This window comes from Sarcophilus harrisii, chromosome 3 (genome assembly GCF_902635505.1).
Source record: "Sarcophilus harrisii chromosome 3, mSarHar1.11, whole genome shotgun sequence".
Lineage (NCBI taxonomy): Eukaryota > Metazoa > Chordata > Mammalia > Dasyuromorphia > Dasyuridae > Sarcophilus > Sarcophilus harrisii.
In genome coordinates this window covers 211,759,521-211,903,699 of record NC_045428.1, presented here as the reverse complement: position 1 = coordinate 211,903,699, position 144,179 = coordinate 211,759,521, and positions in this window count along the sequence as shown.

Here is a 144,179-nt window from a genome sequence, read left to right as displayed (position 1 = left end):
CTTTCTAGATAAGTATATATGGTTGCATCTTTCTTCTATAAAATAATTTCAAATTCTCTTATATTGCTTCCACCACCACTGCTGTTGTTTTTGCTGCTGCTGCCATTGTTGCTGAGATCTGTCCAATTCTCTGTGATCCCATCTGGTGTTTTCTTGGCAAAGACACAGAAATGATTTTGCATTTCTCTTTGGCTCATTTTATACATGAGAAACTGAATGAGGCAAACAGAATTAAGTCCCTTGCCCAAAGTCACACAGGCACTAAGTGTCTGAATCCAGATTTGAGCTAATCTTTCCCAAATTCAGGCCTGGAACTCTATCCACTGCACACTTAACTGCCCATGTCTTGGTTGTGATATGCTACTAATTGAAGAACAATTCTTTAATAAACAAACAACCATTACTATCTTGATTATTTTATTCAAGTGAATGAATGTACTAGATGGAAACTCTATGTCACTTCAGGGCACAAAAGTTATGTCAGCACAAGGACACCAACTAAATAAATGCCTTCCTTGATTGTCAAAGGTCCCACTTCAATATTTGAATGAGAAATACAAAATAATACATTAAGTTATCAATTAATATTAAATCTATCTATTAACACATAAAGTGTGTGAATGAATAATTTAGTCATTGAAATTTAGTATTTACTAATAGAATTGTAAATGTAAAGATCAAAATGAACATATCACTTGAGAATCATTGATTCTTTCTCTTGGGCAGTATGAGTCACCTTTTGGATGTTTACCAATTTGAGTACACAAAAAACCTGATTTTAAGAATTTTTACATCATAATTAAACTAAAAAACCAGTAATGAATGACACAACATAAAAAAGTTTAACAGCTTTAGTAACAATGTATTTGGTAATATTATGTATCTGTTGATAGTTTTTTTTTTTTTTTTTTCACATCCTTGCAAAAGACAAAGCTGAATGAGGAAGGAAGGAAGGAAGAAGAAAACAATTATTTATTAATTTCTTATTCTATTTCCAGTGCTAAGCTTAATGTTTTTTTTTTTTAATAGCCTTTTATTTACAGGATATATGCATGGGTAACTTTACAGCATTAACAATTGCCAAACCTCTTGTTCCAATTTTTCACCTCTTAACCCCCACCCCCTCCCCAAGATGGCAGGATGACCGGTAGATGTTAAATACATTAAAATATAAATTAGATACACAATAAGTATACATGACCAAAACGTTATTTTGCTGTACAAAAAGAATCAGACTCTGAAATATTGTACAATTAGCTTGTGAAGGAAATCAAAAATGCATGTGGGCATAAATATAGGGATTGGGAATTCAATGTAATGGTTTTTAGTCATCTCCCAGAGTTCTTTCTCTGGGCATATAAGCTTAATGTTTTATAACTATAAGTCCTTTGATTCTCATAATAGCCTTCAGAGATAAATCCTATTGCCATCTTAATTGTATAATCTAGGAAACAGATAAAATTGAAAATGAAAATACACATATTCAGTAAAAAAAAATAAAGAAGATATAACTTTTTTCTTTTAAAACATTACTTACTATATACTTTAACATATATAACATGTATTGGTCTACCTGCCATCTAGGGGAGGGGAGGGGGGGGAAAGAGGGGAAAGTTTTTGCAAGGGTCAATACTGAAAAATTACCCATGCATATATCTTGTAAATAAAAAGCTATAATAAAAAATATATTGGTTACTGAAGAGAGCATGAATGCATAATTTTGGGGGAATATTTTTCCTTACTAGTAAGACTTTTTCTTTTATTCTCACACACACACACACATACACACACACACACACACACAAACACACTCATATATATATATATATATATATATGAATAATAGAAAAAGATCCATTTTCCCATTTTTACTGAGCATAGACTCATCCTTCCAATGATTTATTTTCCAAACCTTGGAATTTTTCCCAATTCTTCCTTTTTCCGGATATTCTCAGAAAATCCAAATTAGTGACCAAGTCTCTTTGATTTAGCTTTTGAAAAATCTAACAAATTTCTCATCTTTCTTCCACCACTTAGCTACCAGCCATCCTCCTCCTTCTCAAAGCTAAATAGAGTTTATTAAGTGCCTGCATTGTGATAATCATTTTAAAATTATTATGTCATTTGATTCTTACAATAATCTGGAATATAGGTGCTTCATTGTCCCCACTTTAAAAATGAAAAAAAACTGAGACAAATAGGTTAAGTAACTTGTCCAGATTACCTATCTCACTCTGAATTTGAACTCTGATGTATCTACTGTACCACTTAGCTGCCCACAAAACTTTGCCTCTCACTTGTACTATTGCAAAAAACAACAAAAAAAGACTAATTCTTCTCTTTTCCTTGATCTAATCCTATCCACACTATCTATTGAACACTCTCTATATTTTCTCTTTTTAAAATTTTATTGCTAATTTAAACATTTATTTGAAAATTTGAATTCCAAATTATTTCTTTCCCTTTAATTCCTATGTATCTATGAAAAGAACCTGATAATGAGTGTAGACATAATATCATTAAAAATGTGGAGAGAAGACATAGAAGATTATGTTTTAGAAGGTATGTCTTAAGGGAGAGGTGTTAGAATTTTCCTGCCTAACTACATACAGAAGAATAGGTGTAGATGAAAGAAGTGGCAGTATGGAAACTTTTAGTTCACTGTCAGCCTATTTAGAAAACACATGTGGTATTCTAAAGATAATTTCATTTAAGGCTAATAGTGTAATGAATTGAGCCCTGGATTTGAATTCACATAGACCTGAATTTAAATCCTGACTCATGCACTTACTGAGTATGTGATCTTGGCTAGTTATACAATATGTGACCCTCTGTTTTGATATTTGTAAAATAACATAATGAAGTTATCCAACATTGTGGTTAGCAGTAAGTGAAATGATGTGTTAAAAATCTTTGAAAAATCAACAATTTTTGTAAATTACAGGTAATAATGATTTTCTTCATTGATTTAAAATTTGATTTTAACCCATGTCTATAAGCTTAGAAAAAAACATTTTTCTTTGGTTATACCTTCATTCTTAGTCCTAACAAAGTAGAAAAAAAATCAGAATTTTGCCACATCATTGTTGTATGCCTGTTGAACCACCAATCATAATATAGATATTTATATAAAATGTGATTTTTTGAAAAGTCAGTCCTTAGACCAGAAGTTATATGGCCAGATTTCTAATCTATGTTTATTGGCATTAATAACTTCAGGAACTTCAATCATTCAGGAAAACTTAAGTGCCTACCATGTATCAGACACACTACTAGATACAGGATTCTAATACAATTTTAATTATTGAAAGGAAGAATGGTGGTTGACAAGAGTTTTAAAATTACAATGCTGGATGATTGAGAATGAATAGAAGACTACAATATTTCCAGGACCTTTAGAAACCAAATTTACCTCCAAAGACTATAAAATTGCCACTCAGAATGAATTTGGAATGGTAGAACAAGCAAAAACAGAAGGTGAATCAATTTCCTAGCCAATATAATTTGAATGGTTGGCAGGAAATATCTGTCTCACAAAGGGAAGCACAGCCCAGGAAAGGGACTGTCTGGGCAAGCCATCAGTGAGTTGTTTCCTAGCAAGTCAAAGGAAGACCCTGAGGCTCAGCAGAAGCCAGTGTCTTGCTGCAGGAGTAGGTGAGTAACCAGAGCCCCAAACCTAAACCCTACTCCATGCACCATCCCCCCTCCAAACATCCTTATGTCCAGACCAGGTCCATCAAGGGCTTGCTCTCAATACCAGGCAAATATGTAGGCCTTCTTGCAGGCTCTGGCAGAGAAACAGACAAATGATAAAGTCCTTTACAGGGAAGTAATAGGCCATTCATGGACCCCAGCACAGAACCAGGTGAGTGACCAGAATCCCTATGATCCTGGCATAATACCAGGCAAGCAGTCCTGCCTCATCATTACCAGTGACTTTACGCACAACAGGTGGGCAACATGTCCCTCTGTGACCTGGCACAGTACTAGAACACCTGCAGTCCCCAGAACAGCACCAAATAAGCAGCTAGGTCTTCCATAGCCCTAGGGTAGTACAAGATGAATGATCAGGCCCCCTCAGCACTTACATAAGATAGCTAAGCAGTAAGAACCTGCAGCCTCCAGTCCAAAAGCTTGGGAAAATGTCTGATTACCCCAGGAGCAGAGATCAGCTTTAAAAGTAACAAAATAGGTTGGAAAAATGAGCAAAATATAAATTAAAATAAAAAGAGTTTGATCAATAAAAGTTATTACAGTGACAGGGAAAAACAAAATACAAACTCAATAGATGACAACAACTTTAAAAGACCTAAATAAAGCCACAGAGAAAAATAACAATTAGTCTCAAATCCAAAAATAACTCCTGGAACAGCTTGGTGAGTTTTTTTAAAAATCAAATAGAGAGGCAGAAGAAAAATTGGGAAAATAAATGATGATATAAATTGTGTCCCCTTTAACCTTTAGGGGGGCCCTAATGTAAACTGCATCCTTCTTTGTGTTCTGAGTCTCAAACTCTCCCAGCCTCTGGGAGGGGCCACGCTTATTCATGATACATAATCTCATTTAATTGGCCAGGGGGCATAATCACCACCCTCTATTGAGTTGAAGATTAGTCTCTGGAACTGCTCCCTGCTGGGGGGCTAGGCAAATCTAGATAAGGCCTCAGAAGACTAATAAAAGACAACTTTGAACCCTGAATCTTTGCTAAATCCTAAAAGGATTTTGCCCACTAATGAAGATATTTTGTTCTCATTGTTAACCCTTCTTTGCAATAGTCCTGTCAGGACCTTGCCCACTAAGAAAGCTGACTTTTTAGTGAAAATAAATTTCCCTTTGACACAGATTTAGAGTTTGCAAATTCTTTCCCAAGAAATCTGCAACAAAGATCAGAGTGGATCTCTTACCCTCAATTCTCATAGCTCCTCAATGAGAATGATGCAAGAGAATACTAGAAAAATCTAAACAGTTTGAAAAAGGAAGCACAAAAATGGGGAAGTGGAAGATGTACAAAAGTTACAGAAGAAAAGAATTATGTAAACAGTAGAATTTACTAAATAGAAAAGAAGGTTAACAACAACAATAAAAAAAGATAACTGAAGAAAATAACTCCTTAAAATTAGAATTGATCAAATGGAAGCTTAAATTAGAAATAAAATAATTGTAAAAAAAAAAAAAAAAAAAAAAAAAGAGTGAGCCAAAAACGTGATAGAAAAAAGTTAATCATTTCATAAAAAAGAATGAAAACAATGGGAAAACATAATAAGGTTTATCACATGCAGTCAAAATGGCATTGAAGGGAAAATGTTTATCTCTAATCTCTTACATCAATAAAATAGAAAAAGTTAGTGAATTGGGCAGGCAGCTAAAAGAAATAAAAAAAGAAAAATGAAAAATACTCAAACAACAAACTGAAAATCTTGTAAAACAAAAGAGAGATTAATAAAATTTGAAGTGTTAAAATTATTGAGCTAATAAGTCAGGAGGTTTTATGGAAAAAAAGATGAATACACCATTTATTAATCTGATTTAAAAAAAAAAATAGAAAACCAATTTACCAGTATAAAAATAAAAAGAGTAAATTTACCACCAATGAAGAGGAATTTAAGAAATCAGGAGAAATTATTTTCCAAATGTATGCAAATAAATCAAAATATAAAAGCAAAAGTGATGAATATTTTTTAAAATAAAATTGACCAAATTTGCAGAAGAAATAAAATACTTAGATAACTTCACCTTAGAAAAAGAAATTGGAGAAGTTAACAATAAACTCCTTAAGAAAATGCCCCCAGGGCTAAATGGGAAAAAAGGAAAGGAAAGGAAAATGAATTGGATCTAAGAGAGAGAGTGTGTATATGGTCATTTCCCTCAACCTAAGTCTTATTAAAGACCTGAACTTATAAAGACATTAACATTTCCCATTGTAAGCAGGGTCATCTTCAATGATCCTGATTTTTGTCTCACCATTAGATTCAGATGGCTCAAAAGGAGAAAGTGAGGATGGTTTTGAAAAACAAACCATAAAGTGGTAAAAGAGAGAAAACAATAGACTAATTTTCTTAATAAATCTTCATCCAAAAAATTTTAAATATAATTCCAAAAGGAAATTGCAGCAATATATCAATATATCACATGGATAATGTACTATGACTGTGTGTGGAAGGGAAGAAATTATATCAAAAATGAAAGACTAATTCAATATTAGGAAAACAATTGGGATAATTGATTATATCAACTTAAAAAAAAAAAACAGAAGTTATGTGATTATCTAAATAGGTGCAGAAAACTTTTTTTTTTTTTTCTGAAAGATACAGCACCTGTTGCCAAGAGCCCAGATAGGGTTACTCCCTTCTTTGAACAAAACACCATATAGAGGTCCCTGAGTCCAAAGCCTCAACTCAGTGTTATAGAAGAAACTTGGGACAGTGCTTCCTCTACCCCACGAGCAGAACTCAATCTCAAAAATCATAAAACAGACATAAAAGAAAGAAAGAAAATGAGCAAGAAAAAGAAAATAATCATAACTATAGAAGGCTACTGTGCTGACAAGGAAGACCAAAACGCTAACTCAGAAGAGGACAATATGCCCACATGAGAGATTTCAAAGAGTGATATGAATTAGGCTGAAGCCCAAACACATTTTGGAAATGCTCATAAAGAATTTTGAAAGGCAAATAAGATTAAATAAAAATTGAGAAAAGAAATGAAAGACATGCAAAAGAGAGTTAATAGCTTAGAAAAGGGAGGACAAAAATTGATCGAGGAAAACAATTTTAAAAAATGAAATTAGCCAAATGCAAAAAAGAAAAGGAAAGAAAAACTCATTGAAGAAAACAATACCTTGAAAAGTAGAATTTATCAAATGGAAAAAAGAAATACAAAAGCTAATTGAAGAAAATCATACATAAAAGACTGGAACTGGACAAATATAAACTAATGACTCAATGAGACATCAGGAATCAGTCAAAGAAACAAACAAGAATGAAAAAATAGAAGAAAATAGAAGAAAAAAAATAATAAACTACTTCATTGGAAAAACAGGTGACCTGGAAAATAGACCCAGGAAAAGCAATTTGAAAATTATCAGTCTGCCTGAAGGCCATGACCACAAAAAAAGTTTATATAGCATTCTTCAAGAGATCATCAAAGAAAACTGCCTTGATATTATAAAACCAGAGGTCAAAATAGTCATTGAAAGAATCCATTGATTACCTCCAGGAAGATATTCTAGAGGAAAACCTCCAGGAAACATTGTTGCAAAACTCCAAAAGTATATTCTCAAGGAAAAGAGAGTGTAACTCCAGAAAATTGTACACATACATACACACACACACACACACACACACGCACACACACACAGGACAAGTATTTGAGTCAGAATTGCTAAGAATCTGGAAGCTTCTACAATAAATGACTGGAGGTCATGGTATACCATATTCCAAAAGGCATAAGACCTAAAATTACAAACAAAAATCAACTGCCCAGCAAGATTGAGTATTATGTTTCAGGGAGGACATGGATTTTCAATGAAATAAGGAACTTTCAATCATTTCTTTGAAAAGTCCAGGACTAAAGAGAAAATGTTATCTTCAAATACAAGACTCAAGAGAAGCACAAAAGTAAACAGAAAAGGAAAAATAAAGCATTATTTGAAGATTAAACTGTATCTATAGAAGGGAAATGGTACTTATACTTTTCAAGAACCGAATCTTTTATTAGGGCAGTTAGAGGGAATATACATAGAAGGTATGGGCATAAATTGATTCTGATATGATATTAAAGAAAAATACATTATGGAGTGGAAAAAGGATTGCACTGGTAGAAGTAGAAAGGGGATATAAAATGGGATAAATTAGGATACAAGAAGAGGCACAAAAGACCTATTATAATAGCAAGAAGGAAGGGAGGAGGTTGAATATTGTCTGACACTTAATCTCATCAGTTTTGACAAAGGAAAGAATAAAACATTCATTCATTTGGGTACAGAAATTTATCTTACCCTATAAGAAAGTAGAAAAAGAAAAGGGAAATAAAAGAGAGGGTCTGGATAGAAGGAAGGGCAGAAACACTAAGAGAAAGAGGTTAAAAAAAAGAGGATAGGTGATAGAAGGGGGACCAGGTTTAGAATAAGAAGGGCCAGAAATAAAACATTATTAAAAAATAAAACATTATTAAGGAGACACAATGATGAGAGGCAAAAGTATATAGAGGGGAGAACATAGAATGAAGGGAAATACAGAGCTGGTAATAAATCACAATTTGCACACAGAGTAAGAGTAAAAGACCAAAGAAGAACATATTATGCTTTATCTGAAGCAAAAAATAATCGGGGGGGGGGGGCAATTCTGATCTAAGCTAGTCTAGTTAAAAGTGATAAAAAACAAAGATACATCCTGTTAAATGAAGTGCTATCAATACTAAACATATATGCAGAAGTGGTACAGTATTCCAATCCTTAGAGAAGTTAACCAGTTACAGGAAGAAATAGATAACAAAACAAAACTAGTGAGGGACCTCACCCTCTTAGAATGAGATAAAGATTACCAAAAAATAAAAATGAAAGGTACTAGGGAGATTTTAGATTTTGCTATAGTCTCCTGTATAAGATTAAATAGGGATAGAAAACAAAATATCTTTTTCTCAGCAGTACATGGCACCTACACAGAAATTGATTTAGTATTAGGGTTCAAAGATCTCACAATCAAATTCAGAAAAGGAGAAATACTAGGGGAATTTTTTTTTAAATGTTATTATCATTTTTCCTCAGTTACATTCAAAACAATTAATTTTTCATATGTTTTAAAGATTTTTGTGTTCTAGATTCTCTCCTTTATCCCCATCTACAATTAAGAAACCATATGTGAAGTTATGCAAAACATTTCCATAACAATCAAGTTGTGAAAGAAAACATAGATCTCCCACCCTAATAAAAATAAAAACGCTCAAAAATTGTTAAAAATTGTAGAAGGCCACAACTCTGGAAAAGTATATTTGAAACAAAGATACTTACAACAAGGTATTTACTCACTGTGATGATGAAATGATGGTTCTCTAGTTTACATATACTTAATACTTAGCATGGTGAAAAATAGTTCTACAGTTGGCACATAGTATGCTATAATGATGTAATTGAAATAGGGTATTTAAAGGCTGAGAGAACTGGGAATTCAGTCAGATTAGGTTAGACTGTGAGAGAGAAAAACTGTCAAGGAGTGAGACTGGGTCAGACTGTGATAGACACAGATTGTGAAGGAAACAGACTGAAAGTCAGAGTGAAGAGGGTGTGAGAGTGCGTGTTCTCTAGCTTGAGACTCAAGAATAAAGACTCTATTCCTGATTATTCTCATGGTGTCTATCCTGCTGAGACCAAATTCCATCCAGAGGTCCTCCAGAAAACTAGCCCGGACATTACAAAAAATAAAGAGAGAAATAGAGAGAATAATAGAGATTGCTTCAAACTATATTTGGACTCAATCAGTTCCTTCTCTGGATAGTATGGATAGGATTTTTCATCTTAGGTCCTTCAGGGTAGGTGTGGATGATTGTATTATTGAGAATAACAAAGTCATTTACAACCATTTATGACCACCCCATTGCTCTTACTTTGTATACAGTATATTTCACTTTGTTCTTGAAGGACTTTTCAGGATTTTTCCCCCACCTTATTAAGTCCTTTATGATATCATTTTCCTGATTACCTTTTTTATGCTTCGCCAGCGTCCTATGCTTGAAAATCATATTTTTTTATTCAGCTCAGGTCTTTTCATCATGAATGCTTGAAAATGTTCTGTTTCAATGAATGATCCTCATTTTCTCTGAAAGATTATATCCAGTTTCTTGTTTTCAATCCTAGTTCCATTGCTGTACAAATTATTATATTCCAAGCCTTCCAGTCCTTTAATGTAGAAACTGCTAAATCTTTTGTTATCCCAACTGTGGCTCCACTATACTTGAATTGCCTCTTTCTGAATGTTTGCAATATTTTCTCCTTGATCTAAGAATTCTGAAATTTGGCTATAATATTCTTGGGAGTTTTTATTTTGGGATTTCTTTTAGGAAGTCTTAGTGGATTCTTTCAATTTATATTTTACCTTCTAGTTCCAGAATATTAGGACTGTTTTCCTTGATAATTTCTTGAAAGGTTTTGTCCAGACACTTTTTTTTTTGATCATGGCTTTCATGTACACTAATAATTTTTAAGTTATCTTTCCTGGATCTATTTTTCAGATCACTTGTTTTCTCAATGAGATATTTCACTTTTTTTCTTTTTTTGATTTTGATTCATTGTATCTTGAATACTCATTGTCATTAGCTTCCATTTGCTCAATTCTAATTTTTAGGGAATTATTTTCCTCAGTGAGCTTTTGCACCACCTTTCCCAATTGGCCAATCTTGCTTTTTAAGGCATTCTCCTCCTCAATAGTTTTTGTATTTCCTTTTGCACTTCAATTCTTTCTTTAATATGTCCTCTATCTTTCTTGATTTTCAAACTCTCTTTTGATCTTTTCCATGGCCTGAGTCCAATAGTTCAATTATTATTTTTTCTTTTTTATATGTTTTCTCTTTTTTATTATAGCTTTTTATTGACAAAATATATGTATAGGTAATTTTTCAATATTGACCCTTGCAAAAAATGTTTGTTTCAACTTTTCCCTTCCTTCCTTTCACCCCCTTCCTTAGATGGCAGGTAGTTCCATATATGTTAAAGATGTTAAAATACATGTTAAATATAATATAGGTATACATATTTATACAGTTGTCTCACTATACAAGAAAAATTGGATTTAGAAAGAAGGTAAAATTAACTTGGGAAGAAAAACAAAAATGCAAGAAAACAATAACAGAAAGAATGTAAATGCTATGTTGTGGTCCACACTCATTTCCTAGTGTTTTTTTTTTTTTTTTTTTTTTTTTGCTGGGTGTAGCTGATTCTGTTCATTACTGATCAATTGGAACTGATTTGGATTCTCTCATTGTTGAAGATAGCTACTTCCATCAGAACAGATCCTCATACAGTATTGTTGTTGAAGTATATAATGATCTCCTGGTTCTGCTCATTTTACTTAGCATCAATTCAGGTAAGTCTCTCTAAGCCTCTCTGTATTCATCCTGCTGGTAATTTCTTAAAGAACAATAATATTCCATAACATTCATATACCACAATTTACTCAGCCATTCTCCAATTGATGGGCATGTATTCAATTTCCAGTTTCTAGCTACTACAAAACATTTTTGTACAAATGTTTTCCCTGTCCCTTCTTTAAGATCTCTTTGGGATATAAGCCCAGTAGTAACACTGCTTGATCAAAGGGTATGCACAGTTTGACAACTTTTTGAGTATAGTTCCAAATTGCTCTCCAGAATGGTTGGATCCATTCACAACTCCACCAATAATACATCAATGTCCCAGTTTCACCTTCAGCAATATCTTTTCCTCTCATTTTAGCCACTCTGAGACATGTGTAGTGGTATCTGAAAGCTGTCTTAATTTGCATTTCTCTGAACAATAATGATTTGGAACACATTTACATATGGGTAGAAGTAGTTTCAATTTCATCATGAAAATTGTCTGTTCATATCCTTTCACCATTTATCAGTTGGAGAATGACTTGATTTCTTATAAATTTGAGTCAATTCTCTATATATTTTGGAAATGAGGTCTTTATCAGAATCATTAACTGTAAAAATGTTTTCCCAGTTTATAACTTCCCTTCTAATCTTGTCTGCATTAATTTTGTTTGTATAAAAGTTTTTTTTTTTTTAATTTGATATAATAAAATTTTTCTATATTGCAATCAATAATGATCTCTAGTTCTTCTTTGGTCACAAATTCCTTCCTCCTCCATAAGTCTGAGAAGTAAACTATCCTATGGTCTTCTAATTTATTTATAATCTCAGTCTTTAGCCCTAGATCAGGAACCCATTTTGATCTTTTCTTGGTGTACAGTGTTAAGCGTGGGTCAATGCCTAGTTTCTGTCATACTAATTTTCAATTTTCCTAGCAGTTTTTGTCAAATAGTTAATTTTTATCCCAAAAGTTGGGGTCTTTGGGTTTGTCAAATACTAGATTGATATAGTATTGTCTATTTTGTCCTGTGAACCTAACCTATTCCACTGATCAACTAGTTTATTTCTAAGCCAATACCAAATGGTTTTGGTGAGCACTGCTTTATAATATAGTTTTTAGATCCAGTACAGCTAGCCCACCTTCATTTGATTTTTTTTAAGTTCCCTTGAAATTCTTAACCTTTTTTTCTTACAGATGAATTTTGTTGTTATTTTTTCTAGATCATTAAAATAGTCTCTTGGGAGTCTGACTGGAAGAGCACTAAATAAATAGATTAGTTTAGAGAGTATTGTCATCTTTATTATATTCATTTGACTTATCCAAGAGCACTTAATATTTTTCCACTTGTTTAGATCTGACTTCCAATTCTTATTTTTCTTGGAGACTTTGGATGTAGGAACTAACAAATAAATTTGTTATCATCCTCTGAGTGTGTGTTTTCATTCTCCTTGTCATCATAATAACTTTCAATGGTCAGAAACTTTTTTTCTGTTCATTTACCTAGCCTCTTACTTAGATTTAAAATCTTTCTTAAAGTAGGGTTCTATTTCATGGGGGGAAAGTACATTGTCCCAAGCTCCACCTTTTTGCAACTATTTTCTGAAATACTTCTAGGAACCTGACCATAAGCATTCTTTTCTGTCCTAAAGTTATTAGGTGTCTCCCCATTCCCACTGCAGTTCTATGATCTACTATGCTGGTTGGGGCTTGGGCTATGCTGAGACTACACCAGATTTTCACTTCATTGCCATAGACCCTGTCCACTGACCTTCCTGAGGTCTCCCTGGTGTCCTCAGTCTGAAAGGTCAGAAGCTTCTAATACTGCTGCTGGTTCAAAGGCCCTACTCCACTGATGCTGGGGTCCAGACTGGAGCTGACACTGGGTCTGGGCCTGTACCAGGATTACACACTGGGGCCCCACTCTGCTTCCACAGACCTTTTCTGCTGACTCTTTCAGATCTTCTTTGGTTTCTCTGCCCTGAGAGGTCTGGAATGATGCTGATTTAGAGGTCATCCCTAGCTCTGCAGGGTCTGGGTCAGGGGCTGCACCATTGTATCCTGCCCTGGGACTTCCACTAAAAGGTGCCACAAACATTTTCTGCTGAGCCTCTAAGTTGCCTTTGACTGGAAAATGTTCTACTCCATCTTTTTTTCAGTGTTCTGATCCTCTAAAATTTGTTTAGAGTCATTATTCAAAGAAATTTGGAGGAGAAGTTGGGCAAGTCACTGCCTTTACTCTGCCATCTTAGCTCTGCCCTCCCATCCCTGAAATTTTTCTCAAAATGAAAACTAGTATCTATCAAAAACCATCAACAAACATTATCTGTAATAGAAATAAGCTGGAAACTTTCCTAATAAAAAAAATAGGTGTGAAGCAAGAAGTCCTTTACCAAAACCAATTTTTAAAATTATTATTATACTAGAAATATTAGCTATAACAATAAAAGAAAAAAGAAATAGAAAGAATTAGAGTTATCAATGAGGAAACAAAAGTATCACTCTTTGTAGATTTTGTGATGGTATACTTAGAGAATCCTATTTAATCAATTAAAAAACTAGTAGAAATAATTAACAATTTTAACAAAATTAAAGAATATAATATAAATCCATATGAATCATTTGTATTTTTATATATTACCAATAAAATCCAACAATAGAGTGACAAATTCTTTTAAAAATATCTGTATGTAATATAAAATATTTGAAATTTCTTGAGTAAAAAAAAAAAACAGGAACTATATGAACACTTGTAAAAAAAAAAAACCTTTTTGCACAAAAACAGTCAGATCTAAATAACTGAAGATATGTTGATTTTTCATAGGTAAGTGAACCAAGATAAAAAATGTAATTTTACCTAAATTAATTTACATCAGTGTCATATCAATCAAACTACTAAAAACATTTTAATATATATTACTAGCAATTGTCATTAGGAGAATGACTAAGCAAGTTGTTATATGTGATCATGATGGGATATTACTCTTCTTTAAAAAATGATGAGCTTATTGGTTTTAGGGGAAAAAACATAAATAGACTAGCATGAAATAATGAAAAGTGAAATGAGCAGAATCAAGAGATTGTATATTTTAATGGCAATATTGTTTTAAGAGCAACATTGAAAAATTAGATGATTTTGACTATTATAAATATTAAAATTAACTACAAAGAACCTAGCAGAGAAGACATTATCTGCATCCAAAGAAAGAACTGAAATATAGAAAGTATGCATTGAATGATTATGTGTGTGTATGCATGTGCATGTGTATGAATATGTGTTTTCCATGTTAGCCATCTCTAGAAGAGGTGAAGAAAAGTAAGGGAAAAGATAAAATTATCTAATAACTTTATTATACATTTAAAAGGAATAGCAAATTATATATAATAGCTTTGCAATTTCATGTGCAATTATCTTTTCTATACTCTAATATATTATTAAAATATGTTTTATTGCATGAATAAAAATTAAACAAATGCAATTTTTTAATAAAAAGTATATGCTATACTGTTGATTTTTTAATCTTACAGCTCACCCAACATTAAATCTTTTACACATTAGCCATTATAAAAAACCAAAACAAAACAAAACAATGCACATACTCGGAGATGTAGCAACTTACCACATCACTGAAAGTTGTGACCAATTTGTGCTTCCATTTGTGCAACCATGAATAGTTTTTGTCCATATCTTTCTCTTGGAGGATATTACCAATGTGATAAAAGTTTTTGATATGTGTTTTAATATTGTAATTTTATATTATAATAATGTGTCGGACAACTAGGTTAGAATAGAATGTAGGGTCTCATAAACATCTTGCTGAGTTCAATTCTGACTTCAAAATTACTTACAAACTGTGTAACCCTAGGCTAGTCACTTAGCTTTGTCTCAGTTCCCTCATTTGTGAAATGAGTAGAGATGAAAATTATATATTTACCAAGAAAAGTCTAAATGGTGTTAAGAAAAATGTACACACCTGAAAGTAATGAACAATAACCTAAGTGTCAAGTGTTCTACTCTTATCAGTAAAACCATATTCAATATCAGGACATTAGAGATCATAATTACTATTATATTCCCTCTGATTTCTTTATGGTGTGTTTTTTATCTACTTGATCACTCCATAGAGAGTGTTCATATTTGTCCTATTTAGAGTCTATCTATGTATCTATGTATATATCTATCATATCTATATGTTTATATATATATTTATGCATGTAAGATACATACCTATATGTCTATACATACTTAGGTGTGTATATATAACATATATATTATATGTATATATACCTATGTATGCATATGTGTATATATACATATATAAATATACATTTATATGTATGTATATATGTGTATATATATATATATATATATATATATATGATTTTTTCTCTTGAAATTACCTAGCTAACAAAACATGGATTACATGGGGAAATATTATATAACCATACAGAAAGAAATTATATTCATAATCAATGATGATCAAAACAAGCTTTTTAGGCCCAATATTTTTCAAAAAGTTTCTATATATTTCTTTGCTATTATAGTCCTGTTTGGAGATTGAGCTTTGTTTCATGTGGACAAATAACTTGAGATTTCAAATGAATTTCAAAATCTATTTTCAAATGAGGCTTTTCTTCCCCCAGGGACCTATCTAATAGCTTCAGAGTTATAGTGTCACCCCAACTGAGAACTCAGTGTTGCCAAGTTATCACTTCATCATCCCCTAAATATACAGTTTTGGTAGTGTCAATGAAATATATGATCTGTTCGCTACTCTAAAAACATATCTTTTTTTGTTTGTTGTTTTGGTTTTAGTTTCCTCTAATTAAAATATCATCATACATCTTGGATATATCAAAAATTATACCATGAAAAGTCCAACAGTCATTTACTCACATTGCAAATGTTAAGATACAAAGACATACCTTTTTAATGTAATAAGCCAGTGAATAATAAGCCAGTGAACAGTCCTTTAAAAATGAATTACCTATTTTCCCTTAATAGGTATTTCACTTTCTTTCCCCTGTACCTTGGATTAAACAATTCTCTAATATTTGACACAAATGGTAATCTATTACCTATACAGAACATTCTCTTCAAGTTTCATTCACTTAGTTTCCATCTATATTGACTTGGTGTGTTCCAAAATATACTTTTCCCCCACCCCATTCATAAAGTTCTAGAGGTCACCTAATAGATGGCTATCCTCGTACACAGAAGTTTAAGAGTCCTTACTAATGTGATTCGCCAAGAAAATTAATCAGTACATCAGATATTACTTAGTGCTTTAGGAAACATATATCTTCAAATGACGCAACAAGAATAACACTTACACACCCCTCACCCTCCGCCCCCAACACCAACAGCATATATATACTCTCAAAAATGTGCTAAGAATCTGTGCAGGTAAGGAGTTGAAATGAAACTAAAAATCAATAAATAGGTAACAAGGAATATGTGTAGAGAACACACTCAACTAAGAAAACTAGGAACTCAAACTATAGGCACTTGATGTGTGTTTTTTTTTTTTTCTGTCTCTAATGGATATTCATTAAGTTTACTATGGCATTTTCTTCTTTTCTCTTTAACTGGCTATTTGAAGAACATAACACTACTTTAAGACCAACAGCTCATTTAAGCTAACTCAGGGTGTGATGTCTCAGGTAATTGAGTCAATTTAATTCTGGGATAGAGTATATAGTGTATTTAGGGCTTGTTTTAGTTTTTTATCAAATTCCCACTGGCACTGGATTGGATAGTTATGTGGTAATACTTTCTGGATTGGATTGAACAGATTATTCTGTCATTGCACATTAGCTTACAAACAGTGTCAGCATGCTACTAAACAGTGGACAACAGGGTTGGTCAGATCTTTCTGACCATATATATCTGTTGGAATGTGAGTTGGGTAAGCTACACAATTTTAGGGCTCTTCCTTGAGTATGACATCTTGCCTGAATTAATTCTTTCTCTGGTTTTCTGGTCTTATTTTTTGATGGGTCACTGATGTACATCTTCATGTTGATGGTGACTTACATACTTTTTCTGGAATTCTAAAGAACTTGCCATTTGTTTACTAGCCCTTCCCCCTTACAACATTTCAAATTCCCTTCATGATCATTATTTTCAGTTTAGACATTTTCCTACTTATACTTCTTTAGAAATATTAAGTAGATGAGTTGGTAGGAACAAATATATGAATGCCAAATATGAACAGGAAATATAATCATTTTCTTTTTTTGCTGGTCTCTTCATATTCAGTTCAAGTATTTAAACCTGTCAGATTCTCTGAGGTAGGGATGCCCATTTGTATCTGAAAGCATTCTCATTTATTTTCTTTTACATTTTAAATAATTATTTAAGTGATACTTATTTGGATTAATTTAGCATTTTACATCATCCATGTAATAATAAAGTAGCAACTGAGTGGGGAGATATATACAGAGAGCTAAATACATAATAGATGTTACTATTTTTTAATATATTTTCTAAGTATGAATAAAACCAACATTTTTTTAAAAATATATTGAGTTGCAAATTCTCTTCTTCCATCTTTCCCTTCCCCCTCATTGAAAAAACAAGCAATTCAATATAGGTTATACAAAGGCAGACATACAAACCATTTCTCCCCATATTAATCAAGCTGTGAAAAAAATAAGCCAAAAAGGGAAAATAGATTTTTTAAAAGTTGCTTTGTTTGGCAATCATAATGTATATGCTCTTTCTCTGTAGTTGGAAAGCATGTTCTCATTATGAGTTCTTCAGAATTGTCATAGATCAAAGTATTGCTGAGAAGAGTTAAGACATTCATAGCTGATCATCATATTATAATGCTGCTATTGTGTACAAAGTTTTTCTTGTTCCACTTCACTTTGCATCAGTTCATAAACTGATTTTCCTGAGAGTTTGAAAGTTATTATTTGTTATAACTTAGTAGGATTCCATTAGCATTATATATCACATGGAAAAGATGACAGGAAAAGATAATAATAAATGTTGGAAAGGATGTGGGCAATCCAGGATACTAATGAATTGTTGCTAGAATTTGTGAACTGATCCAACTATCCTGGAGAGCATAAAAAAACAAACAAACAAACAACAACAACAATCAAAAAAAAAAAAAAAAACCACGACACCTGGAATTATGCCTAAAGGGATATCAAACTGTGAATACCTTTTGATCTAATAGTGCCATTTGATCCAAAAGTATCCAGATTTATACTGGAAAGAGATCATAAAAGAAGAAAAAGCAGCCACACAGGCAAAAAAAAACGTTTGTAGTAGCTCTTTATGTGGTGGCAAAGAATTGGAAATTATGGGGATGCTCACCAGTTGGGAAATGGCTGAATAACTTATGCAATAATAATGTAATAAATATCATTATTCTGTAAGAAATGATGATTGGAGTGATTTCAGAAAACCTAGGAAATACTTACATGAATTGATGCTGAATGAAGTGAGTAGAACCAGGAAAATATTGTCTAGAATAATACCAAGATTATGTGATGATTCACTATGATAGATTTAACTCTTTTCAGCAATACAGTGATTTAAGACAATTCCAATAGAGTAGAGATGAAAATTTACATCTGCATCCAAAGAAAGAACTATGAAGACTGAATAAGAATTGAAACATACTATTTTTTTCCTTATTTTGTTTGTTTCCTTTTTCTATCTAATAGTTTTTACCTGTTTTGATTTTTTTTCACAACATGACTAATATTGAAATATATTAAAATTATTATATATGTACAATCTTTATTAAGTTCTTCACTCTTTTGGGGAATAGGAGATTAGAAAGGGAGAAAAGAACTGGAATGCAAAATCTTATAAAACTGAATGCTGGAATCTATCTTTATATGTAATTGGAAAAATAAAATATTATTGAGAAAAAATTACATATTCCAATTTGTTCAGTCATTCGGCAATTAATGGACATCTCTTCTATTTCTAATTCTTGGCCACCACAAAAAGTGTTGCCACAAATACTTTTTGTACATATGGGTCCTTTCCTCACCCCTTTTTTGGGGGAATACAAACCAAGTGTTGTTATTTCTGGGACAAAGGGCATGCAATTTCATAAGCCTTTAGACATAATTTCAAAATTAATCCTTGAATGCTGGAATCAGTTCACAATTCCACCAGTAGTTACCCAATTTCCCATATCCCTTCCAACATGTCATTTTTCTTTTCTGCTTATTAACCAATCTAATAGAAATGAAATATTATCTCACAAGTATTTCAATTTACATTTCTCTAGTAAACAGGGTCTTAGAACACTTTTTCAATTTGTTGTTGATGTTGTTTTATATGAAACTATAAAAAGAAAAGCAAACGAGTAGATCTGGAAACTTTAATTTAGCAAATAGGATGCCCAGCTCCAGGATAGGCTGACAGCTACTTATAACAATAAATTTCATAAGCTCCTTCAGAAACAAAAGGAAATTCATTTTTGAGATTTTTTAAAGGTAAGAATGACAGTTTCAAAATGAAATTTGTCACAAGAAGGAGATTGTTAAAGTCATCATGGGAATGAAAGGGAACAATCATGTTTTTAATATAAATATATTTAATATATTAATTATGTTACATATTTAATTATATATAGTATATATAATTATACATACATATAATCATATATATACATTATATATCATATATGGTTATATATGATATGTATAATTATATATATACTATATATAGTTATATATACTATGTAATTAAATATATTAATATTAATATAAAATATATTTAATATAAAAGAGGGGACTCTCCCCACAAGAGGTGAGCTGTCCCATCTGTTTCTATGGGTCTCTGCCTCTGACTCTCTGTCTCTCTGTCTCAATTTCTGTCTCTCTGTTTCTGTCTCTTTCTCTCTTTTTCTGTCTCTATTTCTCTGTTTCTGTTTCTCTTTCTTCTCTCCCTCCCTCCCCCCTTGTTTCTGTCCCTCTATCTTTCTATATTTCTCTGTTATCTGTCTTTTTCTCTCTCTCTCCCTTTCTTCATCCCTCTCTCCCTCCCTCCAGTTTTTGTCAATGGAGAATTATAAATCATCATTTTAATGGTATGCTTTAGGGGCAGTTTGACTGAACCATAGTTTACTCGAAGCAACTTCAGGAAAATAAAATGAATTAGAAAGTTTGAAATCCATTATGTCTTCCAAACTTCTTCAATATCATAACACAATTTTCAGTGTTCACCTACTTCAAATACTTTTGTTTCTAAATTCATAAAGTTTCTTGTATGCATTTCTTTCTTTCCTTTAACTCTGTAAACATCTTGTCACACTTAATGCTTAGAGTATTGCAATAATATGAAATTTAGGCTCTGTGTTTCAAGTCTTTTTACTCCAATCTCTCCTTCACTGAACACCAAAATGACATTCTAAAAACACAGGTCTAATTATATCACTTTTCTTTCCCTAATCATTAAACTCCAATCACTACCTATTATTTCCAGAATGAAATTAAATATCCTATTTTCACTTAACAGCTCTTCATAACCTGCCTGGCTCCTTCCTATCTTTCTAAAATTCTTAACCTTATTCCCCTTCATATACTTTGCAATCCAATGACCCTAGTCATCTTTCTGTTTATCACAAAATGTACAACATTGCAAAATTGCAAAAATTTTTTGGCTTTACTAGAAATTTCTCCCATCTCATATCAGTTTCTTTCTATCTTTTCTGGCTTCCTTCAAGATGTAACTATGGCCCCAATTTGGCTCTTTATTCAGCAACACCTACCCAGTTCTCTTTACTTTTCCCTTTTAGATTACTTTCATTTGTTTGTCTATAATTGTCTATATGTTGTCTTCTCCAATTACATCATGAACACCATGGCATCAGGTGGTCTCTTTTTATTTGCTTGTTTATTTTGTTTGCTTTGCCTTTCTTGCTATCCCTTGTGTTTAAAACAGTGCCTGGCTCAATAAATGCCTATGTGCGTTTACTGAAATGAGAAGGAAATATTTGGAAACATTATGACAAAGTCTCTTGCATGAAAATCAAAAGTTGGAGATAACTATTAGAAATATAAATGAATCATTCCACATATCCAAAAAGTTTTGATTAAATGTTTTTATCTTTTACTTTCTTGGGTTGGCCAATATGTTGTAGGGGGAACACATTGAACTTGAAGTCAGAAAACCGAGTTTCAAAACTTGACTCTGACATCTGTCTGACATCTCCTCTAAACTGTGGAAATGTTCACTAAAATTGGAACAATACCAGTATGATATATTTCACAGTTGGTGTGAGGGAATTTGAAATGTAATACAACTGCAACTGTTTTTAAGAGCTGTGTTCAAAAAATAAAAAAAAATAAAAAAAAAAAAAAAAAAAAAAAGAGCTGTGTTCATCTTTGGGCTCTTATAATGATTTCTATTAAAAAGTGTGAAAAAATAAATCATACTAATAAAAGTGTTAAAACAAGAGAATACTTTGGATTAAAACTTTCATCCTGATTTCACAAATAATCTTAAATAATCCAACCTGATAATTAAATAAACATGAATTTAGTTTTTTAAATAGTGTCATTATTAAAGTACTTTAAGTTCAATGATTTTATGCCATGGATATTCTTTTCAGCAGTAATCACTCTAATTCCATCTTCTTATTTTAATTATTATGTTCATTATTTTCTCTAGACAATCCTCATGATTAACTTATTGACCAAATTACTAATATTGAACATCTCTTTCCTAAGAGAGATAAAGTCCCTCAACAGACCCATATATGAAGCTTTTTTAGCTTGGTATGACATGCCTAAGAAAAATATTCCAAGACACTTAAGAATGAAAATGAAATAAAGTGAACAAAGATGTAAATAGATATAATAGTTTTGATATTGTTATTTTGGTATATTAAGATGAATACAATATGAAATATTGTATACAATATGAAATCACATATAGAAATCATAATAAAAAATGTGCTCTAAATGGAAATGGAAATAGTATGGAAGAAAGATTACATAGAAAATTACATGACAGGAAAAATACACACAGAAAAGGTATGTGCTAAGCCTCATATATCTTTGAGAACATGGAGAAACTGGTTTTCCAAGTGACTCAAAGAAGGGAACACAACAAAAACATGAAACAAAAATTATGGATTTGTATCTTTAGAACACAAAACAGAAAACAAGGTATAATCAATATATACCAACCCATATAAATAATTGTTTTTCTACATAATGTTTTAAAATTATCTACAGACACAAGGGAATCTCTAATGAGGAATTGTAAAGAAAGATGGCTCGCATAAGACTACATAGGGGTCTTCATTTTTATCATCACACAACTGAATGAAAAATATAGACAATATAAAGTCCCCATGTTTATTGATGGATTATTAAGAGAATAGATAAAAAACATTTAATTATAAAAAGAATAAGATGTTACTTATAACAAGGTGTGTCATCATTTCAGAATCTCCAGTTAAAAAAGGAGTACCACAATCATTCATGAATACATCTTAATTACTCATTCAAGACACAAAAGAAAATAAATGGATTCAAATACTTATTGCCTCCAAAATCTCTTCTTGTTTCTGTCTCTCCTTTCCTTTCACTCCATCATACACAGGTGCTGAAGATAGCATATAGCATACAATCACAAAAGAGACAGAACTATATTGACTTTTGAAATTCTCAAAATTTATTCAATGACTTTAAGATTCTCCTTTTAAAATGCTCACATTTTTATTTTATTAAAACTTTTTTATTTACAAAATATATGCATGGGTAATTTTTCAACATTGACACTTACAAACCTTCTATTCCAAATTTTCCCTGCCTTCCCCCTATAACTTCTATATGGCAAGTAGTACAATACATGTTAAATATGCTAAGAAACATGTGAAATCCAATATATGTATACATATTTATACAGTTATTTTGCTGATCAAGAAAAATTGGTTGTAGAAGGGAAAAAAAAAAACCTGAGAAAGAAAACAAAATGCAAACAAACAAGAGAAAGAGTGAAAATGTTATGTTGTGTTCCACACTCAATTCCTACAGTCCTCTCTCTGGGTGTGGATTTCATCACTGAACAATTGGAACTGTTTTGAATTATCTCATTGTTGAAGAGAGTCATGTCCATCAGAATTCATCATTGTATAGCCTTGTTGTTTCCATGTATAATGATCTCCTGGTTCTGCTCATTTCACTCGGCATCAGTTCATGTAGATTTCCCCAGTCCTCTCTGAAATCATCCTACTGGTCATTTCTTACAAAACAATAATATTCCATAACATCCATATACCATAATTTATTCAGCCATTCTCCAACTGATAGACATCCATTCAATTCCCAGTTTCTTGCCACTATAAAAAAAGAGCTGCCACAAATATTTCTGCATATGTGGGTACCTTTCCCTTCTTTAAGATATCTTTGGTATATAGGCTCAATACAAACACTGCTGGGTCACAGTTTGATAACTTTTTTGTAAAATGCTCATCTTTTTAAAAATACTAACCTTTTTTTTTTTCTAAGAATGTTTTACAGCTACATGTTTGGAAAACTAATCTCAGAAAGATTAAAGTCCATCATCACACATAATCTGTAAATAATTGCTTTAAAACATAATCAAAGAAATATATGAAATAAAATTGACATAATTAGATGTGTGGATGAATAGCCTTGAGTCTCGATTGATTTCTTTCCAATTTTAAAAGAAGAAAAATAAAAAACCTCCAGAATGACAAGTTGATACCTGACAAGTAATGACCAAAGCCCTTAGAAAGAAAATCCCATAAAAGGACTGGAATTTGTATAATTTAAAGGAATATCCAAAAAGATAAAATAATTGATCCATTAAAATTTTGAACTATTAGAAAAAGTGGTAGAATGTGTATTTTTGCTGACATAGCCACTGGCAATCAAAAACACAACCAAAGAGCAATGTAGTAAAATCTTCCCTGTATTTTCTCTTTATTCCATTAAACTGTTCCTGTTGCACTTTACACTTAAGATCCTTAATAAATAAGAATATATATATATAGATAGGTGTATATATATACATACATATATACACCTATCTATCTATATATATATATATATATATATATATATATATATATAAACAATGACTAATAAATTACCTAATTGCTTTTGAAGTATGCTGATTACACAAGATTATACAAGACCTCCATATTTTTTGGCAGTTTCAGATTGTTTCAACTACATCTCCATCTGGCACATAGAAAACATATAGAAAAAAGAAACAAATAAACAATAAAAAGAAAAAAAATCTATAGAGTTAATGAAGGTAAGAATGACAATGGATGTGACAATAAAAATAACAAAAAAAGAGAATATTAACTTTTTTTTAAGAATCCAAGATGTAAGGGTTAAAATAGATAAGAGACATAAGAAATTATGTTGGAATCACAAACCTTAAACTGAATAGGTTTAACTTTATAAAACCCCACCAACAGGTGACTAATGCTTTTGTTTGCTTGCTTTTTGATTAGTTGGTTGTTGTTTCAGTTTTAGTTTATCTTTTAAAAAACTTGTGTGAGCTATTAAGGATAATTCTGCAGGAGAAAAGTGTATGATGGCGTCTTTGAGACAAACAAATTTGCTAGAGATAGATTTTGTGGGAAAAATAATGACTTCTTTGTTGGACATTTAAATTTGTGATATCTCTGGGACAGCTAGTAAAAGAAAGAACTCATTTTGTTTCCTTCTCAAAATTCATCTTTCCTCCATATGTTCCTATTTTTTTTCCTGAGAGTTGTTATCACTCTTCTAATTTGTCTATTCCAAGGCTTTGAATCATCATTGACTTCCCTCTTACTATTGCCAACTATATGTACAACCTATCTCACACTCACTGCCTTTTCTTTATTCATCTTTCCTCCACCTTAGTTAACACCCTTCTCCCTTTCATATGTACTATTCAACTCTGTTTCTTTTTACATCTATTTTTTCTATGGTGTGAGTCTATCTTCCACACAAATGGAAAATATATATTAAAAATAGATTGTACATGTATATGTCATATTCTACTTAAAAATTCTATAATTTTATAACAATTTATATTATATTAATGGACATAGAAAACACAATACTTTAGTCTATTATTGACTTCAAAAATCATTTGACTTGATAGGTAAAAACATTTTTAGGTCTTTTGCAAAGAAGGTATTTTGGTTAATTATGTTTAAAATAATACCTTATCCTAGAAATCTTACATGAACTGATGCTGAGTGAAGTAAGCAGAACCAATAAAATATTGTACACTATAACATCAAGATTATGTAATGATTAATTATGACAGATTTAGTTCTTTTCAGCAATAGAGTGACCTAGGATAATTCCAATAACCTTGGAATGGGAAATGGCCTTCACATCTAGAGAGAGAACTGTGGAGACTGAACTCAAATTGAAGTATAATATTTTATCTTTTCTGGTTGCTTTTTCTTTCTTATATTTTTCTGTTTGATTTGATTTTTCTTTCCAAACATGACCAATATGGAAATATGTTTAAAATGATTGTATAGGTATAACATATATAAGATTTCTTGCTGTCTTGGGGAAAAGATGGAGAAAGAAAAAAATGGAATAAAAATCATACAAAAATGAATATTGAAAACTAGATTTAGATGTAATTGGAAAAATACAATTGTAAAAATAGCTTGTAGCGGCTAATATTTATATAGCACATACTATGTGAAAAACAAGACAGGTGGTACAGTGAATGGAATACCAAACCTGAAGTTAGGAAAACTATGAGTTCAAATTCAGTCTAAAATTCTTACTACATATGTGACTGTGGTAAAGTTGCTTACATCTTTGTTTTAGTTTTCTCATCCACAAAATGAGCTAGAGAAGTCTATGGTAAACCACTCCAGTAGCTCTACCAAGAAAAACACAAATAGATCATAAAGAAATCATTATTGAAAATGATTTAATAAAACAAATTCACACAGCATTAGTTTAGGTTATATTACTGGAAAGAAAAAAAATGATTTCATAATATATGGAGAAACTTTTTTTTAAATTAATAATGTAAGTATTGAAAAGTTATACATCTCTTGAAGAAACCTATTCTGGTAGAATAATTCTAGATGTATTAGTTGTCTGCATTTAAGAAATCTAAAATGTTTATGAAGATTCAAGGATATTTATTGTAACTGAATACAGCAAATCAATCTTCCCATATGCTTTATTTTTGTATATAATACATGATTAACACAACATGAGGAAAAGAAAATTTGTGCAAGATGCAGTTTTAGATAATGAATATAATCAAATTCATGGGTCTGATGTGATATCAAAAAGTCATTTTTTTCATTTTTCAAATATTTTTGGGGACATAGTAGTCCTAATGAATACTTGCAAATTGTCCAATTTTGGTGTTTTACTCAACATTAAATTAACCTGAAATAGCCTGGCAAGATTTTAATTTATTTCAATTATGAATAACGTTGGCTCTAGATTTTAGATAGAAACTACTCTTCCTTTTCACAAGTGCTTGATTTATTCATAGCCTTTTTTCTATATCTCTTGATATCAATCATATCATTTTTTTGGTATTTTTTATCATTGATTTTGTGAATTATAGGTATGTTTTTAGAATTGTAGATTTTTTTGATTATATATTATTGCAAGCTCCTTGGTAATATTTCAATATACTTAGCTAATCTAAGTATAATCTTTCTGGGGGGAATAAATATTATTAAAATAGGAAACTTTCCAGAATTCCTGTTGAAAAAACATGACTGAATAAGAAATTTGGCATTCAAAATTCAGAAGAAGGATAATAAGGTAAACATGAAAGAGAAATAATAAAAAAAAAACTCAATAAAACTAATTTTTTTTATATTCCCATATGAGAAGATAATATGTGCAATTCTTAAGAACTTACTTTTCTTTATTCCGCTTTAGGTATGTGGAAGTAGTATGCTCCAGGATACACCTAAGGATTCTATGATCATAATTAAAAATACCTTTCACACAAATAGTGATACTCTAAACAATTAGAGAAGTGTTCATTGCTCATGTTTAGAATGGGGGAATATACTAAAATATATTTATTTACTTATTTTGTGTCACAATAATAAAAGTAATGAATTAATTATTTTCCAAAGCTAAATAATGACAAAATATATCCACAAAAACAGAAACTTAAGAATAATCAGAAAACTGAGGAACAAAAATCTGGAGAAAGGTAGACTAGAAGTACAAGATTTGAAAGTATATTACAAACTAGTAATGATGAAACCAACCTGGTACCAGTTAAGAAACAGAGGACAGATTAGGCACACAGTACAGAGTAAAAAATGACCATAATAACGTAGTATTTGACAAACTCAAAGATCCAAGCTTTTGGGGTTAAAGAATTAATTATTCAACAAAAGTTAGTGAGAAAAATGGAAAACATCTTGGAAAAAATTAGCCATAGATAAATATGTTGCATAATCTACAGAGATAAAATCAAAATAGGTATATGATACAACTTAAAGGGAGATACCATATGCAAATTAGGGAAGCAATGTACTTGTCAGATTATTGGATAAAGGAGGAGTTTATGACAAACAGATATAGTAGGTAAAATATAAATTTTGGTTTTATATATATATATATATATATATATATATATATATTTTTTTTTAATTGCACAATGCTGATGAAGCCAAACTTAAAAGAAAAGTAGGAAACTGGGGGAATTTTTTTTTTTTTTTTTTACAAATTTTTGTTACAAAGGCATCATCTCTCAAACATATAGAAAATAGAGTCATATTTTAAATAAAATATGAGCCATATGCTATTTTCTGAAGACCTATTCAAAACTATCAATAATAATACATAGAAGGATTCTTTGAAGATGGCGGAGTAGGTCATAAAATACCAAGTGCTCAAGATTTACCCCACAAACAAAAAAAAAAAAATGTCCCTCAAGGTGAACATGGACAAGTGAAAAACATATAAGACTTAGGGTATTACAGGAGTCCTCCTTGGGCAACCAGAGAAAAAGTGAAGAAAGAGCCCAAGACTGAGTTTTAACCAGTGTGAAGTAAAAACAACTGCAAGTCAGCTCCCTCAAAGAGCAAGTGGGGAGCCCTAAGGATAGTTAGATTCAGAGGTAGATTCAGCTGTGCAATGTGTGTGAAACTAACCTAAAGTTAGGTTCAACTTTAAACATCTGAACTTTCAGTTCCTCAATATTGTGGGCAATCTGGAGCCTGAGTCTGAGAAGATTATGAGAACTTCTGTCAATAAAAAATGCCAGACTCAGCTGTGCTGTTGACACACTGCCTCGAGTGAGAGAAGAAATCAGCACAACTAGTGAGTGCATAAGTATTGGGAAGGATACTTACTGGCTGGGACTTTTAAAAGAGGCTGCAGGTCTTGGTTTTGGATTCCAGATTAGGGGGAACCCATAGATATTTTTCTACCATCACTATCTTAGGACTAGAAATGATAACATTATTAAGTTCTTATTTTAAAATTAATGAGTAAGTAAAGGAGAAATAATCCAACAATAGAAAATAATATGGGAATTGAGAAGAACAGGGTTTATCTTCAGAGGAGGAAACAAGTAAACCCTCTCATACCCCAAAGAGTGATATGAAAGTTTACCTGCCTTAAAAGAAATAATAGAAGAACACAAAAAAGAGTTCAAAATCAAATAAGAGAGACTAAGGAAAAACTAAAAATAAATAATCATCTCAGAAAAACAAGAAGATTAAAGAAAGAAAGTTAACCAACTAGTAAAGGGAAAATGCCTCTTTGAAAATTAGATTTGGGCAAAAGGAAGCCAGTGAAGTTGTAAGAGACTAAGAAATCATAATACAAAATATAAAGAATGCAAAAATAGAAGAGATTATGAAACATCTTCAATAGATCTGGAGAGCAGATCAAGAAGAGAAAACATAAGAATAATTGTACTCCCTGAAAACTATGAACAACAACAACAACAACAACAACAACAACACAACAACTTTAATACAATGTATTATACAAGAAATAAAATTGACCTGAAGTGATGAACAGGAGGGGAAAAAAGAAATAGAAAAAAAATCCACCTATTATCACCTCAAAAAAAGAATCCTACAAGGAAAACACATATAAAATTATTACTAAATATAAAAGCAAGATCAAACAGAAAATTTTACATGCAACAACATCAACAAAAACAATTAAAATATGCTAGAGTTACAATTAAACTTGCACAGGATTAATCAGCAGCTATAATAAAAGACAAGTGCTTGAATACCATATGTTGACAAGTATAATGAAGTTGCAACCAAAATATTATTAAATTAAGCATAATATTGGGAGATTGAACATTCAGTGAACTATCTGATTTTCAGGATTTTGTCTCAAACAAACCTGAACTCAATAGAAAATTTAACATATAAGAAAAAGAATCAAAGTCTAATTTCAAAGAACATAATAAGGTCAAACTGTTTTTGATCTACATGTGGAAATGTAAGTCATATAATTAAGACTGAAAAAGAAAGACTGGAGTACAGATGAGTATGTTGTGAGTCTAAAAGGCAATATCATCTATATAAAGGTAAAAGAAGTAATTTTGCTATATTTATGATGTTGAAGAAAAAGAACTGATCAAGAGAAATTAGATGGGAGTAGAAAGGGCTGGTAGTTCTGAAAACTTAGATGAGGAAAGGGTTAAAGACATATATACATCTATATATGTGTAAGCACACATGTATATATTAATGGTGTCGAGAGAAAGCATTTCAAATATTTTAAATGGTTTGTGCCCTGACAGGAATAAACAGAAGAAAAATATTCAATTCAGATCAAAGATTCCTGAAGTTTTGTTGTTTTTTTTGTTGTTATAATTCTAACAAGAAAAAAAATAAATTTAAAAGTGAAATCACTTTTTCCATTTTAATTGCTTTTTTGTATCTGATCAGTTAAGTAACACTTCATGATGTTACCAATTTAAGAAGAAGATAGAGTAAGTTTTATGTTTTGATTTCCCAGTAGGGAAAAATCTGATTAGAGAAAAACAGCATGGTCAACTTCATGTTTCTTCTTACACTCTAATTTCTTTTCGACAATTTTCAGAAGGGCCCCTTTTGAATCATGAGTAGACATACATTATGGGTTCTCTGTTTTATTCCCAGCAGAAAATATGTCCTATATTTTATGTTGTTGTTGTATTTCATTAGGTCCCCTTCACTTAACTTTGTAAGTGAAGGGGACCTAATGAAATGCCAGTAAAATACCACAAATAGCCATACATTAGCCTTTTCATGCACATTTGGGCAATAAAAGTTATTATTGTTGATGAGCATAATTTTAAGTAAAAAGGTGTCTTTTAAATTAAAAGGTGTCTTCTTTCAGGTTTCAAATAAAAATAAAAAATACATTTGGTTATTATTATTATTATTATTTCTTAGAACATACTGCTGCTTTAGCAATAGGGGAATAATACAAAGAAATTTCTGACAGTGAGTGATGACAGGGATATATGGTATCAGCAAAGATGAGAAAATACAAAGTTAAGTATGATCAATTGAACATAAATCCCAGGACACCATGGTAACAGGTGAGATTTTTGCATTTTTAAAAACCTGACAAAGAGATAAATGGTTTAAAAGGCAGTGTTGTATTCATTTTTTGTAAAGTTTTCTTTTTCTGAGCATCACACAGAAAATGTCAATGGTTGATCCTTTCGGCATTCTCCCACTATATTTCTCTAAAATTTCATGTGAATACCAAACTGATTCACTTTGTTGTGTGTGAAAAAATAAAAATAAATACATAATATTTGAGTAGTAATCGTAAATTTCCACTGTTACCTAAAATATTTCCTTCTTCAATTTATGCTCATGCAATGTATGAGTTGAAGAGGAAAAAGTAGGACAAGTTCCTCTGGAATTCTCTAATTCGGTAAAACAAATGCAACAACATATTAATAGAGTAAATTTAAAATTATTCTATTACATTTACAAATAATGTAATTTTAGCATATGCTAAGTAGAAAAAACAGAAATAGGCTCTAATATTTAGCAGTGTCCATCCTATTTTTTTCTCTTCCAGAAAAGACATAAGTACTATTAAAAATACATAAAAGCATAGTAGTATTTTGCAATTGTGGAAAAAAGTAATAATCACATTCCTAATACTTATTCAGAAAGTTCTATCAGATTTTCAAAGCACTTTAGAAATGCTGCATCTTTTTATTGTCAACAACTCTAGGATATAGGTGCTATTATTATTCTCTGAGGATAAAGGCACCCAAGTTACTTGTCCAGTGTCACATAACTAGTAAGTGTCTCAGGACAGATTATTCCACATCTAGTATTATAGCCCCTGTGGCACCAAACTTTCTAGGAAGGAAGTATATGTCAAGATTGCTACACCCACTAACTCCTAATTTCTCCAATGAGATTTATTGATCTTTTGTTACCGATTCCCAGGTCTGACATAGTTCTGAAAAATAAAATGATAGAGAGAGGGGATTGTTTTATTCATCCTGTTGAAGCAGGATGGCAAGATTTTTTTTTAAAATCCCCATGGCCATGCTATAAAAAAATCTCAAGGTATTTTCAATATTGTCAGATGTCAGGAAAATTAAAAAATCTCAGATAATGATAATTTTAGAAAGTATTAATACAAATAAATAATACAGAATTTATTTTTATTTTTATTGTAGTAAGTTTATTTTGAATATTGCTTTATGAATCATGCTAGGAGAGAAAAATTAGAGCACAAGTGAAAAACCATGGTAGAGATAAAAAAAAAAAAAACAGAATAAAGAAGTGCATATAGCATTTATTGATTTACATTCAGTCTCCTTAGTTTTTTTTTTTTTTTTTTTTTCTGGATGCAGATGACATTTTCTGTCCAAAGTATATTGAGGGTTTTTTTTTTTTTTTTTGATCACTGAACCACTGAGAAGAACGAAATCTTTCATAGGTGATCATTGTACATACTTGCTGTTATTGTGTACAATATATTCCTGGTTCTGCTTTTTTTTTCATTCAGAATCAGTTAATGTAAATCTTTCCAGGCATTTCTAAAATCAGCTTGGTAATCATTTTTTATAGGACAATAATATACCATTATTTCATGTACCACAACCTGTTCAGCCATTACTCACACAGCAATTCCTCCACTCCTTTTCCAATTCTTTGCTACCAGAAAAAGAGCTGCTACAAACAATTTTTGCACATGTGGTTCTTTTCCCTCCTTTAAGATTCTCTTGGAATACAGATCTACTAATGACACAGCTAAGTCAGGCATCAATTTTGACTTTATTTTGATACGGAGTGTGAGATGCAGTTCTATGCACTGTTTCTGACACATTATTTTCCAATTTTCCCAGAAATTTTTTGTGAAAGAGTTCATATCCCAGAACCTGAAATTTGAATGTTTATCAAATATTAGATATTTCATTATTGTGTCATGTGTATCAAATCTATTTTATTTATCCACCACTCTATTTCTTAGCCAATTACAAATGGTTTGGATGACTAAGGAATTGGCACTTTATAGTTTTGTAAATATTCATTCATTTCAATAAAATTGTCAGACTTTCTAGCATATAGTTGGGCAAAATAGCCCCTAATTATTAATTTACTTTCTTTTACATTGGTAGAAAGCTCATACTTTTCATTTTTGTTACTGGTGATTGATTTTTTCTTTTCTTTTTCTAATCAAATTACTCAAACATTTATTTACTTTTTTTACTTTTCTTCATCAAATCAACTCTTATTTTCATTAATTAGTTTAATAGTTTTCATAGTTCCAGTTCTATTCTCTACTTTGAGTTTCAGAATTTCTAAATTGGTATTTCACTGGTGGTTCTTTTTCTAGCTTTTTTAGTTTCATGGCCAAATGGCTATTTAGAAATATAAAATTTGGTATGAAAACTACTTTGGCTGCTTCACATAGGTTTTGGTATGTTGTCTCACTGACATTACATGAAATTATAATTTTTTCAGTAATTTCTTGGTTGACCCATTCATTATTTTAAATTAAATTATTTAATTTTCAATTGGTTCTTAACCTATCTTTCTCTGGTCCTTTACTGAATATAAATTTTAGGCTGGAATATGGGCTGAAAAGGAAACACTTATTATTTCTCTCTTTCTGCATTTGATTTTGTGGGATTTCTTTTGGTGCTATTACATATTTAATTTTTGTGTAGTTGCCATGTACTAATGAAAAACAATTCTATTCCTTTCTGTCTCTATTCAGTTTTCTCCTGCAGTTTACCATATCTAGGTTTTCTAGGATTTTATTAACTTCCCTGGTTAGCTTACGGATAGATTTGTCTGCTTTAGAAAGGGGAAGGTTGAGGTCCCCTATTTATATAGGCTCCATGAAGTATTGTCCATTTCTTCCTATAACTTGCTTAATATCTTCAGAGATTTGTGTGCTCTATCTTTTGGTTCATATACATGAGTTTTGTTGGGCAACTTGCAGGATTGTTTTCCTTGACATTACAGTTCTTGAATTTTTCAATGATGTTCCTTGGGGTTTTCCTTTTGGGTTATTTTTCCAAAGATAATTGATGGATTCTTTCAATGACTTTCTTCCCTTGTTTCTTGATCTCTTGGTGATCTCTTAAACTGCTATTCAAATTCTTCTTCTTCTTCTTCTTCTTCTTCTTCTTCTTCTTCTTCTTCTTCTTCTTCTTCTTCTTCTTCTTCTTCTTCTTTGTCATGAACTATAGGTAAACCAATAACTTTTAAATTGTCTCTCCTGGTTTTTGTTTTTCAGGTAAATTATAATGAGATATTTTACACTTTCTCCCATATTTTAAATTATTTTTAGTTTGTTTGGCTGATTCATTGACCTCCAATTATATAATTCAAGAGAAGCATAAAAAGAGAAAAAGAAAAGAACTTTTGAGAACTGTATTTCTGTTGTTGGTATATATAGAGAATGCATGTACAATCTGACTTTACTGTTCTAATATAAAAAAAATAAACTCGAGGTGGAAAAGGGTTTGTACTAGAAAAAAAGGGGGAAAGTGGAGGTAAAATAAGGGAAATTACATCTCAGGAAGAGGGAAAGAAAACCTATTATAATTGAGGGAAAGAAGGAAGTGGGGATGAACATCATGCGAAATTTTACTGTCATCAGATCTGGCTCAAAGAAAGAATACAAGTCATATTTGGTTTCCCTGAGAAACTTCTTTCACCTTATAGAAAAGTAGGAGGGGAAAGGGGAAAAGGGAAGGGGTGGGCTAAATAGAAAGAAAAACAGATATAGTAGGGGAATGGTACAAGAAAAGGGGAGGGTTTCTAAAGGGGGAGGACTGCTTGAGGCAAGTAATGCTCATAAATAAAATACTGAGGAAAAGGGAAAGGGAAAAAGGAAAGAGAAAAGTATAATTGGGTTAATAAGATGGCAGGAAATACAGAATTAGTAGTTTTAACTTCAAATGTGAATGGGGTGAACTCTCTCATAAAATGGAAGCAGATAACAGACTGGATTAAAAGCCAGAATCCTACAATATGTTGTTTACAAGAAACACATTTAAAGCAGAGTGAATCATACAGAGTGAAAGTAAAAGGCTGGAGCAGAATCTATTATGCTTTAGGTGAAATAAAAAAAGCAGGGGTAGCCATTCTGATCTCAGATCTAGAAAAAATAAAAACTGATCTAATTAAAAGAGATAAGCAAGGAAACTGTATCTTGCTAAAGGGTACTATAGATAATGAAGCAATATCAATATTAAACATATATGCACCAAGTGGTATAGCATTTAAATTCCTAAAGGAGAAGTTAAGAGAGATGCAAGAAAAAATACACAGCAAAAAAATAATACTGGGAGATCTCAAACTTATACTGTCAGAACTAGATAAATCAAACCACAAAATAAAGAAGAAAGAAGTTAAAGAGGTAAATAGAATACTACAAAAGTTAAGTATAATAGATATTTGGAGAAAATTGAATGGAGACAGAAAGGAGTACATGTTCTTTTTAGCAGTTCATGGAAGCTACACAAAAATTGACCACATATTAGGACATAAATACCTCAAAATCAAATGCAGAAAGGCAGACATAACAAATACATGTTTTTCAGATAATGATGCAATAAAAATTACTTTAAAAAAAAATCCAGAGGAAAATAGACTAAAAAGTAATTGGAAACGAAATAATCTCATCCAAAAGAATGAGTGGGTGCTACAGAAAATTATAGACACAATCAATAATTTCATCCAAGAGAATTTGATAAAAACCAACACATATTCCTATTAAAAACATAAGATATTATAGAAATAAATGGAATTTTCCTTAAGACAGTCAAGAGCATCTATTTAAAACTATCAGCAGGCATCATATGTAATGGGGATAAATTGTAACCATTCCCAATAAGATTGAGGGTGAAACAAGGTTGCCCACTATCACTATTATTATTCAATATTGTATTAGAAATGCTAGTTTTGTCAATAAAAGAATAAAAGAGATTAAAGGAATTAGAGTAGCTAATGAGGAAACCAAATGATCACTTTTCCAGATGATATAATGGTGTATTTAGAGTACCTTAGAGAATCAACTAAAAAAACTAATAGAAATAATTCACAACTTTAGCAAAGTTGCAGGATGCAAAATAAATCCCCATAAATCATCAGGATTTTTATACATTACTAACAAAATCCAACAGCAATAGATACAAAGAGAAATTCCATTTAAAAAAAAAACTGTCAATAGTATAGAATATTTGGGAATTTATCTGCTAAGGGAAAGTCAGGAACTATATGAGCAAAACTTTAAAACACTTTCCACACAAATAAGTCAGATCTAAACATTGGAAAAAATATCAAGTGCCCATGGATAATTTGAGGGAATATTATAAAGATGATAATACTACCTAAATTAATCTACTTATTTACTGCTATAACAACTGCTCCCCCTCCCCCAAGAAACTATTTTACTGACCTAGAAAAAATAACAACAAAATTCATCTGGAAGAACAAAAGGAAAAGAATTTCAAGGGTATTAATGAAAAAAAGAAAAAGCAAATGAAGGTGGGCTAGCTCTACCAGATCTAAAACTATATTATATAGCAGCGGTCATCTAAACCGCTGGTTTGGTGCTGGCTAAGAAATAGAGCAGTGGATCAGTGGAATAGATTAGGTTCATAGAGCAATGTAGTCAATGACTATAACAATCTAGTGTTTGACAAACACAAAGATCCCAGCTTTTGGAATAAGAATTCACTATTTGACAAAAACTACTGAGAAAATTGGAAAATAGTATGGCAGAAAGTAGGCTTTGAGCCACACATAACACTATATAACAACATAAGGTCAAAATGGGTTTCTAGATCTAACATAAAGAATGATATTATAAGCAAATTAGAGGAATATAGGATTGTTTAGCTGTCAGATCTGTGGAAGAGGAAGGAATTTGTGATCAAAGAAGAACTAGAGATCATTATTGAGCACAAAATAGATAATTTTGATTATATTAAGCTAAAAAGATTTTGTAGAAACAAAACTAATGCAGAGAAGATTTGAAGGGAAGCAATAAACTGGGAAAATGCTTTTTACATTTAAATGTTTTGATAAAGGCTTCATTTCTAAAATATATAGAGAATTGTTTCAAATTTATAAGAATTCAAGCCATTCTCCAATTGATAAGCAGCCAAAGGATATGAACAGACAGTTTTCAGATAAAGAAAGTGAAACTATTTGTAGTCATATGTAAAGATGTTCCAAATTACTATTGATCAGAGAAATGCAAATTAAGACTGTTCTGAGACACCATTACTTACTTGTCAGATTGGCTAAGATGACAGGAAAAGATAATGACAAATTTTGGAGGGGATGTGGGAAAACTGGGACATTAATACATTGTTGGTGAAACTATGAATGGATGCAACCATTCTGGAGATCATTTTGGAAGTATGATCAAAATATTATCAAACTGTACATATGCTTTGATCCAGTAGTATTTCTGCTGGCTTTGTATCCCATAGAGATCTAAAAGGAGTGAAACAGAGTGCAACAATGTTTGTGGCAGCTCTTTTTGTAATGACAAGGAACCTGAACTTGGATGAATTGGAGAATGGCTGAATAAATTATGGTATATTAATGTTATGGAATATTGTTCTGTAAGAGATGACCAGCAGGATGGTTTTAGAGAGGCCTGCAGAGACTTACATTAGCTGATGCTAAGTAAAAGGATCAAAGCCAGGAGATCATTACACACAACAAGAACAAGGCTATACAGCAATCAACTCTGATGGATGTGGCTCTCTTCAACAATGAAATGATTCAAACCAATTCTACTTTTTCAGTGATGAAGAGAGCCATCTACACCCAAAGAGAGGACCGTGGGAATTAAGTATGGATCACAACATAGCATTTTCACTCTTTCTGTTGTTTGTTTGCATTTTGTTTTCTTTCTTAGGTTTTTCCTTTCTTGCTCTGATTTTTCTTGCAAGCAAGATAACTGTATAAATATATATATATATATATATATATATATATATATATATTGGATTTAACATATGTAACTTATTAAATATGTATTGGACTATCTGCCTTCTAGGTTAGGAAGGAGGGGGAAAGAGGGAATAATTTGGAACAGTAGGCTTTTCAAGGGTCAAGGTTGAAAAATTGCCCATGCATATGGTTTATAAATAAAAATCTTTAATAAAAAAGAATATGAACTCTTAAAAAAAGAAATAGGAATAGAAAAAAAAATAGCAATTGCCATAGGAAAGAGATCTATGAGGAAAATTTACAGGAACATCATAGCCAAATTATGAAACCCACAGGCCAAAGAAAAATATTAGCAGCAACAAGAAAACAAAACCAAACCAATAATTGAAATATGGTAGAAGCACAATTAGGAGCACACAAGACCTAGCAACAGCTATACTTTAAAAAAAAAAAAAAAAAAAACAGGTTTTGGTATACTATACATTGAAGAACTAAAGAACTGGTCTTGAACCTGAAAATATATTATGCATCAAAGTTAAACATAAAAAATCCTTAATGGAAAAAAATACTCAACAATTTGCTAGATTTTTAGAATTTTGTTGCAAAAATACCTGAACTTAATCGAAAAATTGATATATGAGATCCAAATGAAATATAAGGCAAACATCAAAGACTAATTACAAGACTAATTACAAGGCATTCAATAAGGACAAACTATGGTTTATAGGTGGAAATGTAAACCATATGCCTATGATTGTCATTTGTGATTGTGTAGTTCAAAAGAAAAGTGGAGGTATAGCTGAGCATCATGTTATTCTAAAAAGCAAATTAGTGTAGTAAGAGGTAAAAGAAAGTAATTATCTCATACAAATTAGTTACAAGAGGAAAAACTCCTCTTGTAAGTAGAAATTAGGTGGGGGAGGAAGGCTGGTAGTTCTGGAGCACTATTTTCATTTGGAATCGGTTAAAGACAGAACTATTGTATATATATCAAGAAGGATATAAAAATCTTCTAGATTCAGAAAGAAATAAAATGATAGGAAGGAGCGAGAGTACAAAGGAGGCATTTTTATAGGGAATCTTATTTACATCAGATCTATGTTAATGAGAGAATAATATGTACATTTAGAAGGGAATAAAAGTCTTCTGAATTTATAGAGAAATAACAGAGTGAGACAATAGCATAAAGGAGGTAAAGAAAGGTGTGCAGATTAATAGGAATTGGATGAGATGTGCAGATCAATAGGAAAGAATAAAAGGAAGGGAAAGGAAATGCAGAGAGAATAAGAAAAGACTCCTTAGAGGGAGGGTAGGGTAAGTAATTGGAAAGTCAGTCAACTAATAGAAGTAAATTAGAGGAGTCAGGTGGAACAGAAAGTAAGAGATACACTCAAACATAAACAGTAAAAATCAGATATAGAAAAATTGGGGGGGGGCGAAGCTGGGGTAGTACTTTTTGATCTGAAAGATAAAGCCTAGATTTAATCAAAAGAGAAAAATAGGGAAACTACACTATATGTCAGTTATATTCATCAGTATTGTTTTAGACTATTTAAAATAACTAGAGAACATAATATTTGAATATCAGTGAATTAAAAAAAATATAGAAACACTTCAACTTATGAAGGAAGGCATTATATGTCTTCAAAGAAATAGAGGACAAATAAATATGTTACAGTCTTCCACAGAAATGTGTGTATATATATATAGATATATGCATAAATATGTTTGTTTATATATCCATATCTATACACATTCACACACACATATTCATAGCCATATGTATCTATGCAATTAGAAGTTTCTTGGGTGAGGACAGAAAGGTGAAAATGAATAAAATAAAAAGAATGCAGCAGAGAACAGAACTACAAGACAGCTTAAATGGACAATTTCATGCAATATATAGTATTATACAGGCTTTCTTGAAATAGAAACATTATTTTATATTATAAATCTCCTATGTTCTGTTGCACATATAGCAAAGTCCCCCCCTTTTTTTGATTTTGTATTTAAGTTTTAAATCAAGTCAAGTATAGGGGGGAGCATAGGGTTGTTGATAATAAACAGTAATTGAAATATCTAACTGGACAAACTAATCTTTCCCATATATATGTAAGAATGAAGAGGATACCTTAAAAAAAGTAGCAAATGGAGAGTAAAATAAATGACTCAAAATATGTATGATGATAAGTTAATGTTATAAAGTTTTTATTAGTACATACTTCGGAAATCTTAAATGAATCATTTATGTTTTCATCCAGGAACAGTTTTGTGGTCTCCTTATGCTTCTGACTATAAAATGGCTAAGCTCCCTAAATAATTACTAGACTTTTTTGTTTGTTTCTTACTTGCATCATTTGGAGACTTTAACAAATTTTATTTTCTTTCCATTTATCCTCCTGTTGAACTGAAACTAATGACGCACATTAGTTACTGAGGAAACAAAGTGACTATGGGTATAAGCAGAGCTCATGGAAAAGTATAGCACAAAACTCATTTTTATAACAGTTTGAATTCTACCATGCAGTTTGGAAAAGATAGTGTCCATGCTGATTGGCATAGTCATGTGTAATGAACTACAAATGGAGTTCATTTTACTATTCTATTTGTTATTAAGTGAGTAGCTGTATAAGGCATTTAATAATATATTACTTCTGGAATATGCCAAAAGTGAAGAAAACAGAAATTTTAGGAATATGTACAATGAGAATCTATGGCAAAGAGAAACATATATTCAATCTCTAAATGATAGTTTGCATTGTATCCCACTGTGGCTAGGTCTACATAACACCAAAAAAAAAAAATCATAACTATCAATTATCCTGTAAATTCATGCTGTCCAAATGAAAATGAATCAATTCTTTGGAATTGAATAGGTCAGTCCTTTTTGTCTGTTAAAAAATAAACATTCTAAAAGGGAAGTGATATGTTCCTCAGAGATCATTTATAATTGTTTTCTGGTAGAGGTTTAGCTGGCAATTGTTAGAAAGCAAGAGATAGGCAGCCAGATGGCGCATGAGATATGAGACTGGACATTAAGTCAAGAAGACCTAAATTCAAATTCTAACTCAGACATTTACCAGCTCTGTTATCTTAAGCAAGTTGATTTACCTTCTTCAAACAAATTTGTTTTGTTTATAAAATGGCAACTTATAATAGAGTTCATTTTTTTTGACATTCATTTTTTGGAGTTTCATTTTCTTTCCATACCCTCAGCCATCAAACCATTGAGAAATCAATAAATATGATACCTATTATACTTGTGAAGCTAATATAAAATATAATTCATGATATGTTCTTATTTGTTTTCAGTTATTATTGATTTTCTGTGACCCCATTTAATACTTCCAGCTTTGTGGGCAAGTCACTTAGCCTCCATTGCCTAAGCAGAAAGGAAATAAAGAAAAAAGGAAAGAATAAAGGAAGGAAGGAAGGAAGGAACAACAGCAACAAAAAAGAAAACATTTATCTGTACATATGTGCATATATGCACTTTACTCTAAATCTAAATAAAATATTTATTTTTTGCACTTTAAATTTGTTTATTTAATATTTACCCCAGTTACATTTAAAACAATTATAAAATCCCTCAAAAAAAATACACCTAAGAGAAAGCCAGAGAGTAAGACAGAGGAAGAGGGTGAGAGAGAGAGTGAGAGAGAGAAAGAGAAAGAGAGAAAGAGAGAAAGAGAGAGAGAGAGAGAGAGAGAGATATCTGTCTTCAGAACACACAATCACTTTCTTCTCTGAGTATAGACAGGATTTTTCATCACAAATTCTTAAGAGTAGCTTTGGATAGTTATACTGCTGAAAATCGATATACAAGTGGTCATCCTAGAACATTGTTAATATTTGGAATATAGTACATTCCCCTTTTCATGAGTTCATGGAGGACTTTTGTTTTTTCCTGAGACCATCTTCCTCATTGTTGTGCACTGAACAATAATACATCATGGTAATCACATATACAATTTATTTAACCATTTGCTAATTGATAAGCATCCCATTAATTTCCAATTTTTTGTCCTGAGAAGAGTGCTGCTACAAATATTTTTGTACATATAAGTCCTTTTCCTTTCTAAAAATAAAATCACTTTTGGAATTTATTTCTAGTAGTGGTATGGTTATATCAAAAGATATGCATAACTTTATAGCCCTTTGGGCATAGCTCTTAACTTTTTATCTTTTATCAATTGGGATATATCCCTTATTTTTTTTATAAAATTTTACTCAGTTCCCTCTGTGTTTGAAAATTAAAGTCTTATTAGAGAAATTATCTCAATTATTTTTATTACAGATACAATTACAAATTCTATTTCTAACCATTTATTCTATTATCTTTCTCCTTTCACTCAGTCTCTCCTAAAAGGTGTTTTGCTCCTGATCAATCCATCCCCCAATATGCTCTCTCTTTTATCACCCTCTCCTCTTATTGTATCCCATTCCCTTTTTTACTGCAGGATAAGAGATTTCTATACCCATATTGAGTATGTATGTTATTTCCATTTCCAACTGTCACTCTCTCCTGTCCCTTTTCCCCACCACTAGAAAAGTTTCCCTTGCCTCTTTTTTTGTGCCACATAATATACACCATTCTACTTCTTCCCTTCCCTTTCTCCCAGTACACTTCTATTTCACCCTTAATTTCATCATTTTTAGATATTATCCCTTCATATTCAACTCACACCTGTACCCTCTGTTTTTATATACTCCTTCAAATATCCATGATAATAAGAAAGTCCTAATGAGTTACAAGTATCATTCTCCCATATAGGAATGTAAACAGATAAACCTTATTCACTCTTTATGATATTCCTTTCCTGATTACCTCCTTATGCATCTCCTGAGTCCAGCATTTGAAAATCAATTTTTTTTGTTGTTCAAATCTGGTCCTTTCATCATGAATGTTTAAAAATTCTCTATTTCATTGAATTTCTATGTTTTCCCCTGAAGCATTATACTCAGGTTTTTTTAGATATGTAATTCTTGGTTGTAATACTAACTCTATTGTTTTTTGAAATATCATATCAAAGACATCTGGTCCTTTAATGTAGAAGCTGCTGAATCTTGTATTATCCTGACAATGGCTCCGTTATATTTGAATTCTTTCTCATTGAGCTGGGAGTTCCAGAATTTGGCTATAATATTCTTAGGAGTTTTCACTGTAGAATTTCTTTCTGCTGGTGATCAATGGATTCTTTCAATTTCTATTTGGCTTTAGAATTTTAGAACAGTTTTCCTTGATAATTTCTGGAAAGATGATATCCAGGATGTTTTTTCACCATGACATTCAGATTGAACAATAATTTTTCAGTAATCTCTCCTGGATCTATTTTACAAAGCAGTTGTTTTTCCAATGAAATATTTCACTTTTTTCCTTTTTTTTTTAGTTTTTTGTTTTGCTTTATTGGACCTTCATTTGTCATAAAGTCATTAGCTTCTATTTGCTCAATTTTACTTTTAGGGAATTATTTTTTTTCTGTGAGTTTTTGTACCTTCTTTGCTATTTGGCCAATTTTCCTTTTTAAGAGGCATTCTTTTTTTCAATGGTGGTTTGTTTGTCCTTTTGCACAATTCTCAATTCTTTTTTCCTAGGTTTTTTTTGTTGTTGTTGTTCTCTATCACTTACTTGATTTTCAAATTCCTATTGAGCTCGTTCATGGTTTATTTATTTTTTTGGAGGCTTTGCATGTAGGACTTTGTTATCTTGTTTTAATGTGTGTTTTGATCTTCCTTGTCACCATGGTAACTTTCTATGGTCAGAAACTTTTTCTGTTGTATGCTCATTTTCCTATCCTATTACTCAACTTTTAACACTTTGCTAGATTAATACTCTATTTCTTTTTTTTTTATGTGTCATAGTTGTTATCGTTTTTTGAATGATGATTAATACTCTATTTCCAGAATGGAGGATGCACTATGTCAAACTTCAAAATTGGTTCATGCAGCTATTTTCAGAAATCTTTTAAGGAACCTGACCATAAGCCCTCTTTTCTTTCCTGGAATTGTTAGGACTGTCCTGCCCCATCTTAGCTGTAACTTCTAATATGCTAAAGCAACAGATTCCTTCCTCCGCTTACAAAGAGATCTCCTGTGAGCTGAGACCTGAGGAAGCTGCCACCATCACCCTGCCCATACCCACTCTTGTTTTGTTACTTTCCAAGGCCCTCTCACCCTACTGACAACGATTTTCTGATGTTCCAAATGTGTTTTGGTGTCTTTGAGCTGAGAGGTCTAAAAACCACCAGTACTGTCATTGATTCAGAGATCTCTAGACCCATGCTTTATGGTATGGGGCTTGAGATGTGAACTGCACCAGGACTGCATGCTGAACTCCCATCGTGGTGTCATAGATGTGTTCTGCTAACCTTTTAAGCTGTCTTCAGCTAGAAAATATTCTACTCCATCTTTTGGGATGTTCTGATGTTCTAAAAGTTGTGTAGAATTTGAAGAAGTTTAGGGAAGAGTTTTGACAAGTTCTTGCCTTTACTCTGCCATCTTGGCTCTCCCTCCTCCAAATCAATATTGATTAGAGAAATGCAAATAAAGATAACTCTGAAGTACCACTTCACTGTTACTAGATTGGCTAAGTTGACAGAAAAAGGTAATGATAATTGTTGTAGACAAGTGGGAAAACTAAAGAACTAATGCATTGTTTGTGGAGTTGTGAACTGAGCCAGCCATTCTGGAGAGCAATTTGAAATTGTGCCCCAAAGACTATCAAACTGTGCATATATTTTAGTGTCACTTAGGTCATGTCCTAAAGAAATCATAAAAGATAGGGAAGTTATAAGTGCAAAAACGTTTGCAGTTGTTCTTTTTTATGGTGGCAAGAAATTGAAAATTGCATGGTTGTTTATCAATTGGGGAATGACTAAATATGTCATAGTATATGAATGTAATGACATTTTCTGTAAGAAAGGAAAGACTCACATGAATTGATGCTAAAGTGAAACAAGTGGAACTAGGACAACATTGTACACAGTAACAGCAAGATTATATGATGATTAACTATGATAGACTTAGATCTTCTCAGCAATACAGTGATCCAAAATCATTGCAATACTCTTGGGTATCATTCACATTCAAAGAGAGAATTATTGAGCCTGAAAGAAGATTAAAACATAATATTTTCATTCGTTTTTTTTCTTTTTGTCATTTTTCCATTTTGTTTTTTTTCACATGATGAATATAGAAATGTTGAAAATGGTTGAATATTTTGAAACTTTGTAATAAAAATTATAATCACCTTTATCTTTCCATGATCTCTTCTCTTATCTAAACATCTGCTATGTATATTTTTCAATGCTCCCATAATTTTTATGACACCATTCTTTATATCTAAAACATGTATTCACATTGACCTTGATACATGCATTAGATGGATTTCTATGATTTCACATAGTTTACAATTATTTGAGATGGATTTTCTCTTTTCTACTGGTTTTTGCTAGTGCTATATAGAAATGCTAATGGTTTATATGAATTTATTTTATATACTAAAATTTTAGTCAAGTTATTGTTTCAATGAGTTTTGTTACTTGGTTCTCTAAAATTCTCTAACTATATTATCATTTTATATACAAAAAATCATAAAATCATAATTTTCTTTCCTTGCTGCCTATTTTTATTCCTTAATTTACTTTTTTCCTGTCATTTCTAAAGATAACATTTCTAGCCTAATATTAAATAGTAAAGGTAATAACTGACATCCTTGCTTTACCCTGATCTTAATGAGAAGTCTTCAAGTTTGTTTCTATACAGATAATGCTTGGGGTTGGTTATAAGTAGAAATTACATTTTAACAAAGGCTACATTTATTCTTGTGCTTTCTATTTTTTGTAATAGGAATAAGTGGTTAACTTCTTATTTTTTTTTTCATCTATTGACACAAGCATATGTTGTTGTTTTGTCCTTGATAATGTCTTGTAGGTGGTGGTGTTGTTTTTTGTTTTGTTTTGTTTTGTTTTGTTAATATTGAAGCAGTCCTGAATTCCTGGTATTTATCCCAACTGATAAAGATGGATAATCTTTGTCATACATTGCTACAATTTTATTTGAAAATTTTAAAAAGATTTTTATTAGATAAAAAGTCTATAATTTTCTTCCTCTGTTTTTACTATTCCTTATTTATTTATCAAAACTATATTAATGGCATTTTTCAAGTCCTCTTGTGTTCAAGATTTTTTCCCCCTTTTCCCTGAGTATTAAATGTGGAACCTGGATGTATTGTCAGCATGATGGAAGGAAATTCTCAGATTTGGCACCCAGCTCCCAATTTCAGATAATCAGTTGTTATTATTGACAGCTCAAAGATGTCATCCTTTATGACTACAAAGGGAATTACACTGTGCTGTTCTTTTACACCTTTGACTTCAGCTTCATGTGCTCCATGGAGAGTATTGCATTTAGTGATTGACCTGAAGAATTCGTTACCAAATCAACATTAATGAGCTTCCTATGGGCCAGTAGTAGATGAAAAACTTTGGATAGCTAAGGCTTTCCAAATTACATACAAGAATGGAAAAATGGGGCTGGAATACTGAAAGCAATACAATCAAGTCATATATTCAGGGGAGAAGGAACTATTTCTCCAGGCAACACTGAGACATACCTACACATGTCTGCAGATCAAGAACAAATAATTCTTTGTTAACCTTTCAACTGGAAGTTCTTCATAGAGGCAGTCAAGATAGTGTGGGGTGGCATGAACACTCATCATGAAGCTTAATTGAAATCATTCCTGCCTTCTTCCCTCCTTCATTCAGAACTGTTTTATGCTTCCTCTGTCTCTTTTTCTCACTCTAATGTCAAGCTCTGTGTTAACAAAATTTAAATTATAGTTAGCCCTTAGGACTTAAGCCTATCTGACTTTTTTTTGTTTGTTTGTTTTTACTTAAGGCAGGGAATCCTATTTATGTTATGGGTGTAATTTAAAAGACATTTTTCTTCACCTATTTTTTCAAACAACTTATATAATATTAGAATTAATTGTTCTTTAGATATTTGACAGAATTCACTTGTAAATATCTCTGGTTCTAAAGAACTTTTCTTAAGGAGGCCCTTTATGGCTTATTCAATTTATTTTTCTAAAAAAAGATTCATCTGAATTATCTTCTGTTCATCTGAGAAATTTAAACTTTTGTAAATAATTATCTATTTCATTTTGTAACTTTTATTGGTCTATATTTGGGCAAAAACCCTCCTAATAATTGCTTTAATTTAAACTTCATTATTGGTCTATGTACTATTTTTATCTTTAATACTAGTACTTTGATTTCATTCTTAATTTGATCAAATTAATTAATCTAAATCTATTTTAATATTTTGTTTTTAATGAAAACCAATTCCTAATTTTAGCTATTAATTAAATTGCTTTATTATTTTCAATTTTATAAGTTTTTCTCTTGGTCTTCAGGATTTCGAATTTAGTGTGTAATTGGGAATTTTATATTTGTTGTTTTTAATTTTTTTAAGTAGCATACTCACTTTATTGATCTGTTCTTTCTTTCTTTTGTTTATGTTTGTATTTAGAGATATAAATTCCTCCCTAAGTACTATTTGTTTGAATTATTTTTTTGTTTGAAGTATTTGTTTGAATACTACAGATTTTTGTATGTTTTTACAGTGCTATAATCATTGTTAATCAAATTATCAATTGCTATTATAATTTGTTCTTTGACCCTCATTCTTTAAGATTAGATTAATCTAGTTTTCTATTCATTATGTATCTATTCATTCATGACCATTTATTTAAAGCATTTTCATTGAATTTTCATCTTAAATAGTTTCAATTATTTTTTTCTGATTTTCTGCATTTGTTTAAGAATATTTTATTCCCTAGCACATGGTTAATGTTTTGAACCATTCATTTTTCCAGAGGTCTCATATCTATTTTCTAAGAATCTATTTGTTTTCTTAACTTGTTTCTTATTTATTTTATAGGTAAATTTATCCTTATCTAGGATAAATTGAAGTGCCCAATTAATATACTTTTACTGTGTAGTGTTTTTTTTTTTTTTACAATTCATTCTGTCACATCATTTAAAAATTCAGATGCTATATCATTAAATACATATAACTTTAGTATTGATATTACATTATTGCCAATGGTTTCTTTCAACAAGATGTGATTTCTCTATTTATCCTTTTTAATTGAGTATATTTTGCATTTTTCTTTGAGATCTAATTGTTATTGCATCCTTTTTATTTGTGAAATATAAAAGATTTGTCCATTCCTCTTATTTTAACTTTGTTCTTGTCTTTCTGTTTTAAATGTTTCTTGTAAACAATATATTATTGCATTTCTGATTTCTAATCTTCTATTTGCCTCTGTATTATAAGTACATTTTATGTATATTCAGAATGTTAATTATACTCTACTTCCCTCATCATATTTTCTTCTGTTTATCATTTTTCTCTCCCTTCTGTCTCCCTCTGCCCTCTCTTCCCTACTTCATATTTCTATCTTATTCCTTTTAGCCTCTCTCTCTCCTACTCAATTGTTAGATGAAGTGTTCAGGAAAAAATACAACCTTTGGTGAAAGGGCTTGCTGAGCCCTTGAGAAAGCTGCTCATCATCTTTGGTATCCACCTGTTACTCAACTTTCACCTGTGGCAACAAAAAACTAGTCGTATGTGCAGTTATAACACTTTTTGTATATTGTCTGTTTGGATGGGTTAAACCAAATTGAGAATAACTGACAGCTTTCAAACCTCTCAGTGAATTAGTGTGAACTAATTCCACTCCAAGAAAGTGAAGACTTCCCTGCAGAATGGGCAGGTGAGAATAAAGCTTGCTGAGGCAGGCATTTGTTTAGAGCTTGGTCAGACATAGTAGATGCCAAGGTTATCTACTAATCCTTGGCCATCACCAGTTACATTGATTTCTCTGGCCATTGCACTTAGGTTGGAAACAGAGAATGATGCTGATGACTTTGTGCAACATTTCACTTACTTTTCTGATAAGATATTTCACATTTTCTTCTATTTTTTCCCCATTTTATCAGTGTTTAATTGTTTGTTGATGTTTCATAGAATCACGAGTTCTCTGAACAATTCCATTTTTTAAAGAATTATTCTCTTCAGTGAGATTTTATCCTTTCCCCATTTGGTCAATTTTTTAAAAGAAGTTGTTTTGATACATGATGTTTTTACTTCTTTAATCATGTTGTCACTTCTACTTTTTAAGGAATTCTTTTCTTCAGTGATTTTATGCACCTGTTACCATTTGACTATTTCTGTTTTTAAGATATCATATTCTTCAATATATTTTGCTTCTTTTCCCAAGTCATGTATTCTCTTTTCTTAATTATTTTTCTATTGATTTCATATCTTCCCAAATTTTGCTCTACCACTTTTATTTATTTAAAAATATTTTTTTTTGTTTTTATCTTTCTTTAACTTTTCCAGGAATTTTTTTTTGGCCCTGCCTGTATTTAATCTACATATTTTGTTGAAATCTTGCTTGTAGATATATTCTTTTGAGTTTATGTCTTGCACCTTTCTCATTATATTTGATTTTTATGGTTAGTGTTTTTATTTACTCATTTTCTCAGCCTATTCCATAAATAACATTCATGTTAGAACTGCCCTCTACTTTCTTGCACAGGTGGGTTGTGTGGGTTGGTAGGGGGAATAAGAATCCTAAGTTTCGGGTTTTTTTTTTTTCCTCTGCTGTTTTTAAAGCTAGTTCTGCTCTATATAAGATGTTTTGCATCTTTCCAAGGTGACATGATCTAAATAAAAGTGTGATCAATGATTTGCTGCTTATGTTTTAATCCTTATTCCAATAAAGACCTTGCTCTCTGATAAGTCCCACAGTTGGTTCCTGATGTACTGTGCTCTAGGCCAATTTAAGCTTAAGTGTCACTGACTTCACCTCCCAATCGAATCCCACCTTTTAGGATTAGAAAAAAAAAGTCTCATTCTCATTTTTTTTTTACTATGCCATTCCAAAATAAAATTTGATTTATTATTTTAAGCTTTTTATCAGGAAATTTTTGGGAACTTCAGCTTATATGTCCACTCTACTCTTCCATCTTGTTCTAGCCCCTCATGAGCTGGTTTTAAGGGGAAGATGCAAAAACATTCAAGGATATTACAAATCTGAAAATAATATATGTGTGCGTCATTATTTAAAATTATTTTTATTTTAATGTCATCAAAAAGATAAGAAGGATGGAATAGGGAATATCAGAACCAAAAACAGTTATATAAATTATCAAGTCACTGAAAAAAGAATAGAAAAAGATGATTTCCATTTCACCAGTGAGAGACATAACATTGGCCAGCTAGCAAGTTTTGAATGATGGCATATGATGAACCTTTCCTATGTTGTACTTCTAATATATACTCCATCCAGCAAACACTCACTTTTTCAATGCTAAAACATTTCATTATTAAGGGTTGGGTTCCATTATAGTATTGCTGATATTAAATTACTTATATGAAAGAATGCTGAAAATCAAAAAATGTCAGATTCTGTCATATTGAATAAATTCAATTGAACAAAATCTGGGAAAAGTATATCAATAAAAACCAATATTTGGACATATATGTGTGTATACACTAGGGTTTTTATTCATTATTTATTAACAAAAACAAACAAACAAAAAAGCCTTGAGGTTAGAGCAACATTTCCCAGAGATACAATTTTTTTAGAATTGATTGCTGGTTGTCTTCTTAATTGGTGAGACAATTATTTCCTTGAATTAGTTGTGAAAGAAATTCATATTTATTAACCACACATGAAAACAAATATTATCTATGATAAGCACTGAAGTTTATTTAATTAGATGAAAACAGAAAACTTAGTGTAAATCACAGGGCTTGGAATTCAACCTTGAGGGCAGTTGATAAAAACAGACTGGAAGATTTCAAGCTAGATACTAGATTATGTCAAGAAAAAAAAATAGAGTAAAATTTGAAGAAATATGAATTAGATCCAGAATTAAATTGCATCAATTAAAGATTCTTGAGTGATATTTGGAAAGATGTATGCATTCTTATTTTTTTTTTGAAATCATGCTCTGAAACATGTGAAATAATAGTACATACCATTTAAGATAGTTTTCAATTATTCTTGCAAATATGTGCTTCATTATATTATTATTAAAAAGTAAAAGCTTGCTAAAATTAAAAAAATAAGATTTTCATTTTAATTCAGGTGCTCAAGTTTATGCTAAATCTGGTTGTTTATGCTACTGGTGTTAAACATACCACTGGTAAGTTGCAAGCAGCCCTTAATACTTACAAAAAAGATCTCAAGCAGATTAATAGGTAAAAGAGAAATATTTAACAATATAAATAAGTACATAATAAGTGACAAATTATATCAATATATGATTTTCTAAATTAATACACGAACTACTGCGATCTTTATATATGGTTGGTTTAGTAGTCCCATTTCCATTTGTACTTTACTACAATGCCCTAGGCCACAATTTGTTCAGGCACTTCCATACATCAGAAAGTGACGCTGAAATTAAGGCCTTGGCATTTCTTGAATGTATGTAATGTATCTGTGTATGTATTTGATTGTTCACTAAATACTGGGTGAGCGTGAATGGCAAGGTAATGTGCTAGGTGATTCCAGTATGGTTTATCATTGCTAGAAGCAACTTCATGGTTCAGTTGATATGGCACCAAGGCCCAGAGTCAGGAAAATCTACATTTATGTTTGGCCTCAAACACTATTTGTGTGGCCTTTGGTAAGTTACAATTTCTGCTTAACTCTCAATTTTCTCAACTATAAAATAGGGCTAATAATAGCACTTGCCTCCAAAAATTATTGTGAGGATCAAATGATATAATAATTATAAAGGGTTTAAGGCAGTGTGTAGCATGTAGTAAGTATTATATTAAAATTAGCTTTTATCTTCATCATTATTATCTTGATCTTTTTATTTAGAAAAAAGTTTTTCTTCTTTTGTTTGTTATTTCACTAATATCAGTTTATTCTGAAGTAAGAAAAAATAGCATTATTTTTGCAAATTCATGCTATTTGGGATAATTATCCTTGGAACCACTGCTATTGTCATATTCCTATATGCATAAGCATTTAAAATTTAAACACTTTATCAGTCTCTATATAAACCATATTCATTTCCTTAACTGTTTCACCCTTTTCTTTGGAACATATTGCAGTTTTGTTTCCTTAAGTCCTCCTAATCACCTTAAGCCACATTTGCACATGTTCATGTAATATATGTTCCTTTGGACATATAGTTCAGAACATATGGCCAGTTTTGTTTCCTTACATCCTCCTAATCACCTTAAGCCACATTTCCACATGTTCATGTAATATATGTTCCTTTGGACATTTTTTGATGTCTTTTCACTAATGGGTGGGCTATCCATTTCTTTATGATCATCATTCTATTTATACAAATATATGAACTCTAAGATAAAAATAATAACTTTCTGCCAAGGTTCTGTTTTTGAAATCATCACAATAGTGATTTTATTACATTAGTTTCTTCATAAAACATTGCAGATGTGATAATTGTCAGTATAAAAACTTACCAAACTGTAGTGATTGTTGTGCTTTGCTGAACATGATTGTAAAAGAATGAAATGTTAAAATTGTTTGAAAGTTGTTGTTTTCAGCCTAGGAGAATAAAGGAGTCTTTGTTTCTCAGATATTTTAAATTAGCCAAATAAAACAGGTCAAGAATATCTCCCCCTCTTCAGAACCATCAGTAAAAATATTCTAGTAAAAATAAACTACACTATTTATTCAATTGAAATATCATGGGCTGCATTTTGTTAAAACTGCAAAAAGAGAAATATTACTTCTGTGACTTCAAGGTTGGTGGGATTTGATCATTTATTTTTTAAATGTCCTTCATCAAGGAGACAGTGTGATAGAGTGGGTGAACTTCCCAGCACAACCAAAACAAAGTCTTACTCCTTTCCTAGTGCTTGTGGCTAGAATTTTATTAAAGGCCATTAAGCAAGCAGTACAATTATCTAGGATAAGACCTGAAAAGATATATACCTTTTATACCAATGCACAAATTAATGTATGCTGTGAAACCATCAGAGTAAAAAATTGTATTGGTCACAGCTCCAAATTTTACACATGGGCTTCCATTAAAGATAATCCAATTATTGCATAATTGGCAATGGATTCTTAAAGAAAAGGTTTCTAAAATTCCTCTTAAAGGACCAACTATCTGTACAGATGCATCCAAACATAACATTTGTGCTGTATACTCTCGTGACTTAACTATAAAGAGAGTAGTCAGAACTCCTTTTCAGTCCACTCAGCAGAATGAATTGTATGCAATCATGCTAGCTCTTACGTATTATGCAGGAGATGTAAATATTATATCTGATTCGGCCTATTCAGTAGGTGTGGCACAAAAAATTGTCATAGGCCAAATACAATTTGTAGCTTCTAATATATATCAGCTATTTAAGGAAATTCAAGAACAAGTGAGAAAGCATCCAGGTAAAATTCACTCACATAGTGGACTTCCAGGTCCTATTTTTGATGTTAATTCAAAGGCAGATAGCCTTCTAACCATGTTGACCGATACTCCTGAATCTCATTCTAAATATCATTAGGCTGCTGGAGCTTTACTTTTGCAATTTGGATTAACAAGAGAGGAAGCTAGGAGCATAGTAAAAGCTTGTACAGCTTGCCTTCTTTTCCATGCTCCTACACTCCCTCTAGGGAAGAACCCTCCTGGTTTGAGATCCAATGAAATTTGGCAAATGAATGTGACCCATTATAAATCTTTTGGTTGTCTATCTTTAGACATCTTTTCAGGATTTACTTTTGCAATACCAGCAGCAAAAGAAACAGCCCAAGTTGTCACTGAATTCCTTATACAAGGATGTGCAATTATGGGTGTGCCACAAGCAATATAAACAGATAATAGACCTGCACATATTTCTAAACATTTTGCACACTTTTCTGCACAGTATCAGTTTTTACACATCAGTGGCATACCCTTTAATCCTCAAGGACAAGCAATAGTAGAGAGGAGAAACAAAGACATTAAGGCATTCCTCCAAAAACAAAAGGGGTAGCCACAGGTATCCCTAGAGAGCTTCTAAATTTATCTCTTTATACAATTAACTTCTTGATTTTTGATAAAGATGCATTGGCTCTGGCAGACAGGTTTTATAACCCACAGGAAGGGCAGAGTCCAGTGTGAGAAGCTCCACTATCTTTAGATAATTACCAGGTAATGTAGAGAGATCCAGAAAGTGGTGAATAGAAGGGACCAGATAATTTAACTGCTTGGGGGAGAGGGTTTGTATCTCAGATAAAAAAGCATTCCGATGGGTGTCAACAAGCCATATTTGCCTTGTCCTTTGGAAAGAGATAGGGCAGACCCTTGAAACGAAGAAGACCCAAGAAACATTGGATGGTTCCATCACTGACTGAGCCCACCACTGAAAGAGCATGGCAGTTATGGTAATTGACTCATGGACATCAAAAATTGTTAATGAGACTGATGCAGGACTTCAAAACCCTCAGAAATCACTGGATTCCCTGAGACATGATGAGACTACTGCAGAACTTCAAAATCTGCAGGAATCACTGGACTCCCTAACACATAATATTACTATCCTTATGTTTTGAGACATAAAGTTGTGATTAAGTACTTTTAATTTGTACTACCTACATTTCATTTCTAACTTCATAAAAAAAAATACAAACTTATAGGCCTCTGAATACAACCTGTTAAAATATTTCATTTATCTTAGTCAACTTGTCATTTAATCTCCAGGTATTTCTTTAGAGAGGACTTGTTAAATTTTTTCTTAAATAATATTCATGTAACTTGTTAGTTTAACTACATTTTTCATTTGTTCTCCCAGAGTACAATTTCTTCTTATTAAGGAGGGGAAAAAAAGAAGGAAAGAAATTAAGCAAATCTAACTAACATGTGAAAAAAGTCTTAAGCTTTCAGTATTCCACTCCTATGTTCTACTACCTCTGTAAAGAAATTAGAGAAAATATATTCTCATATTTCTTCTTTGTCACAAAGCTTTATTATAATTCTGAAATAAACAATTTAATTGTTCTTTTGTTTGTCCTCTTTTCATATATATGTGTGGTGTTCTCTTCTTTTGTATAATATATGATGGTTCTTTGTGAGAGCAGATTTCTTGGGGAGGTTTCCTGGTGGCAGCCATAGTTTCAGTTCCAAGTAATAATCACTTCAAATGCAGCCAGCTGATAAAATCCAAACATTTATTTTCTCCAAGAGCTCTTGCAGCTTGTTCTTTGCTTCTGCCTCTGCTTTCTTCAGCTTCCAGCCAGCACAAAGGTGGAAGATGGAATGAATCTGACTTCGCCTCCAAGATTGGGTTTGTGGGCTTCTCTCCCAGAGTATTCTTTGGCCCTGAGAGCTTCTTGCTTATATGCTGTACACTGAGTACACACCAATCATTATATCACTGGGAAACCATTATTTATTGTAGGATTAAATCAATTCTAAACTAGATTTAAACATTATCTCCTCAATTCCACTAGTACCTTGTTTCAAGTTCTGGCCCATAACATCTCCTCGTAGGATCAGATCAATCATACTGAACCATGCTAAATTAGATAATTATTGTCTCTATCAGCTCTGAGTTAACACTTTGTAAGGATTCCAACATATATGTATATAATTTTATCCATTATGCATATTTTCCTAGTAATATATGAACCAAGTTTCACTTTTACATCAGTTCACATAAATCTAAACATGCTTCTTTGTATTCATCATTTCCTCTACTAAAGTAAGTCAATTGTATTCATATTCATTTAGTCATTCCTCAATCAGTGAACATCTGTTTTGTTTCTAGTTCTTCAAACACAGAAAAATTGCTTCTATAAATAATTTAGCCTATCTCAGTTCTTTCTTTCTGTCAGTGTGCTCTTTGAGGTATATGTTTAATAGTGGACAAAAACAGAGTGTTCTAGACAAGATAAAATTTTAATCTCTACTTGTGAGCACTGACATAAAATTGATATATGCTGAGTTGAAGAAAACATATCACAGTATAATCTGATTTCTAAGGTAATTGTAACTTTTTACTGGTATTTATGGAGCTAATTTTAATGAACAACAATAGATCATTTTTTGTATTTGAAAAGAAAATTTAGCAACTGCATTTGGTCTCTATTGAAGAATTATTATCAACACAATTAGAATTTGGTTTTATCTTTTGGTAATTAATTTATAAGTGTTTTGTTTAAAAAAATAAATAAAGGAGGCAAAACCAAAATGGTGGAATAAATGCAAGAACTCGCCCAACCTTTCCCCTAAACTCCTCAAAATTCTGTTAAATGATGACTCTAAACAAATTTTAGAGTCAGAACATATAAAGAGTTGAAGACAACTTAGAAGGTCACCTGAAAATGTCTGTGACACCAAGATGGGAGTCAGCTTGTAGTCCCACTCATGTATGAATTTTATTCATTCTTTTTCTCTATAGAATTCCAGTCTAAAGTTCTTGACTGTCAACTTCCCTTTTGGTTATTGACTGTCTCATTTACTCATTCAATCAGGTTTATACAATGTTCAAATTTGATGAGCCAATCATCTCTTCCTTTATCTGAGATTTAATGAAATTCTGAAATAGTTGAAGGGTCAGTGAGGATTCATGAGAACAATTTTGTTATCTACCTCCAAATTAATATTAAATTATTTATAGTTACTTTTAATTCCACTATGCAATCAATACTGAATCTATCTAATTTGTGTGTGTGTGTGTGTGTAAAATGAATACATATATATATATATAGTGGAAAATACATATATACATATATCTGTTGGAAAATATATCTGTATGTTTATATGTATTTTCCACAAGCAAACTGTGAGCTATTTTATTTTTAAAAACCAAACAAATAAATAAAAAAAAAATCTTTGGTAAAATCTAATCTAAAAATATCTTCAATTTAGTACTTTATCATTTGTGTTATGTAAAATGAGATTATTTTGGAATCATCTGGTCTTGATGAAGGCAACTCTTTAAAATCACTAATTTACCTTATTGATAATCATCAAAAATCTTTTAAAAAGACATCTACATACTGCAATAAATATAGTACATTATTATCTTTAGTTTTCCCATCTCCAATATGCAGGTAATAATAACACTTACTTCCCAGGATTGTTATGAGGAAAAAATGAGGTAAAATTTGAAAAGTATTTTGTAAAACCTGACATGGAAATGAAAGATAAAGTGACATGTATGAATAATAGGAATAAAGCCATTTCAGCTTAATTGTACTGTACAGGAAAGGGAGGAAAGTATAATAAGTCTACAAAATAGTTGAGGGAATTTTTGGAAAGCTCTAAAAGTCAAAATTTATATTTTATTCAATAAATAATAGAAAGCCATTAGAATTTAGTTAGTACAGAACTGACATTATTACACATATATATTCACATCTTTATAGAGGATGATGTGGAAAGATTTGAGTCTAGGATTAAAATTTGAAAGTCATTGAAAGGGAACAAGTAAAAATCATTAGGGCTGAGTTAAGACAGTAGATTGTATTGGAAACTAGTATGGCAGAAACTAGGCATTGACCCACACTTAACATGTTACACCAAGATAAGGTCAAAATGGGTTCATGACTAGGCATAAAGAATGAGATTATAAATAAATGAGAGGAGCACAGGATAGTTTACCTCTCAGAACTGTGGAAGAGGAAGGAATTTATGACCAAAGAAGAACTAGAGATCATTGCTAATCACAAAATAGAAAATTTTTATTATATCAAATTGAAAAGGTTTTGCACAAATAAAACTAATGCAGACAAGATTAGAAGGGAAGCAATAAACTGGGAAAAAATTTAAAGTCAACAGTTCTGATAAAGGCATCATTTCCAAAATATATAGAGAATTGACTCTAATTTATAAGAAATCAAGCCATTCTCCAATTGATAAATAGCCAAACGATATGAACAGACAATTCTCGGAGAAATTGAAACTATTTCTACCCATATGAAAAGATGTACCAAGTCATTATTAATCAGAGAAATGCAAATTAAGACAACTCTGAGATACCACTACCTACCTGTTAGATTGGCTAGAATGATAGGGAAAGATAATACCAAATGTTGGAGGGGATGTGGAAAAACAGGGACACTAATACATTGTTGGTGGAATTGTGAATACATCCAACCATTCTAGAGAGCAATTTAGAACTATGCTCAAAAAGTTATCATACTGTGCATACCCTTTGATCCAGCAGTGTTACTACTAGGCTTGTATCCCAAAGAGATCTTAAAGAAGGGAAAGGGACCTGTATGTGCAAGAATGGTAAACCATCTTTGTAGTGGCCAGAAACTGGAAACTGAGTAGATGTCCATCAATTGGAGAATGGCTGAATAAATTGTGGTATATGAATATTATGGAATATTATTATTTGTTAAGAAATGACCAACAGGATGATTTCAGAAAGGCCTGGAGAGACTTACATGAATTGATCCTGAGTGAAATGAGCAGGACTAGGAAATCATTATATACCTCAACAACAATACTATATGATCATCAATTCTGATGGACCCGGCCATCTTCAGCAATGAGATGAACCAAATCAGTTCCAATGGAGCAGTAATGAACTGAACCAGCTACACCCAGCAAAAGAACTCTGGGAGATTACTAAGAACCATTACATAGAATTCCCAATCCCTATATTTCTGTCTGCCTACATTTTTTATTTTCTTCACAGGCTAATTGTACACTATTTCAGAGTCTGAATTTTTTGTACAGCAAAATAACGGTTTGGACATGTATACTTATATTGTATTTAATTTGTATTTTAACAAATTTAACATGTATTGGTCATCCTGCCATCTAGGGGAGGGGGTGGGGGGAAAGAGGGGAAAATTTGGAACAAAAGGAATGTTTGACAATTGTCAATGCTATAACCCATGCACATAACTTGTAAATAAAAAAGTATTTAAAAAAGATAGTTTATGAATATTTTTAACCTAGGAATGGCAAAGTGAGAGAGAATGAGGATTTAATCAAGGACAATGAAGAAAGTGTAAGCATGGATCACAAACACACACACACACACACACACACACACACACACACATCTTTCTAGGAATAGCCTGAGAATTTGAAGCAGAATAAGGAAAATAGCTTTTTACAAAAACTTGACATGTGTAATATAGATTGAACAAAGAATCAGAGAAGTCATTAAGGATGAGAAATGAGAAAATAAATCATATATATCATTTAAGGATGATTATAACTGGAAATAGAGATTTCAGGTAAAAGATGAGATCAGATGATGTGTTCTGTTGGCCAAGAAGAAAGTAAAAGAGTTAACTTAATGGAAACATAAACCATTTTTAGGAGTTCAGAGGAGCTAGGTGGTGGAGTTTTTACAGTGATGGATCCAGAGTCAAGAAGACTAATCTTGAGTTTAAATTTACCTTCAGACACCTTTGTGTACAATCCTAGGCAAATTAGTTAACACAGTTACTCAATGAGCTGTAGAAGAAAATGGCAAACTCCAATGTTTTTGTTAAGAAAACTCCAAATATTTTTTTTAAAGAAGTCAAACATGACTGTACAAAAAGGGAAAGTTTATTTAATAAAAGAATTAGATGTCTGAATTCTTTCAATGGATTCTAGGCTCCAGTGAAGTTTTTTTTTTTTTTTTAATTAATAAAATGTTGACATATTTGTGGTAGTAGGAAAGGAACATTGGCATGAAGAGAGAATAATTTTAAAGAATGTGTAAACGATTCTTAGGGAAGATTGCAGGGACAGTCTGTAGACTATAGGGGATAGCCCATTATTAATGACTTGTAATAAAAGAAAGGGGGGGGTGTGGAAGATATCAAAAGAATTTGACAGAAAAGAGACCCATTTCCTCATTTTATACTGCAACGGTGTTCTAATACATTCATATAATATACATTATTCAGCCATTTCTTGTAGAGGTCTTGAACTCTGGAAAAGTACTTGAAATAAGGATACTTACCACAAAGTATTAACCTCAGTAGAATTGAAGAGATATGGGTCTCTAGTTAACATACATTTAGTACTTAGCGTGGTGATGTTATGGTTCTCTAGTTCACACATATTCAGTATGCTGTAATGATGTAATTGTAATAGGATATTTAAGGCCTGAGAGGACTAGAAATGAAACATTCCATCTTTGACCATGAGACATTTAATTAATTAATATAATGAGTAACTATATTTAGATAAGAATTATATATATTTCACATCATATGATCTTATATACATATTCATACACAAGTGTATATATAAGCATGTATGTGTATGTATATGTATGTATGTAGATATTATAGATAACTAGATAGAATGATAAGAGATGATAGATATGCATGAAATCAAGGGAATATACAAGTGAGAAAATGTAATGTCTGGACTAGCTCTCTGGAGAATTTCATGATGTACCACAAAACAAGCAAGAAAGACACCTAAGAAGATATGAATAGAATTTTAGAAGTATTAGCTATAATAGACTCCTAGAGAAAACTGAAAGGGAATATCAAAAAATGTAACTTTTTCTCAGCTGTATATGACATTTTCACAAAAATTGATCATGAAGTTAGGGAAAAAATACAGCTCACAACCAAATACAAAAAAGCATAAAAATTAAAAACAGTCCTTTCAAGCCAAAATGCAAAAAAAAATACATTTAATAAAGAACCATGGAGGCATGGATTAAAAATTTGTAATTGGAAATTAAATAATCTAACCCTAAAGTGAAAGTTCATCCAAGACAAAAATAATAGAAACAATAATTTTAGAAAGAAAACGATAAAAATGAAATAATACACCAAATGTTGTCACATGTATCCAAAGCGTATTTGGAGATAGATTCATATCTTATTATACATATATCAATAAAAAAAAGCAGATGAATGAATTGGGCATCAACTTAATAAAACAAGAAAAGGGATAAATTAAAGATGCTCAATTAGGCATATAATTGGAAATCATGAAAATCAAAGCAAGGATTAATAAAATTGAAAGTTAAAAAACTAATTAACAGAAACTAAAATTAAAAATAAATAAATAAATAAATAAAGCATTAGTCAATTTGATTAAGGATGCAGCTCATTGGCTCAGAGCACTGAGTCTAGATTCAGGGGAAAAAAAAAAAAAAAAACAATTTCAAATGCAGCCCCCAGACACTTAGCAGCTAGATGACCTCAAGTAAATCATTTAATCTCTGTTTGTCTTAATCCATTGCAGGAGGAAAATGTAAAACACTGCATTATCTTTGCTGACAAAATTTCATGGACAACAATGATCCACAGGGCCACCTAGTGTTGGATATAACCAAATGACATTTTATGATCTTTATTGGTGATGTTTTTGTTTGCTTTTGTTGTTGTTGTTGTTGTTGTTTTTCTAAAGATAGTTAATTAGCTCAGTGGATAGAGTATTGGGACTAAAGTCAGCAAGATCTAACTTCAAATCAGGCCACACAATTACTATTACTAATTACGTGGCTGTGGGCAAGTCGCTTAATGTTTTTGCCTTAGTGTTCTCATTTCGAAATGCTCTGGAGAAGAAACAAAAACAAAAAGAAAAATATAATTCAATTATCTTACAAGATGAAGTTATGATGCAGAACAGGTTTTGTCTTAACATAGAGTCATAGTCTTCTATTAGATCTGTCTCCAAAAGGCATGAGTAATATGTTTTCTGTTATTACATTGATTTACCCAGCAGTTCCTAGATGATTCTAAATAGAATTATTATCCTGATGGTTGTCCTTTACTCTTGCAGAGTACCAAAATTACATAACTCTGTTAGAATCAAGTTACAATATGTCCAACTATGGTTGATCAGAATAATACAAGCTCAGAGGGCTGTATTCCAGGTTGGGCACAAATAATTCATTTGGTAAGGATTCTCTGAATTTGATATCTCACATTTCTTTAGAGCTACTTTACTAATAATAATCTCAGATCAAATATAACAACAAAATATCCTGATATAATAGCATAATTAGAATGCCCAATAATTGTGAATTAAGTTGATTCACAAATTAGGGTTAAAATTTATCCTAGACACAAATGTAGCTATTATAAAAATACTTTAGTCAACAAAATATAGCAGGTAAAAAATACATCATGTTTTGATGTATCTTGTTTTGAGGACTGTTGTATGTATCATATTTGAAATATTAGCAATCATTAAAAACAACATGAAATTGTAGGAAAGTAAATGCAAAGATCTATGTTTTTGTTTATACATTATTTGCTAGATATGTGACGTTGAACTTATCTCTGGGTTTCAGTATCTTCATCTGCAAAATGAGGAAGTTAGAAGAGAGATCATTCAAGGATTTTTCTACTTTCTAAATTCTAACTAGCTATATGCACTCAGTATAAAATTATTACATATCCATCATTCTCCAATAATATATCAAGCAGTAATAGAACATGATGATAAAAGTGAATGCTTTAATGGGTTTACAACTCTGAAGTTTCAAATGATTTAGCAGCATCTTCAATCACTTCTCTAGTAGGTATGTTTAGAAGGGACTGAGCAACAAATCAGTGGATTGTGATTTCAGGAGCTGTTTGCCCATATGCACAATTCTCAGACAACATCCTAATAATGCAATATGTAGGAAGAGAACAAGGTTAGCAGTTACATTAATCATTGTGTTTATAAGCCAGCTCACATGTTTGGAGACTATAAATTATTTCACATTCAACAAGGAAAAAATGTCAATAATCAATGGAAGACTACAAATATTTGTTAAAAAATTCTTGGGTAGGAGTTAAATTCAGTTCTGTTTTCTAGGAACTTTTCAGTTGGTCTCCTGCCATTCAGTGATGCTCATTAATTGAAATAGTGATAAATCACCCTATCCCCTAAATTTTTCTACCTCCCTAATTCGATTAGGAAAGAAAAAAAACACACCAAAAAGGTTTTTTTCATCTATCTATGAAAATTAGGATTTTTTTTTTGTCCTGACCTGTAGGGCTAATAATTTTTGTTCTTGTGTCATTTCTATGACTATAAACTTAAATCTGTTTGTAAAACAGGTGATCAAGATTTGGTTGTTTTGTCCAAAAATGTTATAATAAAATTCCTTTCTACTTTTTTTTTAACCTCTACTATCCACATTCTGCCTATGGTCCCATTACTACATTCTACATCCAAACATTTTTGTCACTTGAGTATAAATATGATCAATGACTATTTAAAATTTTTATCCTTGGACAAAACCCTAATTATGGCTTTGCTACAACATAAAGTTTTCAGTAAGAAATTCAAATGTTTAGTTATGAATTGCCCAGATGGATTAAATAGAATAAAAAAAATTAAAAGTCAAAGAGTTCCTACAGATTGTCTATTTTAAAAATCGAAGTCTTCAAGACTTATATGAACAAATACAAAGTAAAGTAAGCAGAACTTGTAAGACATTGGATACAGTAACAACATTACTGTGTGAATTGAATGATTGTTATTTTGAGGAAATAAATTGATCAAAGACAATTCCAAAAGTCACATGATGAAAAGTCCTATTCATGTCCACAGAAAGACCTAATGAAGTCTAAATGCAGATTGAATTTTTTTTCCTTTTAGTGTTTTTTTCAATTTGGCTCTGTATCTTCTTTGAGTCATTGAATGTGCATACACAGACACACACACATATGGACACACACACAGACAGAAGCTGTTTACTTTCTCAGGAAGGGAAATGGTGCGATCAGTTAAAAAGTCCAAGAGACATAATTTCTGAGTAATGCTTTTATTAATTATGGCTAGAAAATAATTAATAAAAGGATAGTCATTTGATTATTTCTCATAAACAAAAGACCTCCTTTTCAGAGGTCTCTTGATGCTTATATGGCATTGGAAGAGTGGATATTCCTAGGAGAAAACAATTAACATTGTTTTAAAATTATGAAAAAATGAATACTATAATGAAAGACATAATTTTTATTATTATACTTTCTTTTTGGATTTATCCATCTAATATTTTTATTAATTACATTTAAAACAATTTGATTTTACATTTGTTTGTAAAAATTTTGAGTTCTTATACCCAAAGAGCTATCAAACATGAATACCATTTGATCCAGCAGGGTCTCTACTGGCTCTGTATTCAAAAGAGTTCATCAAAAAGGGGAAATGACCCACATGTGCAAAAATATTTATAGATGTTATTTTTGTAGTAGGAAGGGACTGGAAACTGAGTGGATGCTCATCACTTTGGGAATAACTGAACAAATTATGATATATGAATATGATGGAACACTGCTATTCCATAAGAAATGATCAGGAGGCAGACCCTAGATGGCAGAAAGGACACATGCTTCAATCTAAATTCCTCTTCTACCTTCACTTCTAATTACCAAATTCAGCCTCTGAAATATTGCTTGATTGTTAAAATCCACGAATATTGGGAATACAACAAATTACCAGCTGAAGATAATCTGGAAGATCTCCAGAAAAGGTTTGTCCTGCATTGGTGGGAGGAGGCCAGCACAGTCAGGGAGGCAGAACATGGAGACTACCACACTGAGCGGACTGGAGGTGGGGGCAGTCTCTGTGGTGGAGAATTTGCAGGGAGGACTCTACCACAGAATGGCTCCTTGGCTTGGGTTGCAAAGCAATAGATCTGCAGAGAAGTTACAAAAACAGCAAAGGTAGAGTGTACCCCAAAACCCCAGCATTTGACAGGACCTGGCTACACCCACCCAGCACTGGAATTGACTCAGTCCAGACCACAGCACATCTGTGCAGCTGAATTCTGCAGGATGGGGCTTTTGCTCAGGGTAGCCAAACTTCTGCGTGGCAGAGGATCTCTGCCCAGGATAGCCACAGATCTGCATGGGGGTGGGGGGAGTCGAGGCGGGGTTTGCCCTGGGAAGTGAAACTCCCACAGCACAGCTGGTCACTCTTCCTAGGGCAGTGACACCTCTACTGCAGGGCTTTTCACAGAGCACTTACACAGCTTGGCTGCACTTTGCAGCCAGTTTTCAGGACAGCTACTGCACATCTATCTATCCCCATTCTGTAGAGGAAGGTGGTAACCACCTTGCCCTGAAAGCAGACCCTAAGGGCTTTTAAAAAAAATGAGTAAAAAAGCCAAGGGAAATCTATTGATAGCTTCTATACAGAAAGAGAGCAGGTTTGCAACTCTGAAGAGAATAATAGCAGTCTCCAGACAAAACCCCAAAGGGGATGTAATCTGATACCCATCAAACAAGTCTCTCCTAGAAGAAATTATAAAAGATCTTAAAATAGAGCTAGAAGAAAAATTGAGGGAGGGAGAGGCAGAGCCAAGATGGTGGAGAAGGCACATGTGGCTTTCTAAGTTCTCTGATACCTTCACCACCAACATTAAATTCAGCCTCAAAAATAGCACTTGACTGGTAAAACTGACGAAGACTAGAAGTACAACAACTCACAAGCCAAAGATAATATGGAATTTCGTCAGAAAATGTTTGTCCTAAGGGGCCAGGGAAAAGATCAGTGCAAGCACAGAGAGAACTAGAGGCTAACATATTGTGCAGACTGGGCAGGAGTGGTCTCTGTGGTCAGAAAATTAGAGAAGACACTGGCATAGACTGATTGCTCTGCAAAACAGTAGATCAGCAGAGAAATCAAAGCCACTCTAAAAAATGCCAGAACCTAACAGGATCTGGCTGTACACACCCAAAACCAGAAGTGACAGCACAAATTAGAGGACAACCTTGTAGCCCCAATCTGTAATAGAGAGCTTTTCCTTGGGGCAATTGTGAACCTGTATGGCAGAGGGACACAGCCTGGGGCAGCCTCTAATCTGCACAGTGCGGGGCTCAGCCTGGAGCAATAGAACTTGCAAAGCGTGATTTGCTTCAGGGCACAGACACTTCTGGTCTGAGTGGGGCTATTCGCTGGTCAACTGTTAATACCCACAGCCCCACCGGGGCTTTGGCCTTGGGTAGTGATACTTTCACTGCTTAATCTCTAGCCTTAGGGAAGTCCCTAAACCACACAGCAGGGTTCTCCACTGGGCACTTCTGTAGCTTGGCCATGCTGAATCACTTCCCGTTGGGGAGGGGGAGAACTTTTGTCCAGAGAACTCCCCTATCTCACTGCCTAAAGCCTGTTTACATCTTTCTCTGTTTTGTAGAGGAAGCTGATAACCCCCTTGCCCTGAAGGCAGATCCTAAACACTTTAAAAAATGAGTAAAAAAATCAAAAGGAAAATGATAGCTTATATACAGAAAAAGAACAGGTTTGCAACCCCAAGGAGACTAACAGCAGTCTCCAGACAAAACCACAAAAGGGAATGTTACCTGGTCCCCTTTACATAACACTCTTCTAGAAGAGACCATTAAAAGTCTCAAAATAAAGGTAGAAGAAAAATAGGGAAAGGAAAGAGGTTTGAAAGAAAGTAACAACTTCCTGAAATATGAATTGGAAAAGTAAAAAATTCCCAGGAAATGCAGAGAAAGAGAATCTGTGAATTGGTAAAAGTAAAAAAAAAACTCAGGATATAAAGATTTGTGAATTGGAAAAGATAAAGAATTTAGAAGAAAAATAGGATTTGTGGGGACTTCCGGCCAAGATGACTGAGAGGAGGCACACAGCTGTGTAAGCTCCAGGTTTTCTCTCAGAATTCATTTCATGACAAGCCACTGAATTAATGAATGACAAAAAAAAAACCCACAAATAGTTACCAAGAGAAGACACCCTTGAAATTCTCCAGTAAACGTCAGTTTTTGCTTGAAGGCAGGGACAGTTTTAGATCCAGGGCAAGCTGAGGGCAAACAGTGGCAGCAAGAGCTCAGAAGGCAGCTCACAGTCAAGCAGACCAAAGGGGGGGTGGGGTGTAATATCTGCAGGGAGAGCTTTGCTACAAGCTTTGATACTTTGCCCTGACAGCAAGTCAGTTTGTCTCTGATCCTTCTCTGACAAAATGAGCAAAAAATTGAAAAGGACCTTAACAAATGACAGCTTCTACATGGATAGAGAGTAGACTCTAAACCCTGAGGCGACGAAAAACAGATTTTCTTCAGATGAATCCCCACAGGAGGAGACCATCTGTTCCTCAGTACAGATGAATCTCATAGAAGAAATTAAAAAGCATCTCACAAGAGAGCTGGAAGAAAAATGGGAAAAGGAGAGGGAGGCTTGGCAAAAGAGGCTGGAGAAGTCATCCCACTCATTTAAAGAGAGAGTGGATAAAGAAATCAAATACTTGAAAAATAGGATTAGTGAACTGGAAACAGAAAATAGCTCTCTAAAAAATAAAATCAGCAAAATGGAAAAAAAATCCATAGAACAAAACAACTCAATTTGACAATTAGAAAAAGATATAAAAAAGTGAATGAAGAAAATACTTCATTGAAAATCAGAGTCGAACAAATGGAATTGAATGACTCAAGGAGACAACAAGAATCAGTCAAGCAAAACCAAAAGAAAAAAAAATCAAACAATGGAAAAAATGTGAAATACCTTCATGGGAAAACAACAGATCTAGAAAATAGATCTAGGAAAGACAATTTGAGAATTATTGGACTCCCAGAAAAAATATGATGAAAAAAAGAGCCTGGGCACTATTTTACAGGAAATTATCAAAGAGAACTGCCCAGAAGTCATAGAAACAGAGGGTAAAATAGACATTGAAAGAATTCATAGATCACCTACTGAAAGGGATCCTAAAATCAAAACACCAAGAAATATAGTGGTCAAATGCCAGAACCCTCAGATGAAGGAAAAGATACTGTAAGTGGCTGAAAAAACAAAATTCAAATATAAGGAGCTACAATAAGGATTACCCAGGATCTAGCAGCATGCACATTAAATGATGGAAAGGCCTAGAATATGATTTTCCAAAAGGCTAAGGAACTTGGTATGCAACCAAAAATAACTTACCCAGCCAGAATGAGCATCTTTTTCCAGCGAAGAAGATGGACATTCAATGAAATAAGTGAATTTCATTTATTTCTGATGAAAAAGCCAGAACATAACAAAAAGTTTGATCTACAAATGTAGAACTCAAGAGAAACTTAAAAATGTAAAAAGAAATCTTGGGAACTATATTTCTGCTATAAAGATGTAGAAAGAAAACACATATACCTTGTTCTAGAAATTAGAGGTAGAAAGGATATTGTACCAGAAAAAAGGGTAAAGTGTGGGTACTACATCTTACAAAGAGGCAAAGGAAACCTATTATATCTGAGAGAAAGAATGGAGGGGGATGAATATAGTGGGTATCTTACTGCAGTCAGAATTGGCTTTAAGAGAAACATTTTAGACATATTCAATTTATAGTGAAACTTCTCCCACCTCAGTGAAAAGTGAGAAGGGAAAATGAAAAGGGAAGGAATAAGCTAAGCAGAAGGGAATACAGGAACTGTGAGGGAAAGGAGGAAGATAGGGGGAGGAACTCTAAGACAGGGAGGAGGGATACTAAAAAGGGAAGGCTGTGAGAAGCAAGTGGTACTCACAAGTTTAATACTAGGAAGGGGGTTAAAGGGGAAAGAAGGGAGAAAAGCATAAACAGGGGTTAACAAGATGGCAAGTAATACAGAATTGGTAATTTTAACCATAAATGTGAATGGGGTAAAATCCCCCATAAAGAGGAAGCGGTTAGCAGAATTAATTAAAAGCCAGAATCCTACAATATGTTGTTTACAGGAAACACACCTGAAGCATGGAGATACATGCAGAATAAAGGTAAAGGGTTGGAGCAAAATCTACTATGCTTCATGTGAAGTCAAAAAGCAGGGTAGCCATCCTAATCTCAGATCAAACAAAAACAAAAATTGATCTAATTAAAAAAGGTAAGGAAGGGCACTATATCTTGCTAAAGGGTAGCAGAGATAATGAAGCAATATCAATATTAAATATATATTCACCAAGTGGTGTAGCATCTAAATCCTTAAAAGAGAAATTAAGAGAGCTGCAAGAAGAAATAGACAGCAAAACTACAATAGGGGAAGATCTCAAACTTGCACTCACAGAATTAGATAAATCAAACCACAAAATAAATAAGAAAGAAGTCAAAGAGATAAATAGAATAGTAGAAAAGTTACACATGTTAGATCTCTGGAGAAAACGAAATGGAAACAGAAAGGAGTACACTTTCTTTTCAGCAGTTCATGGAACCTATACAAAAATAGACCATATATTAGGACATAAAAACCTCAAACTCAAATGCAGATAGGCAGAAATAGTAAATGCATTGTTTTCAGACAATGATGCAATAAAAATTACATTCAACAAAAAGCCACGGGAAAGTAGAACAAAAAATAATTGGAAATTAAATAATCTACTACTCAAGAATGATTGGTTGAAACAGCAAATCATAGACATAATTAATAACTTCACCCAGGAAAACGACAATAATGAGACATCATACCAAAATGTGTGGGATGCAGCCAAAGTGGTAATAAGGGGAAATTTCATATCTCTAGAGGACTACTTGCATAAAATAGAGAAAGACAAGGTCAACAAATTGGGCATGCAAATAAAAATGCTAGAAAAGGAACAAATTAAAAGCCCCTAGTCAAACACTAAAGTTGAATTTTTTTTAATAGCCTTTTATTTACAGGTTATATGTATGGGTAATGTTACAGCATTGACAACTGCTAAACCTCTTGTTCCAATTTTTCCCCTCCTTCCCCCCACCCCCTCCCCCAGATGGCAGGATGGCCAGTAGATTATAAATATAGTAAAATATAAATTAGATACACAATAAATATCCATGACCAAACTGTTATTTTGCTGTACAAAAAGAATCAGCCACTGAAATATTGAACAATTAGACTGTGAAGGAAATCCAAAATGCAGGTGGGCAAAAATATAGCAATGGGGAATTCAATGTAATGGTTTTTAGTCATCTCCCAGAGTTCTTTCGCTGGCCATACCTGGTTCTAAAGTTGAAATTTTAAAAATAAAAGGAGAGACCAATAAAATTGAAAGTAAAAAAAAAAAAAAAAAAAAACTATTGAATTAATTAATAAAACTAATAGTTGTTTCTATGAAAAAACCAACAAAATAGATAAACAATTAGTAAATCTGATTTAAAAAAGGAAAGAGGAAAATCAAATTGTTAGTCTTAAAAATGAACAGGGAAAATTCGCCAATAATGAAGAGGAAATTAGAGCAATATTTAGAAGTTATTTTGCCCAATTTTATGCCAATAAATTTGACAACTTAAATAAAATGGAAGAATACATTCAAAAACATAGCTTGCACAGATTAAGAGAAGAAGAAGTAAATATCCTAAACAGTCCCATCTTAGAAAAAGAAATAGAACAAGTTATTAACCAACTCCCTAAGAAAAAATCCCCAAGGCCAGATGGATTTACATGTGAATTCTACCAAACATTTAAAGAACAATTAACTCCAGTGCTATATAAACTATTTGAAAAAATAGGGATTGAAGGAGTCCTACCAAACTCCTTTTACAACACAGACATGGCACTGACACCTAAACTAGGTAGACTGAAAGCAGAGAAAGAAAATTATAGACCAATCTCCCTAATTAATATTGATGCTAAAATCTTAAATAAAATATTAGCAAAAAGATTACAGAAAATCATACCCAGGATAATACGCAATGATCAAGTAGCATTTATACCAGGAATGCAGGGCTGGTTCAATATTATGAAAATTATTAGTATAAGTGGCTATATCAATAGCCAAACTAACAAAAGCCATATGATCATCTCAATACATGCAGAAAAAGCATTTGATAAAATCCAACATCCATTCCTAATAAAAGTACTTGAGAGTATAGGGATAAATGGACTTTTTCTTAAAATAGTCAGGAATATATATTTAAAACTGTCAGTAAGCATCATATGAAATGGGGAAAAACTCGAACCTCTCCCAATAAGATCTGGAGTGAAGCAAGGTTGCCCACTATCACCATTATTATTCAATATTGTATTAGAAACACTAGCCTCAGCAATAAAAGTCGAGAAAGCAATTAACAGAATTAGAGTAGGCAATGAGGACACCAAACTATCACTCTTTGCAGATGATATGATGGTATACTTACAGAACCCCAGAATTTCTCCTAAAAAGCTATTAGAAATAATTCATAACTTTAGCAAAGTTGCAGGATATAAAATAAATCCCCATAAATCCTCAGCATTTTTATACATTAACAGCAAAATCCAAAAGCAAGAGATACAAAGAGAAATTCCATTCAAAATAACTGTCAACAGCATAAAATATTTGGGAATCTATCAACCAAAGGAAAGTCAGGAATTATATGAGCAAAATTACAAAAAAACTTTCCACACAAATAAAGTCAGACTTAAATAATTGGAAAATACTGAGTGCTCTTGGATAGGCCGAGTGAATATAATAAAAATGACAATACTCCTTAAACTAATCTAGTTATTTAGTGCTATAACAATCAGACTTTCAAAAATAATATTTTAATGATCTAGAAAAAATAACAACAAAATTCATATAGAATAATAAAAGGTCGAGAATCTCAAGGGAATTAATGGGAAAAAAAATCAAATGAATGTGGCCGAACTGTATCTGATCTAAAACTATATTGTAAAGCAGCAGTCACCAAAACCATTTGGTATTGGCTAAGAAATACATTAGTTGATCACTGGAACAGGTTATGTTCACAAGACAGAATAGTCAACTATAGCAATCTAGTGTTTGACAAACCCAAAGATCCTAACTTTTGGGATAAGAATTCATTATTTGACAAAAACTGCTGGGATAACTGGAAATTAGTATGGCAGAAATTAGGTATATTTCCACACTTCACATCATATACCAAGATAAGATCAAAATGGGTACATTATTTAGGCATAAAGAATGGAATTATAAATAATTTAGGGGAACATAGGATAGTTTATCTCTCAGACTGGTGGAGGAGGAAGAAATTTGTGACCAAATATGAACTAGAGACCATTATTGATCACAAAATAGAAAATTTTGATTACATCAAATTAAGAAGTCTTTGTACAAACAAAACCAATGTAAACAAGATTAGAAGGGAAGTAACAAACTGAGAAAACATCTTCACAGTTAACGGTTCTGAAAAAGACCTCATTTCCAATATATATAGAGAATTGACTCAAATTTGTAAACAATCAAGCCATTCTCCAATTGATAAATGGTCAAAGGATATGAACAGACAATTTTCAGATGAAGAAATTCAAACTATTTCTACTCATATGAAAAGATGCTCCAAATCATTATTAATCAGAGAAATGCAAATTAAGACAACTCTGAGATACTACTACACACCTGTCAAATTGGCTAGAATGACATGGAAAGATAATGCGGAATGTTGGAGGGGATGTGGGAAAACAGACACTGATACATTGTGGAATTGTGAACACATGTAGCCATTCTGGAGAGCAATTTGGAACTATGCAAAAAAAGTTATCAAACTGTGCATACCCTTTAATTCAACAGTATTTCTACTGGGCTTATATCCCAAAGAGATACTAAAAAAGGGAAAGGGACCTGTATGTGCCAAAATGTTTGTGGCAGCCCTGTTTGTAGTGGCTGGAAGCTGGAAAATGAATGGAAGCCCATCAATTGGAGAATGTTTGAGTAAATTGTGGTATATAAATGTTATGGAATATTATTGTTCTGTAAGAAATGACCAGCAGGATGAATAAAGAGAGGGTTGGAGAGACTTACATGAACTGATGCTAAGTGAAATGAGCAGAACCAGGAGATCATTATGTACTTCAACAACGATACTGTATGAAGATGTATTCTAATGGAAGTGGATTTCTTTGACAAAGAGACCTAACTCAGTTTCATTTGATCAAAGATGGACAGAAGCACCTACATCCAAAGAAAGAACACTGGGAAATGAATGTAAACTGTTAGCATTTTTCTTTTTCTTCCCAGGTTATTTTTACATTCTGAATCCAATTCTCCCTGTGCAACAAGAGAACTGTTTGGTTCTGCACACATATATTGTATCTAGGATATACTGCAACATATTTAACAAATATAGGACTGCTTGCCATCTAGGGGAGAGGGTGGAGGGAGGGAGGAGAAAAATCGGAACAGAAGTGAGTGTAAGAGATAATGTTGTAAAAAATTACCCTTGCATGGGATTTGTAAATAAAAATTTTATTATAATAATTAAAAAATAAAATTAAAATTTAAAAAAAGAAAATAGGATTAGTGAATTGGAAAAGACAAAGAATTCACAAAAAAGTAGGATTTGTGAATTAGAAAAAAAAATAATTCACTAAAAAAAATAGTGAAATGGAAAAAAATTCCATAGAGCAAAACAATTCATTTAAAAACTCAATTGACAGATACCAAAAGAAGTAAAAAAAGCTAATGAAGAAAATAATTCATTAAAAATCAGAACTGAATGAATAAAACCACTGATTCATTGAGACAGCAAGAATAACTCAAGCAAAACCAAAATAAAAATGATAAATTGGAAATAAAAACATGAAATATCTACTTGGAAAAACAACAGACCTGGATAATAAATTTAGGAAAGAGAATCTGAGGATTATTGGAGCATCCCGAAAATTATGATCCAAAAAAGAACCTAGATACTATTTTACAGGAAATCATCAAAGAAAACTGTCCAGAGGTAATAGATTCAGAAGGTAAAATAGGCATGAAAGAATTCATGGAACACCTGAAAAAGATCCTAAAATAAAAACTCCAAGGAATATTGTGGCCAAATTTCAGAACTATTAGATTAAGGAAAAAAATATTCCCACCAGCCAGAAAAAAAACAATTCAAATACGGAGGTGCCACAATAAGGATCACCCAAGTTCTGCCTGCCTCCACATTAAAGGATCAAAGGTCCTGGAATCTGATATTCCAAAAGGCAAAAGGACTTGTAATGCAGCCAAGAATAAACTATCCAGCTAAGTTGAGCATCTTCTTTTAGGGAAGAAGAAAACAGATGAATTCCATTTGTTTCTAAGGAAAAAAAAACAGAACTAAATAAAAAATTTGATCTCCAACCATAGGACTCAAGAGAAGCAGAAAAGGTAAAAGGAACTCTTGGGAATTGTATTTCTGTTGTGGATATACGAAAAGACTACATGTATAATTTGATTTTACTGATATAACATAAAAAAGGGAAAGAGAAATGGAAAAGGGATAATGTCAGAAAAAGGGAAAGGGGGGATTAAAAAAAGGGAAATTACATCCCACAAAGAGGCAAAGGAAAATTATCATATCTGAGGGAATTTAGAGAGGTGGAGGAACATTGTGTGAATCTTACTCTCATCAGAGTTGGCTCAAAGAGAATATAATTGACATACTTGTTTTACAGAAAATACATCTCTCACTTAAAATTAAAAAGGGGGAGAGAAAAAGGGGAACGGAAAAGAGTAATAAAGAAAGGTACAAGAAAGGGGAAGAGATTCAAAGGGGGAGGGAGAGATCCTAAATTGTGTAAGCGGTGTGATGCAAGTGGGGCACACAAGTTTAACACACACAAGTGGGGAAACAGGGTTAGGGGGTCAAGTAAAAGAAAATCATAATCTGGGGTAAATAAGATGGATGGAAATACAGAATTAATCATTTTATCCATAAATGTGAATGGGAAGAACATTTAAAGCAGGGAGATGCATGCAGAGTAAAGGTAAAAGGCTGGAGCAGAATCTATTATGCTTCAGGTGAAGTCAAAAAAGCAGGGGAAGCCATCCTTATCTCAGATCAAGCAAAAGCAAAAATTGATCTAATTAAAAGAGATAAAGAAGGAAATTATATTTTACTAAAGGTTAGGATAGACAATGAAGCAATATCAATACTAAACATATATGTACCAAGTGGTATAACATCTAACTTCCTAAAGGAGAAGTTAAGAGAGCTGTAAGAAGAAATAGACAGCAAAAATATAATAGTGTGAAATTTCAACCTTGTCTCTCAAAATTAGACAAATCAAACCACAAAACAAATAAGAAAGAAATTAAAGAGGTGTGAAACAGCAAATTATAGACACAATTAATAATTTCACTCAAGATAATGACAACAATGAGACATCATACCAAAATTTGTGGGATGGAGCCAAAATGTTAATAAGAGGAAATTTTATATCCTTAGTGGCTTACTTGAATAAAACAGAGAAAGAGAAGATCAATGAATTAGGCTTGCAACCAAAAAAAATTAAAAGAAGACCAAATTAAAAATCCCCAATCAAATACTAAATTTGAAATTCTAAAATTAAAAGGAGAAATTAATAATATTGAAAGTAAAAAAAAATTTTGAACTAATAAATAAAACTAAGAGTTGGTTTTATGAAAAAAAACCAGTAAAATAGATATGCCTTTGTAAATCTGATTAGAAAAAGGAGAGAGGAAAATCAAATTATCAGTCATAAAAATGAAAAGGGAGAACTTTCCACCAATGAAGAGAAAATTGGAGAAATAATACGGAGTTATTTTGCTTAACTTTATGCCAATAAATTTGATAACCTAAATGAAATTGATGACTACCTTAAAAAATATAGGCTTCCCAGATTAATAGAGGAGGAAGGAATTTGCTTAAATAGTACCATTTCAGAAAAAAAAGTAATAGAAAAAGCTATTAATCAACTCCCTAAGAAAAAATCCCCAGGACCAGATGGATTTACATGTGAATTCTACCAAACATTTAAAGAACAATTAACTCCAGTGCTATATAAACTATTTGAAAAAATAGGGATTGAAGGAGTCCCACCAAACTCCTTTTACAACACAGACATGGCACTAACACCTAAACTAGGTAGGCTGAAAACAGAGAAAGAAAATTATAGACCAATCTCCCTAATTAATATTGATGCTAAAATCTTAAATAAAATATTAGCAAAAAGATTACAGAAAATCATACCCAGGACGCAATGACCAAGTAGCATTTATACCAGGAATGCAAGGCTGGTTCAATATTATGAAAATTATTAGTATAAGTGACTATATTAATAACCAAACTAACAAAAATCATATGATCATCTCAATAGATGCAGAAAAAGCATTTGATAAAATCCAACATCCATTCCTAATAAAAGTACTTGAGAGTATAGGGATAAATGGACTTTTTCTTTAAATAGTCAGGAACATATATTTAAAACTGTCAGTAAGCATCATATGAAATGGGGACAAACTGGAACCTCTCTCAATAAAATCTGGAGTGGTAAGGTTGCCCACTATCACCATTATTATTCAATATTGTATTAGAAACACTAGCCTCAGCAATAAAAGTCGAGAAAGCGATTAATGAAATTAGAGTAGGCAAAGAGGAAACCAAATTATCACTCTTTGCTGATGAGATGATGGTATACTTAGAGTACCCCAGAGAGTCTACTAAAAAGTTATTAGAAATAATCCACAACTTTAGCAAAGTTACAGGATATAAAATAAACCCACACAAGTCATCAGCATTCTTATGTATCACTAACAAAACCCAGCAGTCAGAGTTACAAAGAGAAATTCCATTTAAAATAACTACTGATAGTATAAAATCCTTAGGACTCTATCTGCCAAGGGAAAATCAGAAACTTTTTGAGAAAAACTACAAAACACTTTCCACACAAATAAAGTCTGATCTAACTAATTGGAAAAATATTAAATGCTCTTGGATAGGGTGAGCAAATATAATAAAGATGACAGTCTCCCTAAACTAATCTATTTGTTTAGCCCTATACCCATCAGGGTCCCAAAAAACTATTTTATTGACCTAGAAAAAATAACAACAAAGTTCATATAGAAAAACAAAAAGTCAAGAATTTCAAGGGAATTAATAAAAAAAAAATCAAATGAAGGTGGCCTAGCTGTACCAGATCTAAAATTATATTATAAAGCAGTAGTTACCAAAACCATTTGGTATTGGCTACGAAATAGATTAGTTGATCAGTGGAATAGGTCAGGTTCAAAGGACAAAAAGTCAATAACCTTAATACTCTAGTGTTTGACAAATCCAAAGACCCCAGCTTTTGGGATAAGAACTCACTGTTTGAGAAAAGTTGCTGGGAAAATTGGTAACTAGTATAGCAGAAACTAGGCATCAACCCACACTTAGCACCGTACACCAAGATAAGGTCAAAATGCGTTCATGACCTAGGCATAAAGAATGAGATTATAAATAAATTAGAGGAACATTGGATAGTTTACCTCTCAGACCTGTGGAAGAGGAAAGAATTTATGACCAAAGAAGAACTAGAGATCATTATTGATCACAAAATAGAAAATTTTCATTATATCAAATTGAAAAGGTTTTGTACAAACAAAACTAATGCAGACAAGATTAGAAGAAGCAATAAACTGGGAAACATTTTTACAGTCAAAGGTTCTGATAAAGACCTCATTTCCAAAATATATAGAGAATTGACTCTAATTTATAAGAAATCATACCATTCTCCAATTGATAAATAGTCAAAGGATATGAACAGACAATTATCAGATGAGGAACTATTTCTAGTGATGAGTATGAACCACTACATAGAATTTCCAATCTCTCTGTTTTTATCCACTTGCATTTTTGATTTCCTTCTTAGGTTATTTTTACCTTATTTCCAAGTCCAATTGTTCTTGTGCAGCAAAATAATTGTATGGATATGTATACATATATTCTATTTAACAAGTACTTTAACATATTTAACATGTTTTGGTCTACCTGCCATCTGAAGGAGGGGGAGAGGGGAAGGAGGGGAAAAGTTGGAACAGAAGGTTTTGCAAGGGCTGATGTTGAAAAATTACCTAAGCATATATCTTGTAAATAAAAAGTTATTAAAAAAAAGATATGTACTGATAAAAAAATAATGATCAGCAGTTTGAGGCCAAAAAGGCCCAGAAAAAACTACAGAAACTGGTTCCAAATGAAGTGAGTAGAATAAAGAAAACATTGTACATGGCAATAGCAAGATTATGTGATAATCAGTATGATGGATTTAGCTATTTTCAACAATGAAGTAATTCAAATCAATAGACTTGTGATGAACAGAGACATCTGCATGCAGAGAGACGACTATAAGTCTGCATATGGATTACAACATCGAATTTTCACCCTTTCGATAGTTTTTTGCTTGCTGATTTTTTTGTTCTCATTTTTCCCACTTTTGATTTGATTTTTCTTGTGCAGCATTATAAATGTGGAAATATATTTATAAGTATTGTTTGTTTATCTTATATTGTAGTACTTGCTATCCAGGAGAGTGGGAAGGAGAGGAGAGAAGGAGAAAAATTTGAAACACAAAATTTTGCAATATTAAATGTTGAAAACCATCTTTGTATGTATTTTGAAAAATAAAAAATTACTATTTTAAATAAATTTAGTTCTAATTTCTCTCTCTTATCCCCAGCCAGAGATAAGAAATCACATGTAAAGTTATACAAAACATTTCCATAAAACTCAGGTTGTGAAAGAAAACATAGATCTCCCATTCTAATAGAAATAAAAATTCTCAAGAAAAATTAAGTGTATAAAGAGATAGAGTGAGAGAAAGCTTCAATCTGTATTCATACAAATCAGTCCCTTCTATCAGTATGAAGAGGATTTTTTATATTAAGTTCTTCAGCATAACCATGGATGGTTGTACTTCTGAGAAGAGCAAAATCACTTATAGATGGTCATCCCAGAACATCTCTATTACTTTGTATACAGTACATTTCACTTTGCTTGATTTCATGGAGGATCCTCCAGCTTCGTTTGTTTTTATTTTTCAAAGAACAACAACATTCCATCACAAACATCATTTGCCCTCTTTATTTTTTTGATTCACTGAACCATTGTCTAACTGATGGGCATCCTCTCAATCTCCATTTTTTCTGCCCTAAGAAGAGAGGTACTATGAATATTTTTGTGTATGTATATATATATATATATATATATATATATATATATATATATATATATATATATATATATGTTATTTTCCCATTTATTTATTTAATAATTTTCCAGTCATATTCAAAACATATTTTTTACACTTGGCTTTAAATATTTTGAGTTTTATGTTTTCTCCCTTATGCCCACCCACAATTAAGAAACCACATGTGAAATTTTGGAAAACATTTCCATAAAAGTTGTAAAAGAAATCATATCTCCCACCATAATGAAAATAAAACCCCTCAAGAAAAAATATGTTAAGAAAAAGAGAGGTAGAAAGAGAATACTTCAATCTCTGTTCAGACAAAGCAGTTCCTTCCCTGGGTATGAATAGGATCTTTCATCTTAATTTGGTCAGAGTAATTGTAGATAATTATATTACTGAGAATACCAAACTCATTTATAGCTTTTCATCCAAGAACACTGCTATTACTGTGTAAATAATACATTTCTCTTTGCTTGAGTTCATGGAGAACTCTTCAGATTTTTTTTTCTGAAAACATCTTGCTCATCATTACCCATACAACAATAATATTCCATTAAAAACCGCATTTTATTAATCCATTCCACAATTGAGGAACATATCTTCATTTTCCTTTTTTTTTTTTTACTCTGAGAGCTGCTATGTATATTTTTCTATATATAGATCATTTTCCTGTTTAATTTTTTTTTTGTATTCATGCATGGGAATGTTGTTAGGTCAAAGGATATGTGTGAATTTATAACCCTTTGGGCACAAATCATATCTTTTGATAATTATCAATTGGGTGTTTGCTTTTTTATATATAAATTTGTCTTGGTTCAAGCTATGTTTGAGAAATGAGGCTTATCAAAGAAACTTGCTTTGAAATTATTTTTTTGCAATTATTGTTGCTAACTTGATTTCCCACCATTTATTCTCTTTCTTCTTTCACCCAGTCCCTACTTAAAAGTGTCTTGGTACTGACCACTCACACCCTCACTATGCTCTCTCTTTTCTCACCCTCCCCCCTTTCCTTATCCCCATTTTCTTCCTACTTTCCTCTAGGGTAAGACTGATGCTAAAGCCCTATTCAGTATGCATGTTATTTACTATTTGAGCCAGTTTTGAAGAGAACAAGGTTCATTTAGTCACATCTCTTCTACTTCTTTCCGTGTAAAATTTTTTCTTACTTCTTTTATGACAAATAATGTGTACTATTTTACTTCTTCCTTTCTCTCAGTGCATTTTTGATTTACTCTTGAATTTCATCATTATATTTAAAAGATCTTATCTCTTTATATTCAATTCACACTTGTACCCTCTGTCTATATATACTCCTTTTAATTGCCATAATAAACCTTATTAAGTCCCTTATATTGTCACTTTGCTGGTTACCTTCTCATTCTTCTCCAGAGTCCTGGAAAATGAAATTTTCCACTCAGCTATGGTCTTTTCATCACATGTACTTAAAGATTATGTATTTAATTGAATTTCCACCTTTTCTTCTAAAGGAGTATAGTCAATTTTGCTAGGTAGGTGATTCTTGCTTACATTCCTAGTTTCATTGCTCTACAGAATTTTCATATTTCAAACCTTCTAGTCTTTTAATGTGCAAGCTTCTAAATCTTGTGTTATCCTGGCTGTTCCTTAACTATATTTGAATTATTGCTTCCTGGATGTTTTCTTCTTGATCTGGAATTCAAGAATTTCGCTACATTATTCCTTGGAGTTTTCATTTTAGAATCTCCTTCATCAGGTCCTAAATTCTAATTTCTATTTTACTCACTGTTTCTAGAATATATAAGAACAATTTTCCTTAGTAATTTCTTTTTCTTTTTTTAAATAACTTTTATTGACAGAATTCATGCCAGGGTAATTTTTTACAACATTATCCCTTGCACTCACTTCTGTTCCGATTTTTACCCTCCCTCCCTCCACCCCCTCCTCCAGATGGCAAGCAGACCTATACATACCACAATTTACTCAACCATTCTCCAATTGATGGGCATCCATTCATTTTCCAGCTTCTAGCCACTACAAACAGGGTTGCCACAAACATTTTGGAACATACAGGTCCCTTTCACTTCTTTAGTATTTCTTTGGGGTATTAGCACAGTAGAAATACTGTTGGATTAAAGGGTATGCACAGCTTGATAACTTTTTGAGCATAGTTCCAAATTGCTCTCCAGAATGGTTACATGTGTTCACAATTCCACCAATAATGTATCAGTGTCCCTGTTTTCCCACATCCCCTTCAACATTCCGCATTATCTTTCCGTGTCATTCTAGCCAATCTGACAGGTATGTAGTGGTATCTCAGAGTTGTCTTAATTTGCATTTCTCTGATTAATAATGATTTGGAGCATCTTTTCACATGGCTAGAAATAGTTTCAATTTCTTCATCTGAGAATTGTCTGTTCATATCCTTTGACCATTTATCAATTGGACAATGGATTGATTTCTTATAAATTAGAGTCAATTCTCTATATATTTTGGAAATGAGGCCTGTATCAGAACCTTTGAGTGTAAAAATATTTTCCTACTTTATTGTTTCCCTTCTAATCTTGTCTGCATTAGTTTTGTTTGTACAAAAAGTTTTCAATTTGATATAATCAAAATTTTCTATTTTTTAGTCAATAGTGATCGCTAGTTCTTCTTTGGGCATAAATTCCTTCCTCTTCCACAGGTCTGAGAGGTAAAACCTTAGTAATTTCTTGAAAGAGTATGTCCAAGTTCTTTTTTGATCATAACTTTCAGGCAGACCAATAATTTTTAAACTATCTCTCCTGCATTTATTTCCCATGTCAGTTGTTTTTCCAAAGAAATATTTCACTTTTTTTGCATATTTTTGCCTTTGCTTTGTTTTAATTTGATTTCTTATAAAGTCATTAACTTTCATTTGCTCAATTCTATTTTTAAAGAATATTTTTCCTCAGTAAGCTTTTGTATCTCCTTTCCCAACTAGCCAATTTTGTTTTCAAGACGTTCTTTTCCTCATTCATGTTTATATTTCCTTTTGTACCCCTCTCATTTCTTGCCCTAATTTTTCCTTTATCTCTCATACTTGATTTTCAAAATCCCTTTTGAGCTTTTCCATGACCTGAAAGCAATACTTATTTTTCTTGGAGGCTTTGGATGTAGGAGTTTTGTGTGAAGATCGCGTATTTTAAAATCAGCCGGAATCAGGAATTCAGGTTAGGGGAAAATCGTCAATCTTTATTCTCAGTGAAGAAGGATTGGAGGTGGAAGAGAATGGGCAATAGCAATATATGTAGCTGAGTCAAGAAGCTAGCTAGACCAGCAGCCACACGACCAGCAGCTAGGAGTATGGAACCCAGGCCCAATCTCTCCCAGCTTCTCTTCCTGTCTCTCTCTGCCTCCACCCACCAAAATCGTCATTTCCTATACAACACATCAAGACTTGCACGGAGAATGGGCGGGGGCCATTCTTTATCCAATCATGTATATTAATAGAGTATAGACCAATTACTATTTAGCCTCACATACTTGGGACCTCAGTCCCATTACATCTCCCACTTTCTTTTATTTTAGAACACAGGTGGTTATGCCATCCCTGACTCCTCAGGGAGGTCAGAGCTCCCAAGGGGAGGTGATCACAGCCTCCCTAACTTCTCAGGAAAGGCGGTGAACGCATTAAAAAGGAGATGATCATGCCCTCCCTGACATCTCAGGAAGGGAGATGAAAAGCACCAAAGGAAAGTGGGGGTTGCTAGCGGGTTTCTGGGCTGAAGGGACTTATTATGCACAAACCCATCAGCATGGGAGGTATTACACAAGCACATAGCAATAACGCAGAGGCTATTAGGGATGACTCTCCCCACAGTCAGTGCAGGCTCAATGTGCTGTAACAAACATGAATTGTACATGCAAGTAGCAGAATAGCAAACAATATAAATCAACATGGTGTTTGGAAAAGATCCCAGAAGTCCTAATAAGAGGATATGTAAACAACAATCACACATACACCTTCTTCAACAACCAAGAGATAGTCCAAAACCAATCTATTGTCCATTGCTTCACATGTCAGGGAATCCAATGATCCCCCTGAGTTTTTGAAGTCCTGCAAAAGTCTTTTTATGTGTTAGGGAATCCAATGATTCCAGCAGATTTTGAAGTCCTGTAACAGTCTTATCATTTCTCAGAGAATCCAATGATTCCTGAGAGTTTTCAAGTCCTATGTCTAAGAGAATCCAATGATTCCTGTGGGTTTTCAAGTCCTATGTCTCAGAAAATCCAATGATTCCTGAGGATTTTCAAGTCCTACAACAATCTTATCATGTCTCAGAGAATCCAATGATTCCTGAGGGTTTTGAAGTCAACAATCTTTGATGTCCATGAGTCAAACGCCATAATTGCCATGCTCTTTCAATGGTGAACACAATCAGCAACAGAACCACCTGATATTTCTTGGGTCTTCTTTGTTTCAAAGGTCTGCTCTGTCTCTCTGCGATGGACAAGGCGAATATGGCTCGTTGGCACCCATCTGATTCCTTCTCCGCCTGTAGAGATACAAGAAAACCCTCTCCCCAAAGCAGTTAGCCTATCTGGTCCTTTCCATTCACCATTTTCTGGGTCTCTCCACATCACCTGGCGATTATCTAAAGATAGTGGAGTTACTTGCACTGGACACTGACCTTCCAGTGGGTTATGAAACCTGTCTGCTGGAGCCAGTTCATCTTTGTCAAAAATCAAGAAGTTAATAGTATAAAGGGCTAGATTTAGAAGTTCTCTAGGATTACCTGTGTCTCCCCCTTTCTATTGTTTTTGGAGGAGCATCTTAATATCTCTGTTTCTCCTCTCCACTATTGCCTGTCCTTGAGGATTGAAAGGTATGCCCGTGGTGTGTAAAATCTTATACTGTGCACGAAAGTGTGCAAAATAATTTGAAGTGTAAGCAGGACCATTATCTGTTTTTATTGCTTGTGGCACACCCGTAATGGCAAATGCTTGTGTGAGGAATTCAGTGACCACTTGGGCTGTCTCTTTTGCTGCTGGTATTGCAAAAGTGAATCCCGAAAAGGTGTCTACCACAACGTGGATGAAAGACAGACAACCAAAAGATTTATAATGGGTCACATCCATTTGCCAGATTTCAATGGGTCTCAGACCATGAGGGTTCTTCCCTGGAGGCAGTGTAGGAGCGTGGAAAGGAAGGCAAGCCATACAGGCTTTTACTATGCTCCTAGCTTCCTCTCTTGTTATTCCAAATTGTAAACGTAAAGCTTGAGTAGCCTGATGATATTTAGAATGAGATGCCTGGGCTTCTTGGAACAAAAGGATATTGACCAACATAGTTAGAAGGCTATCTGCCTTTGAATTGCCATCAAATATGGGACCTGGAAGTCCACTATGAGAATGGACATGTAATATATAGATCTTACCTGGATTCTTTCTCACTTGCTCTTGAAGTTTCTTAAAGAGCTGATATATATTAAAGGCTGCAAATTTTATTTGGGCTGTGGCAATTCTTTGTACCACACCTACTGAATAGGCCTAATCAGATATTATATTTATGTCTCCTGGATAATAAGTAAGAGCTAGAATGATCGCGTACAATTCATTCAGCTGAGTAGACTGAAAAGGAGTTCTGACTACTCTCTTTATAGTTAGATCATGAGAGTACACAGCACAAATATTATGTTTGGATGCATCCGTGAAGATAGTTGGTCCTTTAAGAGGAACTTTAGAAACTTTTTCTTCAAGAATCCATCGCCAATTATGTAATAGTCTAGTTATCTTTAATGGAGACCCATGTAAAAAATTTGGAGCCATGGCTAATAAAATTTGCCACTCTGGGATGGTCTCACAACACACATTAATTTGTGTATTGGTATAAAAAGTGTATATCTTGTCAGGTCTTGTTCCAGATAGTTGTACAGCTGCCTTAGTGGCCTTTAATAAAATTCTAGCCACAAGCACTGGGTAGGGTGTAAGGCTTTGTTCTGGTTGTGCCGGGAGGTTAACACACTCTATCACACTGTCTCCTTGATGAAGGACTGCTGTGGGTGCCTCTTGCGTGGCAAAAACTGATATCTCCAAGGGTTTTTGAGTGATCAACCACATTGGATAAAGCCAGTTCAACTTCTCTCAAAGCCTCTTGAGCTTCTTTTGTAAGCTGGCGTGGTGAATTTAAAGCACTGTCTCCCCTTAAAATGTCATATAACGGTTGTAACTGATAGGTAGTCAAACCTAACACTGGTCGCATCCATTGGATATCTCCTATCAATTTCTGAAAATCATTCAATGTGTTTAGCTTTTCTGTTCTTAAGGAGAGTTTTTGAACTGTAAGCACCTTAGGGTATACTTCATATCCTAAATATTGAAAAGGAGCATGTCTTTGAATTTTTTCTGGTGCTATGTATAATTTGTAATTCCTTAGTGTTTCTATGGTCTTTTGTAGACATGCCTCTAACATTTGTTCCTCAGGTGCACATCCCAAAATGTCATCCATGTAATGTAATAGCATAACTTTTGGGAATGCTTTTCTTACTGGAGCAAGAGCAGCAGCAACATACATTTGACACATAGTAGGGCTGTTTTTCATTCCCTGTGGCAAAACTGTCCATTCATATCTTTTATAAGGCTCAGCTAAGTTAACGCTGGGCACTGAAAAGGCAAATCTTTTCATATCCTCCTTCTCCAGAGGGATAGAATAGAAACAATCCTTAATATCTATGACCCAAAGAGGCCATTCTCTAGGCAACTAAGTAGGGGATGGAAGTCCAGGCTGAAGAGTTCCCATAATTTCCATCTGTTCATTCACTTTTCTTAAATCTATTAAAATCCTCCATTTTCCAGATTTCTTTTTTACAACAAACACTGGGGAATTCCAAGGACTTAGAAAAGGTTTTAAGTGTCCTTGATCAAGCTGCTCCTGTACTATATCTAATAATGCCTGAATTTTATCGTTACTTAAGGGCAACTGTTCTATCCACACTGGTGTATCAGTTTTCCATTGGATAGGAACAGGTGAAAGTGTTGGCAGGCCTTCAACAGCAGCCCTGCTTAAAAAACCGAAGTACTCATTTTTAACCCTAATTGCTGTAAAACGTCTCTTCCCCACAGATTGAAGGGGATTTTTTCAACTATAAAAGGAGTAAAAACTCCTGTTTTGCCTTCAAAAGTCCATCTCATAGGGGCAGCACTAACTTCAGGTGCTATTGATCTTCCTATGCCACACATGTAGGTGTCTGCTTTAATCTCTGGCCAGTGACTGGGCCAACTGGCACCTGTAATGACCGTCCGATCTGCACCAGTGTCTACCAATCCTTCCAATGGAAGGCCATTTATATAGATCGTGAGCATAGATCGGTCAGTTGTTACAGCTGCTGTCCAATATATTGCTGGAGTTTGTGATCTGAAATCAGAATCTGGGTGACTATCACCAAGCTACTTATTAGGATTCTGTATGAGTAAACCTGATGCTACTATTTCTCCTGGGTGATAAGTCACACATTGTCTGCCTGTATTGGTGACTGGGATATTATCTACACATTCCCCAGTTTCCCACATCAGTATGTGGATGGACACTGTTTTGTACGTACTCTCAGGAGGTAAAATGGTCAAGCCTACTGTGCCTGGAGGCAAGGGATCCATAGGCTGGAGAGGAACAGATTTCACCTCTCCAGGGGGTATCTCAGTTGTCTCAGCTGCATACAACTCTATTCTCCCTAATTGTAATCCCTTTCTTCCATCAGGTTGCTTCCTGGCTGATTGATTGTGTAATCCCTTTCTGCCATCATATGGCTTCCTGGCTGATTGGTCATGTCTGGGTATTGGACTTCTAGGCACTCTCTTGGTGCACCATTGGCTGCCATCATGCCCCAAGTGTTTTTTGTTTGGGGCCCTGGGGCTGGGCCCCTCATCCCGTTTCCCTGAACCTGTCTACATTCTGAGGCCCAATGGAAGCCTCTGTTGCATTTTGGACATGGGGTACTGGGTCTTGTTCTTCCACCCTGTTTTCTCACTCTGCCTCTATACCAACATTGAGCTTTCAGATGCCCTACTTTACCACACTGAAAGCACTGACATGTCTCTCTAGAAGTCCCTTGCCAGAAGGGACCCTGTCTATCTATGTTGGGATCTTGGAAGTCTGCATCATAGTCTGGCTATAAAAGGGATTTGTGCCCACTGTGGCACAGCGTCTTATGAGCTCCTCTAAAGGAGCATCCTTGCGCATTCCTAGTATAATTCTTCTGCACACCTCATTAGCATTTTCCTTAGCAAGTTGCCTTATTAAAACATCTGTTGATGAATTTTCCCCATTAGTTCTTGTGATAGCATTCTGCAAACGTCCCACAAAGTCAGCAAAGGGTTCATCTGGCCCTTGTGTTATTTTTGTGAAGGCCTCATCTTTGTCATTTTTATTGTGAATCGAAGCCCACGCTTTGATAGCATTAGCAGCAATTTGCTCATATGCTTCTACTGAATAATTAATCTGTGCTGTGACATCTGCATAGGGACCTATACCTGTTAGTAGGTCACAGGTGATTGCAGCATGAATGGCATTTTGACTATTTTGTTGGGCTTGTATCCTACAGAGCTCACTATATTCAGAAAGCCATATGTAATTTTGTCCAGGTTCTAGGCATACCCTTGCTATAGATTTCCAATCATTAGGAGTCAAGATTTCAAAAGCCAAATTCTGTAATAGCATCTTAACATAAGCTGATGTAGCCCCATAAAGAGTGCAAGCCTTTGATGATTTCTATGTTAAAAGGGGTATATCTTTGACTTTCTTGACCGGAGGCATTAAACTGGGAAATTACAGGAAAGATTTGTGGCTGGAGCTTTGTCACATCCACAACCTTTTCTTTGGCCTTCATTAAGCCCTCTTGCAATATACTCATAATTGGATGCTGGGGATGCTGGGGGGGGAGGTGCTGGTGCTGTCACTGCCCCCCCCCCCCCACTGCCCCTCTTCCCTCCATCCCGGGGTGTGGAGTTGATGGAGGAGAGTCAATCACTTGCTCCTGAGGTGGGGCTGAAGCTGTCTCCTGAGGTGGAAAGTCACCATACCCTTGCTCACTTAAGTCTCCCTGCCCTGTGGGGATATGGTCATTAATTTCTTCATTGTCTTCCTCCTTAATATCAGGCTTCCCTATTTGGCTACTCCAAGAAGGAGCAGAAGGAGCAGTGCGTTTTTTCTTTCTTCTAGGGATAGGGTTTCTTAGTGCTAACTTAATTATATTGTATAAATAGAATGCCTCGATGGAAATTGAATGAGGACCGTTTTCACTGTAATACATGGACACTGTTGTCCAACCAGGGACCAGTTATCTAGAGAGATCTGCTCCTGCTCTATGAACCAAGGGGAGATGCGGTTTAATGTACCCACAAGTCTATCTACCTGTTCCCTAGTTATAAGTTGCCCTTGTCCTTCTATCAGCTTAAACATGCTTTCTATAGCACCACTAGTGGGTGGGGTTGAAGGGGTTGGGGGCGGGGATGGAGAGTCTTTAGCTAGCATTTGTCCCATTTTAGCCAAAAGAAGATTACTGGTTTAGTTTTTAAGAAAATAAGTTCCCTGTTTGTCTATTAACAATACTCATCCAAGTTCCTGGTCACCAGAGACTTCTTCAGTCCTTGGTTCCCACCTTTGGGCCCCAAATGTGAACATTGCATATTTTAAAATCAGCCAGAGTCAGGAATTCAGGTTAGGGGAAAATCGTCAGTCTTTATTCTCAGTGAAGAAGGATCGGAGGTGGAAGAGAATGGGCAATAGCAATGTGTGTAGCTGAGTCAAGAAGCTAGCTAGACCAGCAGCCACACGACCAGCAGCTAGGAGTATGGAACCCAGGCCCAATCTCTCCCAGCTTCTCTTCCTGTCTCTCTCTGCCTCCACCCACCAAAATCGTCATTTCCTATACAACACATCAGGACTTGCACGGAGAATGGGCGGGGGCCATTCTTTATCCAATCATGTATATTAATAGAGTATAGCCCAATTACTATTTAGCCTCACATACTTGGGACCTCAGTGCATCAACTCAAACCTCAGCCCATTACAATTTTGACTTTGATATCATCTTCTGAGTGTATGTTTTGATCTTCCTTGTCACTGTAATAATTTTCAATGGTCAGAAACCTTTTCTGTTTTCTACTCCTTTCCCTTGACTTTTAACATTTTGTTAAAGTGGGGCTTTATTTCCAAGATGGAGAATGCACTGTCCCAAGCTTTAGGGGATTTGTGCTACTGTTTTCAGAATTCCTTCTATAGATTTGACCACAAGCGCTTCTTTTTGCCCTGAAACTGTAAGAATGTCACTGACCCTCTGTTGCTATAAGATCTAGTTTGCTAAAGCAACTGACTGCTGCTTTGCTAATGTGGGGGCCAGAAATGGGGCAGCTACTATGCTGGCATGACTTCACTGGGCCTGCATACTAGACTTCCATTGTGCTACCATAAGCCTTTTCTGCTGACCTTAGAAGTTCTCTCTGTTGTCCCTGGGTCAAGAGACACAGAAACCATTCACATTGTTGATAATTCAGAGATCCCACCTCACAGAAGTGCAGAAGACTGCACACTGGACTCCAACCCTGGTCTCATAGGCCTTTTCTGCTGCTGCTCAAAGTCACCTTCAGCTGGAAAATCTTCTTCAAATTTTGGAATGTTCTGATGCTTTAAATTTTGCTTATAGTCATTATTTAAAGGAATTTGCAGCAGTATGGGGGATATGTTGATTGAGTGCCTGCCTTTACTCCATCATCTTGGCCCTTGCCCATTGAATACATAGTCTAATGAGAAGATTGAGTGGGGCTTTTTCTCTTACTTTCAAACCACCCCCAAACTCAGCAATCTATACAAAGGATCTATTCCTCACCCAAACCCAGTAGGACTCAATGGACTAGAATTCCTCTACATCATATTCCTTTAATTTTTTAATCAGAACTAAGCTTCCTCAGTTGGGTGGAGTCTAAATAAAATTGAGAAAAATGTCAAATCCAATTTCATTAAAACTATATTCTTCACAGGCTTATTTGATCTGATAGAGAATGAAGAAAAGGGAAGGCCCCTCATTACTAACAATTGGTTATTTAATATTTTTTCAGGTACAAGAGAGGGAAAGAGAAAATTTGGAACTCATTTTATAAGTAAATATTAAAATTATCTTTTCATATAACTAAGCAACAATAAAATATCATTTAAAAGAATCTAAGTCATTCAAATTCTGCTTTAACTTAAACATTAAAACTATATATTAGACTGTTTAGAGGTCTTTGTTACTTTTTTTGAAAACTAATATGGATTTGGAACTTAAGGTGGCATTAATGAAAATGGTTGTTTTATAAAATTTTAAGTTGGAAGCTATCTTAGAGTTTATCTAATAGTTGCTTTGAGTTTTATAAATAATCTTCACATATATTGGGCCACTTGATAATCACAAAAATCCTGTGAGATAGTATTATTATCCCTATTTTACAGATGAAGAAACTAAAATTTACTATCAAGATAATATAGCCAAGTGTGTTCAGGGTTACAGAATTAATTTAACTGTTTCATCCAGGAAGAATACAAATACAGGTGTTGTTCATATTGTTGTGGGTGTTGGTTTCTAACTCCAAGTCCAGCACTCTACACTGCCATATAACAAAGTGATTTTGGCCACCACAAGTAGAACAGTGGCAGACAAAGAATAGCATTTATATTTAGTTCAAGAAAAGAAAAAAAAATCTTTCAGTAAGAAAAGAATCCAACTTAACTATCTCTGATTTTATATAACTGCATTTGTATTTTGCCTAGGGGGAGGTTTACATTAATTGTATAATTAATTAATATATAAATACAATAGAATATTATTGTTCTATAAGAAATGACAAGAAGATTATGTTCATGAACTTACATGAACTAGTGCTAAGTGAAATGAGCAGAACCAAGGGAACACTGTATACAGCAATAACAATATTATATGATGATCAGCTGTGATGGACTTGTCTCTTGTCACAATAAAATTATTCAAGGTGATTCGAATAGATTTGTAATGGAAAGAGTCAATACACATACAGAAAGAGAACTGTGGAGATTGAATATGAATTGAAGTATAGTATTTTCACCATTTTTGTTGTTATACTTGGTTTTTTTCTTTCTCATGTTTTTTTTTTTTTCATTTTGATCTGATTTTCCTTACACAGCATGATGAATATGGACATATGTTTAGAATAATTGCGCAAGTGTTTAACTTATTTCAGTGATTATTGCTATAACTGTTTCTGATTCTATCCTTGCCAAGGACTCCCTGCCATGCCTGATAGTCAGAACCTATTCTAGCATTAATGTCAGTCTGACTTATAATCTTCACTTTAGACATAGTGAGAATTAGGATGTCCAAGTCTTCATAACATTTTTGACCTCATTAAGGTTCATCATGGTGGAAGCATAGGCACTGATGATGGTGGTTTGGGGTTTTCCTAGAAGTGAGCTTCATAAATCATATTAAGCTTCATAAATAGCAAATGCCAATGATTTGTGTGAATTTGTTCTATATCTTTCAACTTTGATAAAGTAGTTAATTGTTTCAAGTAGATTTTAGATTGATTTTCTAAAATTCTCTAAGTATACCATCATATCATCTAAGTGCTAATCCTTTTTCTTCTCTTATTGTTAAAAGTAACATTTCTAATACAATACTGAACAATAATAGCAATAATGGGCATCTTTTTTTTTTTTTTACTTCTAATGTATTGAGAATTCTTCCTAGTGGTTTTAGTTATATTAAAAGAAGCTCCATTTATTCCTTTGTTCTCCAGTGTTTTTAATAGGAAAGAATGCTGCATTTTCTCAAACAAACAAATACACTTTTCCTATATCTATTGAGATAATTAAATAATTCTGTTATTGTTATAACATACTAGGTAGAATTCAATTGTAAATTAAATTGGCCGTGGGTTTTTGTTTTCCTTAGGGACATCATTTATGGCATGTTGAATTTATTTTCCTAAAATAAATGTTATTCATATATTGGACTACCTGCCATCTAGGGAAGAGGGTTGGGGAAAGGAGGGCTAAATTTAGAATAGAAGGTTTTGCAAGGGTCAGTGCTGAAAAACTACCTACACATATGTTTTGTAAATAAAAAGCTATAATAAAAAAATAAAAGTGTTATTTATGTATTTAAATTTTCTCCTTTGTAAATCTAGGTAATTTATATATTTGTAAATATTTATCCATTGCACTTAAAGTATTAAATTTTTTGACAGACAACTGGGCAAAATGTTTCCTAATAATTGCTTTAATTTCCTCTTCAATGATGGTGATTTCACCTTTTTCACTTTTGATACTAGTAATTTGATTTCTTTATTTCTTTTTTTAAATCAAAGTAAAGTTTATCTATTAGTTATTTTTTATGTAAAGTCAATTCTTAGTGTTACTTATTAATTCAGTAGTTTCCTTACTTTCAATTTTATTAATCTCTTCTTTAAATTTCAGAATTTCTAATTGTGTATGAAATGGGGATTTTAAAATTTTGTTCTCTTCTAGCTATATAATTGAATGACCAATTCATTAATCTACTCATTCTCTATTTTATTCATGTAAGCAATTAGAGCTATAAAAGTTTCCTTCAGAAGTGCCTTGACTGTATTATATAAGTTTTGGTATGTTGTCTCATTATTATCATTCCCTTGAATAAAATGATAGATTATTTTTGATTTGTTGTTTGAACTATTCATTTTTTAGGATTAGAGTATCTAGATTGCAATTAGTTTTTAGTTTATGTTCTTATGACCTTTTATTACATATATGATCTGAAAAGAATATTTTGTATTTCTGCTTTTCTGTATATGATTGTGAGGTTTTTATGACCTGGTACATGGTCAGTTTTGTGTAGGTACTATATACCACTGAGAAAAGTGTAATTTTAAAAATGTGTTTATCTATTTATAGAATATTAGATTACTGTAGTCACTGAGTACTGTATCATGCATACATAAACTATTCTACTGTTCCACCATTCTATTTCTTACCAGTACTAATTTGTCTTGTTATTGATGCTTTATAATATAGTTTTAGATCTGGTATGGCTAGGGCACCTTCCTTTGCATTTTTTTTTTCATTAATTCTCTTCATATTCCTGATCTTTTGTTCGTTCAGATGAATTTTAAATTTTTTTATCCTGGCAGTATAAAATATTTTTGGCAGTTTGATTTTGTTAAATTAAGTTGAAGCATCATGAATCCTGCTTTAATTTATACCTTTGCTCTATATGTATCTCTGTTTCAGATGTGTTTCTTGTAAACAACATATTGTAGAATTCTGATTTTTAATCCATTATGCTTTCTTCTTCCATTTTATAGGAGAACTCATCCTATTCACATTCACTGTTATAATTACCCAGCTATATATTTCCCTCCATCCAATTTTCTCCTATGTTTACTCCTTTTTCACACTTTCCACTTTATCTTCTCACCAGTATTTTGTTTCTGATGACACATTCCTTCTAATGCTGTCCCTTCTACCTCTCCTTCTTCTTTCTCTTAGCTCTTTGTCTTGCTGTTTCTGCCCTCCCTTCCATGCAGGCCCTCCCTTTTCTTTCCCCTTTCTTCTACTTCCCTATAGGTTCAAATAACTTTCTATCTCCACTCAGTGTGTGTTAATCCCTCTTTGAGACAAATCTAATGAGATTAAAGTTTAAACAAAATTTATTTCCCTCCCTTTTTTCCCTTTACTGTAATAGAATTTTTTGTGCTTCTTCATGTGATCTAATTTATTCCATTTTACCTGCCTTTTCCTCTTCTTCCAATACAATCTGTTTTCCATTCCTTAATGTCTTTTTTACATCAGCACATTCCTTCCTTCCTTCCTTCCTTCATTTCTTCTTTTCTTCCTTCTTTCCTTCCTTCCTTTTTTCCTTCCTTCCTTCCTTCCTACTTTCCTTCCTTCCTTTACTTCTTCCTTAATTCCTTCCTGTTTTCTTACTTCTTTCCTTCCTTCCTTTTCCTTTCTTCTTTCTTCTCTTCCTTCCTTCTTTCCTTCCATCTGTCCTTCTTTCTTTCCTTTCTCCCCTACTTTTTTTATTTCTTTGTTTCCTTTTCCTAATTCATGATTTTTAAAGTTAAACTCTGCTCCTGGGGCACAAAGGTATACAGTCCCCAGCTTCTTGGGCAGGTCTGAAATTTGGTTTTGAGCTCATTGGATTCACTTGCTTACAATACTGCGGGTAGCTTGACCCATTTCCAGCTGTTGTAGCCTGGTTTTCTGGATGCTACCCCACTGGTACCATCAGAAATGAGGAGCAAAGTGATATCAAGGAAAAAAAATAAAAAACTTATATGAAGTAATGCAAAGTTATGTGAAGAGAATCAGGAGAACAATGCAGGCCATAACAATATTATATGATGTTTGTGTCTGGAAGTTTTTAACTCTTCTTGGAAATATAATGATTCAAAAGAATCTTAAATGATTCCTGATAAAAATGCTATTCACATCCCTACAAAGAAGTGATGCAGTTGAATACAAATCAAAGTATATGATCTGTTTCTTCTTTTACCACGTGGTTAATATGGAAAAATGTTTTAAGTGACTGCACATATATGGTATATGTCAAAATACTTACAGCTTCATGAAATGAGATTTTTACTGAGAGAAGGGGAATATTTGAAACACATTTTAAAATAAATATATATTGTCTTTATATGCAATTGGGAAAATAATTTTTAAAAGAAAAAAAAAGATTGATTTGGGAATAAATATAGCAAAGTCTGCAGTTGACATGGGTTGTATATATTCCCTCAGTTTTTGTGCTTTGCATTAACTGAAAGCAAAATATACTAATAATAGCCAAGTTACATACATTTTTTTACTGAATGAATTGTTCTGTATAGATTGCTACTTGAAATAGTAGGGAGATTTCAATGGAAAGAATCTTTATTATAAACATTTTGAATGCAAAGTATCTAACTGTTTAGTTTTACTGTATTTTGCTAGCATTTCTAGTCAAATGTCATCTCCATAACATGAAATATTCAGAATTGGCACATGGAAGCTTCAATAATTTATAGAAACCTTTAATTTTGTGAATTTGTATGCCATAACACTTTTCCTTAGACACATTCTCTATTGTATTTATGATGAATACAATAAGTGCCTATGAAGTCTTTTATGAATTAACTTTGTGAATTAATATTGAATGAATACTCACTAATACCACAGCTCTAATATGTATAGATCTTCTCCCAGATGGCTCCCTGATACCTTGAATTCAATGTAATCTAAAATCATTTTATCTATGCTTTATATCTCCCAACATATTCACTCACTTCTCTTTATGAGTTCTGATTCTTTCAGTGGTATTACTGACTTATTCTCTTATATTTGAAGGCTTCATGGCATTTTGGGTTCTATTATTTTTTCTCATACTTAATCAGTTTTCAAAATCTTTTAATCCAATCTCCATCAATCCTCAAAATTAGCTTCTTTTTCAATAATACAATCTGTTCTATCTTTTTATGTAGCCCTCAAATATCACCATGCACATTATAATTATCATGATATATTGGCACATCTAAATTCTCTTGTCCCACCAATAAATGGTGCCAGAAAAATACAGCCAGCATAAATTTGAACACCTTTTTCTCTGCTTAAAGTAAATAAATTGAATCCATTTCCAATGTTTTTTTGTCTAGCACTAAGAACACTTCAGTTAGGAATATCTACTACAAAAATATAGATTGCTCAGATTAACAGAAGAGGAAACAAATTACCTAAATAGTCCTATTTTAGAAAAAAAAAGAAATAGAACAATTTGTCAATTAACAACCTGAGAAAACATCTTCAGGGCCCGAAAGATTTACATGTAAATTTTATCAAACATTTAGAACAACTAATTCCAATATTATATAAACTATTTGAAAAAATAGAGAAAGAAGGAGTCTTTCCAAATTCTTTTTATGACATAGATATGGTGCTGATAAATAAACCAGGAAGTGTGAAAACAGAGAAAGAAAATTCTAATGAATATTGATGCAAAAAATGTAAATAAAATGTTAGCAACAAGATTACCGAAAGTCATCTTCAGAATAATACACTGGAACAAAGTAGGATTTATATAAGGCATATAGGGCTGGTTCAATATTAGGAAAACTATTAGCATATTTAACTATAGCAATAATCAAACTAACAAAAGTCACGATTATCTCCATAGATGCAGGGGAAAAAAATCATTTGATAAAACCCAACATCCATTCCTATTAAAAACACTAGAGAATATAGGAATAAATGCACTTTTCTTTAAATTGATCAGTAGCATCTATTGAAAACTATCGGCTAACATTATATGTAATGGGGAAAAATTAGAACCATTTCAAATAAGATCAGGGGTGAAACAAGGCTGCCCACTTTCACCATAACTATTCAGAAATGCTAGCTTTGTCAATAAAAAAACAAATAGAGATTAAAGGAATCAGACTAGGTAATAACTAAACCAAATTATCACACTTTGCAGATGACATGATGTTAGAAAACCCTAGAGAACAAACTAAAAAACTACAAGAAACAATTAACAACTTTATCAAAGTTTCAGGATGCAAAATAAATCCACAGAAATCAGCAACATTTATATATTACCAACAAAATCCAACAGCAAGAGATACAAAGAAAAACTCCATATAAAATAACTGTAGATAATATAAAATATTTGTGAGTATACCTGCCAAGGCAAAGTCAGGAACCATATGAACACAACTACAAAACACTTTCCACACAAATAAATGGAAATTATCAAATGGAAAATCAAATGGAAAAATATCAAATGCTCATGAGTAGTTTGAGCTAATATAAGAAAAAAAATGACAATACTATCTGAATTGATCTACTTATTCAGTGCTATATCAATCAAAATCCCAAGAAATTATTTTACAGATATAGAAAAAATAATAACAAAGTTCATCTAGAAAAACTACAGGTCAAGAATGTCAAAGGAACTAATAAAAAAATGCCTATAAAGGTGGCCCAGTTGTGCTAGATCCAAAAACTATATTACAAAGCAGATGTCATCAAAACCATGTAGTACTGGCTAAGAAATAGAGTAGAAAATCAGTGGAACAGGTTAGGTCCAAAGGACAAAATAGTCAATAACTATAATAATCTAGTGTTTGACAAACCCAAAGATCCCAGTTTTGGGGAGAGAAACTCACAATTTGACAAAATTTGATGGGAAAATTGGAAATTAGTATGGCAGAAACTAGGCATTGACCCACATCTAACATCATGTACAAAGATAAGATCGAAATGCGTTTGCAATTTAGACATAAAGAGTAATATTATAAGCAAATTAGAACATAGGATAGTTTTCCTCTCATATCTGTGGTGAAGAAAGGAATGTGTAGCTAAAGAAGAATTAGACATCATTATTGAACACCAAATAGATAATTTTAATTATATTAAATTAAAAAAATTTGTTGTACAAACAGAACTTATGCAAAGTTAGAAGGAAAGCAATAAATTAGGAAAACATTTTTGCATTTAAAGGTTATGATAAAGGTCTTATTTCTAAAATATAGAGATTTGCCTCTGATTTGTTAGAATTTAAGCCTTTCTCTAATTGATAAATGTTCAAGGACATAAACAGACAATTTCAGATAAAGAAATTAAAACCATTTCTAGTCATATGAAAAAGGGCTTATAAATGATGCTTATATGAACATATGCTAAGTGAAATGGGCAGAACCAGGAAATCCTTGTATCTGGCAAAAACAAGATTATATGAAAATCAAATCTGATGTACATGGCTCTTTTCAACAATGAGATTATCCCTTTCACTTCCAATGATCTTGTGATGAGGAGAGCCATCTACACCCAGAGAGAGCACTGTGAGAACCTAGTGTGGATCACAACATAGCATTTTCACTCTTTTTGTTTATGTTTGCTTGAATTTTATTCTTGCTCTCATTTTTTTTCCTTTTTGATTTGATTTTTATTGTGTAACAAGATAATTGTATAATTGTCTATGCATATATTGGATTTAACATATATTTTATCATGTTTAGCACATATGGAATTACTTTCCATCTATGGGCAGGGGTGAAGGGAAGGTGGATAAAAATTGGAACACAAAGTTTTGTAAGGGTTAATATTGAAAAATTATCCATGCATAGGTTTTGAAATTAAAAAGCTTTAATAAAAAAAAAACAAATAAAAACACCCCAGTTTTTCAGTCATGTAGTAATTCATACATTCTGTATATATTCTTTTTTTTTAATAGCTTTTTATTTACAAGTTATATGTATGGGTAATTTTACAGCATTGGCAATTGCCAGACCTTTTTTTTCCCCCCAGTTTTCCCCCTCCTTCCCGGAGTGACCAATAGATGTTAATCTATTATTAGATTATATACCCCTATACGGTAGGGTGACCAATAGATGTTAAATATATTAAAGTATAAATTAGATACAATAAGTATACATGGCCAAACCATTATTTTGCTGTACAAAAAGAATCGGGCTCTGAAATATTGTACAATTAGCCTGTGAAGGAAATCCAAAATTCAGGCAGGTGAAAATATAGGGATTGGGAATTCAATGTAATGGTTCTTAGTCATCTCCCTGAGTTCTTTTGCTGGAAGAAGCTGGTTCAGTTCATTACTGCTCCATTGAAACTGATTTGGTTCATCTCATTGCTGAGGATGACCAGGTCCATCAGAATTGATCATCATATAGTATTGTTGTTCAAGTATATAATGATCTCCTGGCCCTACTTATTTCACTCAGCATCAGTTCATGTAAGTCTCTCCAGGCCTTTCTGAAATCATCCTGTTGGTCATTTCTTACAGAACAATAATATTCCATAATATTCATATACCACAATTTATTCAGCCATTCTCCAATTGATGGGCATCTACTCAGTTTCTAGTTTCTGGCCACTTTAAAGAGGGCTGCCACAAACATTTGTGCACATTCTGTATATATTTTTGTTAAATTTGGTTACTCTCTATCCCCTGAATATGTACTGTGCCTTTATATCCCTCATATTTTGCCCAATTTCCAAAAAGTTCTAGGTGACATTATTTTCTCTTTTTATTTGGTGTGGGTAATGGTGAATTCCCCTCTAAACATTAATGTCCAAATAAAATCTAATTTCTTGTATTCTCTCAATAATAAGAATAAAAATAAGAATATGTTTTTTGAAGACAAGCAAAATGTTGGTATCTTTTTTTTTCTATTTCAAGTATGTAACACAGTAAAGCAGCGATATTTATCATAACTCCAATTTCACATAATACATGATATCAAGTTAGAAATACATGATTTGGACGGTGGTGCCAAGAAAGAGGAGAAAAATCAGGAAAAACCATATAACTATGAAATCTTCCCAGTTTTCCTAATAACAATGTTAAATCACTTTTCAAATAGATTCTGGATTGACAGAATTTACAAACAAATGGGATGAAACTATTTTCCAGCTAAAGATAGCTTTAAAAGACTTCAGGAAAGACCATTCTCACTGGGGTGAAACCCCAGAGCAGAGAACATCTGAGCAAATATGTGGGATGTGTTTTGTCACAGCACAGATCAACACATTGATATTCATTCTCCTAATTCAATAAGACAATGGCATAGCAGGTTGATAGTGAAATCTCTGGCCCCAGACAGAAGGCAAATTGCCAACACATGAAACCAGTCAAAAGCAAGAATAATTTTGCTGGGTATTGCTAGTACAGTGAGTAAGTTACCAAGCACTTGGAGTCATGGTACTCAAAGTGACCCTACCTGGAGCCTCCAACACCAACTTGGGACAGTGACTCCCAACCCCAGCAGCAGAGCTCAACTTTAAAAGCCAGAGAATAATCAAAAAATGAACATGGCAAAAATTATTTAAAATAATTCCTTAAAAATACAATTGGAAAAAAAAAACTGGGAAGAAAAAAATAAATTTTCAAAGTAAAATTAGCCAAATGGAAAAGTAGGTACAAAGGGTAAATGAAGAAAATCATAAACTAAAAATTACAATTAGGCAAATGGAAGCTAATGACTCTATAGTTCATCAATATTCAGTAAAGCAAAAAAAAAATAAAATAATGAAAAAATAGAAAAAAAAAGTTAAATACATAATTGGAAAAATAACTAACTTGGAAAATGTATCTAGGTGAGATGATTTAAGAAGAGCTAAATATAATTAAAAGCTAATAAGTAAAACAGAGCTACTTTTGCTGGAAGAAAAAACAACAATAAAATAGATACCTTTGGTAAATTTAATTTTTAAAGGAATTAAAATCAAAGTATCAGTTCCAAAAATGAAAAGGACGAATTCCCTTAACACCAATGCATAAGAAATTAAAGCATTAAATAGGAGGTATTTTGACCAATTGTTTGCTAATAAATATAATAATCTAATCGAAATGGATAAATATTTACAAAAACATAAATTGTCCAGATTAAGAGGATGAAATAAAACATTTAAATATCTCACTTTAGAAAAAGAAATTGAACAAGTAATCAATGAACCCTCTAAGAAAAAATATCTCCAGGCTAGGTGAATTTACAAGTGAATTCTGCAAAACATTTAAAGAACAAAATTATTTGTAATGGTATATAAACTATTTGGGAAAATAGGCAAAGAGTCCTATCAGATCCTTTTTATGATACAAATATAATGTCAATAGCTAAATCAATAAAAGCCAAAAACAGAGAATGAAAATTATAGTCCAATCTCTTTAATAAGTATTATTACAAAAAGTTTAAATTATTTGCTAGAAATGAGATTGTACAAAAATGTTATTAGGATATTACCTTATTATCAGGTGGGATTTATACCATAAATGCAAGGCTTGTTCAATTTTAGGATAATTTTCAGCATAATGAACTATCTCAATAACAAAACTATTAACCATACTTGTCTCAAAAGATACAGATAAAGCCTTTGACAAAATATAGAAACCATTTATATTAAAAAATACTAGCAAATACAACTATAAGTGAAATTTTGATTAAAATGATAAGCAGTATTTATCTAAAGTCATCAGCAACAATTGTACATATATAAGTATTTCCAATAAGTTTGGCAGTGAAAGAATAATGACCATTATCACAATTCTTATTCAATTTGTACTAAATATGATAGGTTTAGCAATAAGAGAAGAAAAGGAAATTGAAGGAATTGGAATAGGCAATGAGAAAATAAAATCATGCTGCAGATAATATGATGATGTATTTAAAAAATAAAGAATCAACTAAAATTATTTAAAATAATTCACAACTATGGGAAGTAGCACAATATCAAATATATATATACACATAAATCTTAGATATTTCTATATATATTACTAACAAAGCCTAGCATCAAGAGACAGAGAAATTCCATTAAAATTAAATGTAGACAATGTAAAATATGTGTGAGTAAACCTGCTAAGACAAACCCAGGAACTATAGTAATCTAATTGCAAACCAATTTTCAGACCATCAAAACCAAATGTACCAAATTCATGTAAGAGTTTCAGTGGTCACAATGTATTTTATGACTTTCATTTGCTCACATTATACTCCATTTTCTCTATAATTTGGTGGGTAGAAGAGGGGGTAAACTGAGCAGTAATTCTTGGAAATAATTGGCATGGGATTCTATAACAATGGAATTGGCATAGCCAGGGAATCAAAAGCAAAAATTGGAGCCAAACAGGGAAGATGGAGTATATGTGGAATGATTCTTTAAAATATTAAACTTGGTTACATTATCTGTGAAGGCTCAAACTTATGAAGTCATTTTTTCCCGTTTTGATACTGAAAATAAAAGTGGCTTTGCCCATTTCTTATTAAACAAAACTTGTAAAAATAAATAAATATAGTAAACAATTGGGACAATATAAATTGCTCATGATCAAGCAGAGCTAATTAGTAAAAATGTCAATTCTACCTATATTATTTTGTTTATTCTGTGCCAAACTACCAGAAATATAGATCTAGAAAAAATAATCTGGAAGAACGAAAGAATGACAAGGAAAGTAATAAAAACTGCAAAGAAAATGTGTCCAGCCATACCACATCTAAAACTATATTATAAAGTAGTGGATATCAAAAACATTTGGTACGTTAAGAAATAGAAAGTGTATCAGTGCAATAGTTCAATTACAAAATATATGCTAATAAGTAACTTTTGTATTTTGCTTTGATAAAACCATATTCTAGGATGAATAATTCCCATATGAGAAAAACTGCTGTGAAAACTGGAAATTAGTTTAATAGAAACAAATCACTGACCAATATCTCACACCCTATATCAAGATAATATCAAAATGAATACATGATCTATACATACAGGGTGATACCATAAACAAATTAGGAGAGCAATGAATAGTTTACCTGTCAGATCTAAGGAGAAGCAAATAATTTATTACCAAACAGGAGATTGAGCACACTATAGAATGTAAAATGGATAATTTTGATTACATTAAAATAAAAAAATGCATAAAGTCATTACTACCAAGATAAAAAAGGAAACAGTGAGTTGGAAAGCAAGTTGGAAACAGGAAAGCCAGTTTCTCTGATAAATTTCTAATTTATAAATATATAGAGAAAAGTCAAATTTATAAAAATACAAATCATTCCCCAATTGAGAAATAGTTAAAAGCTATGACTGGGGAATCTTTATATAGGACAAAAAACTTCCAAATAATTGATTTTAATAATGAAAATTAAAACAACTGTAAGGTCCATATTACATTTATCAGATAGTTTTATTTGACAGAAAAGGAAAATTATAAATGTTAAAGAGAATGGGGGAACACTGGAACACTAATGTATTATTTGTTGAGTTGTGAACTGATCTAACAATCTGGAGAACATTTTGAAACTATGCCCAAAGGGCAACCAATCTTTGCATACTCTTTGATCCAGTAATATCATTATTGCCATTGGTCAATATTCCAATAGTCTGTGTCCCAAAAGGACTATCAAAAAGGGGAAAGGACTCACTTGAACCAAAATGTTTATAGCATTTCTTGGAGGCAATGAATTGGAAATCAAGGGTATAACCATCAATTGTGGAATGGCTTAAAAAATGAAGGTGTATATTAATGTAATCCAATACTTCTGTTTTATAAGAAATGAGAAGCCTATAGATTTCAGAAAAACCTGGAAAGACTTTCATGAACTGATGATGAATAAAATGAAGAGAATTAATAGAATATTGCTCACAGTAACAACATTATATGATGATCTACTTGGATGGGTTTGGCTCATCTTCACAGTGCTAATATTTAAGCAAATCAAGGGACTCATGATGGTAAATCCTATCCATATGCAGAGAAAGAACTATGAAATCTGAATGCAGATCAAAGCACATTTTCTCTGTTGGTTTATTTAATTATTTCTTATATATATTTTCTCTTTTGTTCTTATTCTCCTTTCACAGCGTAACCAATTCAGAGATATGTTTGTACATATATAACTTATAACAGATTTCTTGCTTTCTGGGGGAGGGATTGAATCAGATTGTGCATGCAAAAGGAAAAGGAAATATGTGTCCAATAATTATTATTATTTTATTTCTGTTTTAATTAAATCAGCAAGAAATTTAAACTTAATAGCATAATATTTATACCTCTTAATATTACAAAAAATCAGCTAGGAAAAAATGTTCCTTTGAGACAAGCAGTGGGGGACAGAGGAAGGAGGAAGGGGTTGCTTACTTTTAGTGAGGAAGGGAACTAAACCTGATGAAAAAAAAAACTAGAAATATAGTTTGAGGGGGAAGAAAAATAGACTCTGGGACATCTTGATATTTCTGGCCAGTGGGAAATATAATAGTCAAAGAGAAATACACTGCAGTCATATAAAAAGGGAAGAAATAATTTTGGAAGGGCTTGTTATGGCACAAGTTATGGCTTCTAGTTACAGCTCTAGGGTATTGCTACATGGTTGTAAGGAAAGCAATGCAATGCAGTTGGATTCATGCTGTATTAACAGTCAGAGAACTGATATTCAAACTCAGTTACTTGCACATTTCTTATCTTCTGCAAATCATTTAACCCTACATGACCTGACTTCTCTTATCTTATGAAGGGGGTTAGACTAGAAAGCCTCTAACAGCAATTTTCAACTCCAAACCTACTATTTCAAAGTAAGCAGTTTTCATCTCTTTTAGAATCAAATTGCTTTTCAGAACTGTATGAGGACAAGCCCCCACTCAAAGTGTCTTGGTGTAATGGAAAAAAATTATATGACTTTTTTCCACCTTCAGTGTCTGATTACAGTGTTTAATGATCTCTGATTCTGAGAAAATCCCTTTTGTTATTTCCATAGTAAAAAAGAGTTAGCATCAAATTATTGTACACATTTATTATCTTTTCTCAACTTAAGCGGTGATCAATATAAGAAACAGAATGACACATTCACTGGGCCTCAGTTTCCTTACCTTTAAAAAGGAGGGGTTGGACTAGATGGCCTCTGAAACTGATTCTATTTCTCTAATATAATAAAGTAGTTTATATTCCAACCAATGAGTTTTACATCCATTTCCAAAGACATAAATTAAATATACATGAATTATTTTTCTTTTGTTCTTTCGTTCAGCAAGTTAAACTTCCGTCTTATAGAGAGTTGTAGATGAAGAGTCCACTTTTAATATAATTATTTTAGATTTAATTCAAAGCTGGAGACATATCTATCTATTGACCTGTTTCAGTACGTAATGTATATATGCATAGGTATGCATATATAAATGTATATAAGAATTTATAGAAATACAGGTGCATATATATGTACATGTATATGCATGATATGTATAAATGAGTGGGATATATGCACATATATTTTAAATGTATGTACATGTATATGTATATGTTTATATAAATAGACAAACATACATATATATATATATATATGAATCATCTACATAGGAATAGCAATTGGACCATTAAGATCTGGTGTGATCACAAATGAATTAGTGTAAAGAGAAAAGGAAAAAGAGAGCCAGCCCAGACACTTAAGGGAAACTCATAGTTAGTGAGCATGCATAAATGATAAATTATTAAAAAGGAGACTAAGCAGGAGAAATCACAAAGTTTAGAGAATTACCAGAGGCATTATTGTCTTGAAAATCAAAAGTTGGATCAGTAGCTAGGGGGGGAAAGAGTAATGAAAATGAATTATATTGAGGAAAGAAAATTAAATTATGTTTTTTATGAGAATATTGGTAAAATTGGAAAAAATAAGTTCAGCTAAATGATGAGCTGGGAAGCCATATTGCAAGGGTTGGAAAGAGATTTAGGGAGAAGAAAGTATATAACTTTTTCAAGGAGTTTAGCAATTAAGGGTATGATAGATATTCAGTGATGAAAGGAGGTTCAAGTGTATTTTTTTTAATGAAAGAGAGAGAAGAGGCAAGATGGCAGAATAAGGCAGGGACTTTCCCAAGCTCTCTAAACCCTTCAATATATCTTTAAATAATGACTTTTTAAAAAAAATCTAGAGTGTCAAACACAACAAAAAAGATGGAATCGAACAATTTTCCAGCAAAAGAAAACTTTGGGGGAGGAGCCAAGATAATAGCAGAAAAGACCTTTTCTGAGCTTTCTTCAAATTAACAGCAGATCAAACCTCTGAATTGGTTTTAGAATGAAAGAACCCACATATATTTCTATTATAAATTTCCAGAAAAAGATACTTTGGAAGAACTTCAGAAAAGGTATGTTTAAATCAAGCTGCTAGCCCAGACCACAAGGTAGGGAGCCACAGAAATGAAGTTGGACTGGGGAGACTGGGACCTGCAGTGTGCAAGGCTCTTAGGCTATTCTGTCCTTGGTGCAAGCCAGTAGTTAAACAAATGTGCTATGAGACAACCAAAAGCAAATACAAAAGTCAAGTTAGGCCACTGAGCCCAGGAAGAAAATGGGACTTGGCCACTCTTAGCCAACCTCTGCAGCCAGTATGCAGAACTGCCCCAGGGTAAACTTAAGTAGCTGACCACAGCTACTTTCCCTTAAGAGCAGACCACAATGTTTAAAAAAGGAGGAAAAAAGAAAAAAAAAACTAACTATACACACCTTTTTATGGAGAAATAGAATAACAGATTTCAAATTCTAAAGATCTTAAAGACAAATCAGCTTCAGATGAAGCCCCAAAGGGTGTTATGAGTTGGTTCCAATTTCACAAGGCTCTCTTGGAAGAATTAAAATAAATCTTTTTTTGTTTGTTTGTTATACTTGACTATACTTATTTTTTTTTGTTTTATTATAGCTTTTTATTTACAACATATATGCACGAGTAATTTTTCAGCATTGACAATAGCAAAAACTTTTATTCCAACTTTCCCCCTCCTTCCTCCATCACCCAGATGGCAGGTTGACCAATACATGTTAAATATGTTAAAGTATAATTTAAAAACTATATATGTATACATGTCCATACAGTTATTTTGCTGTACAAAAAGATTTGGACTTTGAAATAGTGTACAATTAGCCTGTGAAGGAAATCAAAAATGCAGGAGGAAAAAAATAGAGGGATTGGGAACCCTATGTAGTAGTTCAGAGTGATCTTCCAGAGTTCTTTCTTTGAATGTGGCTAGTTCAATTCTATTGGAACTGATTTGGTGCATCTCATTGTTGAAGAGAGCCACATCCATCAGAATTGATCATCATATAGTATTGCTGTTGAAGTATATAATGATCTCTTGGTCCTGCTCATTTCACTCAGCATCAGTTCATGTAAGTCTCTCCAGGCCTGGTTCTGCAGGTCATTTCTTTCTTTTTTTTATTCAATAGCCTTTTATTTACAAGTTATATGTATGGGTAACTTTACAGCATTAACAATTGCCAAAATTCTTGTTCAAATTTTCCACCTCTTACCCCCCCACTCCCTCCCCCAGATGGCAGGATGACCAGTAGAAGTTAAATATATTAAAATATAAATTAGATGCACAATAAGTATACATGTGCAGGTCATTTCTTACTAAACAATAATATTCCATAATATCCATATACCAAAATTTATTCAGCCATTCTCCAATTGATGGGCATCCACTCAGTTTCCAGTTTCTGAACACTATAAAGGTAATGCCAAAAACATTCTTTCATATACAGGTTCCTTTCCCTTCTTTAAAATCTCTTTCGGATAAAAGCCCAGTAGTATCACTGGATCAAAGGATATGCAGAGTTTAATAACTTTTTGAACATAGTTCCAAATCATTCTCCAGAATGGCTGGAGGTATTCACAATTCCACCAACAATGTATCAGTATCCCAATTGTCCCACATCCCCCCCCCCACATTCCATATTATCTTTCCCCATCATTCTAGCCAATCTCACAGGTGTGTAGTAGTATCTCAGAGTTGTCTTAAATTGCATTTCTCAGATTAATAATGACTTGGAGCTCTTTTCATATGGCTAGAAAGAGTTTCAATTTCTTTGTCTGAGAATTGTCTGTTCATATCCTTTGACCTTTTATCAATTGGAGAATGACTTGATTTCTTATAAATTAGAGTCAATTCTCTCTATATTATGGAAATGACGCCTTTATCAGAACTTTTGATTGAAAAAAAATGTTTTCCCAGGTTATTGCTTCCCTTCTAATCTTATCTGCATTAGTTTTGTTTGTACAAAAACTTTTGAATTTGATATAATCAAAATTTTCTATTCTGTGATTAATAATGATCTATAGCTACTCTTTGGTCATATATTCCTTCCTCTTCCACAAGTCTGAGAGGTAACCTACTCAATGTTCATCTAATTTATTTATAATTTCATTGTTTATACCTCCGTCATAAACGCACTTTGACCTTATCTTGGTGTATGGTGTTAATTTTGGGTCGATGTCTAGTTTCTGCCATACTAGTTTCAAATTTTCCCAGCAATTTTTGTTAAGCAGTGAGTTCTTATCCAAAAGCTAGAGTCTTTGGGTTTCTCAAACATGAGATTATTAAAGTTATTGACTGTTTTGTTCTTTGAACCTAACGTATTCCACTGATCAACTAGTCTATTTCTTAGCTAAATCCAAATTGTTTTGGTAACCGTTGCTTTATAATATAATTTTAGATAGGGTATAGCTAGGCCAGCTTCATTTGATTTTTTTTCATTAATTCCCTTGATATTCTTGACCTTTTGTTTTTCCATATGAACTTTCTTATTTTTTCTAGGCCACTAAAATCAGTTTTTGGGGAAGTCTGATTGGTATAGTGCTAAATAAATAAATTAGTTTGGGTAGTATTGTCATTTTTATTGTATTTGCTCACTCTATCCAAGAGCATTTAATATTTTCCCCAATTGATTAGATGTGACTTTATTTGTGTGGAAAATGACTTGTAGTTTTGTTCATATACTTTCTGATTTTCTCTTGGCAGATAGATTCAAAATATTTTATACTAATGGTAGTTACTTTAAATGGAATTTCTTTTTGTAACTCTAAATGTTAGATTTTGTTAGTGATATATAAAAATGCTGATGACTTGTGTGTATTTATTTTGTATCCTGCAACTTTGCTAAAGGTGTGGATTATTTGTAATAGCTTTTTAGTAGAATCTCTGGGGTTCTCTAAGTATATGATCATATCATCAGCAAAGAGTGATAATTTGGTTTCCTCATTACCTACTCTAATACCTTTAATTTCTTTCTCAACTCTTTTTGCCAAAGCTAGCATTTCTAATACAATATTGAATAGTAATGGTGATAGTGGGCAGTGTTTTTTTCTCCTAATCTTACTGGGAATGGTTCATCGATCACCTACTGAAAGGGATCCTAAAATCAAAACACCAAGAAATATAGTGGTCAAATACCAGAACCCTCAAATGAAGGAAAAAAAAATACTTCAAACAGCTAGAAAATCCCAATTCAAATATAGAGGATGCACAATAAGGATCACCCAGGATCTCGCAGCATCCACATTAAAAGATCGAAGGGCCTGGAATATGATATTCTGAAAGGCTAAGGAACTCGGGATGTTTTTCCAGGGAAGAAGATGGTCATTCCACGAAATAAGCAAATTTCACCTATTTTTGATGAAAAAACCAGAACTTAACAAAAAGTTTGATCTACAAATATAAAACTCAAGAGAAACCTAAAAAGGTAAAAAAGAAATCTTGGGAATTATATTTATGTTGTAAATATATAAAGAATACATGTATACCTTGTTCTAGAAACTAGAGGTGGAAAGGACATTGTACCAGAAAAACGGTAAAGTGGGAGTACTTCATCTCACAAAGAGGCAAAGGAAACCTATTATATCTGAGAGAAAGAATAGAGGGGGATGAATATAGTGGGTATCTTACTGCCATCAGAATTGGCTTTAAGAGAAAAATTGTAGGCATATCCAATTTATGGTGAAACTTCTCCTATCTCATTGAAAAGTGAGAAGGGAAAAGTGAAAAGGGAAGGAATAAGGTAAGCAGAAGGGAATACGGAAAGTGTGAGGGAAAGGAGGAAGATAGGGGGAGGAACTCTAAGGTGGTGGGGAGGGATATTAAAAAGGGAGGGATGTGAAAAGCAAGTAGTGCTCACAAGTTTTATGCTGGGAAAGGGGGTAAGGAGGAAAAAGGGAGAAAAGCATAAACATGGATTAACAAGATGGCAAGTAATACAGAATTGGTAATTTTAACCATAAATGTGAACGGGGTAAATCCCCATAAAGAGAAAGTGGTTAGCAGAATGGATTAAGAGCCAGAATCCTACAATATGTTCTTTACAGGAAACATATCCCTGAAGCAGGGAGATACATTCTGAGTAAAGGTAAAAGGTTGGAACAAAATCTACTAATCTTCAGGTGAAGTCAAAAAAGAAGGTGTAGCCATCCTAATCTCAGATCAAGCAAAAACAAAAATTGATCTAATTCAAAGAGATAAGGAAGGGCACTATATCTTGCTAAAGGGTAGCATAGATAATGAAGCATTATCAATATTAAACATATATGCACCAAGTGGTGTAGCATCTACATTCTTAAAAAAGAAATTAAGAGAGGTGCAAGAAGAAATAGACAGCAAAACTATAATAGGGGAAGATCTCAACCTTGCACTATCAGAATTATAAATCAAACCACAAAATAAATAAGAAAAAAGTCAAAGAGATAAATAGGATACTAGAAAAGTTAGATTTGATAGATCTCTGGAGAAAACGAAATGGAGACTGAAAGGAGTACACTTTCTTTTCAGCAGTTCATGGAACCTATACAAAAATAGACCATATATTAGGACATAAAAACCTCAAACTCAAATGCAGTAAGGCAGAAATAATAAATGCATCCTTTTCAGACCACGATGAAATAAAAATTACATTCAACAAAAAGCCAGGGGAAAATAGACCAAAAAATAATTGGAAACTAAATAATATCATACTAAAGAATGATTGGGTGAAACAGCAAATCATAGACATAATTAATAACTTCACCCAAGAAAATGACAATAATGAGACATCATACCAAAATGTGTAGGATGCAGCCAAAGCAATAATAAGGAAAATTTCATATCTCTAGAGGCCTACTTGCATAAAATAGAGCAAGAGAAGGTCAACGAATTGGGCTTGCAACTAAAAATGCTAGAAAAGTAACAAATTTTAAAAACCCAGTCAAACACTAAACTTGAAATTCTAAAAATAAAAGGAGAGATCAATAAAATTGAAAGTAAAAACAAATATTGAATTAATTAATAAAACTAAGAATTGGTTCTATGAAAAAACCAACAAAATAGACAAACCCTTAGTAAATCTGATTAAAAAAAGGAAAGAGGAAAATCAAAGTGTTAGTCTTAAAAATGAAAAGGGAGAACTCGCCACTAACAAATAGGAAATTCGAGCAATAATTAGGAATTACTTTGCCAACTTTATGCCAATAAATTTGACAACTTAAATGAAATGGAAGAATACCTTCAAAAATATAGATTGCCCACATTAACAAAGAAAGAAATACAGTCCCATCTTAGAAAAAGAAATAGAACAAGCTATTAACCAACTCTGTAAGAAAAACTCCCCAGGACCAGATGGATTTATATGTGAATTCTACCAAGCATTTAAAGAACAATTAGCTCCAATGCTATATAAACTATTTGAAAAAATAGGGATTGAAGGAGTCCTACAAAACTCCTTTTATGACACAGACATGGTACTATACCTAAACCAGGTATGCTGAAAACAGAGAAAAAAATTATAGCCCAATCTCCCTAATGAATATTGATGCTAAAATCTTAAATAAAATATTAGCAAAAAGATTACAGAAAATCATCCCCAGGATAGTACACTATGAGCAAGTAGGATTTATACCAGGAATGCAGGGCTTGTTCAATATTAGGAAAACTATTAGCATAATTGACTATATCAATAACCAAACTAACAAAAATCATATGATCATCTCAATAAATGCAGAAAAAGCATTTGATAAAATCCAACATCCATTCCTAATAAAAATACTTGAGAGTATAAGAATAAATAGACTTTTTCTTAAAATAGTCAGGACCATATATTTAAAAGCACCAGTAAGCATCATATGCAATGGGGAAAAATTGGAACCTTTCCCAGTAGGATCTGGAGTGAAGCAAGGTTGTTCACTATCACCATTATTATTCAATATTGTGTTAGAAACACTAGCCTTGGCAATAAAAGTTGAGAAAGAGATTAAAAGAATTAAAGTAGGCAATGAGGAAACCAAACTATCACTCTTTGCAGATGATATGATGGTATACTTAGAGAACCCCAGACATTCTACTAAAAAGCTATTAGAAATAATTCATAAGTTTAGCAAAGTTGCAGGGTATAAAATAAATCCCCATAAATCCTCAGCATTTATACATCACCAACAAAGTCCAAGAGCAAGAGATACAAAGAGAAATTCCATTGAAAATAACTGTCAATAGGATAAAATGTTTGGGAATCTATCTACCAAAGGAAAGTCAGGAATTATATGAACAAAATTACAAAAAACTTTCCACACAAAGAAAGTCAGACTTAAATAATTTGAAAAATATTAAGTGCTCTTGGATAGGCCAAGGGAATATAATAAAGATGACAATATTCCCTTAACTAATCTATTTATTTTGTGCTATATCAATCAGACTTCCAAGAAAATATTTTAATGATCTAGAAAAAATAACAACAAAATTCATAAAAGGTTGAGAATCTCAAGGGAATTAATGAAAAAAAAATCAAATGAAAGTGGCCTAGCTATACCTTATCTAAAACTATATTATAAAGCAGCAGTCACCAAAACCATTTGGTATTGGCTAATAAATAGATTTGTTGATCAGTGGAACAGGTTAGGTTCACAAGACAGAATAGTCAACTATAGCAATCTAGTGTTTGACAAACCCAAATATCCTAACTTTTGGGATAAGAATTCATTATTTGACAAAAACTGCTGGGATAACTGGAAATTAGTATGGCAGAAATTAGGCATGGACCCGCACTTCACATCATATACCAAGATAAGATCAAAATGGGTCCTTGATTTAGTCATAAAGAACAAGATTATAAATAAATTAGAGGAACATAGGATAGTTTATCTCTCAGACCTGTGTAGGAGGAAGAAATTTGTGACCAAAGATGAACTAGAGACCATTATTGATCACAAAATAAAAAATTTTGATTACATCAAATTAAAAAGCTGTTGTACAAACAAAACTAATGTAAACAAGATTAGAAGGGAAGCAACAAATGGGGAAACCATCTTCAGTTAAAGGTTCTGATAAAGGCTTCATTTCCAAAATATATAGAGAATTGACTAATTTATAAGAAACCAAGCCATTCTCCAATTGATAAATGGTCAAAGGATATGAACAGACAATTCTCAGATGAAGAAATTGAAACTATTTCTAGTCATATGAAAAGATGCTCCAAGTCATTATTAATCAGAGAAATGCAAATTAAGACAACTCTAAGATACCACTACACACCTGTCAGATTGGCTAAGATGACAGGAAAAAATAATGACGAATGTTGGAGGGGATGAGGGAAAACTGGGACACTGATGCATTGTTGGTGGAGTTGTGAATGAATTCAATCATTCTGGGGAGCAATCTGGAATTATGCCCAAAAAGTTATCAAACTGTGCATATCCTTTGACCCAGCAGTGCTACTACTGGGCTTATATCCCAAGGAGATACTAAAGAAGGGAAAGGGACCTGTATGTGCCAAAATGTTTGTGGCAGCCCTGTTTGTAGTGACTAGAAACTGGAAAATGAATGGATGCCCATCAATTGGAGAATGGTTGGGTAAATTGTGGTATATGAATGTAATGGAATATTATTGTTTTGTAAGAAATGACCAGCAGGATGAATACAGAGAGGCTTGGAGAGACCTACATGAACTGATGCTAAGTGAAATGATCAGAACCAAGAGATCATTATATATGTTAACAACGATACTGTATGAAGATGTAATCTGATGGAAGTGGATTTCTTTGACAAAGAGATCTAACTCAGTTTCATTTGATCAATGATGGACAGAAGCAGCTACACCCAAAGAAAGAACACTGGGAAATGAATGTAAACTGTTTGCATTTTTGATTTTCTTCCCAGGTTATTTTTACCTTCTGAATCTAATTCTCCCTGTGCAACAAGAGAACTGTTTGGTTCTGCACACATATATTGTATCTAGGACATACTGCAACATATTCAACATATATAGGACTGCTTACCATCTAGGGGAGGGGTTGGAGGGAGGGAGGGGAAAAATCGTAACTGAAATGAGTGCAAGGAATAATGTTGTAAAAAATTATCCTGGCATGGTTTCTGTCAAAAGATTATTATAAAAAAAAAAGGTAATTGGACTGGATGATCTTTGTAGTCTCTTCTATTTCTCAGTCTCTGACCAATAATCAGTTGCTGGGGAGAATAATCTGTTTTTGTACTTATACTTGTTTTTTTTCTGGATTAGGGATTAATCCTGGATTATTTAAGTTGATAATTTTTGAAGATTTTGTATGTATCATTGTGAAATTACTTATTTTTCTCTAAAAATATTATAATGTTCTTTGTGCTCCTTGCAGGTAGAGTGCATTTTGACTATGCAAATACCTTTGTAAGTTTTTATACACAGAACCAGTCCTTTAAATTGAAGCATAAATTTCTGCAATGACCTCTAATTTTAAATGTGTTGATTTTTTTCTGTTTTTAAATGTGACTATCAACTACTATTTTGGATGAATTCATCCCATTAATATTTAAAGATATGATTAGTAAATGTTTATTTCCTCCCATAATATTTTCTTTTGTTTTTCTCCATTCGTGCTGTCACTCCTCAAAAGCATATTTCGCTTTTGTCAAATGCCTTTTTTAACCTGTTACTTTTCTTTTACCCTTTCCTTTATTTCCTTTTCTTCTACATTCTTGTAAGGTATGACAGATTTTTATATTCAAGTATACACACACACACACACACACACACACACATACACACACACACATGTACACACATATACATACATTACCCTATTTGGGTCAATTCTATGAGAGTGAACTTCAAGTATAGCTTGTCACCCACACATTTCCTCTTCTAATATAAAATTCATTTCCTGTAAATTTGTATTTCACATAATTTCCCTCCTCTATTCTTCCAGTGCAAAGCTCTTTCTCCCCACTTAATTTTTTTTGAGATAATCCCAACATAATTGGAACACACTCATGTTCTCAGACTATTCATGCTCCTTTAAATGTCCTTATAATTATAAGGTTTTAAGGAGTTTAATATATTACCTTCCCTTATAGGCATGTTAGCAGTTTTAACCTATTGAACTACTTATCAGTTGGTATTTGTAGTGTTTTCTGTTTTGGGTTTCCTGGGGGTCTCTGGGAGCAGCCTTTGTTTCAATTTAGTAATCACCATAAGTGCAGCCAGGTGTTAAAGTCCAAATCCTTCATTATCTCCTTCAAAGTCTTGTCTCCTTTCCTGGGGCCCAGTTAGCATTCTTAGAGATCTACCTCTCTCCTTGGTTCTGAGAACTGTCTTCTCTGGCTGCTGAATCTCTCTGAATGAATCCTGGCTGAGGCTCTTAACTTATATGTTCTACACTGAATATAAACCAATCATTATGTCACAAGAAACCATTATTTGTTGTAAGATTAAATCAATCATATTGAATCATGCTAAACTAGATAGATTGTCTCTATCATTTCCATTGACTTAGCACCTTGTAAGAGTCCTTTGCTTCAAGTTTGGAGTTCTGGTCCTTAACATCTCCCTCTTTCTTTTGTTTCAGAATATAGGTAGTCATGACCTCCCTGACTTCTCAAGGAGGTGAGAACCCCCAAAAAGGAGGTGATCATACTTTCCATGACTCCTCAAAAAAGGGGTGAAAATACCATAAAAGGAAGTGATCCCACTCCCCCTGACATCTCAGGAAGGGAGATGAAAATACCCAAGGAAAATGAGGAATCAAATCAGATTAGCAGTTTTCTGAAGGGTCTCACTTGAAAGAGGTATACATAAATCCATCAACATGGGAGGTATTACACATAATTACATAATCACATAGCAATATAACACAGGCTAGTAGTGATGTAACAAATAACATGAATCAATGTAAAGAATTATACATGTCCAGTAGTCTGAGAAATAGTTCAAAAGTAATCTATTAATCATTATTCCATGTGCCAGGAATACAATGATTCCTGCAAGTTTTGAAGTCCTGCAATAGTCTCATCATGTGTTAGGGAATCCAATGATTCCTGCAGATTTTGAAGTCCTGCATCAGTCTTATCATGTCTCAGAGAATCCAGTGATTTCTGTTGGTTTTAGAGTTCTGTAACAGGCTTATTTTGTCTCAGGGAATCCAATGATTCCTGCTGGTTTTGAATTTCTGCAACAGTCTTATTAACAAATTTTTCATCTTAGGGAATCCAATGATTCCTGCTGGTTCTGAAGTTCTATAAGTCTTATCAACAATTTTTCATCTTAGTGAATCCAATGATTCCTTCAGGTTTTGAAGTTCTGCAACAGCTTTATCAACAATTTTTTATCTCGGGGAATCCAAAGATTCCTGTGGGTTTTGAAGTTCTGTAACAGTCTTATTATCAACCATGTTCTTTCAGTGTCAAATATCTTAGGTCTTCTTTGTTTCAAGGTTTTTCTCTTTTTCTGTCTCTCTCCAGGTGGTCATTGGCAACCATCTGAATCCTTCTCCATCTGTAGAAATACAAGCAAACCCTTCCCCCCAAGCAGTTAACCTATCTAGTCCCTTCTATTTCACCACTTTCTAGATCTCTCCTCATTACCTGGGAATTACATTGTAGCTGCTCACACTGGACACTGCCCTTCTGTTGGGTTAAAAAGCCTGTATTTTCCCCATTTGTAATCCATTTCTCCCATCTGCTTGATTTTTGGCTGATTGATCATATCAGAGTCCTGAACTTCTAAAGACTCTCTGGGTGTAACCTTGACTGCCATCGTGCCCCAACTGTTTTTTGTTTGAGTTCTTGGAGCTGGGCCCTGCCTCTCATTTCCCTGGATTAATTTACATTCTAAGGCCCAGTAGAAATCCCAGTTGCATTTTGAACATAGGGTTTTGGGTCTTCTCTCACCCTGTCTTCTCATTCTATATCTATAACCACCTTGAGCTCTCAGATGTCTTATTTTTCCACACTGAAAACATCAATGAGTCTCCCTAGAAGTCTCTTGCCAAGAGGGACCTTGTTTTCCCATGTTCATCATAGTCTGGGTAAAATAAGCATTTGTGCCCACTGTGGCACAACGTCTTATGATCTCCTCTAAAGGAGTATCCTTGTGTAGTCCCCAAATAATTCTTATGCAAATCTTATTAGCATTTTCCTTAGCCAGTTGTCTTATCATATCTTTTGTAGCTGCATTTTCTCCAATGATTCTTGTGACAGCTGTTTGCAAATGTCCCACAAAATCAGCAAAATGCTCATTGGGACCTTGCCCTATTTTCATGAAGGCTTCACCTCCATCTTTTCCTGGGAGGGAGTCTCATGCTTTTATAGCAGCAGCAGCAGTTTGCTCATATGCTGCTATAGGATAATTAGTCTGTGCTAAAGTGTCTGCATATTGAAAAATTGGTCAAAGATGATTTGTATATTAATTTCCATTTGCTTATTGCATTGGGCTTGTATCCTGCACAGTTCACTATATACAGAAAACCACAAGTTTTGTCCAGGTTCTAAACATGTCTTTGCTATAGATTATACAGAAAACCACAACAAGTTTTGTCCAGGTTCTAAACATGTCTTTGCTATAGATTTCCAATCACCAGGGGTTAAAATTCCATAATTTAAATTCTCTGGTAAGATCTTAACATAAGATGATGTAGCCCCATAAAGAGTGCAACCCTTTTTCAAATCCTTGATTTTTTTCCAGAATAAAAGGAGTGTATCTTTTCCTGGCTTGATCTAAAAGATCAAACTCTTCAATCACAGGGTATGCATTTATTTTTAAACAGATATGTCCTGTCCTTTGTTTGCTTTAACTAATGTCTTTTGTAATCTTGTCATAGGTTGCTTCATAGGTGGTGCTGATTGTGTCACTGCCTCTCCCCCTTCTCCTTCTCCCTCCACCCAGTGTTAAGTGAGGGGAGAGGGTCATGAGATGGAGATTTCCCTAATGACTCCTGCTGTGAAGCACCACACTCAGAATTGTACTTAACTCCATTCTGATCTGATTCTTCATCCTTTTCACCTAGTTTATCTGGATCCTCCCCTCCTGTTCTTTCTTCTTTTTTCTTATTCTAATACTTATATTATTTCTTAAATCCATCTGTATTAAGTTTTATATGTATATATATATATATATATATATATATATATATATATATGTGTTTGTGTGTGTGTGTGTGTGTGTGTGTGTGTGTTTGGAAATTGAGTCAGCTCCATTATCATTGTAGTACTCACATAATTGCTGTCCTACTAATTTCCACTTGTCTAAATCTAATTCTTTTTCCTTAGAGAAACAAGGAGATGTGTACTGTACTGTTTCTAAAAGTTCACTGATCTGCCCCCAAGTTACAATCAAACCTCAGTTTTTTTATAAGTTTAACCAAGCTTTTGACACATTTTCCTTTTGGTGGAGAAATCTCCTTTCTAAACATTTGTCCCATTTTAACTGGAATATTACTTTAGCCCTTTACAAAGTTTCCTTCTTGAACTCACCCTAATTTCTGGGTCACAGATGAAGGTTCCTGGTCCTACATTCAGGTGCCAAAACGTAATGTTCTTTTGTTTGCTTTTCTTGGGGATTATGGAAGCAGCAGCCTATGTTTCAGTTCATTAATCATCACAAGTGCAGCCAGGTGTTAAAGTCCAAATACTTTACTATCTCTTTCAAAGTCATGTCTCATTTCCTGAGGCCTGGTTAACTTTCTTAGAAGCCTATCTCTCGTGTTCTCTGCTCTCTGAATGTCTCCAAATGAATCCTGGCTGAGGCTCTAGCTTGTATGCTCTACACTGAGTATAAACCAATCATTATGTCACTAGAAAACCATTATTTGTTGTAAGATTAAATCTATCATACTGAACCACGCTAAACTAGATAACCATTGTCTCTATCAATTCCACTGACTTACCATCCTGTAAGAATTCTTTGTTTAAGTTCAGAGTTCTGGCCCACAACAGGTATTTTTTTTCATATTTTCTTCCTAATATTGCTCTAGAATCTTGCATTTTAGCTCTGGTCTTTTCATCAATAAGGTTTGAAAGTTTTATATCTTATTTTAATTTTCTTTTGAAAATTATACTATGCTTTCTGGGCTCTTTTACTCTCCAGAATATAATATTATAAAACACTCTAATCCTTTAAAATAGAAGCTGATAAACCCTTAGTTATCTTGACTTTGGTTCCACTCCTTAAATTGTTATTGCTGGCTACATACTGTAATTTTTCCTTGACCTGGAATCTTTAGAAATTATTCATAGTATTCCTGGGAGCTTTCAATTTTAGAATCTCTATTAAGAGGTTATTGGCAGATTTTAATTGCTTTTATGTTATCCTCAGGTTATAGGATATTTTAAAATAATATTTCAAAATATGTCTATAGGTAATTTAAGTGGATTTTTTGTCTCTCTCACTGCTAGAGTTTGTTTGTAACATGTAGAAATACTAATGCATAATGAAGGTTTATTTTATATATTGTACCTTTGCTCAAATTGTTAATTGTATCAAGTACTTTTTTTATTTGATTCTCTAAAATTCTCTAAATATTACATCCTATTATATACAAAGAGTTACAGTTGTGTTTCGTCATTATCTACTATAATTTCTTCACATTTCTAATACAATATCAGATAATAATGGCATAATGGCATCCCTGTTTCACCTTTGATCTTATTGTGGAAGCTTTTAGCTTATCCCCATTATTTATAGTGTTTAATGATAGTTTTATGTAAATGTTACATATCATTTCAAGAAAAACTCCATTTATTTCTATGCTCTCTAAAATTGTTATTAGGAATGAATCTTGTATTGTGTCAAATGCTTTTCATGAATCTACTGAATTAATCATGATTTCTGTTAGTTTTGTTATTGATATAGTCAATTATGGAGCTAGTTTTCCTTGTACTGAACCAGCTCTGCATTCTTGGTATAAATCCCACTTGGTCACATTATCCTGATGATAAATTGTTACAATCTCCTTGTTAATATTTTATTTAACATTTTTACATCAATATTCCTTAGGGAAATTGGTCTATAATGTTCTTTCTCGGCTTTGGCCCTTCTTGATTTAAGCATCAGCACCACATCTATATCATAAAAGGAATTTGGTAAAACTCCTTCATTTATTTTCCCCAAAAGTTTATATAGTATTGGGATCTATTGTTCTTTAAATGTTTGGTAGTATTTACTTGTAAATCCTTTTGGCCCTGCAGATATTTTTTCTTAGGGAGTTCATTGATGGCTTGTTCAATTTTTTTTTTCTAAAACACATCTATTTAAGCATTATATTTTCTCTTCTGTTTTTCTACATAATTTATTTTTGTAAGTATTCATCCTTTACACTTCGTCGGATTCAGTGGCATATAATTGGGCAAAATAGTTCCTAATTATTTCAATAATTTACTGTTCATTGGTAGTAAGTTCATTCTTTTCATTTTTGATACTGGTAAGTTGGTTTTCTTCTTTCCCTTTTGTAATCAAATTAAACAAAGATCTAGCTTTGTTGGATTTTTTTTTGTTGTTTTTTTTTTATAAAAGCAACTTAGTTTTATTTATTAGTTCAATGGCTTTGTCATGATGTTTTAATTGTGAGATTTTCAAAAACACAGATGGTGCCTTAAGTAGTGTCTGTGAAGAATTTTCAGACAAGTTGGAAACACCTCTAAAGTGCCTGAAGAGAAATAAGACATAATAAATTGTAGAAGAGAGTAGAGAGCCAGATGCTAAAGGGAAATAAATACCAAATAAAGAAGTTTGTATTATTTTCCCCCATGGGCAAAAACAGAGATATAAGCTTTTGCAATTACCTAGTAAGATATGAACAAACACCAAGATGGTACACTGAATAGGATGCTGAGCCCCACGTCAGGAAGACTCCTTTTCCTGAGTTCAAATAAGGCCTCAGATATTTGTTAGCTGTGCAATCCTGGGCAAGTCACTTAACCCTGTCTTCCTCAGGTCATCAACTTTATGATGAGGTGGAGAAGAAAATGGCAAATCTCTCTACTATTTTTGTCAACTAAACCACAGATGGGGTCATGGTCAGATAGAAATGAAACAACTGACCAATACCAACAGTGGCATAGAAAGACCTCTGCTTTAGAAACAAAAGTATGGTGGCTCTGGGAGTATATTATTAGATATATTTTTTAAAAGGCTTGAGGGAGCTAAGATGGTGAAGAGCAGACATGAGTTTCTGACCTCTCAAACTGGTTTTGGGGTCAAAGAAAATCACATCTCATGAAGAGGGAAAGAAGACCTATTATAACTGAGGGAAAGAAGGATGGGATATGAGCATTGTGTGAATCTTACCCTCATGATATTTGGCTCAAAGAAAGAATTTCAGACATATTTAGTTTCACAGAGAAACTTGTCTTACATTATAGAAAAGTGAGAAGAAAGGGGGGAAAGAAAAGGAAAGACTAATAGAAGGGAAAACAGAAGTATTTGAGGAAAGGTGTAAAAAAAAAAGTGTGAAGAGCTCTAATTAGGCTGTTTGAGGGAGTTGGTTATCAAAAGCAACATATAGGGGAAGATGTAAAGGGAAAATGAAAGAGAAAGAGAAAAGCATAACAGGGTAAATAAGATGGCAGGAAACACAAAATTGGTTATTTTAACTGTGAATATGAATGGGATGAACTATCCCATAAAATGGAAGCAATTAACAGAGGGGATTAAAAGTCAGAATCCTACAATATGTTGTTTATAAGAAAGACGTTTAAAGCAGAGTGATATATAAAGCCAGCAGAATCAATTATGCTTCAGGTGAAGTAAAAAAACAAAGGTAGCAATCCTGATGTCATATCAAGTAAAAAAAAAAGACAGATCTTATTTTAAAGAGATAAGGAATAAAATTATATTTTGCTAAAAGCTACCACAGATAATGAAGCATATTAATGCTAAACATATATTTTTCAAGTGGTTTAGCATCCAAATTCCTAAAAGAGAAGTTAAGAGAGAAGCAAGAAGAATTATTAAAATTATACTAGTTGGTGATCTCAACCTGATTCTCTCAGAACTAGATAAATCAAACCACAAAATAAATAAGAAAGAGTTTAAGGAGGTAAATAGAATGTTATAAAAGTTTGGGATGACAGCTCTTTAGAGAAAATTGAATGAAGACAGAAAGTTTACTTTTTTCTGAGAAATTCAAGGAACCGATACAAAAATTGACCATATAATAGGACATAAAACCCCCAAAATCAAACATAGAAAAGCAGAAATAGTATGCATTTTTTCAGATCATAATGCAATAAAAATCACATGAAATATAATGCCAGAAGAAAATAGACCAAAAATTAATTAGAAATAAAATAATCTAATCCTAAAAAATGAATTGTTGAAATAACATATTATAGACACAATCAACAACTTCATGCAAGAAAAGTGCAATAATGAGACAACATACCAAAATTTCTGGGATGTAGCCAATGTAGTTATTATGGAAAATTTTATGTCTCTAAGATGCTTACTTGCATAAAATAAGGAAAGAGAATATCAGTGAATTGGGTTTACAACTAAAAAATCCAGGAAAAGAACAAATTAAAAATCCCCAATTAAATATCAAATTTAAAATTCTGAAAAATAAAAGGGGAGATTAATAAAATTGAAAATAAGAAAACTATTGAATTAATAAATAAAAATAAGTGTTGGTTTTATAGAAAAATCAACAAAATAAATAAAATTTCAGTTAATTTGATTAGAAAAAGGAAAAAAAGGAAATCAAATTGTTAGTCTCAAAAATGAAAAGAGAGAACTTTCCACCAATAAAGAGGAAATTAGAGCAATAATTAGGAATTATTTTGATCAACTATATGCCAATAAATTTGATGACCTAAATGAAATGGAGGAATATCTAGAAAAAATATAGATTGCCCAGGTTAACACAAGAGGAAATAAATTATTTAAATAGTCCCATTTTAGAAAAAGAAATAGAACAAGCTATTAATCAACTCTTAAAGAAAAATCTCCAGGGCCAAATTGATTTACATATGAATTCTACCAAATATTTAAAGATCAATTAATTCCAGTGCTGTATAAATTATTTGGAAAAAAAAAAACAAGGAAAGAAGGAGTCCTTCCAAATTCCTTTTATGACACAGATATGATGCTGATACCTAAACCAGGTATGGTAAAAAACAGAGAAAGAATATTATAAACCAATGTCTCTAAAGCTTATTGATGCAAAATATTAAAATATTATCAACAAGATTCTTGAAAGTCATCCTCAGGATAATACACTATAACTATTTACAGGAATGCAGTACTGGTTCAATATCACAAAAACTATTAGCATAATTGACTATATCAATAACCAAAGTAACAATAATCATGTCATTTTCTCAAAAGATGCAGACAAAGCATTTGATAAAATACAGTAACCATTCCAATTAAAAACACTAGCGAATAGAGGAATAAATGGACTTTTCCTTTTTTTCTTCTTCTTCTTCTTCTTTTTTTTTTTTAATTTCATAGCTTTTTATTTACAAGTTAAATGTATGGGTAATTTTACAACATTGACAATTGCCAAACCTTTTGTTCCAATTTTTCCCCTCCTTCCCCCCCCACCCCCTCCCCTAGATGGCAGGATGACCAGTAGATGTTAAATATATTAGAGTATAAATTAGGTACACAATAAGTATACATGACCAAAGAGGTATTTTGCTGTACAAAAAGAGTTGATCTCTGAAATATTGTACAATTAACCTGTGAAGGAAATCCAAAATGCAGGCAAGCAAAAATATAGGGATTGGGAATTCAATGTAATGGTTCTTAATCATCTCTTAGAGTTCTTTCCCTGGGCATAGCTGGTTCAGTTCATTACTGTTCCATTGGAACTCATTTGGTTCATCTCATTGCTGAAGATGGCCAGGTCCATCAGAATTGATCATCATATAGTATTGTTGTTGAAGTATATAAGGATCTCCTGGTCCTGCTCATTTCACTCAGCATCAGTTCGTGCAAGTCTCTCCAGGCCTTTCTGAAATCATTCTGTTGGTCATTTCTTACTGAACAATAATATTCCATAATATCCATATACCACAATTTATTCAGTCATTCTCCAATTGATGGGCATCTATTCAGTTTCCAGTTTCTGGCCACTACAAAGAGGACTGCCACAAACATTCCTGCACATACAGATCCCTTTCCCTTCTTTATGATCTTTTTGGGATATAAGCCCAGTAGTAACACTGCTGGATCAAAGGATATGGACAGTTTGATAATTTTTTGAGCATAGTAACAAATTGCTCTCCAGAATGGCTGGATGTGTTCACAATTCCCCCAACAATTTTTTAGTGTCCCTGTTTTCCCACATCCCCTCCAACATTCCACATTATCTTTCCCTGTCATTCTAGTCAGTCTGACAGGTGTGTAGTGGTATCTCAGAGTTGTCTTAATTTGCATTTTTTTATTAATAATGATTTGGAGCATATTTTCATATGGCTAGAAATAGTTTCAATTTCTTCATCTGAGAATTGTCTGTTCATATTCTTTGACCATTTATCAATTGGGGAATGACTTGATTTCTTATAAATTAGAGTCAATTCTCTCTATATATTGGAAATGAGGCCTTTATCAGAACCTTTGATTGTAAAAATGTTTTCCCTGTTTATTGCTTCCCTTCTCATCTTGTCTGCATTAGTTTTGTTTGTACAAAAACTTTTCAATTTGATATAATCAAAATTTTCTATTTTGATGAGACAGTGATTATCTAGTTTAGCATGGTTCAGTATGATTGATTTAATCTTATAACAAATAATGGTTTCCTAGAGATATAATAATTGGTTTATACTCAGTGTGGAGCATATAAGCAGGAACTGAGAGCCATAGAAGACAAGTACAGTAGAAGCTCTTGGAGAATGAGACAGATTCATTTCATCATCCATCCTTGTGGTGGCTGGGACCTGCAGCACAAACCCTTGGACTCAGAGTCTTTCATGTCATCTTACACCTGCTTGGTGGCAGGGCCTTTTGCATTTTGTCGACTGAAACCAAGACTCCAGAAGGCCTCTAAGAAACTTCCCAACCCCACACAAAGAAATAATAAAGGATTTGGACTTTAACACCTGGCTGTTTTTGTGGTAATTACTAAAATGAAAAGACGGCTGCTTCCCAGGACCTCTGAAGACCACCAGAAAACTGAACCAGAGAACATTACACAAACTAGAATCATTCCCACTAAGTTCAGGGGTGAAACACGGTTGCCTGCTATGAACATTACTTTTCAATATTGTATTAGAAATGTTAGCTTGACAATAAGAGAAGAAAAAGAGGTTAAAGGAATTAGAGTAGGTAATGAGGAAATCAAATTATTACTCTTTGTGGATGATGATGGTATTTGATATCACCTCAAATTTGAATATCACCTCAAAATCAGAAAATTTACATTTTTAGGTTCACAAATTCAAATAATAATTGAAAAAAAAACATCTGAACCTAAATTTTCTTTTTGGCAAATGTAATTAATTAATCTTAGTACAATTATTTATTAGAATTTTTTTAAATGACTTTGCAGTTTTCTTTAAGCTATTCACCCCTCTTCTAGGAGGATGAAATTTTGCTAGTGTATTATTAACAGAATGCTTTTTCATTTTTTTTTATGATGATGATCTTTCATACACTTGCCAAAATAATTACAATTGTAGTAAAAATATCTGGGATAGAATATATAAATAAATTTAGTAATTTATTTCAAGTTAACATAAATAAAAAAATTATAATTTAACATATTTGTATTTCAAGACATGCTCAACATTTATATGGTAATAATATACCCAAATAAAATTGGCTTTTCCCACTTACAAAACAATATATTCTGTTATTCCGTTTTTAAACCAAAAATGAAAATATTTCTTTTAGCCTTAATAATTAGTAGAAAAACAGTTTGGTTCCATAAACTATTCAATCCATGAATATTTGTCCTCACATTAAGTTTAGAAGGGACTTAAATTTTAAGATATATATCTCAAATCATCTCTTTTGTATTGATCTGTGAAAAAAATTAATAGTTTAACTTATTACAATATATTTTAAATGGTTATAGACATTTTCCATAGAAATAAAATAGAGTATCTAGGGAACAGAGCCAAGATGGCATAGAGTATACATAGCTGTATCTGACCTTCTCCTACTTTCTCCCCAAAACAAAAACAAACAAACAAACAAAACACAGCAGATTAAGCCTAGAAATTGGTTTTAAAGTGACTGTTTCCACAAATATTTGGAGTACAACAAATTTCCAGAAGAGATACTTTGGAAGAATTTCAGAATAGGTCTATTTCAATCAGGCAGGGGGAGAGCTGCTGAGCTCAGCCTGCAGTATAGGGAGCCTGGGGCATGGAGCTAGAGGTGGGAAAAAAGCATTGTAGAGTCTGTGAACTGGGGAATCTTCTGTAAAGCCCTCAGACTACTTTGTCCTGGTTGAAAGTGGGTGGTTAGCAGATCTTCTATAAAACTATCCAAAAGCAAATATAAAAGGGAAATTTTAAACTGCTGAGTCCCAGAAGAATGTGGGACCCTGTGATGATTACCCAGCACCAAAGTCAGTCAACCGAAACACCCCAGGGCAAACTAAAGCTTCTGTGGCTCCTTTGCATTAAGAGCAGACTTCAACCCTTAAAAATGAGTAAAAAAGCAAAAAGAACTCTGACTATAGATAGATTCTCTATCTCTATGAAGAGACAGACCTCAAATTCTGAGGTTCCTAAAGGCAAATTAACTCCATTTGAAGTCCCAAAGAGAGATATGAGTGGTCCCCATTTCACAAGGCTTTCTTGGAAGATATCCAAAACTATCTTAAAAGAGAGTCAAAAAAAATATGGAGAAAGTAGTTGAGATCTTTACAAGAAGGTATGGAAAAGGAAAAATAGAATTTTTCTGAAGAATACTCCTTAAACATAGACATGGTGAAATCAGAAAAGCATATAACTCCCTACAAAATAGATTTGATGAAACTGAAAAAGCATATGACTTCTTACAAAATAGATATGATATTTAACATCTACTGGTCATCCTGCCATCTGGGGGAGGAGGTGGGGGAAAAGAAGGGAAAAATTGAAACAAGAAGTTTGGCAATTGTCGATACTGTAAAGTTACTCATACACATAACCTTTAAATAAAAGGCTATTAAATAAAAAAATACAGTAAAAAATAGATATGAAAAAGATAACAATTCATTGAAAAACAGAATTTGTGAAATGAGAAAAATGCAATGAACAAATCAACTCCTTTAAAAATTCAATCGGATAAACACAAAAGGAGCTAAAAAGGTCACTAAAGAAAATAATACACTAAAAGTTGGAATTGTATAAATGGAAATGAATGACTCAATAAGACTTCAAGATACAGTCAAAATAAGAAAAAGAAAAGAAAAAAAGAAAAAAAAATAATAGAAATGTGAAATACTATATTATAAAACCAACTGATGCATAAAATCAATCTAGGAGACAATGTAAATATTATTGGACTTCCTGAAAGCCAGGATGAAAATAAGGGCCTAGACATCATCCTTTAGGAAATCATCAAGGAAAACTGCCCTGATCTTCTAGAACCAGAAGGTAAAATAGTCATTAAAGAAATTCACTAATCACCTCCTGAAAGAGAACCAAAAATGAAAACTCCAAGGAACATCATGGCTAAATTTCAGAGCTATCCCACCAAGGAAAAAACATTGCAGGCAGCCAGAACAAAATCAATGCAAATATCACGGGATCATGATCAGGATTACCCAGGACTTAGCAGCAGAAGAATCAAAGGGCCTGGAATCAGATATTCTGAAATGATAGGGAATTTGAATTGCATCTAAGAATAAACTACCCAGCTAATTTGAAAATTACCTTTAAGGGAAGAAGATGGACATTCATCAATACAGATGAATTACTTTTATTTCCATTGAAAAGACCAGATTTGAAAAAAAAATTGATGTCCAAATAGAGAACTCACAAGAAGCTTTTATGCTAAGCAAAGACCTCTTGAGAATTATATCTCTGTTATGGGTATACCTAGAAAGTATGGGCATAATTTGATTTTATTGTGATAATATGAAAAAGAAAATATAGATGGAAAGTGATTGTACTGGAAAAGATTGTACTGGAGGTAACATGAGGAAAATTGCATTTCATGAAGAGGCAAAGAAGACGTATTATAATTGAGAGAAGAAGGGAGGGGGATGAATATTGTGTAAATCTTACTTTCATAAAATTTCCCTCAAAGAGAGCTTATCAGGCATACTTGGTTTCTCAGAGAAACTTGGCTCACCTTATAGGGAAGTGGGAGAGGAAAGGGAAAATAAAAGAGCAAGACTAATTGAGGGGAAAATAGAAATAATAAGGGAAAGGTACAATAAAGGGAGAGGGGCTGCCAAGCTGGAGGGCTGTTTCAGTGAGGTGGTGTTCAGAAGCAAAATAATACTGGGAGTGATAGGGGGCAAAGAACAAGAAAAGCATAATTTGGGGTAAATAAGATGGCAGGAAATACAGAATTAGTTATTTTAACTGTGATTGTGAATGGGATGAACTCTCCCATAAAATGGAAGTGAATAGCAGACTGGATTAAAAGCCAAAATCCTGAGGGTGGAGCCAAGATGAAAGAGAAGGCACACACGACTTTCTAAGCTCCTCTCATTCCCCTCATAACCAACTATTTTATCCAGCCTCAGAAATAGCTTTTCACCGCTTAAATTCATGAAGATCAGAAGCATACAATTTACCAGCTGAAGTCAATCCAGAAGATCTCCAGGAAAGGTTTGTCCTGAGGTGCCAGCAACAGACTAGCACAGGCAGTGAGAGACTAGAGTCCTATGCAGACCAGGGGCGGGGGTGATCTCTGTGGCTAGAGAAGTTATAGAGACCACTCTGCTATAGGCTAACTGCTCTGCCTTGATTACAAAGCAGTAAACTGGCAGAGAAATTAAAGCCTAAAACAGAGAGTACTCTAAAAAACACCAGAACCTAACAAGATCTGGCTGTTTAACTACTCAAACCCAGAAGTGACTCAGGCAGACTGAAACACAGCCCTGCAGCCACATCCTGCAGTTAGGGGCTTTTGCGGAAGCAGTTATAAACCCGCAGGGCAGGGGGGCACAGCCTGGGCAGCCTGTAATCAGCACAGCAGGGGTGGGGGGGCTCTTAGCCTGGGGCAATAGAACTTCCCCAACAGGACTGTGCTTCCCAGGGGAAAGACACATCTGGTCCCTACAAATCCATTCGCTGCTCAGCTGCTAATACCCACAGCCCCAGTGGGAAATTTGGCTTGGGATAGTGAAACTCTGACTGCTCATTGTCTAGCCCCTGGGCAGTCATTATCTCACAAAGCGGGGGTTCTTTGCAGGGCACTTTCCCAGCTCTGCCCTGCAGGCCTGAGTTACTTCCTGGTGGGAAACTCTTTCCTAGAGCACTCCAGTACCTCACTGCTTTTTGCAGCTGGCTAGCAGGACAGCTACCCGTCCATATACCTTTCACTGCTCTGCAGAGAAGGCTGGTAAGGCAGACCCTATAGGCTTTAATAAAATGAGTAAGAAAATCAAAAGGACAATTGATAGGTTCTATTCAGAAAGAGAACAGCTTTTCAACCCTGAAGAGACTAATAGCAGACAGTCTCCAACAATTGTTGGTCCCCAATACAAAAGGCTCTACTAGAAGAGACTATTAAAAATCTTAAAAGAGAACTAGAAGAAAAATAGGGAAAGGAAAGAGAAGCTATGCAAGAGAGCACAGAAAAGACATGTAACTCACTAAAAGAAAAATTGCATAAAGTGGAAAAAGAAAACAACTTCCTGAAATATGAATTGGAAAAGGTAAAAAACTCCCAAGAAGTGCAGGGGAAACAGAATTTGTGAACTGGAGAAAGAAAATAACTCACAAAATAAAAATTAGTGAAATGGAAAAAAATCCCATAGAGCAAAACGACTCATTTAAAAACTCAATTGGACATATACAAAAAGAAGTAAAAAAAAAAAAAGCTAATGAAGAAAATAACTCACTAAAAATCAGAACTGAACAAATAGAAACTACTGATTCATTGACACAGGAAGAATCAGTCAAACAAAACCAAAAAAATGAAAGATTGGAAAAAAAAAGTCAAATATGTACTTGGAAAAACAACAGACCTGGAAAATAAATTTAGGAGAAATAACCTAAGGATCTTCCAACTACCCGAAAATTATGATGAAAAAAAGAGCCTAGATACGATTTTACAGGAAATCATTAAAGAGAACTGCCCAGAAGTGATAGAACCAGAAGGTAAAATAGGCGTTGAAAGAATCCATTGAACATCTTCTGAAAAAGACCCTAAAATAAAGATTCGGAGGAATACTGTGGCCAAACTTCAGAATTTTCAGACTAAAGAAAAAATTCTACAAGCAGCCAGGAAAAAACAGTTCAAATTCCCAGGTGCCACAATAAGGGTCACACAAGATCTGGCTGCCTCAATATTAAAGGATCAAAGGGCCTGGAATCTGATATTCCAAAAGGCAAAAGAACTTGGAATGCAGCCAAGAATAAACTACCCAGATAAGCTAAGCATTTTTTTCCCATGGAAGAATATGGACATTTAATGAAACAGAGGAATTCCATCTGTTTCTAAAGAAAAAACCAGGCTTAAACAAAAAATTTGATCTCCAACAACAGGACTCAAGACAATTAGAAAAAGGGAAAAGGAACTCTTGAGAACTGTATCTCTTTTGTGGATATACATAAAAATCACATGTATAATTTGATTTTACTGATATAGCATAAAAAAGGGAAGTAGAAATGGAAAGGGGATAGTGTCAGAAAAAGGGAAAAGGGGAGATAAAAAGAGGGAAACTACATGTGATGATGAGGCAAAGAAAACCTATCATATCTGAGGGAACTTAGACAGGGGGAGGAACATTGTGTGAATCTTACTCTCATCATAGTTGGCTCAAAGAGGAAATAATTGCCACATTTGTTTTATAGAGAATCTTTTCTCACCTCATTAAAAAGTGGGAGAGGAAAAGGGAAAAGGAAAAAGAGTAATGAGGGAAGGGAACTAGAAAGGTGAAGAGAGGGATACCAAAAAAGGAGAGCTGGGTGACCTAAGTGGGACCAATAAGTTTAATACTAAGGAAGGGGGGGAAAAGGGCAAGAAAAAGAAAAGCATAATCTGGGGATATTAGGATGGCAGTAAATACAGAATTAGTCATTTTAACCATAAATGTGAATGGAATGAACTCCTGCTGAAAGAGGAGGAAGATAGCAGACTGGATCAAAAGTCAGAACCCTCTTCTGGCCAAGATGGCAGCGGGGAGGCCAAGCTTGAAGCCTGTTTTCCCAAACCATTTTTCAGCCTAAACAAAGCTTGACTGAAAAGCAAAAAGTTCCAAGAGAAGACATCCTTGAGACCCCAAGGAAAGGTCTGCTTTTACTCAAGGGCCGATGGTTTAAACGGCACAGGGAAGCAGTGCAAGCCTGCAGACAGCACAAGCGCAGACCAGAGGGGGGGGGGTGATCCCCAGCCAATCTGGGAGGAGAGAGCTTTCCAAGGATTGACTTTTTGACCTCAGCGCAGAGCCCAGAGAGAAGGTAAAACACGGGGTAAGAAAAAACCCCAAACAGCTGGAGTCGGGACCTCCCCTTCCCCCACAGCATCTCAGCACACCGAGTCCTGAGGGCAGGCACAACCCTTTAGGTGCCCACGCTGCCCCTCGTCTGTGAGGGCCGGGCCCCCACCCCCCCCCAAAAAAAAAGCAGGTTCCATTTGGGGTTTTTTCTTTTTTTGCTAGTTTTCTTGATTTCTTCTGAAAATGAAAAAAAAATTGAAAAACAAAATTGACAACTTTATATGGACAGAGAAAGATTAAACACTGGGAGACAAAAGCAGACTGTTCCGGTGAACCCTTTAAGAGGGAGACATCGTTCCTCAGCACAGATGAATCCAAAAAATTTAAAAGGCCCCAAAGACAAAGAAAAAAAGGAGAGGGAGGCTTAAAAGAAAGTTTAAGAATATCCCACCTAAAAGACAGAGCACATAAAGAAATCAAATCCTTGAAAAGTTGGATTAGTGAACTGGAAACAGAAAATGGCTCTCTAAAAAACAAAATTGGCCAAATGTAAAAAAATTCCATAGAACAAAACAACTCAATTGGACAATTAGAAAAAGATACAAAAAAAGTGAATAAAGAAAATACTTCATTGAAAATCAGAATTGAACAAATGGAATTGAATGACTCAAGGAGACAAGAAGTATCAGTCAAGCAAAACCAAAAAAAAAAAAAATCAAACAATGGAGAAAAATGTGAAATACCTTCTTGGGAAAAGAACAGATTTGGAAAATAGGTCTAGCAGAGACAATCTGAGAATTATTGGACTCCCAGAAAAATATGATGAAAAAAAGAGCCTGGACATTATTTTCCAGGAAATTATCAAAGAGAACTGCCCAGAAGTCATAAAAACAGAGGGTAAAATAGACATTGAAAGAATTCATCGATCACCTACTGAAAGGGATCCTAAAATCAAAACACCAAGAAATACAGTGGCCAAATGCCAGAACCCTCAAACGAAGGAAAAAATACTGCAAGTGGCTAAAAAAACCCAATTCAAATATAGAGGAGCCACAATAAGGATCACCCAGGATCTAGCAGCATCCACATTAAAAGATCGAAGGGCCCAGAATACAATATTCCAAAAGGATAAGGAACTCAGTATGCAAACAAAAATAACTTACCCAGCCAGAATGAGCACCTTTTTTCCAGAGAAGAAGATAGTTATTCAACGAAATAAATGAATTTCACCTATTTTTGATGAAAAAAAAACAGAACTTAACAAGAACTTTAATCTACAAATATAGATCTCAAGAGAAACCTAAACAGGTAAAAATAAATCTTGGGAACTATATTTCTGCTGTAAAGATGTATAAAGAATACATTTATACCTTGTTCTAGAAATTCTAGAAAGGACATCGTACCAGAAAAAGGGTAAAGTGGGGGTACTACATCTCACGAAGAGACAAAGGAAACCTATTATATCTGAGAGAAAGAATGGAGGGGGATGAATATAATGGATATCTTACTGACATCAGAATTGGCTTTAAGAGAAAAATTTGTAGACATATTCAATTTATGGTGAAACTTCTCCTATCTCATTGAAAAGTGAGAAGGGAAAAGTGAAAAGGGAAGGAATAAGCTAAGCAGAAGGGAATATGGAAACTGTGAGGGAAAGGAGGAAGATAGGGGAAGGAACTCTAAGGTAGGGGGGAGGGATACTAAAAAGGGAGGGCTATGAGAAACAAGTGGTGCTCACAAGTTTAATACTGGGAAGGGGGTAAGGGGGAAGAAGAGTGAAAAGCATAAACAGAGGTTAAGAAGATGGCAAGTAATACAGAATTAGTAATTTTAACCATAAATGTGAATGGAGTAAACTCCCCCATAAAGAGAAAGTGGTTAGCAGAATGGATTAAAAGCCAGAATCCTACAATATGTTGTTTACAGGAAATACATCTGAAGCAGGCAGATACAGGCAGAGTAAAGGTAAAAGGTTGGAGGAAAATCTACTATGCTTCACATGAAGTCAAAAAAGCAGGGTAGCCATCCTGATTTCATATAATGTATCTAGAATATACTACAACATATTCAACCTATATAGGACTGCTTGCCATCTAGTGGAGGGAGTGGAGAGAGGGAAGGGAAAAATCAGAACAGAAGAGAGTGCAAGGGATAGTGTTGTAAAAAAAAAAAAAAAATCACCCTGGCATGGGTTCTGTCAATAAAAAGTTATTATAATAAAAAAAAGTCAGAACCCTACAATATGTTGTTTACAGGAAACACATTTAATACAGGGGGATACATACAGAGTAAAGATAAAAAGCTGGAGCAGAATCTATTATGCTTCAGATAAAGTCAAAAAAGCAGGGGTAGCCATCCTTATCTCAGATCAAGCAAAAGCAAAAATTGATCTAATGAAAAGAGATAAGGAAGGAAACTATATCTTGCTAAAAGGTACTATAGACAATGAAGCAATATCAGTCTTAAACATATATGCACCAAGTAGTATAGCATCTAACTTCCTAAAGGAGAAGTTAAGAGAGTGTCGAGAAGAAAGAGACAGCAAAACAATAATAGCGGGAGTTCTCAATCTTGCACTCTCAGATTTAGATAAATCAAATCACAAAACAAATAAGAAAGAAATTAAAGAGGTAAATAGAATATTAGAAAAATTAGGTATGATTGATCTCTGGAGAAAACTGAATGGTGACAGAAAGGAAGATACTTTCTTCTCAGCAGTTCATGGGACCTACCCAAAAACGGACCATATATTAGGACATAAAGACCTCAAAATTAAATGCAGGAAGGCAGAAATAGTAAATGCTTTCTTCTCAGATCACAATGCAATAAAAACTACATACAACAAAAAGATAGGTGTAAATAGATCAAAAAATAATTGGGAACTATATAATCTCATCTTAAAGAATGATTGGGTGAAACAGCAAATTATAGACACAATTAATAACTTCACTCAAGATAATGACAATAGTGAGACATCATACCAGAATTTGTGGGATGTAGCCAAAGTGATAATAAGGGGAAACTTTATATCCTTAGAGGCTTACTTGAACAAAATAGAGAAAGAAGGTCAATGAATTTGGCTTGCAACTTAATAAGGTAGAAAAAGACCAAATTAAAAACCCACAATCAATTACTAAACTTGAAATTCTAAAATTAAACGAAGTTAATAATATTGAAAGTAAAAAAAAAAACTATTGAACTAATAAATAAAACTAAGAGTTGGTTTTATGAAAAAAAAAAACAAAATAAAATTGATAAACCTTTGGTAAATCTGATTAGAAGAAGGAGAGAGGAAAATCAAATTAGTAGTCTTAAAAATGAAAAGGGAGAACTTTCCCATAATGAAGAGGAAATTAAAGTAATAATAAGGGGTTAGTTTGCCCAACTTTATACCAATAAATTTGATAACATAAGCAAAATGGATGACTACCTCCAAAAATATAGGCTTCCCAGATTATCAGAGGAGGAAGTAAATTGCTTAAATAGTCCCATTTCAGAAAAAGAAATGGAACAAGCTATTAATCAGCTCCCTAAAAATAATTCCCCAGGACCAGATGTATTTACATGTGAATTCTACCAAAAATTCAAAGAACAATTAGTCCCAATGCTTTATAAACTATTTGAAAAAATAAAGAATGAAGGAGTCCTACCAAATTCCTTTTATGACACAGACATGGTACTGATACCTAAACCAGGTAGGTTGAAAAGAGAAAGAAAATTATAGACCAATCTCCTTAATTAATATTGATGCTAAAATCTTAAATAAAATATTAGCAAAAAGACTACAGAAAATCATCTCCAGGATAATACACTATGATCAAGTAGGATTTATACCAGGAATGAAGGGCTGGTTAAATATTAGGAAAACTATCAGTATAATTGGCCATTTTAATAATCAAATTAACAGAAACCATATGATCATCTCAATAGATGCAGAAAAAGCATTTGATAAAATCCAACATCCATTCCTATTAAAATCACTTGAGAGTATAGTAATAAATGGACTTTTCCTTAAAATAATCAGTAGCATCTATTTAAAACCAGCAGTAAGCATCATATGTAATGAGGACAAACTGCAACCATTCCCAATAAGATCAGGAGTGAAACAAGGTTGCCCACTATCACCGTTACTATTTAATATTGTATTAGAAATGCTAGCTTTGGCAATAAGAGCTGAGAAAGAGATTAAAGGAATAAAAATAGGCAATGAGGAAACCAAATTATCACTCTTTGCTGATGATAAGATGGTATACTTAGAGAACCCCAGAGATTCTACTAAAAAAGTTATTAGAAATAATCCACAACTTTAGCAAAGTTGCATGATACAAAATAAACCCACACAAATCATCAGCATTCTTAATATATCACTAAAACCATCTGGTATTGGCTAAAAAACAGACTAGTTGATCAATGGAATAGGTTAGATTCAAAGTTCGAAACAGCCAATAACTTTAATTATCTAGTGTTTGACAAACCCAAAGACCCCTGTTTTTGGAATAAGAATGCATTATTTGACAAAAATTGCTGGGAAAATTGGAAATTCGTATGGCAGAAGCTAGGCATTGACCCACACTTAACACTGTACACCAAGATCAGGTCAAAATTGGTTCATGATCTAGGCATAAAGAATGAGATTATAAATAAATTGGAAGAGCATAGGATAGTCTACCTCTCAGACCTGTAGAAGAGGAAGGAATTTATGACCAAAGAAGAACTAGAGATCACTATTGACTACAAAATAGAAAATTTTGATTATATCAAATTTGAAAGATTTTGAACAAACAAAACTAATGCAGGCAAGATTAGAAGGAAAACAATCAACTTGGAAAACATTTTTACAGCCAAAGGTTCTGATAAAGGACTCGTTTCCAAAATATATAGAGAATTGACTCTAATTTATAAGAAATCAAGCCATTCTCCAATTGATAAATCGTCAAAGGATATGAACAGACAATTTTCAGATTATGAAATTGAAACTATTACCACTCATATGAAAGAGTGTTCCAAATCACTATTGATCAGAGAAATGCAAATTAAGACAACTCTCAGATACCACTACTCACCTGTCAGATTGGCTAGAATGACAGGGAAAAATAACGCAGAATGTTGGAGGGGATGTGGGAAAACAGGGACACTGATACCTTGTTGGTGGAATTGTGAACACATCCAGTCATTCTGGAAAGCAATTTGGAACTATGCTCAAAAAGTTGTTAAACTGTGCATACCCTTTGATCCAACAGTTTTTCTACTGGGCTTATACCCCAAAGAGGTATAAGAAGGGAAAGGGACCTGTATGTGCCAAAATGTAGTGGCCAGGAGCTGGAAAATGAATGGATGCCCATCAATTGGAGAATAGTTGAGTAAATTGTGGTATATGAATGTTATGGAATATTATTGTTCTGTAAGAAATGACCAGCAGGATGAATACAGATACAGAGAGGCTTGGAGAGACTTACATGAACTGATGCTGAGTGAAATCAGCAAAACCAGGAGATCATTATATACCTCAACAATGATACTGTATGAGGATGTATTCTGATAGAAGTGGTTTTCTTCGACAAAGAGAAGATCTAACTTCGTTTCAATTGATCAAGGATGTACAGAAGCAGCTACACCCAAAGAAAAAACACTAGGAAATGAATGTAAACTGCTTGCATTTTTGTTCTTCTTCCTGGGGTATTTATACCTTCTAAATCCAATGCTCCCTGAGCAACAAGAGAACTGTTCGCTTCTGCACCCATATATTGTATCCAAGATCTACTGTAACCTATTTAAGATGTTTAGGACTGCTTGCCATCTGGGGGAGGGGGTGAAGGGAGGGAGGGGAAAAATCAGAACTGAAGTGAGTGCAAGGGATAATGTTGTAAAAAATTACCCTGGCATGGCTTCTGTCAATAAAAAGTTATTTTTGAAAAAAAGCCAGAATCTTATAATGTGTTGTTTACAAGAATCACATTTAAAGCAGAGATTCTTTTATGCTTCAGGTAAACTAAAAACAAAACAAAACAAAACAAAACAGGGGTAGTGATCATGATCTCAGATCAAGCAAAAGAAAAAATAGATCTAATCAAAAGAGAGAAGGAAGGAAAACATATTTTGCTAAAAAATAATATAAGTAATATATAACTACCATAGGTAAGCAATATCAATACTAAACATACATATATACCAATTAGTATAACATCCAAATCCCTAGAGGAGTAGTTAAGAGAGTTTCAATAAGAAATAGACAGCAAAATTATACTAATAGAAGATGTCAAACTTGCTCTCTCAGAACTAGATAAATTGAACCAGAAAATAAACTAAAAAGACATTAAGGAGGTAAATGGAATTTTAGAAAGTTTAGGTATGATAGCTCTTTGGAAAAAATTGAATGGAGAAAGAAAAAAGTTTTTTTTTTTTTTTCTCAATAGTTCATGGCACCTGTACAAAAATTGATCATGTATTAGGCCATAAAAATCTCAACCTCAAATGAAGAAAAGCAGAAATAATAAATGTACATTTTTTTTCAGATCATGAAACAATAAAAGTCACATGCAATAAAAGGCTAGGGAAAAATAGACCAAAAATAAATTTGAAACAAAATAATGTAATCCTAAAGAATGAATGGGGGAAACAATAAATCATAGATACAATCACTTCCTCCAAGAGAATGACAGCAATGAGGAAACACACCAAAATTTGGAGGATGCACCCAAGTGGTTATTATGGGAAATTCAATGTCTCCAGATGCTTACTTGAATAAAATAAAGAAAGAGAAGATTGGTGAATTGGGCTTACAACTAAAAAAGCTAGAAAAAGAACATATTAAAAACTCTCAATTAAATACCAAATTTGAAATTCTGAAAATTAAAGGCAAGATTAATAAAATTGAAAATAAGAAAACTATTGAATTAATAAATACAGCTAAGTTGATTTTATGAAAAAAAACCTAAGAAAATAAATAAAATTTTAGTTAATTTGATCAGAAAAAGGAGAGAAGAAAATCAAATTGCTAGACTCAAAAATAAAAAAGGAGAATATTCACCCATGAAGAGGAAATTAAAGCAATAATGAGTTATTTTTCCCAACTACATGTTAATAAATCTGATAATTTAAGTGAAATGGAGGAATACATAAGAAACTATTAATTACTCAGATTAATAGAAGATGAAATAAATTGCTTAAATAGTCCAATTTTAGAAAAAATAAATAGAACAAAGCATAATTCAACTCTTTAAGAAAAAATCTCCAGGGCCAGATAGATCTACATGTGAATCATACCAAACAATTAAAGAATAATTAATTACAATATTATTTAAATTATTTGAAAAAATAGGGAAAGAAAGAGTCCTACTAATTTCTGTGATGACCTCGTTAACACCCAGAGTATATTAAAATCAGCTGGAGCCAGAATAAGGGAAAATCCTTGATCTTTATTCTTTGTGTAGGTAAAGGGGAATGGCCATATGAAGCGAGAGTAGTTGTGACTTGAATCTGGCCAGCAGTGCCTCTGCCTCTCTCACTCCACCCACCAAATTGTCTCTATGTCATCTCCTATACAACACATCAAAACTTGCACAGAGAGTGAGAGGGGCCATTCTTTCTCCATACAAATATTAATAGAGTATTGTCCAATTACTATTTAGCCTCATGTGCTTGGGACCTCAGTGCAATGACTTAAGAGCTTCAGCCCATTACATTTCCCGCTTTCTTTTATTTTAGAACATAAGTGGTTACACCATCCCTGACCTCTCAAGGAGGTGAGAGCCCCAAAGGGGAGGTAATCACACTCTCCCTGACTTCTCAGGAAAAGAAGTGAAAGCACCAAAAAAGAGGTGATCACATCCATCCATTCCCCCCTCTCCCCCTCCCCGACTTCTCAGGAATGGATGTGAAAACACTAAAAAGGAGCTGATCACACCCTCCCTGACATCTCAGGAATGGAGATGAAAAGGGTTGCTAGTGGGTTTTGGGGCTGAAGGGTCTTATTAGAAACAGGTTTGCACAAACCCATCAGCATGGGAGTTATTACACAAGCACATAGCAATAACACAGAGGCTATTAGTGATGACTCTACCCACAATCAGTGCGGGCTAGATGTGGTGTAACAAACATGAATTGTACACACAAGTAGCGGTATAACAAACAATATAAATCAACATGGTGTTGTAAAAGATTTCCAGAAGTCCTAGAAGGAGGGTATATAAACACCAGTCACACATATGCCTTCTTCAGCAGCCAAGAGACAGTCCAAAACCAATCTATTGTCCATTGCTTCACATGTCAGGGAATCCAATGACTCCCCAAGTTTTAGAAGTTCTGCAACAGTCCTTTTATGTGTTAGGGAATCCAATGATTTCAGCAGATTTTGAAGTCCTGTAACAGTCTTATCATGTCTCAGAGAATCCAATGATTCCTGAGGGTTTTGAAGTCCAAAAATTTTCAATGTCCATGAGTCAAACACCATAACTGCATTGCTCTTTCAGTGGTGGACACAATCAGGAACGGGAACACCCAATGTTTCTTGGGTCTTCTCCTTCGTTTCAAGGGTCTACTCCATCTCTTTGCGATGGACAAGGCAAATACAGCTCATTGGTACCCATGTGATTCCTCTTCCACTTATAGAGATACAACCAAACCCTTTCCCCCAAGCAGTTAACCTATCTGGTCCCTTCCATTCACCACTTTCTGGGTCTATCGACATCACCTGGCGATTATCTAAAGATAGTGGAGCCACTTGCACTGGACACTGCCCTTCCAGTGGGCTATAAAACCTGTCTGCCAGAGTCGGTACATCTTTGTCAAAAATCAAGAAACTAATAGTATAAAGAGCTAGATTTAGAAGTTCTCTAGGGTTACCTGCAGCTCACCCTTTCTTTTGTTTTTGGAGGAGCGTCTTAATGTCTCTGTTTCTTCTCTCTACTATTGCCTGTCCTTGAGGATTAAAGGGTATGCCAGTGGTGTGTAAAATCTTATACTGTGCACAAAAGTGTGCAAAATGTGTAGAAGTATATGTAGGTACATAATCTGTTCTTATGACTTGTGGCACACCCATAATTGCAAATGCTTGTATAAGGAATTCAGTAACCACTTGGGCTGTCTCTTTTGCTGCTGGTATTGCAAAAATGAATCCTGAAAAAGTCTCTACCATAACATGGATAAAAAATAGACGATCAAAAGATTTATAATGGCTCACATCCATTGGCCAAATTTCATTGGGTCTCAAACCACTAGGGTTCTTCCCTGGAGGCAGTGTAGGAGCATGGAAAAGAAGGCAAGCTGTACAGGCTTTTACTATGCTCCTTGCTTCCTCTCCTGTTATTCCAAATTGCAAAAGTAAAGCTCAAGCAGCCTAGTGATATTTAAAATGAGATTCTCAGGCTTCTTGAAATAAAGGAGTATTAGCCAGCAAAGTTAGAAGGCTATCTGCCTTAGAATTACCATCAAAAATAGGACCTGGAAGTCCACTATGAGAGTGGATATGCAAGATATAAATCTTACCTGGATGCTTTCTCATTTGCTCTTGAAGTTCCTTAAAGAGCTGATATGTATTAGAGGCTACAATTTTTATTTGGGCTGTGGCAATTCTTTGTACCACACCTACTGAATAGGCTGAATCAGATATTATATTTATATCTCCTGAATGATAAGAAGATTTAGAATGATTGCATACAATTCATTCTGCTGAGTAGACTGAAAAGGAGTTCTGACTACTCTCTTTATAGTTGTCACGAGAGTATACATCACAAATGTTATATTTGGATGCATCTGTAAAGATAGTTGGTACTTTAAGAGGAACTTTAGAAACCTTCTCTTCAAGAATCCATCACCAATTATGTAATAATCTGGTTATCTTTAATGGAGACCCATGTGTAAAATTTGGAGCCATGGCTAATAAAATTTGCCACTCTGGGATGGTTTCATAGCATACATTAATTTGTAGATTAGTATAAAAGCTGTATGTATTGTCAGGTCTTATCCCAGATAATTGTACTGCTTACTTAAGGGCCTTTAATAAAATTCTAGCCACAAGCACTGGGTAAGGAGTAAGGCTTTGTTCTGGTTGTGCCAGGAGGTTCACCCACTCTTTCATACTGTCTCCTTAATGAAGGACTGTTGTGTGTGTCTCTTGTGTAGCAAAAACTGATATTTCCAAGGGTTTTTGAGTGACTCTTTCAACCACACTGGATGAAGCCAGTTCAACTTCTCTCAAAGTCTCTTGAGCTTCTTTTGTAAGCTGACGTGGTGAATTTAAAGAATTGTCTCCCCTTAAAATGTCATATAATGGTTGCAATTGATAGGCAGTCAAGCCTAACACTGGATGCATCCATTGGATATCTCCTATCAATTTCTGGAGATATCACATTCAATCCCTCCTTTGTCCTCCTCATTTTCCTCATACTGCCATCTGGCCATTCTAAAAACTTTTTTTGCAGGATTTTTTAAGGCCAATTGTATGATATATATATATATATATATATATATATATATATATATATATACATACACATATAGTGTTTCTTTGGAAAGTGACTCGGAATCATTATCATTATAATAGTCACATAATTGATCTCCTACAAGTTTTAATTATTTAGGCTTATCTCTTCTTCATTGAAGAATCAAGGGGACATATGTTCTACTGTATCCAGGAATCCACCAATCTTCTCCTAAGTCATAAATAAGCCCTGTGTCTTTATCAGTCTGAGTATGTTTCCTGCAGATCTCCTTTGGGGTGGGGTTGGGGATGGGGGTGAAGCTGGAGTTGGGGGAGAATCTTTTCCCAATATCTGCCCCATTGCAACTAGTAAGGGTTACTAGTTTAGACAATAACAAAGTAAGTTCCCTGTTTGTCTATTAAAATACTCACCCGATTTCCTTGGCAGTGAAGTTGGGGTCCTTGGGCACCAAATGTGATGACCACGTTTAGCATCCAGAGTATATTAAAATCAGCTGGAGTCAGAATAAGGGAAAATCTTGGATCTTTGTTCTTTGCATAGATGAAGGGGAATGGTGATATGAAATGAGAGCAGTCACAACACAAATCCAGCTAGCAGTGCCTCTTCCTCTCTCACTCTACTCACCAAATCATCTCTACATCATCTCCTATACAACACATGAAAACTTGCACAGAGAGTGGGTGGGGCCATTCTTTCTCCAAGCATATATTAATAGAGTATTGTCCAATTGCTATTTAGCCTCACATGCTTGGGACATCAGTGCAACGACTCAAGAGTTTCACCCCATTACAAATTTTCTTTTATAACAGTTTGGTTCTGATATCTAACCCATGTAAGGTGAAAATAGAGAAAGAAAAATATAGAGCAATTTCCCTAATGAATATTGATGCAAAATCTTGCAGAAAGTATTAGCAAAGAGATTACAGAAAGCCATCCCCAGGATAATTCACTATGAACAAGTAAGATTTATACCAGAGATGTAGGACTGGTTCAGTATTAGGAAAACTATGAGCATAATTGACTATATTAACAATCAAATTAACAAAAGTCATGTGATTATCTCAATAGGTACAGACAAAGCATTTGATAATATCCAACACCTATTCCTATTGAAAACATTAGAGAGTATGGGAATAAATGGACTTTTCCTTAAAATGATCAGTAGCCTCTATTTAAAATCATCAGCAAGCACTATATATTATAGGGTCAAACTAGAACTATTCCCAATAAGATCAGGGGTGAAACATGGTCACCCAAAATCATCATTTTTGTACTGGAAATGTTAGTTTCGGTAATAAGAGAAGAAAAAGAAGTTAAAGGAATTAGAGTAGGCAATGAGGAATCCAAATTATCACTCTTTGATGATAAGTACTTAGATGATAAGTACTTAGAGTACCCTAAAGAATCAACTAAAAAACTACTAGAAACAATCCACAACTTTGGCAAAGTTTCAGGACACAAAATATATCCACATAAATCATCAGTATTTTTATATATTAAAAACAAAGTCCAGCAGCAAGAGATACAAAGAAAAGTTTCTTTCAAAATAAATGTCGAAAGAATAAAATATTTGGGAATCTATATGCCAAGGGAAAGTCAGGAACTATATGAACACAACCAAACACTTTCCACACAAATAAAGTCAGTTCAAATCAATCGGAAAAATATCAAGTGTTCAAGAGTAAACTGAGTGAATATAATAAAAATAACAATACTATCTAAATTAATCTACTTATTTAGTGTCATAATAATAAAAATATCAAAAAATATTTTATGTATGTAGAAAAATGAATAACAAAGTTCATCTGGAAGAATAAAAGGTCAAGAGTTTCAAGGAAATCACTGAAAAAAATGCCGATGAAGATGGCCTAGTTGTGCCAAACCTAAAACTATATTATACAGCAGTGGTCATCTAAACCATCTGGTACTGGCTAAGAAATAGAGTTGTCAATCAAGGGAACAGGTTAGGTCCACAAAACAAAATAGTGAATGACTATAGTAATTTAGTGTTTGTCAGACCCAAAAACCCCTGCTTTTGGGATAAGAATTCACTTATAGCAGAAAAAAAACTGCTGTAAAAATTGGATATTAGTGTAGCAGAAACTAGATATTGACCACACCTGACACCATCAACCAAGATAAAGTTGAAATTGGTTCATGATTTAGGCATAACATTATAAGCAAATTAGAAGAATGTAGGATAGTTTAACTCTCAGATCTGTGGAGAAGAAAGGATTTTGTGACCAAAGAAGAAATGGAACTCATTATTGAACACTAAGTAGATAATTTTGATTATATTAAGTTAAAGGGATTTTATACAAACAAAATTAATAAAGAAAGGATTAGAAGGGAAGCAATGAACTGGGAAAACATTTTTAAATTCAAGGGTTCTGATAACCTTATTTCTAAAATATATAGAAATTTATAAAAATTTAAGCCATTCTCAAATTGATAAATGGTCAAGAACATGAACAGGCAATTTTCAGATGAAGAAATTGAAACCATTTTCAGTCATATGAAAAGATACATTAAATCACTATCCATCAAAGAAATACAAATTAAGACAACTTTAAGATATCACTACATACCTTTCAGTTTGGTTAAGGTGATAGTAAAAGACAATGATGAATGTTGTAGAGGATGTGGGAAAACTGGGACATTAATATATTGTTAGTGGAACTATGAAGAGATCCAACCTTTCTGGAGAGCAATTTGGAATTGTGTTCAAAAAGTTATCAAACTGTGCATACCCTTTGATCCAGGAGTGTATCTATTAGGTCTATATTCCAAAGAGATCTAAAAGGAGGGAAAGGGACCCACATGTGCAAAAATGTTTGTAGCAGCCCTTTTTGTAGTGGCAAGAAACTGGAAACTGAGTGAATGTCCATCACTTGGAGAATGGCTGAATAAATTTTAGTATATGAATTTTATGGAATATTATTGTTCTATAAGATATGATTAGGAGGATGATTTTAGAGAGGCCTGGAGAGACTTACATGAACTGATGCTAAGTGAAATGAACAGAAATAGGAGATCATTATACACTTCAATAACAGTACTATATGAAGATCAATTCCGATGGAAGTAGTTATCTTCAACAATGAGAGTATCCAAATCAGTTCCAATTCATTAGTAATTAGCAGAATCAGCTAAATGAGTGTGGCCCAACAACATAGATAGCATTTATATTCTTCTGTTATTGTTTGTTTGCATTTTTGTTTTTCTTTCCAGGTTATTTTTATCTTCTTTCTAAATCCGATTTTTCCTTTTGTAGCAAAACAACTGTATAAATATGTATTCATATATTGTATTTAACATGTATGGAATTACCTGCCATCTAGGGGAGAGGGTGGAGGGAAGAAGGGGAAAAGTTGGAACAGAAGTTTTTGCAAGGGTCAGTGTTGAAAAATTACCCATGCATATGTTTTGTCAATAGAAAGCTATAATAAAAAAAAAAAGAACAAACAATAGGACTACCTGAAAGCTGTGACCAAAAAAGAACCTTGACAAAATAATGCAAGAAATAT